Here is a 104,980-nt window from a genome sequence, read left to right as displayed (position 1 = left end):
CCAGGGTAAAATTCAGCTCTTCTCCATACGGGTGTCCTCACGCAGCTGAAGCCACCTTGAGCCGCCAAGACCAAGGGCTCTGTCTCTGCAGGTGGCTCAGCTCAGCTCCCTGGCTGCCTGGGAGAACAGTCACCACCTCCCGGTGTCGAAGTAGGTGACGCACATGGCAAAGCCCAGTGACTCCGCACTGTCCTCCTGACTTGGATACTCTGGGAGAGAAAATAGCCCATTCACTAAGGATCTAAATTTATCCAGCAGCTGCAGCTGCTGGAGCTGCCAGAAGGAGCTAATCTTAGACATCAGCTGAGCTAGTGATTTGTCAGAGAGAAGAGAGTTCATGGGAGAACTTGGGCTTTAGCCCCCTTTGCCTGAAGTTACCCCTCAGCTATCACTGCTGTTACAAGCCCAGGAGGTCTGGTGGGCTAGGAGCACCCAAGTGGTGCTATCTCAATCAGCCTTGCACAGGAAACCCCCAGCCTCAGCATATGCCTCTGTAGAGCAGGACTTACCAACTGCTCAGCTCTCTCCTGGAGAAGAGTATCTCATCTGATCTTGTTATTGCCTGCCTGTTAGTAAAACTCACCCAAGAAGCCAAGAAAAGCTATTATCTCTATTGCAACGCAAATCCCAATTAACAGCCCTGTGCTGGACGCCTTGTTCAGCCTGCCATGGCTGTAATTGCTGCATTCACCATTCCTGTTCTGAAATTTTGTATGGGAGGGAGTGATCCTGCTACACTGCATCCCCTCAGGATGCTTTCCATGTAGCCTCACCCACTCCCATGTCATGGGGGGACTATTGCACCTTTGGAGACACACTTAACTGACTTAGTCCACTGGTCATTGGACATCACTGGCTGTAGCCCTGTTAGGTCTGGGCCCAGTTAGCTGAGGGCTGTCTCAGGACAACACGCCTCCAGCTCAGGCTGTGCTGTCTGTTGTACAGCAGTCAGCACTCTTGGGGGCAGTACCTTGCCGAGAGTAGATTCATTCGTTCACATGTGCATAGAGATAAGCAAATGGTAACTGTGATTACTGCTCACCCTTATCACATCCACACGTGCCATCTCACCTGCTTTTAGATGCTAAATCCTGCTGGCCTTGGCTGGTACTTGCTTGAAGACCAGCTCAGCTGAGTGGTAACACATTGGACCCAGCAAAAGAGGGATGGGACCAGTCTACTGTAACCAAAGCCTCTACAAGACACAGTGGTTGCAGTGGGATCAGAATTGACAGCTGCCTCAAATTCCACTGATATCATCAGAGGAAAAATCTCATGTAGCATTCAATCAGTTGCAGCCTTGGCTATCCGGGACAGCAAGGCTCAGACCAAGTCCCTAAAAAATCCTGTTGACTTCCCTGTGCATAAATCGATTATAAAATGACAATGACGAGCCAGTGTGAACAAATGAAAACCAGAAACACAGAAAGAGTAAACACACAAGTGAGAAAGAAATACCATGCTTGAGATCCACACTGGAAACTTGTGACCTAAAACGTAAGAAGGGAAAAAATCTGAACACCATATACACAGTGGGTGAGGGGTTCTGAAGCCTGCGGATCAGAGCTGCATGAAGCAGCACTGGCTTTTCATGCCCAGCCCCAAGAGGGTTCAGGAGAGTGCACAGTGCCTCTGAGAGCACCCTTGGGTCTCCCCATTAGCATCATGTAAGCCTCCCCATGGCGCAAAGCTGCTCAGAGGGCTTGGGTCCACCTGATCAACCCTCTGTCCCACCAGGCTGGGACAGAAACTTGTTTAGGGATGAACCGCCTTTATCTGAGCTGAATACACCTGTGCTCAGGAGCCAGGGAGGTTTACAGACCATTTGAGGTCAACTAAACACACAGAGCACAGCCTGCATGTCCAGCCTGGGCCATATGCACCATCTACACCCATTTTGATGGCAGGGCTTGGGATGGACACTGCTGTATGGAACTTGTCACATCACTATCAAAACTAGCTGGCTGCACCAAGGCTTTTACCATCCCATCCCAGGTTCACTTCAGTAAGCAGTTCCCACACCTTGCCCCAGCACAGCCACCAACCCCCCACAAGGTTTCAAAGATTCATCTACTGTCTGTGCTATTTCTTCAGTCCAGTCCACCTGCTTCTTGCCTTTGCTGTGTCCAGACTTCTCCCAGCTGTTCTTCCAGCCAACCTTTCCTCATCCAGAACCCCTTCTTCTCCCAGGGCCTCTCCCACATCCAGAGCACTCTCTTTCCTCCCTCTGCTTCTTCCAGGTCTCCCTTCACCCAGTGCTCCCCTTCCATTCCCCTTAGAGCTATTTAACTACTTAGCAGGAACCAGCCACAGCTGCACCTTATCCACATCAGCCAGCCCACTGCCCCTGAAGCCAGCCCACAGCTGTGTATTGTCAATGTTAATTAACCTGCTTTCATTCCTCTACAATTCCTCTATAGGAACTGATAGCAAAAAATGGTGGAAACATAAGGCAGGGATCACACGTGTGATTGTTGCTACAAGGCGTTATGAGGGCGGTGTCCCAGCACTGCTGGTGTTAGGAGGCACTGGGACCAGTTAAGGGTGCCTGGACTGAATTAATGATTTAAGCTGTCTGTAGAACATGGGGATAAATGGGCATCACCAAAGTCCTCTCAACTCAGGCAAGTGCCTGACTCGAGTGAAGTGACCCAGCTCCCAGAGACACCCATCTCTCCCCATGCTTGCAGGGAGCCTAGATGGCACAGCGGACCGAGGAGACAGTGCTCTTGAAACACCAGGGCTGCTTCCCCAAGCCTTGGAGCTTGTCCAGCCCCTGTGCAAAGCCACTGAAACCAATGGACATGCCAGAGCTGGTCAGGGACCAGCACGATGCTCTTCCCCGAAGTGGTCCATAAACCTGGGAGTAGCCACAGACCCACCGGTCGGTTGGGAGCTCCTCAGGGAAGGGATGGGCTGTAGCTGGAATTTAGCAGTGGCACCTGGCGATGCAAGGAATATGAAGCAAAGCTCAGGCGGCAGCACACGCCGAGCAGCGCAGTGAAAAGGAGAACAAGCCAGGGGTCAGGGGAGATTAAAGGCAGAAGGGCAAAAATCCCAGCTTGCAGCACACCAGTGCAGGATTAAACTCAGGGAAGTGTAGAGCTAATGCCAAGGGAGGGGAGAGGGGAGGATGGAGCTGCCCAGCCCCAGATGTGTGGGAGCAGAGAAACGTCGCTGAAGGTCAGCCGCATTCAAAGAGCAGTGCTCGTCTTCTGATCCCAACACGGATGAGCAGCCCAGAAGAAAAGCTTATGATGTGAACTCCGAAAACAGCTTGTGATTGTTTCCCTGCTATATTGGTACCTCCCAGATGCTGCTGGAAACTCACCAGTACAAAAGGGCTTCATACCAGTATAGCTCCCTCCCTACTTATGTAGATAAACATCATGGCACAAAGCACTTTTATAAATACATCCATGCTGGGGTGAGGGGTTATGTGGCTTTAAATACACCATAAAGAGTGTATTTATCTTTGCATAGACTTAATTAAATCATTAATTAAATCTGTGCCATCATTGAGTGTCAGCCAGCCCGGAGGGTCCATAGTAAAAGAGATACAGGTTCATGTAAATTTTACTACAGGTATAAATAATAGTAGCTATTCTGCCTACCCATGAATATCAAAACTAATTTGCTTTGTTGTGAGCTCCAAGGGAAGAGCTGGACCTGGACTGGCCGTTTGAGGACCCATGGGGTTTCCCAGACATCCATGGGCATGCAGGCAGGACACAGGACCTGCTGGGGACCTCAGCCTTTTTGGAGCATTGGCTCAAGGCCAGGCAGGTTGTCCTGCTGTGGCTCCAAACTTCAACATGGGGGTGTTGAATCTCAGTAGACCTTAGCAGGGGACCCTCAGCTTACAAGAAGGTACCCGTTTAGAAGTCTGAAGCTGTGAGTTGAAGCCCACCCTTGTGCTCTCTTTACTTCTGTTCTGCCTCAGACCCTCTTTCTGCCACCAAGATGTGGAAAGGATGGATTTATTAATGATGAGGTGTCCAGAGGCTGTGCCACTGTGGTCCCTGTATGTATGGCAGGCAAAGCAGAGCCACCCCTCCCCCAGGCTCCTTGAGCCTCCTCCTTTAGCGAGGCTTGTCAAGTAACTTCCAGCACAGGTCTCGTGTCCCATGCAGGGGTGTAAATAAATAGCTCTATCTTCATTTTCCAGTCCCTTCCAGACCCCTGAAAAGTGACTCCAGAGGAGAAAAAAGGACAAACCTGTGCCGAAAAGCAGCCCTGGGAGTGAGCTGGTTGGAGTGGGGATGCCACAAAGCCCACATAAGACGCTCCCTTATTGCATCTTTCCAGCTTTGACTTCACGCTCTATTTTTAGCACAGCAAAAGGTTTAAGCAGTTTCATAGCAGTCAGTTTAGCAGTGTCGGGAGAAGGTCTCAGCCTTGCCATTCATGACCCAGCAGCCAGATTCGGACATTGGATTCATCTGGATGCCGCTTCCCAAGCACGGCGGCTGAGCCGGTGGGTCACACACATCTCCCATCATCACATGGCAGCAAAAGCTCCCGCTCCCCCGCGGTGACTCATGGGCTGACAGACCCTTCCTGAAGCATTGAGGCTGGAATTACAGCTGTTCCACTCGCCCCCCGCCCCCCTGCCTCCTTGTCCAATGTGTCATATTAAAGGGTGATCGGCTTACACATGCTCCAGTACAGATTCCTTAAGCTTTGTAACGCTGTGGCTATATATAAAGCCTCGCGCTGGAAACTGAAGTAGACAGACAGCTGCGATAGTAGCAAGCATTTCACATTCCCAGTGCGCTGACGGTCTGGAAGCAAGGGAGACGTGTGAGCCCTGCTTTGAGTAAGTTTCTTTACCAGGGGCTCAGGTACAGATATATTCATAAATACATATACATATAAAAATAGATTGGGAAGAAAAAGAGCAGTTACTCTTCATCATGGGTTTGCCTTTTGATCAAGTGGAAGAATTGCGTCTCTACCAGCAAACTCTTCTCCAGGATGGACTCAAAGACATGTTAGACCACAGTAAGTTTCTGGACTGTGTCTTAAAAGTCAAGGGGAAGGAGTTTCCCTGCCACCGGCTGGTGCTGGCAGCTTGCAGCCCCTATTTTCGAGCAATGTTCCTCTCGGACATGGAAGAGAGCAAGAAGAGGGAGGTCAGTTTGGAGGACGTTGATCCAGATGTCATGGGCAAGATCCTCCATTATATCTACACCTCTGAGTTGGAGATCACAGAACAGAATGTGCAGGACATCTTCTCCGTGGCCAACATGTTCCAGATCCCCTCCATCTTCACCGTCTGTGTGTCCTTCTTACAGAAGCGGCTCTGCCTCAGCAACTGCTTGGCTATCTTCAGGCTGGGCTTGATGCTAGATTGTGCTCGGCTGGCTGTGGCTGCTCGGGATTTCATTTGTGATCGCTTTGCCCTGGTCTCTCGGGACGAGGAGTTCTACCAGCTCTCCGCTGATGAGCTTATTGCAATCATCTCCAGTGACTCCCTCAACATTGAGAAAGAGGAGACTGTCTTTGAAGTAGTGATGAAGTGGGTGGGGACCAAGGACCATGACAGCCGGCAGAAGGCCTTGCCTGTCATCTTTGAAAGCATCCGCTTCCGCCTCATGCCCAACGACTACATCAAGGACCATGTGGAGAAGCACGCCATGGTGAAGTCCAGCCCAGAGCTGCTCAAGAAACTGCAGATGGTGAAGGACGCCCAGAAAGGCAAATTCACTGTGGTGAAAAAGAAAAAAGTGAAGAAAACCAGTGAAAAGCAAGCAAAAGACAATGTTGTCAATGGAGCAGTAGATGAGGAGGAAGATACAGAGGAGGATGCTCTCCCAGGGATCTTAAATGACACGATGCGTTTTGGGATGTTCCTCCAGGACCTTATTTTCATGGTGAGCGACAGTGGAGCAGTGGCCTATGATCCCACTGCCAACGAGTGCTATTTTGCCTCCCTGTCCACTCAAATCCCAAAGAACCACATCAGTCTGGTGACCAAAGAGAATCAGATCTTCATTGTTGGAGGATTATACTACGATGAGGACAGCAAAGAGGATCCCATGAGTTCCTACTTCCTACAGGTACTAGCTTTATCTTTGTGTTTTGTTTCTTTGACCACTTTGGAACATCACCTGTCTTTAGCTTCCATGTAATCCCAGTAATATTCATTGTCATGTGGTGTTAAAATGCAAGTTGTAAATGAAGGTAAACATCTGAGTTGCTTTAGTAGAGATTCTTCTCCCTATATTTTAAAGGCTGATCCCACTGAGGGAGGGGGGGTGTCTGGTAATTGAGGAAAGAGGCTTGAAGCAGTAGGTAATAGGAATAAACCATCCTGATCCAAATCCTGAACAGTTTGGACCACTCTGAAGGGTGCATTTGGTCCAGCCCTGGCTGCACACTAACTGGAAGGTCAGTGGTATCAGGTGTGGGTTCTGCTTTGCATCCTTTATGTTCCCTTGTTATGAACCCTCAGCACAACCCAAGGGTGACTCTGCCGGGTGCCAACAATGGAACAGCAGCAGCTACAGCCACACAGCAAACACTCCAAGGACACAGGGTACATCCCTACGGGTACTGCCCTGTTTCTAGTGCTGTTCTTGCCCCTGGAGGTGTGCTAGCTCCAGCTTGGAGTCTCTGCCTTGGCCATTTCCATCAAGTGCAAGGAAACCCATGGTGTAATGTCTTTTGGGACACTCCACAAGCAGAGTTGCAGTTCTACCTCAGCAGCAGCCAAAGCTGTGATCAGACTGAGCTATGGGCAGGCGATCTGAGCTGCAGCCTGGGCAGTAACCCAAGAGCACCATCCCTGCAGACAGCTAACACAAAGCGCTTACCCTTCCTAATGATCCTGTAGGGATCCAGTAAATCTGCTGTTCTTCCCTCATACCCAGAAATCTTTTTGTTCTTCTCCCATGGCTCACATGTCTTCTGGGAAGAAACAATACGGTGTCGAGGCAGAAAGGATAAAGTAGGGATAGTTCCCAAGCTGAGCTATACAGCCTTGATCCCTCACCTGCCTCGTTGCATGGGAAGGGCTGTACACCTGCATCGTATGTGCAGGGACCATGCTTGTTCTCACCTGGAAAGGGTCAGGCTTTAGAGGCTATGCATCCCACATGAAGCCCATGAAATGAGAAGTTAGCAGGAAGAAGCTGAAGCCCTAGAAAGCAGGATGGAGGGGGAAGGCAGTGGGAGTGCCAGGGGACATGCTGTTGGAGATACAGCCCTTTGCACGGGACAACGGATGACAACAGGGGATGTGGCCAGCTCCATCACTCACCTGTGCAGAGTAGATGGGCTGCTTTGTATTCAGAGCTGAAGGTCCACCAAGTCCTGGGCTGTTTCAGTATAACTGCAGCAAACAGTTCAAGGGAAGTGATATTTTTCCCACGCCCCCGTTTTGATCATATACTTGTGAGACCACATCTGAATGCTGTGTCCAGTCTGGGGCTCTCCAGTACAAAGCAAACATTGAGGCACTGGAATGAGTTCAGCAGAGGCTACCAAGATGGTCAGGGCTGCAGAACAGGAGGTACAAGAAAAGGCTGAGCTGGGTCTGATCAGTCTGGAGAAGGGGAAGGGAAGAATCTCACTGGTGTCTGCAGCTCTCTTAATGGGAGAGGGCACAGGAGAGGGATCCAGACTGCTAGATTTGCACAAAGATGGGACAAGAAGCAATGGCCACCAGTTGCAGTAAGGGAAATTTCAGTTAGCTGTGAGGAAAAACCTCCCCAACAGAGGTGGTGGAGTACTAGAGCAGGGGTCCAGAGAGGTCACAAACCCTCCATCCTTGGAGACGTGTAATATTTCACTGTACAAAGTCCTGGCAACCTGCTCTAACTCCCAAGCTGCACCTGCTTGAGCATGGAGGCTGGCAGGGACCTTTGGAGGTCCCTTAACCTAAAGTACTCTGATTCTAAGCTGTACAGGAAGGTTCTATATTCAGCTCCCAGTTTGCACTGATTCAGTAACAAATGCCTTGGGCATCATGTGGCTGCTTTTAGCTCCTTCCCTACAAGAAGAGGACAGTGCTTCATAGCTCACTGCGGCACTCACGCATGGGAGGTGCAAACATGTCCCAGGCTGGAAAGTGCCGTCAGTTTGCAAAGGTGTAATTTATTGCTATCAGTGTCATTGCACAGCTCTTGGCTCCTGTTTAAGAGTCTTCTGAGCCTTTTTGCAGCTGAGCTCTGTGCAGATGTAGACAGGCAGCTGTATGACCAACCGCTGAACCACCGTGCCAGTGCAGCAGCACTGCACCTTCTGACTCTGTTTCTATCTACCCCACTTGCACATTCCACCTGCTGAAGCCAAGAGAGTTAGGTCAGGGGTAGTTTAGTCTAAAGGACAGGCACCAAAATATAACAATGCTGATAAATCCCCCAGGCCCTGCAAATTTTGGCAGGAACAAAACGATTCAATTGATATTTCATATGGAAAAGGGCATCCTTTATTTGTCACTTCTAAGGTTTATGGCTTGAAAACAATGCTGAATCCATCAAGAAGCAGGAACTATCCTAGTTACTGAGCTGCTCAGGCTTGCACTATAAATAACACATATGTGGACCACAGCTCACAAAGCGACAATAACCACAGGCGCCCAGCTGAGGCCAAGTCTTTGGAGGCAACCCAGCAAGCTGAGGCTCTTTGGCCTGAGCCCATAGCAAACAGCACTTCAGGCAATGCATCGCAGCTTCATCTTTCAGAGTCCCACCAAACTGGCTGCAAAGCATCCCTCCCTCCTCTGCTACCAAGCTACGTTAAACATTTTTGCCCTGATTTACGGTTCCCATCAAGCCATGGTTCCCAGAGAGTCCCCAGCCTCATAATCTTTCACATCTTTTTTTCTGGTGGGACATGAGGCAATGCCTTGATCTACGATGTCCAAGGACCTGCATCTATCTCATCTGGAAGCGCTGTGTGGACCAGTTTCCCCATCTATCAGATGGGTCTCTCACCCTTTGATCAGGAATAAGAGCTCTGGTGTTTGCAGCGTTGTCTCAGTTGTGTGGCACCATGCTGGGTAGAGAGGTATTGTGTGAACGGCCTCTGTGCAGACAGACAGACATTTTGTCTCACAAACCCACACACACCGAGGCGATACAGTACATCAGGATCTTCAGAAGCAGAGGGAAACAGTAACTGATCATTTGCCATAAAGAAAAAGAATAAGATGGAAAAGAAGGGGCTCCAGGGAGCGAGCTGTGTAGCCACCGTTGCCAACATCACACTGCTACCTGGCAGAAATGGAAAATATCAGAATGAAATACTGTGGCATGTGTTACATCTGAAGGGATTCAGGCAAAATTTCTAAGGCTGAAGTGCTTCAGCTCCTCCAGTCCCAGGAACTATCCATCATAGGTCCAACACGGGACTCTCATCCGAATATGACCAAACTTATTCCAAGCCAAGGCTTTGGTGCAGAGAGCAGAACATGTTTGATCTGGTGCACCTCTACTCTTATGCCTTGTCGTAAAACATATGTCATGTGCTATATGACTTGCATTTGCACTAAGATCCCCCACCCTGCACCAGATGGTGAGACACAGGCAGAAACCAACACTACAGAAAGTGCCTGCTGGGGTGACCAAGCTGCACATGGGAAAGGACTTTCCTCAGCTTCTGAACGCTGCTTTTTGCTGAGCAAATGGGTTGGATGAGCACGCACTAACAAGCATGTGTTTCCTTTCAGTATGACCATCTGGACGCAGACTGGCTGGGGATGCCGCCCCTGCCCTCCCCTCGCTGCCTCTTTGGCCTGGGAGAGGCGGAAAACTCGATTTTTGTGGTCGGAGGGAAAGAACTGAAAGAGGGGGAGAAGACCTTGGATTCTGTCTTGTGCTACGACCGGCTGTAAGTGTTCACATGCAAGTGTGGGGCGGGAGGTGGTTCACAGGAGAAGGTGAAAACAACTCCAGCACTCCAGGGGCTGAAAGGTTGTGGAGACAGGGCTCAAAGATGCTGGGACTGCTGGGACTGTCTCAGGCTGTACCCTGGGGCTCTGAGCTGGCTGTCACCAGCTGCTTCATTTATTGTAATCGAACCTCCCAGAGCTGGAAGCCATAATGGGGATATGATGTTATCAGGGACCGATCTGAGGAGATGCTCATGTGAGACCTGTACAGAGGAGCAAAAGGAGTTTTTCCTTCTGCCCACTGGTTGGAGGTTCAGCGACATTCACCGCGGTCTCACCAGGAGTGGCTTTGAACAGGACAGTTTGCTTTGAAAACATTCAGATGTGGCACTGAATGGCCCATCCTGATTGGTAGCAGGCTGAATATCCAATTATTTTTTGACCAAATGAAAACAAAAGATTTAAAACCAGCTTCATTCCCACAGAACAGGGAATTTATCTGCCCCTGCAGACTGTGGGAAAAGATATGCCAGCCCCTGCTAAGTGCTCAGGGGTGATTTGAATACTGATTTGAAGCTGCTAGAGATGAGATCAGCATCACTTGTATTTCTAGCATTATTTAGGTCAAGATTTCAACTGTAACAAACCTGGAGGAGATAAACTGCCAGTCTATGGGATCAAATATTTGCCCAGAGTGGTTAGGCAATTAGAAAACACCCAGAGCCCAGACAACTCAGTTCTTCAGTAAAATGAAGTGCAGGTCTTGGGGCTACATCCTACATGTATGAAAACTGGGGATGAGTCTAAGCTACGTGGACATGAGCAGATACCTCTTGAGACGCTGGTCAGCCCTATCTGGGTACCAGTTGGAGGTCTCCAAAACCTTATAGCTACACCCTTTGTTCAGCTGTCCCAGAGGTAGCACAGAGGCTTCAACACAGCCCTGCACTGCAAAATGTGGACATATCCACCCCTGTGGGTCCTTGCTGAGTGTTGGCCAACCAAAGCACCTCAAAGCAGAAGGCGATGGCCAAAAAATAAGTTTGCCCTCAGGATCCTGCACCCCTAAGACTCATTGGTTTTAATTTTTTTCCCTCATGCAGAAATCTCTGTCTTGTGTTCAGCTGATAATATTTATAAATGAGGTGAGGTCCAGGAAGAAGTGAGGATGTGTATTCACAAAGCCCAAGAGTAGGGGATGCTGCAGAAAATAATGAATATTAGCATAAACATTCTGCATATTTTATTTTCCCTTCATTTTTTTTTTTAGGATCACAGAATTTACTGGATGAGCTCTATCTCATTGAAAACCTCATATTGTTGAGGTTGAGTCAGGGTCTTGCTCACCTCTAGGTCTGGAAAGTGCCATGTACTCCAGACCTCACCCAGCAAGCTACAAATCCTTTTGCTTCTCAACTTTCTCTGATCCAGGTCCTTCAAGTGGGGTGAAGCTGATTCCCTTCCCTATGCAGTCTATGGCCATGCTGTGGTATCGCACAAGGATCTCATCTACGTCATCGGTGGCAAAGGAAGTGACAAGTAAGCTGAAAAGCAAGAGGAATTCAGGGAGTCATCCCCCAAACCAGTGGGAGTGCAAGGAGTTGGTACCTCCCCAGTGTGGACGCTATGGGTTAAGGAGGGTTGGATAGGGTGTGAAATGTGGATCCTTCCCTCTCAGCTCACCTTTGTGACTGCAGCCCTCCCCAAGCCCTCAAGAGTCCTACAGAGGTGTCAAGGAGATGGCACTGTCCTTGCAGGAGAGGGAACGTATCATCCCCTTTGATTACAATAAATAAATGCCACACAGATTGGGAGAGACCCTGAAGAGCAAGAAGCCCCTTCACATTAAGGGTCTCCTGTCTTGGACTTGTGGTGGGGCAGCGTGGTCCTAGTAGTCAAATCCAGACGGGTATTTGCAATAGGAGTGAAAAACCTCATCAAACCTGACCCACACCCTGCCCTCCTGCAGGGACTGGGCTCAGCAGAAAGAGCCTCTCTCAGGGAGCGTTGCCGTCGTTGCTTTGCAAGGCACAAGTGTGACTGTTTGCTGAGCAAACAAGCTGTAATCCAGCAAAGATGTCCTGCTCTGAAAGGATCACGGTTCGAGAAGTGAGCGTGCATACATTCACACACCTTGCGCTGTGCTTGGGAGCGGGGGACACTGCAGGTGGTATTTTGCAGTGTCAAGTTGGATCAGGAGCACTGAAACGCTGTTTTGACGGCTGTGTGTGAGGTCCTAAGAGGCAGTTGGCTACGAGGACCCGTATCCAGCTGTGTGAGCACAATGCCCAGTTTTTAGGACTCCTATCCAAAGCAGGCACCGCAGGAGGGGAGACATTACACACACAAATGATGTCTCCAGGCATGGGCATCCTTGGGGGTGCACACGCAAGCGAAGGCACTCATGCCAGTGTGGAGGAGCAGAATTCTTTCTAGAGACCCCACATTCCTGCCAGCAGCCATCCCCAGCCTCCTGCAGTGCAGAGCTGCCCCTCGGCAGGCAGTCAGGGCTCCTTTGCTCCTTTTCTCTCTCATCTTTCTCTAGGAAGTGCCTGAAGAAGATGTGTGTCTACAACCCAGCCAAGTTTGAGTGGAAGGAGCTGGCTCCTATGAAAACTGCCCGCTCCTTGTTCGGAGCCACTGTGCACAAGGACAAAATCTACGTGGCAGCTGGTGTGACTGACTCTGGCTTGACCAACACAGTGGAAGTCTATGACATTGCCACCAACAAGTACGTACCTTGAGCACACCTTTGGGGCGTAGTTACACTAGGAGTAGCTGCAGGTGTACGTTAAGTAACTTCCAACCATTCTAGAGTCTGCTTGCAATTCCCGACACCAGTTCCTTCCAGTCTGTATTCCTTGGACAGCTGGGCATCAACAATGCTACTGAAGTTGGCCTGTGGATCATCTCAGGCTCACCTTCAAAGCATTTGCACCAGCTGATGCAGTCCTCGGGTTCCCTGCCGGGCTGTAGCTTCATCTAGGCAGCTTCACCCAACACAATAGACTCTCTGACTCCGGGTGGGCCTTGTAGCTGCAGTCCCACTGCTGGGACCAGCTGGTCCATGCCAGGTGCACTTCTCAACCCATCTACTCAGTGCAAAATGAAGCTGAACCACGATGATGGAAACAGGTATCTCTAACAACAGTCACCATACGATGCCATCCCATGTAGACCTACACAAGTTAAACAGTCACTAGTTAATTCAGTGGTTGATTTCTGATTCAAGGCCAGCCTTGGCGTGGGGGTGGGCAGGGTGCTCTAACATGTCGCCTCTCTCGATGTGGCAGGTGGGAGACCTTCACCGAGTTCCCACAGGAGCGCAGCTCGGCCAGCCTGGTGAGCTTGGCTGGGGTGCTCTACTTGCTTGGAGGGTTCGCCACAGTGGAGACAGAGTCAGGAGAGCTGGTGCCAACAGAGCTGAACGACGTTTGGAGGTGACAACCTTCGCTGGTGATGCCCAAGGGAGTCTGGGAGGGATGTTATTGTGACCCACTGAGGGAACAGATAGTTTCTGTCTGGCTTGATGTCTTCAGTGTGAGTTGGATGTTGTTACCCCACCACAAGGCTGCAGGGTCTTGGGGTGAGAAGAGTGCCCTGTGCTGTGCTGGAAGGCACATCAGGTGACACAGTGATCTCTCCCAGCTTCATATAGCAATGTACCACGGAAAATCTGCTCCTTTAGCTTGGCTGCTGCATTGATGTTTTGCCTGGAGCTGGTTCCAGACGTCCCCGTTGGTGTGGAGCAGCATTGGCACAACCATCCTCTCCCTGGGAAAAGCCAGTGTTGGGACTGGAAATCAGATAGCCCTGTGTGCGAGCAGAGAAGCAGGCAGCAAGCACTTTCTGACAGCTGCTCATACAGCGTTAGCTGCTCCTGTCCTTCACATCCATGGCTCTGGAGCACCCTCAGCAGGCACCTGCTGGCTTCACCATGGATCTTCTGCCTTGGTGCCATCAACCCATTTCCCAATGGAAAAATACACCCTCCCGTGCAAGACCACGTGTTGATAGCCGTGTCCCCTAGCCAGGCGCTGCAAACCAGAGCACACCAGGGCTGAAAGTCCCCATGCAGCTCCCACAGATATCTTGTGGCCAAATAATGTCTGTGGGACACCACGCCATGCACCAGGGCTCCCACCGTAGTGCGAGAAGTGCACTATGGAGCACTTCTTGCAGCTAAGCGAGAAGAAGGAGATGCTTTCCTTACCATAACTGTCTGTCTGTCTCTCCCTAGGTATGATGAAGAGCAGAAGAAGTGGGAAGGGGTCCTCCGGGAGATCCAGTATGCCTCCGGTGCAACTTTCCTTCCTGTGCGCCTCAATGTTTTGCGCCTAACGAAGATGTAGCGAGGCACAATTTTTTTTTTTTTTCAGTGGGGATCTGGGGCAAGGAGGGACAGAGGGATGTGAGGCCATGCTTATCAGTGCAGAAATGTGGCATCTGGATAGTGTGTATGACATTGCATCTGTGATTGGTATCTTTTTACTCAAATGGGAAAGAGAGGAAATTATCTTGAAGCCTACAGGAACTTGAAGATGCTCACATGGTAACTAGAGAAGGGACCTGGAGCCTGCAAGGAGCTGGGGGTAGGCTGAGAAGCATGGAGCAATGAGTCGTTCCAGTCTCAGTAGACAGGACAGAAAGATCATATGCTTGTTCTTTGTTCTGCTTCTTGCTCCATGTCTTTCCGCTGTCTTCTCCACTGCTGTTGAACCTCCCCAGCCAACAGTGGAGGCAGAAAGTGGGTCCCAAGGGACTAAGCCGATGTTCCCCAGGGAAGAGGCGGGTCTGTTAAGTGTTTCCCCATCTAAGGCAGCTGTGAGCATGGTGCTAGAGCCCACCTTGGTGAGGAAGAGGAAGGGTCAAAGTCAAGTGGTACACGTGAGACCTGGGAAACTTCAGTGAACTCCCAAGCAGTGAGGGTTGTTGGGATGAGGCAGTTAAAAGAAAAGAACATGGGAGTGTGGACACCAGAAACGTTTTGAAAGTTGCAATGAAAATAGTCTTGGTTCTTTGGCTCCGCCTTGACTTTGGACTGAGGAGAGGCCAGGACCTGAGGTCTGCAAGTGGGGAAGAGTCGTGCAAGAAGCAGGTAGGAGAGGGGGGTGAGATGGGCAGGGGAAGCCATGTCACGCATCTCCAGCCTTTTGGGCTCCTCATCTTCAATCACAGATCACAATGTCCTCACCTATGGATGGACAAGTGCTTTTTTTCAGGGAAAGGTTTTATATTTATGCTGTTTCTCTTATTTTTAATGTTCTGAACTTTTTTTCCTTTTCTTTTCTTTTCTTTTCTTTTCTTTTTTAAAAGAGTATTCTAGTTTGCTAAGTACATGGAGATCTCAGATATGTTTGGCTCAAACAGAGCTTCCTACTGAGGAAAAATGCTTTTTTTTTTTTAAAAAAAAAGTTATTCATAATGATGTTTTGATAGAAACATGACTGTACTGGCAGCAGGACAAAGATCTGCTAGAGCAAAAATCTCCTGATGCCCAAACCAGCTGACCAGAGGTTTCTTTAAAAATAAATGATTAGGTTATTTCAAAAGAAATCTGCTGTGTTTGCATGTTGATAGAGCTGTAACTGAATGTCCAGAGCAACCAAACAACAGGACCAAGCAAAAGCTGTGATGAACACACATGGGGCAGAACAGCCCCATGGAGCACCCTAGCAGAGCCCCAGCTTTTATGCCTATTTTCCCCCATTTGGGAGCTGAAACTTTAGCATTCGTATCCCTACAGTTATTCTCCATGGATATGAGGACTCAAAGCTTACCTAGGACTAGAAGAAAGCTGGATGCCGACATGCTCTTCACGATACCACAAACAGGAGTGATAATCAATAATAAAAAAGAACAAATACAAACTTCAGAAAATAATATGCTTAAAGTGGTGTGAAAATTACGGTATCACAAATCATACCTGGCTGATCCATCTAGCTCAAAATGTAGTCGTGGAGAAACTAAAACATGTTTGGAAGGAAAGACAATTTGGCATAACTAAAGGAACCAGAGTCTTGTCCTGGTTTCATTTCAAGGATTTAAAAAGTTACAGGATAATCTCCTTAGAGGGTAATCATATCAGAACAGTAATAAAATATTTTCACAAGAAAAATAAATCCAAGATGACTGGCTGTCACAAAATAGCTTAAAAAAATAAAAAGGCATCAAAAACCTTTGAAACAATCAAAAGTGTGAAAAATGCACTGAAAAAACCCCAGCAAACCCAAACCAAAAACCACCTACCCAGTTCTGTAGAAATTCCCATGGACAACTCCCAAGCTAATTGAAGATGAGTCTACCAAATGTAGAATAGCTTGTGGAAAAAAGAAAAATGAAGAAGAAAACAAAAAAATATCCATGCATAGAATAACAAATTTTTAGTCATTTATTGTGGTGGCAGAATACCATCTCCTGCCTAGGACTGGACACCAACACCTTTGCTTCAGCTCTTCTTGCTGGAGGTGGAGTGGAAAGCTGTCAACACTTGGTCCTGAGAGAGGGTTAATCCTCATCCACCTGCCACCACGTTGCTTGGCTCTCCTGGGGGCAATCTGGGCCCTTTGAAGTCAACAGGGAATGTTGCTGAGCCTCCATGAGTTGTTATGGTGTGGCCCCTCAATAATGGCTTCTTGAGAAGCTGTGAATAAAACTGGTCCCCATGTGTGGTCACTCACCTCGCAGCTGTCCATTGGGAATACAGGTAATAGGAGCTCAGTGCTCCCCCATGGTTCACATCCATGATAAAGCTGTGGGAGATGCCACCACCAGCACAGGGCAAGAAACCATAAAAGGAAAAATAGGTGTTGTATACGAGGCCCCAGGAGAGCCTGAAATATCCCACTGCTTGAGCAACGAGGGCCAAGCCTCAGTGCGTGCCAGCCAGCGTGGGCCCAAGGAAGGCAGCAAAGTTGCACATCACCAGGTGAAAGTCTGACCCAGAGGTGTTCACCACCACCTCACCAAAAGGCTGCTTCAGTCCAAAGGCAATCACAGATAAGAAATGTCAGCACGAATACTCAGAGCAGCATCACTCCTCACCACTGCCCGGCGTTTTCCCAGCTCAGATACACGCAGCTCCAGTGGCACAGGTCCCCCCATGGGTATCTTCTCTCAGCAATGCCAGCAGCAAAGGAGCAGGTATATCTCAAGGGTGTGGGGAAATAATTTCTTCTTCCATTACCTTCCCAGTATCAATGCTGATGTTAGCTGGCAAGGTTCCTACCACTCCATTTTAAACCAATAAAGGCACTGGGTGCTTTTGGATGGGCTCCTTGGTTTCCCCACTGCTGAAAGAGCAGCTCAGTGAGCCCAGCTCATAGCTCACACAAACCTCATGGAGCCGTAGGACCCAGGACCTCAGCCCTCACCCCGCCAACACCCCCAGGACTGTAAGAACTGAGCCCCTTCCTCTATCCACTCATCCCCCTTCCCCAAAAAGCTATTTTTCTGTTGGCCCCACAACAGTCTAGTTGTCTCACACACATGCACGCACCTCCCACCAAACCCAATGCAAAGTCTGTAACATGTGAAGCAACGGCAGCAGCCAACATGCCCATCTGACTCCTCATGCAATTGCCTGAAAAGAGTCTTAAAAAAAAAAAAAAAAAAAGCAAAGCAAATAAAAGTAACAAAAAAAGTGGTGGAGCTTTAGGTTTTCTTTTATAAAAGACAATTCGTTTATTGATTCAGTCCTTCCACTTGCAACCTCTTTGGTAACAGTCGTAACACTTCCAGACTGGGAGAACACAGTGGAAAGGCCCAGTTCTGACCTCTTACCACTTTCAGAGCTCAGCAACCCCTGATGTGCCTTGGTGAGAGGTCAAAAGCAGGTTTCAAAGCACGGCCAAAGACCTGGCCTCTAGGGACAACCCAAACCAACCTACCCTACCCTACCGTGACTCATCTTGCTCGTGGGTAGCCCAGAGAGCAGCCCCAGCACTCCCTGGCAGAAGATGGCTCAGGATGGGGGTGCACGTTGGACCCTTGGTGCCAAGGCTGACTGTGAGCTGTGCCCTGGAAGGCAGCTTTGATGCACCTCTTGGAACCTCCCAGACATTGGCCAACGGGGCCATCAACAGAGCAAGACTCACCCATTCCTGCAGGAGGCAATGACTTGCCCCAGTTGGCCCCATGCTGATGGACTAACCCAACCATCTCGGCCTCCCCCTCATCACACCGTCCCAAAGAGAGTAACTGCTGTACTTGGAGTTAAAGATAAACATATATTGATTACACATGGTCATAAAAAAAAAAAAAAGGAATAATAATAATACATTTCCTAGAACATTACTTAAGATGCTTCCGAAAAGCATCCAAGCTTCCCCTCCCCTCCCCGCCTTCCCTTATCTATACAGAATAAAGTGCTTTGTTTAGTTTGTTCACACTAGTAGAGCCACCAATACACTCTTTAACTTGGCATGTTTGGGCAACCGATACTGAATGCCGTAGAATAAACAGAGCCAAACACCAGGCATGAGAAACTAGTTTTGAGGCAAGTGCTTGGGGTTTCATTAGTTTCCTTCAAGTTCCATGCTACTGAGGTTGTTCTTACTCCAATTTTTCCCTCGTTCTAATTATTATTTTCTTCCTTTAGCAAGTTCGACCCAACTCCCGTCATGGTTACGTGTCACTAGGCAGGGCTGCGCGTGGGGAAGCTCTCTCCATCCGTGTGAACAAAGGGTGTCTGTCCGTCCATCCTTCCCTCTCGACTTCGGCCAAACCAAGAGTTTGATCAGTGGAGTTGTCTAGCAGCGGATGCTCGTCTCTATTGCACTGTCACAGCCGTTCCCACCTGCCGGCCGTCCATCCATCATCTCCTTCCCACCGCGCTGGGGTTATGGCTGTGGTCCGAAGGGCCAGCTGTGCCTCACGCATGTGATGAGGCTAACTGGTCTGTGCTACCAGGCTCCTGGGATCTATAAACCAAAAATGACCCTCCCCACGTGACTCCCTCCCTCCCCAGAGTGCAAATGAAGGGGGGGGGGGGGCAAAATTACAACCCGGACAGGTCTGGGGTTAGGCGCATGGGCAGAGCTGTCAGCTGAATGTTGCGGCATATTCATGAACTGCGTAATGGAAATCAAGCTCCTCTCCACCCTCGCGGTCTGCCAAAGAAGGGATGTGAGAGATTAAGGTGCAAGAGTTAAAAAAAAAAAAAAAATAAAAATTTTAAAATAAAACATTAAAAGCTTGAAAACAACAGACCCAACTCCCCCGCCTTCCACCCCGTCTAACCCAACAGGTGCCAACAGGGCCGACCGGGATGGATGCAGGATGAGACGCTGCAGGAGCGTCTTGTTTGAGCTCTTAGTACATTAACGAAAACCAGACATGAAGAGACACATTGTGGCCAAGTAAGGGTGTAGACAAAAGGGCTCGGAGACCATGTAGGACTCCTGGGAACTGCCCAGGCCTTGGAGAGGGGAGGGAGCAGCAGGGATCTGGTTCTCCAAAGTGCTGTGTGCATGGTCACATCTCGACGTCTCCAAGTGGCTCTATGAGCAGGCTCTCGAAGGGGATCGGACGCGGCTGGGATCAGTCACTGGGCTTTCCACTGGCTTCTAGCCTCAACGAGGTGCTCTCATCTCACAGTGCCATCCAAGCGGGACAGGTCCTCACTGGGAGAAGATCAACTGGGACAGGGAAAGCCACCTCCAGGTGAGCAGTACAAGGGAGCACATGTTGGCGTGGGTGTTTACTTGGGGGGAGAAGTCTACCAGCCACACAGGCTGGTGGGCTCCATCACAGGAGACCACACAGGCAAGGTAAGCCCTTCTTGGGGTGCAGTGCCCCCATCTCATCTCAAGGCTGAGTGTGAGGGGATAGAAGCACAAGACAGCCCAAGTGGATAGGATCTGGGAGACAGGGGAAGAGGAGACAGCACAGACCACTCTACTGAGGCTCTCCAACACCTCCAAGGGTATCATTGAACACTTCTCTAAAGCAAACATCTTCCAGTCTGGGTCACGGTCCCTTCAGAAACCCAATGGCCCCAAGAGCTGAGTGCCCGCATCCCTCATGGGTGTGTGCTTGAGAAGAGTTTGCACCATCCCAATAAGCCCCAGGGTCATGGAGGAAGGAGAGCAGAGAAGCCTTTGGTACCCATCTGAAAAGGTCAACACAGCAAGGCAGCTCTGCCATAGCATCCTCCTTTTGCTCAAAGCAGATGGAGATGAGGGTAAGCTTACTGGTACTGACAGCAGTGCTGGAGGTCCACAGGATCCCAGCCAACATGAGGATGAAAAGCAGTTTGTTGCTCCAAAATGCTAACATTCACAACAACAACCAGCTTTCCACAGACGTCAGGCACAGGGCAGGCACCGCTCAGCAGGAGGGGACACCAGCCACCTAACCCGTCACCTCAAAGAGCACCCAGGCAAAGAGCAAGTGCTCCCCTGTCCTGCCCCTACCAGGCTAATGCTCCTGCACGCCCCTGGTCAGCAAAGCCCCTGCGCACGTGGCTGAATCCCCCCATCTCTGCAGGGACAGCCTCACTGCTGCCCAACTGCTTTGCTGACTTGGTCCAGGAGATGAAGCACCAAGACTCCTTGCAGAGCCAGATGTGGCTCGATGCCCCCAGCACCCTGCCATCACCCAGAACAAGGTGCAAATGAGAAAGGCCTCCTACAGCCTGCTCACTGCCCTCTCTTCCTTCCTGCCTACCAACTGCCCTGCTCATCACCTCCTTCACAACCTGACCCACCATCCGCACGCATCCACAGCACTGGCCTTGGGAGCAAAGCACCAGCTGCAAGGCACCCCACCTCTCGGCCAGCATCTCTCTGCCCGTGCTGGATGCTGTGCAGCCAGCCCCTGCAGCGCTCCCAGTTCCCCTGACCCCAAAGGGGGCACTTTCCGAGGCAGGGAGACCATGAAACTGTGGTCAAGCCAACACCTGGCACCCCAGGGCAGAAACTCAGCTTGGATGCCAGCCTCCAACACAAAGGTAACAACAGCGAAGCCTTCCTCTTCTCCTCTGCCAGCATGAAGCCAGCCTGCATAACTGAAACCGAAGACCAGCTCAACTTCAACAAACACAACGTGGTCAGAGAAGCACTAGCCAACACCGTGGGGCATCACCAAAGCAACCACAACCTTCACCAGTCCCCTGTGGTCCCCTCAAGCCAGGGCAGAGCAACAGATGCCAGCCCCACAGGGGGAGGCAAAGCTTGGGAGAGCGACACAGGCAACATGCTGGAGGATGGGACATCGCCATCAGGCTGAACGCGGTCTTGCTTTAGCTCTGTACCTTGCAATGGGACCCAACCCAGGGCTCACCCATCAGTCAGGGGTTTATTCAAATTGTTAAGGCACTATTCTGGGCCGATTCTGCCGAGTAACAGCGGTGTCCTGCTTCTCTGTCCTAGGCCACCCTCCCACTGGTCCTGAAGCCATCGGAGCTCTCCCAGGGACACCTTGCCAACTCCTGAGCATCCCCAGAAGTCCAGCTCCTGCTGGGATAAGCAGAAAGGGCACGCCAGAGCCCAGCTCCCCTAGGACACCCCAAAAATGATCGGACAGCAAGCTGCTGCTGCCCCAAGATGCAACACTGGTGTTTGTGCTTTTGCCCATTGAGGAGGAAAAGCTGTCGCGGGGAAGGAAGACATGTTGAGGGCTGCTAACAAGAGCGGGCTGATGGCTTTCCAACAGGGACATCTGCTCGCTTGCCGCGGGCCACCAGGGAGAGCAGATGGGGCCAGCGGGGGCTCCTCTGTGGTGCCCACCTCTCAACCTCTTGGGAAAAGAGCCTGAATTGAAAGACCAGATTTACAGTACGGGGATTCAAGCACCACTAGCTAGATTTCAGCTTGTCATAAATACTGAAGTGCTGGTAGGCAGTCATTCGGCTAGCGAGCAGGCGCACGACGCCGGTGAGCTCAACCCTGGACTGTGCAGCATCTTGCTCCTCCGAGCCTCGCCAGCATCCCGGCATGAGGATGAAGCTGATGCGCAGGAAGGTGAAACAAGAAAGTGATGCCTATCACCTACACCCTTACGGACGGACAATGGCTCCCCCCGCAACACCCACAGTCCTCGGGGGGAAGGCTTCCTCCTGCTACCCCTCTCCGTGGAGAATGACGGGTGAGAAAAAGGGAAAAAAAACCCCAAAACAACCCCAAAACGAGGAGGAAGGGGGGTAGAGAGCAAGCGAAGCCTTGGCTCCCCGGAGGGAGGCGTTCCCGAAGGGCAGAGCAGTCCGTGCGGGCACAGGGCTGGAGTGGGGGCACCTAGTTGTTGTTCGAATTTATCCTCCCTGCGGGAAACAGGGGAGGGGGTGGTGGTAGGTGAGGAGGAGGAGGGAGGGTCTGTGGAAGAGGATGGAGCAGCGGCAGGGGCAGGGGGGAGACGCCAGGGCCAGGGGGCAGCGGAGCCAGGCTGGCGGTGGGTTGGGGGGCGGCTGTGTCCGAAGCCAAGGGGTTGCTGACGCGGAAACATTTCTCCTTGTGGGCTTTGAGCATGTTAGAGAAGCGGAAGCGTTGGCCGCAGACGTCGCACGGGTACGGCTTCTCGCCTGTGTGGGTCCGGCGGTGCCGCTTCATGTTGGGGCGGCTGGTGAAGCTTTTCCCGCAGATCTCGCAGATGTAGGGCTTCTCACCTAAGGGATGGGGGGGAAAATGGATGAGAAGCTGGTGACTGGGCTGGTCCCACCCCCCCAAACTCCATCCTGTCACCCACCCGAGGATGCTACTACCCCCATCCCATGGCTCTTTCCCGCAGGGGGAAGGGCAGGGAGCTCTCACCCGTGTGTGTCTTCATGTGCTCATCGAAGTACTGCTTCATGTTGAAGTCCTTGCCGCACCACTGGCACATGAACTGCTTGTGGCCAATGTGGATGCTCATGTGGGAGCGCAGCTGGTACTTGTACTGGAAGCGCTCGTTGCAGTTCTGTGGGGGCAAGAGGGGGACGAGCTGCTGACGAGCACCCAAAACACCCCTCTCATTCCCCCTGATCACCAGCATGTCGGAGCAGTGCAGAAATCACTTCCCCCCAAAAAAACCCAAATCAAATAAATGGCTTTTTTGGGGCATACTCAGCCACATTTGCAAGCTGGGTGGCCTGGCGGTAGGATGCAAGGTCCAGGCACTGGAGGGACAGATCCTGGCACTGGACAAGTTCCATCAAACCAGGAGGGGATGCAAGGTTTGGAAGAGCGTGGGAGCATCCCTACAGCTGCACTGGCTCAAAGCATGGGGGAAGCCCCAAGAAGTGGAAGATCCTTCCCCAGATCAGGGGTTATGTCCTTGTTTAAGGGGATGCAGGGTGGGGCGACACACAGCACCTTACCTCACATTTAAAAGGCTTCTCCCCAGAGTGCTGGAGCGAATGGACCTTGAGGGACATGCTGCGCTTGAAGGACTTCCCGCAAGTCTCGCAGGTGAATGGCATGTCCTTGGTGTGAGCTGAAGTGGAGAGCAGCAGGGTCAGGTGCCCTCTCAGCACCTCCAGCATCCACCGCCCCCAGTCCCACTGCCGCTCTCAACGCCAGTGCCCAACCCCAGCAAACACAAAGCCATCTCGGGAAGATGTGCGGCAGCAACATTTCAGGTACTTCCCTAACTGCCTGCCAAAACCCCCTTTTATTTTCATCTCCTTGGTGCCTGCAAGCCTCAGGGACCCAACCACCGCTGACACGTGCAATTTGCTTTTCAAAGCCCAGCACTGGTGTGGTCTGGTCCTCTTTTACAAGGGAAGGGTAGTTACACTTCAAACCCTCCTTTGATCACTTCTGAGGTCTTTTCTTCTGGTTAAATTAAATAAATGAGACTCTCCGGCATCACACCTGATTGCTCCAAACTCAGATCTCAGCAGATACACGTTCAGCATTAATTACCAGGCCAAATTTCAAGGCCCCTGTGTTGAGGTGAGAAAGCTCACCCAAGAATAAGCTCAGTCCAAAACTCCCAACACAACTGCAACAAACCCTCACCCTTCATTGCCAAAATGATGGATGAACACCCCTAACGAGTTCTCCCCATGGCACCAATGCCTCCCGCACTCACCAACCATGTGTTTGCGCACGTGTGCCATGGTGTAGAACTTCTTCTCGCAGATCTCGCAGGAGAACTTCTTCTCAGCATAGCCATGGACAATCTTGTTGTGCTCGTGGAGGGACCAGAGCTTCTTGAACCCCTTCCCGCATGTCACACACTGCAAGGAGAGAGTGGATGGGTAGGGAAGCAGGGGAATGTGCCCAGGTACCACCAACATTTTCATTTTAGCTGGCTATCAGCTTCATCCTTTGAAAAGGAACACGACTATGAAACCTACAGCTAAAGTACCACAAAAAAAACCCCAACGACCACCCAGTCTGCTATAGACCTTGCCACTTCAAAATCTCCAAAACTCAATTTTCTATCCATCCGATAAGGAAGGGATAATGACTTTCCAGGGAAGGACGTGGCATCTTCATTGACAGCTGCTTAGGACTGGCATAAACAGCAGCTAATGCACCAAGACCCTGTTCCCAGCTGGGGATTTTATTCTTGCACACAAAGCTTTCACATAAAAAAGAAACCAAACAACCCTCTGTGCATTAGAAGGTTGCAAAGACTATAGGAACAAGGAGAAACTCAACCCAGGGCAGTGCAGCTTCAGTCTTCAGCAGATATTACGGATAGTTCATCACTAAGTGAGTTTCCCAAACGTATCCAAATAGACCAAAATGGACCCAAAACCCAGTCCATCAGCACAAGCAGAACAACATGATGTGCCAAGCCTCCCCCAGGGAGTTATGGTAGAGATTTGCTTCAGCTCCAACAAGTCCGATGCTTCTCTGCAAGTTCTCAGGGAAAGCTCCAACTTCAGCATGAGATCTGTTTGAAGCACGTGCGATCAGTTCGGTGCTTGGGGCAACACAGGAGAGCGAAGCCCACACAGGGAACCTTTGCTGGAGTGCAGGGATGGCAGGCAGCACCCAGCCGAGGACGCTGCCAGGAGCCAAGGGTCTTTCTTCCCTCCAAACGTCAACTTCCCCTTCATCTCTCCATGACTCATCTTCCTCTCGGCCAACAGAGATAAAACCATCCCTTCTCCTTGCAGATGTGTTGGGAAAATAATTTCATGCCTGGGAGGCATCTCACAACAGCGCACTGAGCGGTACCAGCCTGGGGAGGGATTCCGCCAGCTTTTCCTCCTGCCCACAGGAACAGATGCTCGTTGATGAGATTCAACCAAATTTTGCACTGAATGAGGCTGTGACACCATGGAAAATGTGCCATTATGCCATGTAGTTACAGTATCTCTCTCTATATAGTCATATTTAGGTGCCTGAGAGGCAAAATTAGGGTCACAGAGGCATTCCCAACACTCATCTTCTTCATCTTGCCACGCCTGAATATCACCATGAGTAGTCCTCTGAGCTTTACTGTTCCTTGCTGTACATTTCCACGCATCAGAACAGTTATATCTCTGCTTTAAAAGATACTTCAGGACGAATTCAGGACCAGAACCTGACAGCAAAAACACACCAATATCCATTTTCTCCACTTAAAATGAAAAAGGCTACAGGGAAATTTTAAAATTAAAGGTAGAAGGAAAGCAGGAGGTGTAGGAAAGCCCCCAGGCTGGAAACAAGTACCCTGGAGGGCTGAGCTCTGTTATCCTCAGGTACTGCAAAAATGCATCACTCAAAAAGGTGGAAGTCATATCCAAACGAGGGGAAAAATAAGAAGATAAATTCTCGCAGGTTAAGAGGAAAACCATACTAAAGCTGGCCAAAAAAAAAAAAAAAAAAGACTTTGAAAAACAACCCAATGAAGCAAAGGATGAATAATTCTTCATGCAGTGGGGCAGGATGCTCATTACGGTGTCTGTGGGCTGTGGATGGCAATGGGAATGATCACAGGGAGTGAGAGGAAGCCTAACACCTGAAGAATTATAGGTGAAGTTTGGGAACAAAAACAGGGAAAAAAAGGAGCAGATCTGAGTGGGATAAGAGGGATGGTCCCTCCATGGATCTGGTTAAAAGACAAGAAATAAAGACTGTCCATTATAGGTATAGAGTAAAAAACCCACTATCCCTCTTCCATCCAGCTATAATTCCATGGTATATTGATTAAGTTATTCAATATTATCAGAGCAAATGGAGTGAATTTGGCTATTTGTAAAATTAAAAATGCTCAACTAAGTAAGAGGTAATGATCCACATTTTCTGCAGGAGGAGGTCACCACATGGGCAGTCGTGGTTCATCCTATTCAGAAATGACCTGAAAAAGGGATAGAAGCAGGGGAAAAAAAACAGTGAAGTGACAGCCCCATGTTATTCATCAAGAAAGCAGATGAGGCTGAAGAAATGTTTCAGGAATACACATTTCTAATTGCATAGGCTTTATGATAGGCTCCGAAACAGCTACCACCACACAGGTATCGGAGCTGCACTCATCCATTCTGGAAAAAGCATCCAAAAAAAGCAATCCCAGGACCATGAATTTTTCAGGAAGATGCACCAAAGGGTCATGCAGGCAGCAGCTCCTTCACCTGCTTGAGCCAGGACCGCCTCTGCCTCTGTATTCCCCGCATGCCCCAATGCCAAGATCTGCTTCGTTCCCCATTTTATTTGGGGTGCCATTGGCAAAGGGCTGCAGTAGCACTTGGGTTGTGTTACTTCCATCTAGGAGAGCCACAAGATCATTTAAAATCCGCTTGCTGGCAGGAAGGACGATGGTCAAAGCTCTCCAGAAGTTGATATTTTTTTAATTAGTAGCAGCAGTGTCATGCAAAATAGCTCATCAGGGATTAGGAGATGGGTTGCGGGGATCTGCAAGAACACAGATGTTTGCTGCTCTGATGGGATGCCTACCTATCCCCCCAAAACTGCACTAATTTAACACAGTTAATTTGCAAACACAGGATCTCATTAGCATTAGGCAAAGGACACACTGAGCCCGAGCCGCGCATGGATGTCAAAAGCATTCGGAAATTTGCTAATACGCAAGCTAAAGAGCACAAAAGGCAGATTAAAACCATTTTAGCTCATGTCAGCAAATCTTTGAATTAAGCTAAATTGGTTTCAGCCTGGGTGGGAACGGCTGGAGTGTGTCTCCATCGGGGCTCACAATGTTTTATCCAGATTAACTGAATAAACTCAAAGAAAAATTACTGCATGTTTCTACCCGGCCAGCCAAGGGGAAGCCACAGTCCCCCAGCACAAATCCTCCGGTCCCACACCACCGTGGGACCCTCCTGAGCCGGAATACCAGTCACGGGTGAAGTAAGGTTCCCTCCTGTCTGCCATGGGCCAACCACATCAAAAAGCTTATTTGAGCATGAGCCTGTCCCATGGTGTAGCTGGGTGGCATGTCCTCCACGGTAGGTAGGATGTCCCACCATGGTGGGATGCTCCTTCTTGGGTGGGATGTCCCCCCCCCCTTGGTGGGACATCCCCGGGGCTGGCTCACCTGGATGTTCTTCTCGCAGTCGGTCTGGTGGTGCAGCAGCAGCTCACTCTCCAGCAGGAACCGTTTGCCACACTTGTCGCAGATCTGCATGCGGCTGTGTGTGACGTTCATGTGCTTCTCCAGGTACCAGCGGTTGTTGAAGACCCGGGGGCACTTCTTGCACGGGTAGTGCTGCTTCTCCTCCAGCTTCACCTTCTGGCCCAAACTGTCCTGTTCCTTTTTCCTCTTCCTCCCTCGCTGGCCTTCCTCTTCCTCCTCCTCCTCCTCTTCCACCTTGGCAATCTCCTGGGACCTGGTTGCCATGGCAGGTTTGGTGGCTTTGGAAGCTCGGCTGCCTCTGCGGGGCTGCCCACCCTTTTCCCTTTTCACCTCCAACGCGTCTTCATCGTCATCGTCATCGTCCTCTTCTTCTGTCGTCTCCTCCAGGTCTTCCTCCTCGCTGTGCTCCTCCTCCTCCTCCTCACCCACATCTGCATCCTCCTCCTCTTCCTCCTCCTCCTCCCCTTCCTCATTTTCCTCCTCCCCATCCTCCTCTGTGTCACGCCCATCACCGTCAGGTCGCCCCATCACGGCTGCCTCGCTGGTGGCTGCCTTCCCCTCCATGCCCTTGGAGACATTGAGGGTCTGGTTGTTGAGGTTCACCTCCACGATGATTTGCTCCCGGTTGTACGAGCTCTGGTTGTCCAGGTCCTCCTCGGACTCCTCGCCCTCCATCTTACAGACAGCACCTGGACCACCGTCCTTCTCCTCCTTGTAGTACTGCTTGGCTGGAACAGGGGGGAGCGCCCCACCACCTGCTCCGTCCTCCACCCGCACCGAGTAGGGGTCGTTGCCCTCCCGGGCGTAGATCTTGGGGTGGGGGGCATCCACCTCCTGCTTGATCTCGCAGTAGTACGGGGGGGGTCCAGCACAGCCCTCAGCGGGCAGGGCCATGTCGGCGGCCAGGCTGAGCGAGCGGGTGTCGAGGAGGTCCTGGCAGGAGGAGGCAATGTTGTTCATCTGCAGCACGGCAGCCGCGTTCAGCACATCCTGCACATTGCAGGAGTTGACGAGGAGCTTGGAGGTGTAGATGAAGTTGAGGATCTGCTGGAGGCCCTGCGAGGTGAGGGCCTCCAGAGAGAGCTCCACGCGCTGCAGCTGCTTGTTTTGGGTGAAGAGGGAGTGGAAGAACTGGCTGTAGGCTGCCAGGACCCCCTTGTGCGCTGGGAAGATGCTCTTGTGCTGCACCAGCACGATGTCCACGTCGCACAGGTCCGGCTGAAAGAGGCGCTGCTCGTTCAGTCTGTCCATCAAACACGTGAAGTGGAGGGCTACATCCTCCACCAGGGAGTACTCAGCCGAAGGGTAGTCAGTCGTTTTTTCGACTATCAGCTGTGGGGAGGAAGGAAATAAAATCATTCAAGAGGGTTCTTTCCCCAGGAAAACACCCCACCCAGGCATGCCACCCATCCCTGTCCATGCATCCAAAGTCAGGGATGCCAACCAAGAAGCTCCACCACCAGCCCCAGCTTCAAAACACCGAGAAGCTCTACTACTAAGCCCACCTTGGAGACACCAACCAAAAAGTTCCACCACTAGCTTGAGTCCAGGAGACTCAACCATGGAGAAGAAAGCCCAACGAAAGGACAGGCCGAGGCCATACGAGCACTCACTGACATCTCTCCAGCCTGGGTAGGAGGCACCATGGCCACCCCACCACCAAGGCAGTCCAAAGCCTGGCTGAGCTGTCCACACTCATGCAGAGGAGACGTCATGCAGCAGAGGGGATGCCTCAACCTCCCGAACCAGATGGAGACCCCAGGGGGACATTTGCCCAGCACAGAAAGCCGATTTTAGGCACCAGCTGAGATTTAACCCCCCAGATAGAAGGAAATTAGCATTTTAAACCTCCCTGCTCTACAAGATAATTACATAAAACACAATATTCTTTAATATTTGCCAAAGTACGCCGCATGCTCAGAGTCACGTTAGCAGTCACCTCGCTAGCTGGATTCACCGGGTTGATTTATGCACTTTTTTTTTAATGCCTATTTTAAATCGCCTGGGGAAAGGCACTACCTGGAAAAATTCATATCAGGGAGCAGCATCCCCAGGCTGGGAAATGCCGTGACTGCCAATGTTCCCCAGGCTGCGTTTGATGGATATTTAATTTAGCTCACATGTATTTTGCATGGTGCAGGCCCCGTCTGGACGTTCATCACCTCTCCTGGCAGTACCTGAGCCCCAGGGTGGGTTTGCCAGCTGCATCCCAACTGCAAGCGCTATCCCATGCCCTAGATCCTGATCCTGTATTGAAAAGTAGGTGGGATAACCCCTTTCCCTCTGCTTCCCATTGGCTTTCCGTGCCGAATTCATGGATGGGGATGGATCTGGCCACTTGAACATCCTCTTTCCCCACCATTGTGGGATGTGACCAAGGCCGCAGTGCAGAACAGTGGCAGAGATGGAAGCTTCAACCTGCCAGGTTTTTCCTGCACCTCCTGCTCCAGAAAGAGTTTCTCAACTCCCATTTTTTTCTGGGACAAAAGACAACTCTTGATCAACACACGAATTCCAGCAAGACACATTCTATTTGTCTTTTTTTTTTTTTTTGTGAGCCAAAGGCAAAAGCACACACAGACAAAAATGCTTAAATAATAAAAAAGGGTGTTTTCTTCTCTGTTTTCTCAACAAGCAAAAAAACCCTTTCCCCCTCCCTGCCAAAATTTTTCATTTTCACTGAATTTCTGCTCTGAAACCAACCCGCCCAACCAACAGGGTCCTCAGTTTCATGTGGCCCCAGAAAGCCCCAGCAAACATTCGCACCTGGGGAAAACAGGGACAAACCAGCTCCTCTCCAAGCCCTTGGCTCTTCAGCCTGCAGCGGGGTAAAGAGGTCGTAAAGGAGAGGGGTTTATATCTATTCCCATATATATTTTTATGCAAGTTTCTCTATATAGATTTCTATAACTTTTGTATTTCATCTATTCATTTATATATAGTTAATCTCTTCATATATATACGCAAATGCATAAATATATAAATAATTAAACACTCTTTATATACACATTTATTACAAAATGCTGCATCCCAGCTGGAATATCCACCTACCCCCCCACTCTCTAAGCCTCGTGACTGCCAAGGACATTTCGACAAGAGGAACTTGGATGGCTCAGCCCCCCCCCAAGATGCACAGAAAATAAATAACAATATAATAAATATCGAACGCTTAAGAGACAGCAAGCTTTCAGCAGAGTGGTTTGCTGTTTGCCACGGACTCTCCTGCTTTGCTTTCACTATGAAAAAAAAAGGGGAAAAAAATGAAATTCAGGTTTTTGCTCCTGGGATCCATCCCACCTCGCTCCCCATAGAGGATGCCCCAAGCTCGGCACGGCCACAGCCACGGAGAAGCGGGTGCAAAACATGAGGAATTGGGTCCAGCGGGCGGCATCACCTCTGCACAGCCCAGCCTGGAAAAAAAAAAAACCAACTGATTTTTTTTTTTTTTTCTCCGGATCAAGGTTTTTTGGCAAAAAGGGGCTGATCCCTCACCCAGTGCCGGGGCTTGCCAGGCAGTTCTAATCAGTCCCAGCAGCGGCAAGGACAATGCGTGTCTTGGCTGCGTCCCGTCAGTGACTTCAGCCCGGGCTTGTCAGTGGGAGGTTTTTGCTCTTTATTGCTATCAGATGCTTTTCGTGAGCTCGCCTGGAGCTGGAGCCCCAGCCAAGGCAAGAGGCGCCTGCCGGGGTGAGATCCCAGGAAAGACCCCAGCTCGCCCCAAAACATCCCTCTGGCAGCTCCCATCCCTGCCACTCCACTGCAGTGGAGAAGGCCAATTAATCGGGATTAATGGGACGGTTAAATACATCACCCTTCCCCTGGGAAAACACAAATGTTTTAAATATATAAATAAAAAAAATACAGACTCTAAAAATAATATATTAAAAATTACTTAATTTTTTTTAAAAAAAAACCCATCAGTTTTGCCCTTTTCCACCATCACCACCTTGGCCCTCCGGGTTGGTTTTGTCCCACCAGCAGCCCACCATGGCATGGCAGGAGCAGGTCACCCAGCCCATCTCCATCCTGAGTCTGGACTTGGGGTGCTCACTGGGTGCACCAAACCGGAGCGAACCCTACACCACCAGCCCCCACCATGTACCGCCAACCTCCACGCAGGGCCCTCGCATCGTCAGTGTTGGAAAAAAAATAACAACCTGCAAAAATTATTCGAAAGCAGCGTGGCTGCAAAGTTCCCACCCCGACGGGACGGCGGTGCCTCCAGACAGCCCTCCCTGCCTGACACTGCCCTCCAGCTCTATTTTAAGAGTGTTTTCAAGCACCCTTGCCAAAGCCCCATCCCAAAACGGCCAACAGGGTGGGAGGGAGGCCAGAGGATGGGGAGGATGCTGGGGGTGACTGGGGGACAGAGGGATGCGGGTCGGCGGAGCCCTGACAGCAGGGGATGCAAGGAAGAGGTAAGAGCAATATGGGAATGATGGCTGAAGAAGATGTTGATGCTTGCTGGCCCAGGGCAGCCTCTCCCCGACAAAGCCACCAAAAATCCTGCTATAGGAGATGGAGCCCAAGCACAGCCTTGCTCCCCTTCCACCCGTATCCCCCTGCATGCCTCAGTTTCCCTGAAGAGCCCCACCAAGACCCGGTCACATCCCTGGAATGGGGGCTGCTGCTGGATTTAACTCAATGTACTAAGACAAAATGCTGTTTATCTTAGCAGGTATTAAAGAGCTGGATCCCTGAACGCTCCTGCAGCAATAAAACAATCTGAGGACCAGCAGGTCGGCTCACCCTCAATATATTTAAAATCAAATCTGCAAACCCCCAGAAGACCATCTCCGACATTCACCGGCCTCTCCATTTATTTATTTATTTATAGCCATGTCTATCACCCTCATCACTGGAGCAGAGGACCACGAGTATCTCTCCTGTGTGAGCACAAGGATGGGGTTTGTGGGGCACAAAAAGCACATTCAGGCGGCCCCAGCGCCCGCTCCACACCGGGCGGAGCAGTGGGACCAGCTGCCCGCAAACCAGTTTCCATTCGGCACAAAACGTGGGGATTCCCTTCACATTTGTCACCCCCAAAACTCCCATGAAAAACAGCAATCTGCTTTTCCGTATCACCTGCAACCACCAAAACATTTTCTTACATTCAGTAAGAAGCTGCATTCAGGAAAACTGCTTTAATTAGTCACTGAGTACGACGTTAGCACTTGCTCCTCGAAAAAATACCCCAAACCCCCATGTCCTATCCTTGCTTTGAACACTGCTGCATTTCAGTGTGAAAGAGCTTGGCTGAAACTATCTGATGCCAAAACTTGACTTCTGTTAAAGAATGAAATAATGTTAAACCCCCATATTTTTACAGATTAATTCAAATGATACAAAGGCATATCTTAGAAATCCCAAAGATACCCGCGCTTCCAGTTTTAATCCCCAGCCCCCTACAACCTGCCCTCTGCTTTCAAGACCCTTGGATGAAACCTTCAGCCTTTTCTCCGTAGTTTTGAGGCTATAGAGATGTTTTTTTAAGAATAACATGATGCTCGCGCCTTCCCACAACTTCTGAAACCAGGATGCACCAAGATGAAGCCGCGCCAGAACCCGCAGCGCTGCCTGGACAGTACACATCCCATACATCACCAAAACCACCCATTTTTGGACCATGGCCATGCATGGAAACCTGGCAGTGGGGTAAACCACATCCCAACGTGCCCTTCCCTCGCCTATTGCCTACCTTAGCTGCTCCGCTCGCCCATCGCCTCCCTCCCCAGGGACCTCTCCCGCTGGTGCTTTGCCCTCCCGTGGCACCGACCTTGCCGGGGGTGGGGTTTGTTCACTTCTCCGACGGGTGTTTTTATTTAATTAGGGGAGGGTTGTCCGGAAAAACAAGCAGGAAAGGAAAACAATAGCTCAGCCGCAGCCCCGCCTGGCGAGGCGCCGGCCGACATGGCCCCAAGCACCCACCGCCAGCATCCTGCCCGCTGGGATGCTGCCGGGGCTGGACTGGGCACTCGCCACCATGGTCCCATCCCAGCTCCGGAGGCCACAGATGGCCACGTCCCTTAGGCTGGTGGTGACACCGTCTAATGCGGCGATTTTTTCCGTATGTGCTGTCTAAAAGACTTGAGGCTGCCCAAAATAGAGCCATATCCAGGCATCTGGAAGAGGAAGCAAGGGGAAGGGGCTCAGCGATGCTCCCAGAGCCTGTCCCACCCACCCCGGGGTGCCGGGAACCCCAAAAAACACCTCCAGCCTCTGTGCAAGTGAAGAAGAGCATTCAGCCTGGCTGGGGGACAGGCAGATGCTTCCCAGGGTTGGTTTTTTGTTTGGGTTTTTTTCCCTTTTGGTTGTTTTTGTTTTTAATAGCATCCAGCGTTTACAAGCTTCGGCTCAAAGATGCTTTTCCAGGGAGCAGCCTGGGAAGCCGGCAGCAGCGCCAGGCCCAGCGGGACCATCCTCAGTGTGAGGGAACAGGGACAAATCCTTCCCCCATCCTCATCCCTCTGCAGCTGAGGAGTCACCTCTACAAACAGGGAAAAGGTTCATTCGGGCTTTTCTTGTAAGCGCCGCCACGGCTGCCTGTGGCTTAGGGAGAGCAGGGGGATGGGGTGGGATGAGCAACATGAGGCTTCATCCCATTGGGAGCAGGCGCTGGCTTACAGCAGCACAGCCCGCAGAGGGTTAATGGCTGGTTGCTTGCTTATTTACTTTATATTTTTTTAATTTTTTTAACCCCACCAGCCGCTCTGGGCATCCTTCTCCTTTTCTTCCACGCACAGAGCTGCAAAGCCACAATGACACTTTGCAAGGACGGATGGAGAGGCCAACCTTGCCGTCACCCCCCCCCATCCCCAAACTGGTCCAGTGAGGCGACACTGCAAAGCTGCTCCTGGGGGATGCCACCACCACCACCACCACGCGATGGCATCGGGGACACCCACCAAGGGTGACAGTGCCCTCCACTGCCATGCCCTGAGAGCGGCTCAGTACCCTCAGTGTCCACCCTGACACATGCGAAGGTGAGCACTGTCCCCTGTGCAAACACAGCCTCCCTGCTGCAAAAATACTGAGGCTCCAGCCCAGCGCCGCATTATTTTCAGCCCAGGACAAGTTCCAGTCCCTCTGCTCCGGCAAGAGACTGGAGGCACCGAAACTGGGGTGGACGCACCCATCCATCTGCCCCTGTCCCCTCTGTCACGGCCAAAAGCCGTTCCTTTGGGTGCAGCTCAGCCAGACCCAACACGCGGTGCAAAGCTCTGCTGAGCTCTGCGCCAAGCCCGTAGTAGCAAGATCAGGCATTAAACCCCAAATGGATGCTACAGGATTTCGGCAGAGCTGGCATCCTCCTGGCAAATGCCAAATACAGCCGGGGCAGCCAGGCCATGGGTTCCCTGCCAGCACCTGGCACAGCCAGTGACACCCAGCTGATGGAGATGTCCCCAAGCCACCACCCTGGCACGGGAGCAGGCAGCTGGGCAGGATGCTGCCCTCCTGTCCGGGTGATGCAGGACCTCCCACAGAGTCACTGCTGGGGTGGAAGAGCCTGAGGGGGGACACACACACGTGCAAAGCCACTGTCCCCCCTCCCTCCCCTGCCTGAGAAAAACAAGCGGAGGAAAGATCGAGGGAGGAAACGAGGACAAAACCCAACGCTGACCTCCCCAGCCGGGCTGTCGGCCAAGCGGCTGCGCCAGGGGCCAGCCCCGGACCGCTGCCCAGCCCGGCGTGAGCCACGAGAGGCCAGGGAGGAGGCGAGCATCATCCCGTCAGGACCCTATGGGTGTCCCCAGGGCCACCACGGAAGGGGATGGATGCAGCGGGGCAGGCAGTGCGCTGAGCTCCCCGTAACTCATAGGACCTCCAGGAACCCCAAATTCAGTGCAGGGAGCGTGGACAGGTGCAGTGAGGCAGCCACCGTGCCGCTTGTGCGCAGCCTGAAGCCATCATGTCCCCAAGCCAGCCCCGATGCCACACAATGGCTGAGGAGAAGCCGAGATGCCCGGAAAGCAAGGTGCATGGATGCACAAAGCCTCCTGCCACGTGCTGCTGAATTATGCTGGCACCAGCCAGCAGCATCTCCCTGCCCAGCACCACGGTGCCCATCCCTAGGGAAGTCACCGTGACCTTCCAAGGTGGGAACCTCCAAGGTTTAGCTCCACACCCGGCTCTCATCAGACCCTAAAACCATGGCATTTTCTAACCCAACTCAAGACCACAACCTGCCAGAAAGGCCCAGGGCTGAGCCTCTCCCAGCATCCCGGGCAAAGCTTTCCATCCTGGAGCATCCTCTCCAAACCCTGGCACTGACCCCAGCTCCAGCTCCACGCTAAACCCAACCTTGACCGCACCTCTTTGGGAAGCACCAGCCATGTTTCTCTGGTCCATCCATCCTTCCTGCCCAAGAATTCAACATTTTTATGAACGTGCATTAAAATGGCTTTTTTTTAATCACGGCTGTCCAGCAAATTCAGCAGCTCGGGGAGCAGGGCTTTTAACTCACACAGCCCTGGCTCCGGGGAAAAGATGTAATCCTAAAAATAATAATAATAAAAGATAATTTACTGTTGTTAAATGCTCTACCCATCACATCTGTACCGCCACAGTCAGCCTCTCCCCATATACAAAGTCATCCCAGGGTTCACCATCAGGAGAGGCAGCCGAAGCACCGAGGTTGGCACCGAGGGGACAGAGGCCCTGAAGGACACAGGGACAAGCCCTCAGGTGTCCCCACGTGGGAAACCCGACAGGGCCAGCCCTGCACTGCAAATACTGCTCCAGCAACACAACATAATGTGTTTCCTTTAAAAACAAGAGGAAAAATCAGGGGCAGGTGGCACAGAGCCTGATCCCAAGCTCATCCTCCCCACTGGCATCTGCTCCTCCAGCCTTCCAGGGACCACAGAACCCATGGGACGTCCAGGCTGCAAACCACACAGGGGACCTAGAGAACCCCTTTTTTGGGGCCACGCAAACGTGGCAGCAAATTAAAAACTTCAGCTCCTGCTTTTCCTGGAGAGCACTTTGTCAGGGCCACCGCCACGTCCCCATCTAAAAAGGCTTAAACGCGGCAGCACACGAGAGCCCACGGTTTTCTCCTCCAGCCCGAGCGAGGAGGGAGCATGGGGAAATCAGCAATTCCCCCGAAACCTTCAAAGACCCTCTGATGTTTTGACACATTCAGTTCATCCGCAAAAGGTTTTCCCCTATTTTTCCTTCAACAGAAAAATCTGCATCTTAAAAATAACCAATATTTAATTGACTTGCCGGCAACCTCCTGTTTCTCCCTCCCTTTTACAAAGACGACACCTCCAAAGGCAGCAGCGGGTTATTTTTATGGAGGGGGTGACATGCCTCTCCTCCAGACACCAGACAGAAATACAAGGCCATTTATCTCACCCGACTCCGGCATTTGCTTGGTAATAACCTAACGCACCGTTAATTCCTCGCGGGGAGAACAAAGCTCCGCCGCGAAGCCAAGCGGGCGGCAAAGGGGACCCTCCGGCTACCCCGGCAAAGCCCCCAGCGCGGTGTCAGCCCAGCTGGCATCCCCAGGGAAAAGCTGAAACATCTGCACCAGCAAGGCTGCACCCCAGATCCAGAAAAATAAATAAATAAATAAAAATAATAATTAAAAAAATATATCCCTTAATATCTTTCCGAGGAGGATTTTTGCTCCGGAAAGCAAATTTTCCTCTGGTTCTTGCTGAGACCGCGTGTGGAGGAAAGGTTTAATTCCCAACTTTTCCCCTTCTTCCTCATCGGGCTGCTTGCTCGGGTGGGCTCCGGGCATCTCCATCCCCACCTCAGGGCACGAAACGCTCCCCAAAGCCACCCCGGAGCCCCAGCATCTCCCTCCGGAGAGGATGCCGGGGTGGCTCCAGCAGCGAGCCAACACCAGCAGGAATTTCGCAGGCCGAGGGCGGCCGGCCAGCATCAGCCCACCCCGAGCCCCGCTACCCCTGGTACCGCTACTGAGGGGTGCCCAGCCCCATCCCGGCACCCCAGCCATCATCTCAGGCGCCGGATCAGCGTCGTTCCTTTATTTTTCCAAGCTTGCACTTTCTTCCCCTTTCCGAAAAGCCGCTCCAATGCCTCCCGGGGTGTCATTCCGGGCATGGAGCCATCGGCGGGGCAATCGCAGCCCCGCACTTTGGGGCATGAAGGACACCGGGGTAGCGGGAACCAGGGTCTTTTGGCACGGAGCATCCCATGAGATGGCCCGTGCATCTTCCCAGCTCAGGCCTGCTCTCTGCAAGTCAAACTCAGGCCCCCAAAAGTCCGCCGGCCCCTAAAATAGGTCACTGCTGCGGGCCAGAGCCCCGCCGCGAGGCAGCCAGCCCCCTCCGTCATCAGTAGTGCGATTAATACTAATACTAATAATTTATTTTTTTTAAGGCCATGCACGGAACTCCCCCCCCCCCCGGCGGCGGGCGGGATGCTGCGCCCTGGGCACGGGCATCGCTCCGGCCGCCGGCCGAGCCCGGCATCCCCGCATCCCCCGGGAAAGGGGGTACGGCAGAGCCGGCGGGGCCGGAACTGGCAGGATGCAGGAGCCATCCGGGGAACGCGGCGCGGGCCGAGGGAGCGCGGAGCTGCCGCTGCGCTCCTGCAAGGCCGGCAAAGCCTCCGGCCTGGGCGACCAGGCGGCTCCAAAAGTTTCCACCCCCCCCAATAATCGCCGCGACCCCCAGACGGGAGCGCAGCGGTGGGCTGCACCCCCACCCCCCTTCAGCAGCACCATCGCCCCTTCAAGGCAGCCCAGGAGGCGGGCGAGCCCAGCCCCCCCCCCGCAAAACCAACCCGGGGGGGGGGGGGGGGGGAGCATTTTTAATGCCATTTTACCAAAGGCAGAACCTCTCCCCTTTGCACAAGGGGGGGCCCACGCACGCCCCCCACCAAGCCAAAGCGGCTGCCCGGGCGGGCTGCGCTGCCCCCCCCGCCTCCCCGGTGCACGGAGCACGCCTGGGTCGGCCATGCGACCCCCCCGCCGCCACCCCCCGCCCCCGCCAGGATTCGGGCAAGTTTCGGAGGCCCCTGCAAAGTCAGCAAAGCCCCGGGGGGGGGGGGGGGGGGGGGGGGGGGGGAAGGGGGAGAGAAGGGGGAAGGGGAAAATAAAAAAGAAGAGAAAAGGAAAAGGGGGGGTTGCAAGCTCTACCATTTTGATGCAAAGGTCTCCGCGCAAAGGAGTCCCGGTCCTCCTCCGCTTGCCTGGGGTTTTTGCTCTCCATGAAAAAAAAAGAAATGTTGGGTTGGGTGGTTTGCTGGGTTGGTTGCTTTTTTTTTTTTTTCTTTTTTTTTTTTTTTTTGGCTGGCTTTTTTTGCTGGTTTTTTTTTTTTTTTTTTGGAGGAGGTGGGGGGGGAAATTATCGCGCCGCTGCTGCCAGCCCTGCTTGCATCCCCCGTCCCTCTTTTCCTTCTTTTTTTCCTCCTCCTTTTTTCCTTTTTTTCCTCTCCCCCTTTTTTTCTTTTTTTTTTTTCTCCTTTTTTTCCTTTTTTTTTTTTTCTTTTTTTTTTCCCTCCTCTCCTCCTTCTCTTCTTCACCTCATCCTGCCCATCGCCATGTTAGCCCCTTTTAGGAAGACGGAGGAATGCGGAGCGGCGGCGGCTCCGGCTGCCAAGAGCCCCGGGGCCGCTGATTGGAGCCGCCGCATCAGATGGGGCCGCGGCTGCCCCGTTAAAGGGACAGGCACCCCCCGCCACACCGCCCACGCGCGGCCCGCCCCGCGCGCGACCCCCCCCGCCCCCCTTCCCCCGCCCCCACCCCGCACCCCCTCCCCGCCTCACACCTGCCTCTGCGGTGCAGCATCCCCCGGGAGCATCCTCTGCACCCCGCTGGGGGAAACTGAGGCACGGGGAGGGCTTCACCCCCACCCCCCCCCACCCCCCATATAAATCAAGAAAAAAGCAGGGAGGCTTTTGGGGGCGTAAACCCCCCAGTCTGGGGTGTCGTGGGGCAGCGCCACTTTTATTATTTATTTCTGGAGCGCTGTCCTGTGTGGGGAGGAAATGGGGATCCCTGGGGTGAGGGGGGTGTTAAGGCACATTTGATTTTACAAGGGGGGTGCTGATGGGTGGCACCCCAAAACCCCCTCAGGCCCCAGGGTGTGATATGTGGTTTACAGCCACCCCCCGATCCCACCCCCCCACCCACCCCACCCCACCCCAAAAAATAAAGTAGGGTTCATTATTTGCCCCCAACTCTGCTGGGATCTCCCCAATGCCAGCAGGGAAGAAGGGGTTTAGCATCCCAGTGCCCCCCTGTCCGGCCAGGAGCTGCGTCCCCCTAGACCCTGCATGCTGGGGACCGAGGGGGCAAAGCTGGAGCAGCTGGCCAGAGGGGCACCTTGCAGGGTCCCACACCTCCGACACTGGGACAAGCTCTGCCCATGGGCACTGGGCTTCACCAGCACAGGAGAAGACCCACGAGGTGCCCAACCAAGGCGTGTCAGGATGGTGACCACCTCCGAAACCCGCTCCTGCCCCCACCATTCCTGTAGATACCATCCAAAATGTTCAAGGTCGAATAAATTCCCTTCTGCCGCCCCAAAAGCAGAGAAACACAACAGCTCGCCAGGGCCCAGCGGGGCTGGGGGCATCCCCGGAGCCCCTGGGCTGCTCCATCCTTAGCCCACCTTCCTGGCTCTGTTCCTAACCACTCCCTGGTGCAGACATCAATGTGGTAACGTCTTGCACTTGTTTAGACTCTGCTTTGGTTGCTGCGTGCGGTAACTTCTTCCAGATGTGTAGGGCTCTACATAATGTTGCCTCGCCACGTCCTGCCTGTGCTGGGTTTGTTTAATATTTATTTTTCTTTTAATGCCCTTTCTTGCTCTCAACCCTGCTTCGCTCTATAGGAAAAAATCCTGGCCAACGCCACCAGCACCTCTCTCCTATCAGAAAGCTTTTCGTGAGATGAGTGTTTGGCTCGTCTAGCATGTCTTCTACCCTGGAAACTTTTCCAAAAGCTACATAAGCTCCTGGAAAACACCCGGCTGACGCGCAGCCAGCTCTGGGGTGAGGGTGAGATGAGGCCGGAGGTGGGAGCCGGGGATTTAAGCTCTGCTCCAGAGCCCGAATCCCTGCGGCACCTTCATGGATGTGGCAGAGGGAGCCAGGGCACTCCTGAGCTTGGAGCCATGGTAGCCCTGAAGCACGCAGGTCTGCAGGGACAGGCAGGGGTGGTCACTGGTGCCACTCTGGTGGGCGCACCATGAGGTCCTTGCCTTTTGGGGGATGCTTAGCCCACCTCTCACGTGGAGACATGTATTTGCCAGTCGCAGTTTTTCCTTCCTGATGTGGGAGAAGCTGTTCCTGCAGTGCCACTGCCACCAAGGCAGGGGGAAAAGTCCTGGAAGGGGCACAATCAATGACACATCTGGGTGAAACATTTTATTTGACAATAGTGACTACATCAACGTTCTGAAGAGATGAAACACACGTGGGTTGGTGGCCACAACCACCCATGGGCTCATGTGGAATTTGCTGTCATGAAGTTCTCAGCAAATCCCACCCAATCCAGTCTGGAGGGATCCCACCCAGCCTGGTTTGATGGCTTTGCTGGGCAGGACAGGCAAGCTGGCCTTGTGAGTGACTGATGCAGCACGGGGGCTGTCCTAACCCACTTAGGCCACCTCTTCTTCTGCTCCTCATCCCACCGTGCAAGGACTGTGCAGGATGGGACGTAAGATGGTTAACGAGGCACACAGACAACTGATCTCTCGTGGGAGCTTTTTTCCTTCAACTGCTGGGATTTCTGAAAGGGGGTATCTCCAAGCTCTTGGTGCCTTCACGCAAAGATCTGGAAGGTCTGGAGTCTTTCTTGGGAGGGTGCGGGCTGGGAGATGGCTCTGCCATATCTTGCACAGTGTCATTGGCCAAGGAAAAGGGAATGACCAAGGAAAGGGCTGAGGGTCTGGAGTTCAGTTTGGTTGCTGGTAGGGAACACGTTCTCCAGCAAGAGGGAAGCTCTGGAGAAACTGGTAAACAAGGAGCGCATGGCAGGAGGCCCTGGTGGCATGGGAGAAGTATTGGGTCTCCTCCCTGCCTCTTTGCAGCAGTGGGTGCCCACAAAAGGGACATCTCCTGTAATTTTCCCTTTTTCTTTCTGTCACTGGGCCACAAGACAGCAACCCAGTGGCTCCACAAGGTCACAGTGGGGCTTCAGTGAAGGCTCAGCCACAACACAGAGACTGGAAAACATTTAGGGAAACCAGGAGAGGTTCATACTGCCGTGGTATAACTGATCCCTGATACTTCAGTTTGTGTTTCCATAGCTTTGGTCTTCTCCAAGAGAAGCGTCAGCCAGTAAAAGGGACAAGAAGAAAGCTGACAGCCCATCACAGCTCAGACAGCTTTGAGTTGGTGAGGACTCATGCAAGAACCTGGAGGTATTTAAGATGTGTAGGTGTGATGCTCAGGGACATGGTTTAGGGGTGGACTTGGCAGTGTGGGGTTAATGGTTGGACTTGATGATCTTAAGGGTCTTTTCCAGCCCAAATTATTCTATGATTGTATGAAGAGCCAAGTGGACCTGGAAGGATATCTCCAAGGTGGTGCCATGTCCTCTTGCTGGCTCTGCCTGCCCGGGCTGGATTCAGCGCTTTAGGTGTAACGACCCTGCTCTGCTGAGCATCTTCTGTAGGCTGGAAGGCAAACGCTCCAGGACATGGTGAGATGAGCTTCCTTGGCGTCCACCCTTCCTGAGCCAGTGCTGAACCCCCCGCACGTCAGGGCGTGCAAATGCTTGGGTAGAGCAGCAGGTGAAAGGGTCCTCCAGACTGCATTGGCCTCACCCATGGGACACAGGATGGAGGCTGGGGACGTGGTCAACCCTTTAGGGATGTCTCATGGGCTTGGCAACTGGTTTTCACTCAGCAGCTGGTTTTCTGAGCAGGCGTATGGATCATGGAAAGGAAGGGATCAAATCAGGCCAAAACAGAGAGAAAAAAAAGAAGAAAAAAAAAAAATAGGGAAAGCAAGAACATTCCTGGGGGCTTTCTGGCCTCTCTCCCTCTAACCTCCCGAGTGGAGGAGGAGGAGGAGAGAGACAAAACAAAAGGCACAAGAAAAGAAAGAGCCAAAGCCACATTAGCAGGAGGGTTGCAAGGTCCAAAGCAAGCTGCGCCGTGATGCGAGAAGGCAGGCCCCTTTGCAGGAGCCGCCAGCTCGCCAGGGCCCGGGGGTCCTGCAGGAGATGCAGCCCATTTATGGCCGGGCGCGGAGGGCCGTGGCGCGGGAGCCTGCCCTACTAAGGGAAAACGGCTCCCGCTCGGTGTGCGCAACAAGAACACCCACGGCGAGAGGATAGACAAGCTCTCAGAGGACGGCTGACACACTGCTGCTTCGTGTTGACCCCAATTCTTTTTTGTTTTTTTAACTTTCCTCCCCCCTCCCCCTGTTTTCTGCCTCCAAACTGGGGGTGGGGGTGGGGTGGGGTGGGGAAGATAATAAATTGCAAAAAAGCAAAGCAGTTATTCAGGCAGGGCTGGGTGGTTGCAGGTGACACCCTCGTGTTGCGGTGTGGGGGTGAGGTTCAGAAAGGTCATCTGAGGACAGGGGTGAAGCCCCCTGGGCAGGCAGCCCCTTGCCTGGGGGGTGGCCCCCTGCATGCAGGCAGCTGTCGGCAGAGCTGGGGTTTATCCCGCCCTGTGTGGTGGAAGGGCTGGGATCCAAGCCGGGGAAGACGTCGTTGCTCTACTCCGAACCGCATGCCAAGACCATCCCTGCACCACGGCAGAGCTCAGCCCGGGCTGACGCGGCATCTCACTGCCTGAGAGGCAGCCACCACCTCCTGAAGCGGCAAAATACACCTTATCCCTAATCAGATGGCGTTTTCCCTTTGCGGATCACGACTCCACTGGAAATGGCTTTTTCTCCTTGGCTGGCGGAGGCAGGGAGCGTAATCCCCATTGCAAGTAAGACCCTGACCCATCAGAAAGGCCAGTGAAGCTCCTGAATGGGTATTTTCTGTATTTTTCATGCCTTAATAATTTGCCCACCCACAGGTATCTGCTGGATCCAGCAACAGCCAGGTTTTAATTCTCAGAGGAGCTTGTATTGGATTCCAGGTCCTGCTTTCTACCAGTTTGGTAATAATTGGGTTTAGTTTTATATGTGGTAATGACAATATTAGGAAGGTTACTTACAAGCCTTAAATTCTAGCACAATGATGAGAAGATCCAAGTGCTAAAGAAAAATCGCTTGGAGGAGAAAGGTGGGGACCCCACACATGTATTTCCAGATTCCCTGTGAAATATTTAACATATTTTACCCCTAGAAAAGAAACTGTAGGATCATGGATTTATGTTGGAAGGGGTCTCCTGAGCTCACACAGTTCAAAGTTTTCCTCAAAGCAGGGGTGTGTGTGTCTCTTTTTCTGTTTGCTCGCTGCTCTCTCAGCACTCAAATCCAAGGATGTGGACCAAAGAGGAGCCTTAACCTGTACCCATCACAGCCCAAACATCTGCCCTGCTGCTCACACCACGACATACTCCTCGGGTACCCAAACCCAGAGCAGGGTGAGGCTGCGATGCGTCTCTTCACACTGGCTGGCTGAGCATGACTTTAGCGTCTTTGCATCCTTTGCGCGGTGCTGGTGCTGACAGACATCAGCTTGTTAGCGGCAGGACTCGTTAGAATCGGTGCTGCAAAAACACAGCACCAGGACTGGTGCCTTGGGGTATTTTTTCCAGGTGGGTCCCCTAAAAGCACTGTAAGGGAGTGGGTCCCCTAAAAGCACTGTAAGGGAGGAAAGTGTGGTGCAGTTGACATTACCTTGCTTTTTGAGCTGGTCCTGCTTGTCGCTGGGATGAGTTACAGCAGAAGAACAGAGCATTGCCAGCTCTTGGGTTTGGGGGAAAAGGGGCTTGTTTTGGGTGTTACTAATGGTAGGTTGGAAGATCAAGGCCTCTGCACTGGATGCATCAAGCAAGCCAAGCCACGCAAGCCAAGTCAAGTTGTCCTCACTGCCGTTGTGTTGGAGAAGCAATCTCTATTAACAACTTGACTTGGCAGTTTCAACATTTTGGGGAAAGAAATATTTTTATTCCCCCACCAGGCCTTCCTCCAGCCATTATTGGCTACTGCTTTCCTGCATAAGCAGTTTAACTCCTGTTACATTCAGGGCACTGGACAAAAGGGAACGTTTTTTCCTGAAAAAGCACATGGGTTCTATGCTCTAGGTGGGAAACCCACAGGATTTTATAATATTTTTTTAAAAAAGATCTCCACAAGACCATTAAAGAAACTAAGTTGCCAGAGAACTGCAGAAAAAGTCCTTTTATTGCTTGAAAGTTGGCTAAAAGACAAGAAACAAAAGGTAGGGCTTTAATGGCCATTTCTCAGGGTGGAAAATAGTCCATGGTGTGGTTCACCAGAGACCAGGTCTGGGGCCTTTTGACATCCTCATCAGCAATCTGGAGGAGTCAGAGCAGCCCTACGTCTCCACGTTTGCAGGTGAGCTCTTCCAAGGTCATCAAGTACCACACCGATGGGAAAAAACTCCAAAAGGCTCTCAAAGAAAGAAAAAGCAGAGAAGAAAATTTCAAATGAGCTTTGGTATAGAAATACATAAAGTAAAGAATCTGGAGGAAAAAGGTCTAAACCCTGCTTGTGCTGTGCTGAGGTGGGAACTGGCAACAAGAGCCAAGATCTTGGATTGCCACTGGCAGCCCTCTGGAATCACTGGCTCAACGTGTGGCCAAGGTGCATTCAAGGTGGCAGCCAAAAAAAGCCAAGAAATTGTTATTTCTCCACCTTCCCTGAGGGCAGCACTCTGCTGCTGCAGAAAACACTGGTGCATACACGTTTTGACTACTGTGTGTAGTCCCGAGTTCCAACAGGAACACGATGGTGTTGGAGAAGCAGAAAGAAGACCGACTAAAACGACTAGTAGGATGGGGCAGCTGCTTTGCAAGGTGAGATGACATGCTCAGGACCCTTCAGCCTGGAGAAGGAAAGGCTGCTGGGGGCTTACGAGCGAGGTGCAGCAAATCGTGAAGGCAATTAATACAGTAAATGCGAAACTGTTACTCCAGCGAGTAGCAGATCAGGCTAAAACAAATGACAAAGTCCTCATTCAGCAGCAGGTTGCCACAAGAACCAGATAACGTTAACAGATTCTAAGAAGGACCGAAGAAATTCATGGGCAATAAGTCTGCCAGCAGGTGTCAGAGGGAACAGCTTGGTGGCACCCACCAACGCCTGTGGCACAACGATTGCTGCTGCTGGGAGAGGAGAGGGGAATAACTGAAGGTATTTTGCCTTGCATTATCTCCTGAAATATTATTTCCCATCTCTGCTGGAAAAGACTATTAAGCTAGATAAACTTAGAGAAAAACGGGGCAGTTTACTGGACCTGCCTCTCCTAAATCCAGCGAGATGCACTTGGATTACTGCTCGTCACCTCTAGACTGCATCAAGAAGAAGCAGTAAGCTCCCGTCCTTATCCAATCCAGAGTTCATAGATACATTGGCTGATGCAAACCAAAGGACCGGGTTTCTGCAGCAGCTCAGGAAGGCTTTGGTGTCACCCACAAGTCACGTTCGCAGCGCAGCGATGAGTTTGCTTGTTGACGAGCCAGGTGTGGAAGCTGCATGGGTCTTCCCAGCACGGGGCTTGCAGTTCAAAGGCATCTTTACATATCAAAGGATAACACAGTAAGAAGCAGCATTTCATTATTCAGGAAGTTATAAATTGATATCTTGATTGAAATAATTATCAAGAATTACAGGAAATACCTGGAGTTGCATTTATATTCAAGAGAGGCTTCAGGGAGCAGGGGAAACTTTGCCCCATACAGGAGTTTCTGTGCAGGGATGCAGCACATCAAAAAAAAGTCCCACTTTTCAGAGCCAGCACAGCAGTCCTGCCTCTTATCTATTTTCTTAGAACAAGCCAGATTCTGACTTTTTCCCTTAGATAATCTTGGGCAGGGAGTGATTTTTCAGGCTGCTGGGGAAATGCCGGTGCTTGGTTGAGGTGCAAAGCAGATACATGTGAACTGCAGTAACTTCAAAGCCCCTTCACTTCCCTCTGGCTTTTAGGTCCCTGGAATCCATGGGGAGTATTTCCATCATGATAGGGGTGTAAACTGGTAATGTGAAAGACAAGAAACAATTTTATTCAGTAAATAGTCATATACAGAAAAACCAGTGACTTTTCCTCCCCTGCCTAAGCCGTGGAAAATAATCCCCCAAACCAAAATAATTCCAGGATGAAGATTACACAGAAACAGCCTGATTCATAGTAGTGCTGGAGAAAAATATTAAATGCTGGTATCCTCGATTCCAGGAGAATGCAGAAAAATATTAATTAGAGAAGGTCACAGGGGTGGAGTGGAGGCCTGGGGTAGGTGTCTGAGGGTGAAAAGCTCAGCGAGCGTGCACCGCCACTCGGTTTTTCAAAGATAAAGTTACAGGGGGTCTCCAAGGGTGACTATGGAGAACAAGCAACAGGCACCTTCAGCCAAGGTTTTGTAAGACTCAGAACCCAGGAGCTCAAGTCAGACAAGCCGAATTTCGAGTGCAACGAAGTCCCAGCCCCTGCTCGCAGCCCAGCATCCCCGGCGCAGCTGTGCTGGCGTGGCTGGAAGAGGGAAGATGGCAGGGACAGATGACATGAGGCTGGAGGGAAGCAGTGCTGGAAGGAGGGAACATTGCTCGGAGGAGTTATTTATGATCCGCCAGGAAACCAAAGAGATACACAGCCTGAGAGTCCCTGGGGATCTGTCCCGGGCCTGGTACTGCTCAAAATATTTTTTTAATAATTACTTGCATGAATAGAAAATTTGCTTCTTACAGCTGCAAATGATACCAAGCCGGGAGGGACTTCAAGTACTTTGGAGGATGGGCTGGAACTTCAAAACAATCTTGACGCATTAGAGAAATAGCCTGGGAAAAAAAACAAAAAACAAACAAAAAAAAACCCCGGCTGCAATTTAGTAGAAACAAAGGGAAAACTTGCTGCTTGTGTAAGAAAGTTTTGCTGCAGAGCACAGCTCGAGCAGGGAGCGGGTGAGATGGGATGCAGCAGGGGAAGGCAGAGGCGGCAGCGCATCCCTGCCTGGATCGAGCAGCCCTCCTCACCCTGTTGCAAAAGCAGCAACCCATGAGCAGGGACACAGCAACCTTGCCTGCAGGACACACGGAATGATGCTTTAGATCCACATGGCACCAGAAAGCCTTGGCTGGAGTATGTTGTCTGCTTGGGTACGGCGCTTTGGGGAGGTCGGGGGCTGGTGGTAGAGTCCAAGAGATGGTCAGAGCTAAGAAGTTGCAAAAAAACCCCACAAAAAACCCCAACCAACCCAAATACCACCCCAAAAAACACCCCGAAGGACTTGGAGTTATTTAGTCCAGAGACTTGGGCAAGAACTAGCCCAACCCTTCCTCAAATATTTAAGGTAGCCTTTTTCCTTCTACTTAAATATTTAAGTAGGAAGAAGTCATTCTCTTCCTGACTGCAACAAGTAGTGATGGGCTTAAGTGGCAGCAAAGGAGCTTTAGTTTAGACATCAGGAAATATATACGTATTATTTTTTTTTATAGTGTGGATAGTTCAGGCAATTTTGGTTTTGGCACTTCGACTACAGAATCTCAGCGCTGGCAATTTTTACAAATAATTTGGATAAGAACTACTGTGACTTATACAGCTAGAGTTGATCCTGCCTCTGAGAGAGGAAACTCTGCACAGCTGAAAAGGTCCCTTTCTGCTCCATTCTCTGGCACAACCTTTTTCTGAAAGGCGTTGGTTCAAAGCTGTTGATAGAAATGAAAGATGATCGTGAAATCTGGGCAGCTTCCTGCAGGACGTCCATAGGAAATCCAACACTAAAGCTGGATTTTTCCATCAGTAAGTGGGTTTTGGCCCATAGAGCTATTTTGATAAAAAAATTTGGGGTTTGGCTGTTTCCCCCCCTAGTTTAATGGGAAAAAATTAAGAGAGGTGTATTGCTAAGCTCAGAAGATCTAAAAACCTCACCAGGTAGCAGAGGCACGAGGCAGGCTGTGTTTTACACATCGTTAGCTCATAGTGCCAGGTTCACTGCTGTTGACCAAATTATCCTTAGACAGTTCTGGTTTCTGGGATAGCCGATCCTACCCAGCTCAGCAGGGAATCACATCTTCACAGGATGCTTGAGAGCTCTCCAGAGTGGAGAATTGCCCCAGATGACACGAGGGGGCTTTGGTGGTATGGAGAAACCAGCGTCCATCTCAAAGTCTTAGGTAATGCTCCACTCACCAGACCGTCTTCCCACAGCTGAGAACATCAGGTACTCGGTATCCTCCGCCCCTTGTTTTTTTTTGACTCCTTAAAATGAACAACTGTTTGTCACAGGGGAGAGGTTTAATCCTTGCAGAAGGGAAAGGTAAGGTCCAAGGTCAAGAGCTCATGGGCTCAAGGCTGATGCTCTTCAGCCGGAGCTCAATCACCACATAGGTCCCAGGCAAGCGGAATATAAGATTATCTAGCTTGTTCCCCCCAAATCATGCTGAAACTCTGGTGCCAAATAGCGATGCTGCTTGCTGAGCAGCTGCTGCTCCGTGCCAGTGATGAGGGGTGACAGCAGCAAGCTGTCACATGGAGGGCCCTGAGCAGCCCCATGAACTGGACACAACAGGGACTGACTGGTGCCTGCTGGGAAGACACTGAAAGCATGTGAAATGAAGTGACCAAGGAACCGCTGCTTGCTATGTCTCTTAAAATAGGAGCTGAGAACACTCAATGAAATTAGCAAACTACATATTACAGTAGAAAAAAATGAATTCCTCATCCCCAGTGTTCTTTCTTTAAAAGGTGGAAGCCATCACTAGAGGATTCTGCAGACCTCAGCAGCATAAAGGGATTAAAAAAACCCCACCCAACATTCCCAACTGCTTTATACAGCCATTATTAAACACAGTGGTTCACACACAGCCGTTGCAAAAAGCCTGCTAAATTTATTGAGGAAGGATCACGTATTTGTCCTCTTGGTTTTTCTTTTCTTTGTACACCTGCAGCTTGGTTACAGCCACTGCTACACTGCTTTTACTCCAGGACCTCAGCTCGTTCATGCTAGGGAAGCTTTGCAGCTGGCTGCCCCCCGCTTCGGGGGCTGCCCCCTGCCTGGGATGTATGTTCTGCACAAAGTGGCAGTGGGTTTGGCCACATCAAGGGGGCTGGGGGCTCCGCGGGCAGAGGTTTGCCAGGGAAGTGCTCACCTCACTGCCCCTTGAAGTTCTGTGACAGAATTTAATAATAATATATATTTACATATTTCATATAAATATAAAATTGACATAGTTACCAATTTAAAAAAGCCCAACGCTTGCTTTATGGCAAATATCTGGCCCTCTCACTGGAATGGGTTTTCTTTTTCATTTCTCCTTAATCATCCCCCTCCAGCCAGCGCTCGGAGCCCCACAAGCCTCCGCTGGCTGATCTCGCTGGTCGCTCCCTAGAGCCAGGTGCTTCTCCTGGACGTGCAGCAAACAGCCCCTTCCCCTCTCCATCCCCGAGCACCTTCCCATCCCTCCCCTGGCTTTTCCTGGCTCGTTTTCCAAAAGGCCCCAGGATAAGCTAGGCAGGTGCTGCCCGAGCGTCGGGCTGGGCAGCTGAGGCGCTGGGAGAAGGACTCCTCCTCAGCCGCTGTCGTGCACCATGAGCTGGAAGAAAAAGAAAACCCAAGAGGAAGGGCAGCCTCTTCTTCCTGGCTGAATTAGGGAATTAATTAAGGAATTAACGGAGGAATTTTGCAGCCTAAGGCCAGGACGGGAGCTACAGGTGTTCACAAGCCGTGTTGGGCTCGGCCCTCTCCATGTCAGCCCATCCTTTGGGTAAGGACACTGGTTTTCTTGGGCTGCACCGCGCTCTTTCAAGGACGGATCCACTTCACAGCAGAAATATCAATTAGTATCAAATTAATGCTCACCCCCTCTTTGTGCATCTGCTGTGACTCTGAAATATTACCTTCATTAAAAAAACAAACTCCCAAACTGCCACAGCTGTCTGATTTCACGCGTGCACTCCTATCTGCTTCAGAGGGATTACATGGGCATTAATTAATTCAAGACTGGGTCCCTTTACCAGTTTATATACTTTTTAAACAGTTTTACCTTACCACAGTCAAGCAGCTAAAGCATTTTACAGCCAGGTGGAAAATCATCATTGTTTCACCACCGTATTAAAAAAAAAAAAAAGTAAATTATTTATATGGCTGTTAAGTAGGGGTGGAGTATGCAAAGCTTTATCTTGTCATGATTTAAATCCCAGGCAGTGTTCAGTTTGGAAATTACACCAGATGGATTCCAGAGTGCAGCTCAAGGTCATCTAAATACTGTGCTCTGCTCCAAACCGTAAGCATGATCATCACAAACCACACAAAGCCATCAACAGAAATTTAATACACTGTCAGATACTCGGTGATCTTCTGAAAGCACTTACATGCTCCTTACCCTCGAGTGCAAGGACACAAATAGCCCTTGTTTAAAAGCAATACGGGAGGAAGGAAATCTCTCCGCGTGTCGGTATCATAGGAAAAGTGCATTTATGCTGTTGCTTTGTAAATAAATGCTTTATAAGAGCTGGTTGTTCGATAGCCAGATGGTTCAGTTAGTGTTGGCTTATTCTAGGCGAGTTAAGTCACTCACCTGCAACTGGAGACAGAGCGCTCGCTCTCAGGAGTTACACACAGTATCCTGGGCAGTACGTACGGGGTAATCCATCACCCAAACAAGCCAAAACACACAGACCTAACCCTATGGGGAACTTCCCCCTCCCTCTTTTTTTTTTTTTTTTTTGTTTTTTAATGAAACCATTTACACTCGACTAATACTTTTACCAAACTGCGGGTTTTAAGACTTAATAGAGAAATGTCACTAATGAGTAATAGACGAGTGGGTGTCAGCTGCTCTATTTTTGCCATGGCGCGCCCCAGCACGGCGCCCTGCCTGCAGCCGCCTCCCCGCACGTGCTGCTGAGGCTGCCTCAAGGTGACGGTGCCACCGCTACGGCAGCAGGTCCGCAGCACCCGAGAGCAGCCCCGTGAGCCTCACGTTTAACTTCTGCACAGAATAGGGCTTTTTTTTTTTTAAGCACAAAAAGCACCATTATGCATTTCAGAGAAAGGTGGTCAATGGCTTCTCTCTAACAAGGCGCTGTTTTACAGAGGCTGGCTAATGCTTCTGAACACTGTTCCACCTGCTGCCTTTGACACAGCCATTCACCCTTCCCCTGCCTTAAATTATCATTTTTACACCTTTCATCATTATAGCTTACATACACCTGGAGTTCCTACTTTTCCTGCCACCTCCTCAAAGGCAGTGCTCCAAAGTTTGGGAAATGCCAGGTTACCCAGATCACGCTAAAGACTAATATCAAACAAGGAAGCACTTCCACTCAGCCTTTTTACCTCCAACCAAGGCAATTCGCCTTTCTATTAGGACAAAGCCGGTATTTCCAACAAAACCCAGTTTTTCTGGAACACAAAGTCTAAAAACCTAATGTATTAGTTCACTGAGCCACTGCATCTGCTGACTCAAACTAATACCGCGTTTACACATTCCCACATCATTTCCGTAGCATATTGGTACTTGGGGAAGAATATTTAGCAAAGCACTTAAACTCAGCACATTTAGAGATTTCCGTGTAGATCTGTTAAGTGTATCTTTTCACAAAGGATTGGAACCTTTTAAATATCTTGAGGAAATGGCAAGACCTCCAATCACTTTGAAATTTCAAAATATTTGTTCCTCCAATGACTATTATATAAACCCAGTACAAAGTCTTGCTGAGGAATCATTCTCTATGTAGGTCAGGAAAAGGAAAGGCAACTCGTATGTAGTCTTGTAAGGGACAGAAGCGGATACAGAAATCTAAGTGTATTTTTAATTTTCCTGCCCGTTTCCCTCAAGCAGCAACGGATTTTTCCAGATGTAGAGAAAACAGCGTTTGCAGATATGTACAAAAGTTTATTTTACAAACAGCAACTACTTTTGAATAACAAAATTGCAAAAACATAGACCAATATTAGAAAACCGGCTCAGGGGTACATTTTCTATCTGAAGCACAATTTAACAGACTTCACTAAGTAAAAATACTACCCCCCTACTTCTCTCACACCCCTCCCCAGCCATCTACCAGATGGAATTTCTTTATAAAGCTTTGAGTCAAGATATGATAACAACATTAGTGACACTGCAGTAATTTTGGACAACTACAATTAATTGATTTACTGTACTTTATTTCCTTTTCCTAGCCTTAGAAATAGAAAGTCAGCTCAGATCTGGAATAAGACTTAAGTCTGATTCTGGAGAAATTTTTTCTCCAGTAAGTGTTGAGCCACAACATTTGTGTTTGATTTTGTTACACCACTAGCCCACTAGTCCTATTTCTCAGTCAGGGAAAAAGCAAGTACTTAAAACTATGAAACTGCAACAAGCATTACCTTGAGTTAGCAATGAAGTATTTGTTCAGGACTCTGAAATGGCTGCTACTGTTAGAAACCTGTTTGTAAATGTATACTGACTTCAGTAATAAAAGTACTTAATGTTAAAAAGCGTAAGAAGCTTACAAAATATTGATTCAAAAGGATTATGTGCACACATTTTTTCATTGAACTACAAGAGTAGCAGAGTGTGCAAGTCCAGAATTTTGGGTTCTTCTAGAAAGTGAAAAACCTGTATGACAAATTCAGTTTTAGGAACCTGTGTACAAATGTCTTACTCAGCTGTTCATGGACAGAAATGGAGGGCATCATTACAGTCTTCGAACTTCACTTTGAACTCACTTTTCATGTTTCAGAAAAGTACCAAGAGCGAATTTGGGATAGCTTAATTCAATCAAAGACAGTATGAATTGACGTCTAAGCAAGAAATTACCACTTTTAATTTTCAAAGCTGTTGGGTCTTGATGAGATTTTTTAAAAAAATCATTTTTAATATTTGAAAACATTAGAGAAAACGAAAGCATCTCAAGATATTACAGAAAGTCAGTAATGAAAGCTATTATAATACAACAGTACTCATTAGCTGTAATAAAGCTGGGTTAGTCCATTTTTCACTATAGACCCCACTTTTCAGGTTACATTACGCCATTAAAAAACTGTTTCTTAGTACACAACTTTCTAAACACTGAAAAACTTTACAAATTGTTTTAAATTAACTCAATCAGAATATTGCAAAAATTTCTCAATGCTCTTCAGCTTAAATTGATGGGATTTTTGCAAACCATTTACCTGTAACATGGAGTAATTTTTGGTATTGAAGTTTACTTTGAAAGTATTGTCCATGCTTTTTATCAGGCATACCAGTATTTTTGTAGTCATATCACTTCAACAATATATAGTTCAATACCTGCAATATCAGTATCTGATATTCCCTATGGCAAATGGGATACATCTACAGACATTTTATAAAGGAACCATTATTGTTTGTTTTCTCAAAAAATCATCATCACATAAGTTTTCTAAAAAGTGTTTTGAACAAACTCATTATATACTCAGTTTACAACATTCAACTTCAACATGTGTGTTGAAGTGTGCCAAGCACTGTAATACGAGCTGAACTGAAATTCAAAAAGCATTTAGAAACACTTTCAGACTCTTAAGAACATTGCTGTTTATCAGAAAATTCGCTTTTCAGACAAGTCTGATATTACGATCAGAACTCATTCATCACACTTTTGCTCACTGCTTGTCAGTTTGACAATTCCCACCGTGTACAATCTCACCCTTCTCAGCAGACTTCCGTAACGTCACAGTACAGGAAGGATTAAGACAGAGTGGCACTCTTTGTTTTCATCACCTAGCTGTTGTGTATATACTGTATATAATGCAACAGTCAACAAACAAGACAGCATGGAACCCATCTTCCAGCATTAAAAAAGCATTTTAATAAACTAGAAATGGCAGCCTTTTTAAGAAGTTTTCTTCACAGTTTTATAATTGCTAGCACATATTTAATAGTGACAGGCAGGAAGCCCCAAGGTGTTGATAAACATACTTGAAGACAGTACTGATTGCTGCATCCAGAAAAGTGGTGGCAGCAAATTCAGCTAAGTGTCATTCATGGCTTGGAAGATCCAATTCAAAGAAATAAAACCTTCCCCCCCACCCATTTGTAAAAGTAGCATTTGACAGAAAAAAGCCAACCCAAAATAATAATACTAATAAAAAAAATATCAGTTGAGTTCAGTACTTCTCTCCATAAGCAGTCAGTTGAATTGGTAAAGTTTCAGCAAACTCAGTAAACATCCTTCAACTTCAGCTGTGACGCTGTCAAAAGAGTTTTTTCCTAACAGAATACTGAAAAAAAATTATTAAATACAGTTTCCATTGTCAAAGAAACCTTTTCAGCTATATCTGCTGCTTTCACTAGGACTTCGATTGTTGGAGTAACTGCGATCGCTTTCACTGTCAGAGCCATAAGATCTACAAAGAAAAGATTAAAATGCCTCAAAGTTGTATTTCGAGCTTCAAATTAAAAATCACATCACATAAAAAAAATTGTCAAGACACATGAGACTAGAAGAAAACATACAGGTAGTCTTTTACAGGATCGTATTTCATATAACCGAAGTATTCATTAATGGACACTTTAATATAATCATTAACTCTATGCGATGAGAACCCTGTGTAATTCAAGTCAAACTGTTTGTAACGACAGGATTTCTTGCCTTCTCTGATACAGCTAAGAAATCTTCCAAAATAACCATTTTTCTAAATTCCGATAGCTGACTGAAAGTATATTCTAACAAATACAATTTTATATTGCAAGCATTTCTCAACTAAGGTAACTTCACAAATCCTTGCTTTATATTACTGCTGTTTTTTGTTTGAAGAAGGGTCTTAATAATTAGGCCCTGTAACAAACAACAGGACTGTGTGAGCATCTGCAGAGTGGAAGCTATAGATTAAAATGTTTTGGCTTATCCAGAAGAATTCCAAGCTCAGCACCTGGCCAAACAGCAAGACAGAGTCCAGATGGTTTCAGACAAGCCACAGGACATATTCAAATTACACAGAATAAAATTACACAGAATAAACTTTCATTAGATTTTTCTAGCCTCCTGCCTGTGAGGAAAGCTTTCTAAATGGAAGGTGAGTGTATCCTAATCGAACATCGTTTCTCTGAAGCTTCCCAACATCCTAAACCAATAATTTTACAAGTCTATTTCCACACTCCGGTTAATCTCATTAATTTCTCCTTAAACACAAGATGAAAGTTGTCTACTACTGTCAGAATTAAACAGGGAAATGGGTGAGAGCAAAGTCCATTAAGATGTGGTACAAAGTTGTGGAAAAAATGAGTACGAGGACAGCAGAGGATGAAAATTTACAGTAGACTTAAGAGATCTGCCAGATTTACCACTGACTAATGTGGGATATAATAAAAGGTACAAAAGAAATCACTGATGTTCACTATATGTAAGTGTGTGTATATATATATGTACACACACACATCCTGTTCCACTTTTGATATTTGTGAAATGTGCTCACTTATACCTATAATTATAATTCCCCCTAGACAGAACAGAATGAAATTTGTTCTAAATTCATCAGAAGCACAGTGGATTTGCAGGTCAAAATGTTCTTTCAAAATATGTTCCAGAAAGTTAAAAATTAATTCTGCATAGCACTGCAATTTTTAATTTCCCTTCCAGATTTTTTTTTTAAATCCACTTTTGCAGTCTAAGCAAAAAACACTTTATCGGCCAATGGAATTCTTTACATACCAGGTAGCTTTTAATCCATAACAGGGCACTTGAGTCAAATCTTGAGAGCTAGTTCATTATAGTTTTTAAGAAACATTTAAAATTATAAAAAAACCCTCAAACATGCTTATTTTGAATGCATATATACAATGAACTGGACCCTTCTCAGATCTGTCTTACACCAATTTCTTCCCCATCCTCAAATTTAGTATGTCAGAAATTCCAATTTCCTCACTCACACACTTGCTCTAATTATTATTGGTTTTAATTATTACTTTTGGTAACAATGTATTTTATATGCTATGGAGAACCCCCCCACACACATTAGCCTTCATGAACATCATAAACATGTATTTAGCAAATCCTTTTGCATCAATACAGTGTCAAAGCCATGGTAGCAAAAACATACCTGGACCTTCTATCATAACTTCTAGATCTTCGATAGCTGTCACTCCTTTTACTTCTACTTCTACTTCTGCTATAGTAACTATCATACGTGTATGACCTACTTTAAAGGGAAAAGGAAACTATTGTAAATCTACAATTTCTTGTCTAAAATGCTATTTACTATAAATGTAGGTTCTAAAGACATTTATATGCAGAGATGAGTGGCTACACAGAAATTACTTTGGAAGGATGTGGCAAACAATAATCCTACATTTTACAGAAGTTTAAACACAAGAATCTTCAAACCAACAGTAAAAATCTGAAATTTATCAACCTAGAAAAGACCTACTAAGCATTTCAAGTTAAGTTTAAACGCGCTAAGCTTTGTGTTCCCTCTACAAACTGTAGATGCAGTAAAAAAATCTTGTTTGCTAATACTTCTGAAAACAAGGAGCAAAGTGCTTCTGATACCTCAATTTTATTTTAACAATAAAAAGTAATAGTGAATACATTTCCCATCTCAGATAATCACCTTTAATGCCAGGATGATTTGGTTATTTTCAGCTTTTAAAAGCACCTTATGTTAATTTTGCTTTGATTCAAGTTGCTATCATGATATTATGTTTTTAAGTACCAGTGATAAGGAGTATTCTTATACTAAGTATTTTTACAGTAAGTGTATCTATTGTCAAGTTTGTATAAAACTATAATCCATACCTGGATCGACTGTGATGACCATAAGAACTACTTCTGGATCTACTTCTACTATAGGTTCGACTGACAAAAACAAAAACACAGAGACATTTTAAGTTAATCAGAAACAAGTGCTGAGAAGAACTCAGGGTAGAAGGGCAGTGAGAGGAGAGGAACATATTTTGCTCAGAATTCCTTATCTATACTACAAAATATTAAATGAAATAATTTTTCAGTTACAGAAAACATTGACGTCTGACTATTCTAGTTTGCACATTTCGAGCAGATACTTCAGACTGCAGTATGCATAGCTAAGCACATTTCCAACTTGCCCAGAGCCTGAAGCACTGGAATGCTGTGCCTAATTTACTGGTTTTGTAATACACCCCAAAACTATCTCCACTTATGTAAACCTACCTACGACTCTTGTAACTGTGGTAAGAACTGCTTCGACTTCTTGACCGATCTCTACTATACCATCCTCTGCTTCGGCTTCTTGTATAGCTCCTTGACCTAAAATCAATGAACAACTTTAAAAAGCACAAAATGGAATATAACGGAAGAGAAGAGCAGCAGAAAACAGGAAGCGAAAGTATTCTAAAGCCTTATCTTAAGCTAAACATTTATTGCATACTTGCTAAATGATACAGTGCTGTTTAAAAGAAAAATGTGAGTTGAAAAAGAAACACATGTCTTAAAAATATCAGAAACTCCAAGTTAGCACGGTAGGCTATAGGAGTAGCACAAACTTCTTACCTATATGAATATGTAGAACTTCGGGATCGACTCCTTGAGTGACTGTAAGATACGGACCTTGTTCTGTGTCTGGATTTAGACTCTGATTTACTTCGTGACCTACTGAGACTCCTGGAGGGGCTATTGTCATCTCTACTGGGAGATTCTTCCTCACTGGAACTTTCTTGGTTCCTTGGCCTTCGATTTAGCCGTGCTGTTTTTCTAACTTCATCAAACAGAGATCCAGGTCTTACTTTATTTTTAGCTTTTATTTCAATTCTTAAACCTGCTGGTTTAGGCTCTGATGCTGAAGCTACATTTTTAACTTCTGCAGCAGGACTAATTGTTGCTGGCTGTAAATTACCAACACCTTGCAACGGCTTCCATTTATTATCTGTCATATTGCTTTGCGTATTTTCAGTAACTTCACTTTTTATACTACAGTCCTTAGCACTAGACACAGGAGCAGAGTTATTTTCTTGCCTTCCTGCTTCTTTTTCTTCTTTAATATTAATAAAGTCTATAATATTGTTTCCTAGCTTGACAGTATCTTGTTCAGGGGTCTCAACCTGTAAATCTTTGTTTCTACTAGCACTTAAAGCCTGAGGTTTAGCAGAGAGAATGACAGGAGACAAAACGTCCACATCAACCTTCCCTGGTGAATTACGATCAGGAGTACAAATCTCCATGTTGTCATCTGTCTGAATAACATCTTCCAATCCGTTCTGGTTACTTTCCTCAGCCTGTTTAATCTCATTCTTGCAAGTGATCACATTTATTCCTGAGTTTAAAATACTGGTTGAAGCATTTATTTCAATGCTATCCTTATTGAGGTTACTGCGATCTGGTGAGGCACCACATGTAGTGTTTTTACCTAAAAGGTTTTCATCCGCACAAGCCTTTTCACCATTCCCCATTTTATCTTTGACTATTTCATCCTTTTCATAAACTTGCTTTTTATCCTTTATGTCCCTGGTAGGCTGCCTCTCTTTTTTATCATCACTGGTAAGTGGCTTTTCATTTATCTCATCATCATCTTCTTCACCAAACTCCAGAGGGGGTTGCCAATGAAACATTTCTTTTCTTTTCTGAACTTTGTGTTTCTTCTCCTTTTTCCCTTTTGATTTTTCTTTTGCTTTTTTGGAGTGTGATTTTTTAAGAGATTTTTTCAAGCCCTGTTTGTGTTTTTTTGACTTTCCTCTAATGTTTGTTGAGCTAGAACGAGAACTCTCAGATTCAGAAGATGACAACTGTTTGCTTGTCTTCCATGTACAATCAGAATCCAGAAAGCCTTCTGAAGAATTTGATTGCTTTTTTATCCTTTTGGTGACGCTAAGCTCTGTATCAGATCCTGATGTGGCCTCTCCTTCCTCTTTACTAGAGGAGGGTCTGGAATCTCCCCTATTATGTCTTGCCTCTCCTCTTTCAGAATTTGATTCAGAGTCCCATTTACTACCCGAATAGGATTTTCGTTTAGTTTTTGCACCGCCTCTAGGCTGCTCAGAAGATTTCTCCTTAGCTGCTTTCTTTTTAGCATGATCAGAATCCTGCTCACACTTAAATTTCTCCTCCCCTCTCTCAGAACTTAAGCTATTTTTATCCTGCTTCTGAGTATCTCCTTCTAATCGAAAACGGCCTTCTTTTTCTTGGACTACTTTCATTTTGGCAGAACGCTCACTGTCAGTAGAGAAGTCTGAAGATGATAAACTGTCACTCTCTTTCAGTCCTTGAGAAGATTCATCGTAGTCTTTTGTACACTTATAAGGGAGAGTACTTTCAGAGCTCGTTTCTTGCCTCAGTTTAAGAGACCGAGCTTTTTGATCACTTGATATGGATTTTCTTTTGTTTCTGTGTCTATCATCATCACTAAGGGAATAGTAAGATGTTGATTCACTACAACCTGACCTATCACTGTGGTATTTACTCAGTGACGGTGATCTGCCAGAAGAATGAGATTTTGTCCTAGAGCTAGATGGACTTCTGGATCTCGTGTAAGATCTTGAGTATGACCTGCTTCGAGAGGACCTGCTTCTTGATCTCTGCCAACTATCTGAGCTTCTGTCACTACGATATTTGGAATAACCGCTTCGATCGCTATCAGAACTCCTTTGTTGCTTACGATATGAGGAAGAAGTGTTAGCCTCTTTAACAACTACTAAATTGTAATTAGTTTGTGTGGGTATTAAATGGGTTGTTTTAGCTTTCATCTCCTGAATTCTCTCATAAGATGGCTTCCATGGTTTCTGCCCAGGTTTCCACCTTGAAGGCGGTGGACTATCACTTAAGGGTATAACAGGGAGGTTTTCTGGGACAACTGGTGGTACGACAACTTTATCACTTGGGAGTATAACTGCTCTTACAGGCTCAGCAGTCTTGCTCAACTTATTTTCATTTAATCGTACTGAAATGTTTCGTGGAGAATTGGAAACTGTCTTTTGATGCCTAGGGTTAGAACTTGACCTTGACCTACTTCGAGAACGTGACGATTTAGAGGCTGATCTTGATCTAGAACTTCTTCGGGAATAAGATCTTGATTTAGACCTAGATCTGGACCTGTAGTATGACCGAGTCCCTCTGCTTGATAAAGTTGATGAGCTCTGATCTTCCTTATCAGATTTAGACCAGTCTCTTCTGGATGAACGTCTAGAAGACAATGAAGAAGAACGAGATTTCCTCTCATGATCACAAGATGATTTTGTCCTCCTGAGGAAGGAATGAGAAGATTCTACATCTGATGAGGCTGATGTTTTCTTTTTTTTCATTTGCTTGTGCTTCTTGAAATGCTTTTGCTTTTTAGATTTCTTTTTATGTTTCACCTTCTTTTTCTCTTTCCTGTGCTTTTTGTGATGGCTAGAATATCTCACAGTACTTAGATCAGAATAACCGTTATGTGACCAGGATCTTGATCTCCGGGATGCACTTCTTTCATCCCATCTGCTTGTACATGGGTCACTCAACCTAGAAAACAAATAAGCCCCACAACTAAGTGAAGAGTCTAAAATTTTCAGATAAGCTAAGTATTTTCCCCACATTCAATGCAGCTCAGTTTTAAAAAAATTAACATACACGCTCCCCTCCTTTACTACCAGACAACTGTGTTTTGACTGAGCTTGTCAGAGCTACTTACAGAGAGCTACTTCTCTGTAAGAAATGAATCAGCCAACATCAGCAAATTTTGCATATTGTAGAACCTGTGTAAAAAGATTTAGTGTTTTAACTACCTTAGTCCACAGGACTTTGACCTCCGCAACTACAGGATTCTTAAACCACATTTAAATACAAATTTTAAAACATCTTATTTGGTATTCTTTAAGGTGGTACACTGCAATACAGTGATAAACTGAATGCACTCAGGATATAAAAAGAACTATCAGAAACACATGCAATCATTCAATAATGATTTTTCAGTTTTCCTTTTGAGGTTTATCTATCATCATTTGATAGAAGCTCATATTTAGTATCAAGTAACCAGAAATTCCAGAGACCTGGCTTCCATCACAGAATTTGCAATTGTAGGGAGAACATATATATCTAGAACAATACAGGACTGATGGATTTGATTGTCTTGGTATCCAAAGAAGCCATATAACCAAGTTTGAGACTAAAGGAAATCTGACTTGACTAGCTCTATGGAAAGCAACAGGACACTGGACAGATCAGTTAACTACTTATTTAAGAAGTATCCAAGATGGCACCGTCAGAAACAACTCTTCTGATATTTTTCAGTGTGTGTTCATCTGGTGTCACATTAACAAAGTAGAAAGGTTTTAAGAAAGTTTTCCACTTCTAATTTTCGGAATTTAAATGGAATGTGTTAACCACAAAGATATTTACATTTTTTATTCAAACATGGAAGACATGGTATATCTACAAAATCTATTAAGGCTTCTGTAAAAAACCCAAGGTGTTTGTAGTAAGGATCTTACTTATCGCCTTTGCTCCATTTTTCTCCACTAGGTGGTCTGTACGTTCGTAATCTCTGCATTTCCTCTTTCCAGTGAGGAGGGGTCTCACTGCTCTCGTCATCATCTGATTCGGAACACGATCGTGATCGAGGGGGTGTGTGATATCGCTATGCAAGCAAAGACAGACAGTTGCATAATGCATTTTTCTTTAAAAAGAGACCAGTTAATTTAGATAAATATATGGTGCCTCTTAGACAGATTTTGCATGCATCTTGTAACACAGGCCAGTCAACATTATGCACACAGGGTCCACAAAGAAAACACAAGTTCTAGCTTTCCTGACAAAAACACCCTGTTTTGGTATGCATACATCCTTCGTGTGAGAGTGGATTATACAGCTAGCTGCCTTTTCATACTCTGCAAACATTTATCATAACTTGAGAGGGGCCAGCAGTTAACCCATTTTTTCAAAACACAAGAGGAAGAATCAAGGAACAGGTCATGGATTCCCTTCATGTAACCCACTTGGAAAAACACAATTATCGCAGATAACCAAGTGTTTTTTTTTTTAGGATACTAAAGCACAGATGTTTCACTTCAGTTAGCAGACACTTAAGTGCTTGTACGAGTAAAGACAAGCCCTATTTCAAAAGTTACTGCTGTTCAGATCTTCAGAAACGAGAACCCAGTTTAAGACACTTCCCAAGGGGAAAAAAAAAAAACCCCAAAAATTCACAAAAATGAAGTTACATACTTAAATTATGCTTAGGCACAGCATTTAAGTAGGCAATAAGAGCTACTTGTGCAGCAGAGAAAAAAACTCTAATATTGCTAACTCATTATTTTCCATTACCCAGTTGGATATACACTTAGGCAAATTCTGTGAGGAAATTAGATGCTCCTTGACTCAATAAAGGAAAACATCTGGATTTTACCAATTATTCTGAGCCATTTTAAAAGCAACTAATATTTGAAAAAGAATAACATATTGCCCCCCAGAATAAAAAAACCTGAAAGATGCATGTATTGGTTTGTTCAGTTAATTACAGGCAGAAGTCTTTAAGACATTCTGTTTATATTTAAAAAAACCCAACACCACCACCTGCCATGAAATTTGGAGCTTCCCTATCCTTTGAGCTGAAGCAATGACTACTTAAAAACCCCTGAAGCTTGTATAGATGAATGGTATACAATAGGTTGTGAAGGTTTTATGGACCTCCCTAATTCTCTCATATTATACTCAGGAGTCTCTCAGAACTTAAGAGGATTCAAAACTACAAATAAGGATTCTAAAAGGCATCAAACTATTTCACCCTGGATAGAAACTGTTGCTAATCAGACTATTAGAAATGGCAGAAAAATGTTTCTTCAACTAGTTGCTATCCCTAAATTATTTATAGTATTACTGGGTTTTCATTCTTAATTCCGCCAAAAGGGCACCAGAATTACAAAAGCCAAGACAGACACCCAAATGCCTGGCAAAATCCAATTCCACCCAGCTTTAAGCTATTTTTTCCAAAAGTCTTTATTTACATAAATATTTCAAAGCATTCAATTTAAAAGGCTTCCTTTAGTGTATTCACAAGTATTAAATAAATAAAAGCTGTCAGATGCAGCGAACACAGCTATCAGATTTAACGTCAAGGCTGGCAAATAAAGAGTTGGTTCTCGGGTGAGGCTGTAATACTCCAACACCCAGGTCCACACTACAGCCACCTAAGCTGTTTATTTTGTGGCTGAAAATAATTGCATCACAGGGCTCAGCAGAAAAGTACTTCTTAAATCCAGTGGCTACCACATAAGAAAATCATGCTCAGAGGAGTCTCAGTTATGACCATGCTAACGAAGAGTGTCCTCAGCTATACAGATATTGATCTCTCTAGATAAGATTTTTTTTTTTTTGTAGGACTTCCACTTGCAAAAAAACTTGGCAGGACCAAGCCTTGTTTTGGTTTATGGTTGCCCAAATGCTGCCTGCTAAACTGCTTGAGGAAAACATTCTAAAGGGGAAGAATACTCTCAGTCACGGTACACCATAATCTGAAATACACCAGAACCAAATGCACAATTACAAAAGCTTTTACTTTCTTCACTCTTTCCTTAACTGAAAAACAATAGCGTAGCTGTGCAGTGTTTTGAGCCTTGTATTGTGGGTTACTAGAGAAGAGGCAAGTGGAACTAAGGCAAAAGCAAAAGTCTTCAGGACACGAAAGATCTGAAGTACAAATGAAATCTGCACATAAACAGTGGCAGTCCTTCAGAGAGAAAGGTAGAGGGGGAAAAGAAAAAAAGACAGAGTCTGCACATCCACAAAAATGCTTCACTACCAGCACTGCAAAGAAGCAACTTCTAGCCCATGCAGTGTCATCTGTGAAATTACACGGACTCGATCTCAGCCCGGACAGCTGACTAAATTTGACAAACTACATTAAGCAGCTAAAAAAAGGAAACAGAAAGGTGACATAAAATGTCAAAAAGTAAGTGATTCTGCCAAAGCTTACAACAAAACCGTTGCTTCTCTGCAATGTATGTGCAATCATGAGAAGATGCAAATACCAGAACTCAGGAAGACAGGCAATATAGGTCAGAAAGGGCTGTATACACTTTGGATGCTGCAGAACAGCTTTGTCTACTATTATGTGTTACAATCCTAAAGCTTAACAGAAACAGCAAGGAAATGCAATGAATGGAGATGCGTAAAAGCTCTTGTCACTTCATTACTTTAGAACTTGTGGCTCATGGAGGACAAATTTGGTTGAATTAGTTTTGATCTATAAAAATAAATAATTTTATTCTTATCTTTGAAGCATTCTCATAGCTGAGGATCAAGCATTTATTTTCCCAAACAATCTTTAAGTAACAAGACAGTAACAAGAATGGGAAAAAAAAAAAAAAAACAACCCGCATTATAAGATGGACTACCTGACAACAGTATTTCAGCTTCTAAGCTAGAATCTGCAACATGTCAACAATCGTTAAATTGTCACACAAAGCCTCCAAGGAAATTCAAAGATCAAGGTCAGAGAAGATACTCTAGGTGAGAAGAAAGAAAAATAAAAATTGTTACATACTATTGTGCCTCTTCCTTTTATTTTTCGTCCAGATTTAGAGACTGATGGTTTCTGGTCAGTCAGAACTGGCGTAGTATCAAGAACTTTCCTACATTAAATTAATAAAATATGAGCTTACATGGGAAAAAAAACCAAAATTAAGTTAAGCTAATCATAAGTCAATCATGCAAAACATTCATCTTATTAATTTATTTTCAGATAGCAGACCTAAGAATTCAGTGAATTCTCCAAGAAATAAAGCAAGACATGCACAGTTCTGCAACAAAAGGCAAATCAACATATACTTGCTTGCAACCAAATGTGTAGCCTATCTGACTCTCTACCTGTAAATAAATGATAATAAGAAACTCGAAGTACTCTTAAGTGGTACGTGACTTTTCTAAAGAAATTAACTGGTGTTTGGTGCACAAATCATGAAGACAACACTGACAGAAGAGTTTCTTGACAGTTAAACGACGTCTTAGCACAGGGAATGGCAATTTACAATAGTCCACAGGTTATAAAACCTTGCGTCCTTCCTAAGCAACAAGAGGTAATTTGGCATCCTTTCTGCAGTTTGTGTAATATCCTCAAAAGTAGCAGTTACTAAGGCTTTGGAAACATGAGTAAAGTGTTTGAAGAAAACAGGAGACTATATCATTAACTGAAATGAAAAACCAAAAAGACACCAAACTGTTTTTAGAGATATCTGGCAATGTATTAGTTCATTTGAGTGCAAAAGGAAAGAAATTTCATAGAAGAAGCACCTAACCAAAACTTAGCAGAGGTACGAAAAAAAATAAAATTGAAAGCAACTTGTGAATTCATGACTTCCTTTGTATCAAAAGAGTATTTTCTCATATTCTCAAATATCACAGACTGGTTATAAAATTCTGGTTGACCGATTTTGAACTGAAGTTTCTTCTTCAGTTTAAGAAAAGTGAAAAATGACCTCTCTCAATCCCAAGTTTCCCTTGCAAGCAAATATTTGCTGTGGTTTACATTGCAAAATATCTTCTGGAATTAGTCATTCTTTTTTTGCATCATCTGTAATTGAGTTGAAGGTCATAACATGCATGATTCTTATGGACCAGTGAAATTAACTCATTAGATCTCACTGAAAAACCCTGACAGGTTTGTCAGGAGTATTACAAGGAAAACTATAATAAAGACAATTAAATCACCTCATTTAGAAATTCTGACATTACAGTTATCATTTGCCATAACTAGTAATAGAGCATTAGTGGGAAAATTTTTATGCATCGTTTCCATCCAGTCAATAGTAAGAAAGCTCAATGTTCCTTACGGTTCGGGTTCTACATTGACAACAGGCACATCTCTTCTTAGCAAAAATCTATTTTCAGGCACTGGGGGAATTTCTTCAGGACGTACCACAGGTTTGTCCCTCTTTGTGCTAACATCGACTGCTTTTTCTGTTATATCACTCTTGTCAGAAAGGCTGCTATGGGGAAAAATAAGTTAATAAATCAAAATTAACTACCAACTGATGAACACCACTTTTCAAAGTGAATTCCAAAATAAGCCCACATGATGCATCAAACTAAGATGGCTTAACAACCAAAACTTGTTTCATTAACAACCCATTTCAAGTTAAAGGAAGGATGGTGCACTATTATTGGAAAGAAGGGTCAGTTCTCGCTTTACAGCAAATAATTTGGCTTTTAATCTGCCATTTGTCATGAAATATTTTAAAACTATATTCAAATGTATATCGAAGATATTGTTTGCCTAATGTCTCACTTTAACACAGGTATACCAACTCCCAGATACTTCAACATGCTGAGACTTACTTCAAAGTCGCTCTGGCTTCTATAAACAAAGATCTTAAACTCACACAAAAATCTACTCGCCAAACTCAGCTTTAGGTGGTTTTTTTTGTTTAGTTTGTTGGTTTTGTTTGTTTATAAAAATAAAGCATCAAAATCCAAACTTAATAAAAGCATTTTCATATTCATTGCTTAAATACTTCATGAAAGCAAACCAGAATTTCTGAGATTTCTCTGAAATTCTTAAATTTAAGGCTAGTCACCATCTTTGGTTTGAGGTTCGCTTGCACCTTGGATCCTCTTTCCTCCTCTCTTCTTTTCTTCTTTTTCTTGATTGTTTGGTTTTAGCTCTTCTTTTACGCTTTCTCCTTCTGCTTCTTTCATTTTCAGCTTCACTTCCAGATGAAGTTTCTGAAGAGCTTGATGCACTGGAGGAGGAGTCTGAAGCTTCTGAGTCAGAACATACTTTCTTCTTCTTCTCCAAAGCTTAAAAGAGATATTTTAAATTTACATTGTGTACATTTGTGTGTGTAATGTGTATATATATAGCATAAAATATACAATTTTGTATATGTGTATATATATACACACACGTACTGCTTCAGAGCAGCTCTGTGAACTTTTTTTTCACAATGTGTTGCATTAAAATACAATAATAAAAATTTAAATAATTCTGTCTGGTCTAAACCCATACCATTAAAATTATACAAGTATTTTCCAGCAAAGATAGTTGCAAAAAAATTCCTTCAGTTCCTATGAAGTAACTGTAAGAACTTCCATTCGCAGCTTCCACCATGTAAGAACACATATCACTGCAAAACCAAAACCTTTTTAAGTTAATATACAGTAAGTTTATAATTGAAGCTGAATATTAACTTGTGCCAAGCTAATATAAATGCTGAGGAATAAGAATTTTAAGGCAGTTTCCCCCCCTTTTCTATTTTGAAAATGTTATTTTAGGTTATAACAATGAATTCACACCTTTGGGTTACAACAGAATACGCAAAGATCATTTATATTAAAAACAAACTAATTTCTTTAGAAAGCAACACGCAGGTTACAAAACAAAGTTTAAGACGGTTAATCGCAGCCTCGGTTGTATATTTCTTATTCTAAAACTTCTGTCATTCTCTCCTTTCTGCATCCTCATATTTTTTACACTAGCTATACTCTTGACTTTCTCTAAAGGATGTAAATAACTACATTATCCTTAAGAAAAGTCAAAAGTGAAGTAGCAAATGCAAACTTATAATACTCCACTACTTTACAGTAAGTGTCCAAACATATATTCAAGATAATTTATTTGCTATGAATTCTCATGAAAACTATGTTGACTACACATACAGCATATAGTAACGTTACATGACCTTTAAACAAACCTTTGGAAATTGCACAAAATTCACCTTCAAGAAAAGCATATGTTTATGTCTCCATCATTCAAATTCAGAAAAATAAGTTCTAATTACTTTTTGAGTACATCACATTAACGTCAAACGTTAATTAACAAGAACAGGAAGCAGGCGTATGTTTTCCAAGGCACAAAGGTTTAGGTCAGAAAACCTTTGCCCTTGCTGTGCCTTCCTCACCTATACCAAGACTTCATTCTTACAAGCTTTTCAAACTTAAGATTCTACAGATTTACCATATGATTTTTAGACATTAGCAGAATTTTTATACTCTCCAAAAACAATGCCAACATTCAATTAACTTCAGGTATATGTATGCTTACCATCTTTTGCCGATTTTGTAACAAGCACTCCACAGTCAATAACTCGCACATCTGCATAGGGCCTACTTGCAGTATCAGTTTTCAGATTTTCTATTTGCTCTATTACTTCAAAACCAGAAATAACCAGTCCAAAGACAACATGTACACTGCAGAAATAAAATATTTTGAAAGTACAAACATTTATATATTGCTGTAATTATTTTCCAATGAATGTCAGATTTAAAAAGTCATTCTGAAATAGAAACATACAGCTCTTAAAAATGTATTAAAGTAATAAAAATCATATTTTTGAAGTTTTACATTTCCAACAATGCCAAAATTTCATGCAACATGAAACAGAGGCCCACTCTGCCTCAATTTGAAATACTTGATGTTATTGTATTCTCTTTGACATAGGCAGTGTAAACGTCATAATTTCTAATCTATCCTTCTATTTCTGAAATTTTATGTAATAGAGAGATTAAGAGTCTATATATAAACATGACAAAGTAGTGCAGTTTTCCTCAGAGAAGAAGCATTTATAGGTCTTTATAAACTCAGCGTACAAACTTGCACTGGCATTGCAGGGACAGTAATAATTAAGGAATCCCCAGTTTTGTTCTACAGTACCATACTGCTCTTCCCTCCTTCCATTTGCCCCATAACTTATACTTCCAGGAATAATAGATTTGGGGGATAAAAACATGCCACAAGTACTATCCAAATACATTAAACCTGACATTTTAACTCACTGATTTATGGACTGAGGGCAGCAACCAGCTTTAAAGAAATAACCATAGGATCTAAGACCTTCCAAGTTTTTGGCCAGATTTAGGAAGTAAGTTGTGACTTGAAAATTTTATAGAACCAGAACTTGTTTTCTATCTTGTTTTGTTGTATAATCTTTCACAGAAATAAGAATTTTCCTCCATTGTTGCCTACTTTTAATATAACGCATGAAGACTTGCAACCTTCAAATTTTAGCCATCATTGGAGAAACTATAAAGGATTCTTACCCATCGAGATGAGGAGCAGGTTTTGTTGTTCTGTTTGACAAACAGCAAGATGGTAAGATGGTAAAAAAAAATAATCAGGGATTCAGATGAAGTAAAAGAAGAGAATGGCACAGAAAAAAAAAAAAAAAGAAGAGGTGAAGGTAAGACAAAAAAATAGTGAAAAAATCCAGTTACATACATGGAATTAAAAAAACTTTACAGATCATAAACACAGGCTTTTTTAAACTTTTACATGGAATTTGTTTTTAGTTTAGCTAACTGCATAACTGAAAATTGTACCAAGTATCATTTTAAGCATGCAATAAACAATTTTCAAATAAGTGTCTTTATATACATATTCAAATATAACTCATGTTTTTAATCACAAAGAAGATACAATTTGGCAATACATATTGGGTAACTAATGGAATTTAAATGTTTCTGAAATTGTTAGGTTATTCCATTACAAGGACACTTTAAAGTCAGTTTATTTAAAAAAAAAAAAAGAAGAGAGTTATGTGACAGATTCTCTGCTTCACACCCCCCTCTCCACCCGACTTCTTTCTTACTCTCCATTTACTTGACTGGCCTCATGACTCTGAATACAAAGCAATACTTCTACGTGTAACCATCAAGACCTACAGCACTTCAGCTCGTAAGCTCCCAGGCTTCCCAAGCCCACAGCAGCACAATGCAAGCAGACATTACGTGTGCTACCCTGCAGTTTACTCAGTTGATAAATGCAGATTTCCTCCCTGTTTTTTGGCTTCCCACATTTAGCCATTTCTAGCCTGAAGGGGAAATGCAACTGCGTTACATTTTGTACGCTATCCTAATAGGCAGTTGGAGTTATGCCAAATTTCTGAGTTGACTTCCAATTAGAATATTCAAGGCTGTGTATATATAATTATACGTTAACATTCACCTTTTTGATGATAATGCTATGACCTAGCATCTCTCTATATCCTCTTTCAAAAAGGACAGAAAATTACTTCTACAAGTAAGCCTGCACTAAAGTTGCACAGGGAACCTTGCTATGCAGACAAATTCAGTAAAGAACATCAGAACATGCTTATATATTGGGGGAGAAAAAGACACCATAGAAGACAACATAATTTGCATTTGAAGTTATTTTGATATTTGAAAACATTCTTCATCTCTTCTCCCCAAGCAATATTTTGCCATTCTAGCCTTCTTCCAATAAACTCCCTTCTCTCAAAATGAGTAATCAATCACAGATGCTTTTTCTAAATTTATAGTAACACAGATGTGGTACAATGAAGTCAGTTTTTCACTGCTCTAATAAAATACTACTTGTTAAGCACATATCTTCACTCAAGCTCTGAACTATGAGGTCACAAAACACTGCAGTGCTGGAACACATGCCAAAAGATGGAACTGTGAACCAGGAGTGTTTACACTCTTCATTTTTTTTAAGCTCCAAATGTCAACCAGACATTCCACTTCTGTAATACTAAATAATACAGAAAACTTCTTTGGTTTAACACAGGGAAAGAAATGCTATCAAGACGATATTTAATTTCTCAGAGGTAAGGGGTGTTCTTTGCTCTTCCCTTGCTAATACAACATATTGCTACAAACAGAAAAATTCTTATAGCTTTCAAAGTTCTTTAAGCAAGAGTTAACTGCATTTAACAACCAGTGGCCTTAATTATAAAGCTGATTTAAAGCAGTGAAAAAATAGAAGTGGGTTTCCTCAGTGAAACCAATAATAAACAAGACTTGGTGTTCAGCATTAGCTAGAAACAGCACTAGGTTCAAACACCAGCATACGGATGCTGTAGTCATGTGCTCCTGCCATACAGCAGCAGCGCTCGAGGACCAATTGAGCAAATTACCTAAGCATGTCTTTTCTTTAGACTAGTCCTCAATAAGCAAAGAAAGGGAGAGTTGGAACATTAAAACCCATGTAGAGGTTTCTTCCATTATACTGGCAATTTGATAAAACGGATAGGATTTTCCTCATTTGCTTGTTCATAAAGTGAAAACAGAAGGGAAATCATTATCCAAAAAGAAAACTTTTCAGATGCATGACAGAGTTAGGAGACTTAACAGACTTCCTATGGGAAGCAGAAACCCAACTCCTCATGGTGCTTTTGAAATTTTTTTCATCTCAATGTTACAGTTGGAACATGACATTTATTCTGCAAATGTGCACTTTAAAAGACCACTTCAAAAGTCTTATGCTGTGTTCTGCCTTTTTTTGCTTTGGCTTCAAAACTTAATCAGGAGAAAACCTACTTACTGCCTTTGCACTACAGATCTAGAGTCATGATGAGTGCTTTCCCCCAAATAATATTTTAACAAAAGTTTTCTAATACAACACTTCTATAACTTAAAACATTCAAAATCTGCCTTACAATATATACTGTTATCCAAGTTATTTACTGAAGGACAAATACCTTTCCTCGCTCAAGTTTAAAGTAAATTGGTAGTTAAACTGCTGAAGAAAAAAGCATCTTTTTGATAAAAGTGTGTTATCACCCCACCCACCCCAAGAACCTCAGTCCTAACAAAGGATTCAATGCACATAACAATATGATCAGAAAAAACAAGATAAATAAAAACAGAAAGAAAAGGAAAGGACACAGCCTTAGAGGAATGAGACATTACCTTTGGAGCGCACGATGTAACACTGTTTCTGTAAATTTTACACAAAAATGGCAGAAATAAATTGTAATACATTTTCAGACAAAACTGAGTCTATGTTTATTAAATACAAGTTTAAAATTAATATTAATCAAGTTGTATGCAGAACAAGGATGCCTAAAAGAGGGCTCTAAATTTTCTTTAGAACACAAGGTACTTTGAAAACTACAGTAAGCTCTCCTTAAAAACAAAAAGAAACCTATGGACATAACCTGCTGGCATACACTCTTACAAAGATAAACAGTTAGAAAAGAGAATCCTCCCGCTCCCCTCTAAGTCTCAGTCTGGCAAAAGCCTTAGAACACATACACAACTTTAAGCAGACGAATAACTGATTTCAGTGGGTTTATTCACATGCCTGCAGTTACATAGGTGTTCAAATGCGCTACTGAATCCAATCCTACATATATGCTTTGTAGGATGGCATACAGTTTAAATGTTTTGATTTACAAATGAAATGTGTTAATAAGTCTATAACTTCAGATTTCATACTTAGCTGACACATTCCTTGTATTATGAAGTGTTTCTAGAACTAAGAAAAATAGGTGTTCTCTCCGATATGTGCATTGCTATTGTTCAGAATCATAGAACAATGAACACACTGTAGATGCAAAAAAGACAAAAAAAAATTATGCACCAGCTAATATCATACTTTTGGTCTGGTATAATTCTGCACAGCAGCAATGTTTTAGAAATGCATTATCAGTTTGAGCTTATCCATATTTTCCCCTTCCAAATAAACTACTATTTCTTAATTATGCCTCTGCATATTCGAGCTTTGAAATGATCTGTTTGTTACTCATTACACATAAGAGCAGCATCCTGTGAATGCTTTCACACGGGCTGTGCTTTTACATAAACTTTTGATCAAGCCACTGGGACCTGCCTGTGTGATAACTTCATACAGACCACTTCTGCTCAAACACAACACAACATCAGCTCCTTTCATTTGAATTTTTTAGAGTTCTGTATTACTGTCAACTGTTCAATTAGCTCAAAGGTATTTCATTCACAGTACACCCCCCCCCCCCCCCCAACTGTTTATTAGAAAAATACCTGTTTGGGACACCAAAAAGACTTAGAAATTAACCACTTTTAATAAGCTGGTAACATTCAGAAATTGTAAAATCAAAACAAGAGAGTCCTCACTATTGTATCCTTCATTTAGCAGATCAAAGTTGTTTGTTTGAATTTAGTAACTAGGCATGGCACCACATTAAAAACATTTTTAAAACAAAAAAGCTATTCAGTTTTGAGCAAGAAAGCAGAGGCTTGAGACACATTAAACCAACAATATCCTCAATATGGAAAAAAAATAAATCTAGCAGTAATAACAAAACAGCCTCAAGTTTTAAATAGCTTTTGAACACAGAGACAAGAACTCCAAGCATTTGAACCGATAAGGACCACAGCCTAGGACTCCTCTAAGTTGTAATAAGGACATATTCCTCAGTAAACTACATGGCTAAAAACCAAGGCAATAAATCAATTATTACACAAAACTTCCCAATGACAAAGAGGGTGGTTACTTTTTTTTTGCCTCCTATTGTTTTCTTTATGCTTCATTCTGCAAAGCCGCTTCTATTTCTCTAATAAGTGTAGCTTGACAGATTTTGGGTGACAATGGAAGCAAAGTTAAGCCCACACAAGCATTTGTAGGATTAGGAGTCTCATTAATTTTTTAGTACTTTATATACTTATTTTCACATGATTTGCACTTATTTTGTATTGCGACTTTCCTTACTAGCAGGTTGGGTATGGCCACATGCATGATGGGAGGTGCACTAAAGAGACAAGATACCATTATCAGATCCGCTCAACTGAGAAGCAGAATACATTACTCAAGAAGAACATCACCCAACAATACAGCCAGTGAGCTGGAACATCCAAGAACAGGCTGACTATTCCCCTCCCAACTCTAAATCAGGGACCTAAAGACATTAGCTGCATTTGTGCAATGCTCTGGATGCACTCCCCCAGTAACCAATAACAATGAACCTTTTCGGCAGCAGTTCAAAACAGATATTGGAGTATATAGGAAAAGGAAGAAGATCCTAGAGTGGTTTCTGTCAACCTCTACCCCATCCTAGGGATTCCATATATGAGTATCAACATGGAAACAGGACAATTAAAAAGATTAACACCCTCAGGTGGTGGTTAGAACACTACCGAAATAACTGATAGTTCTAAAAGAAATTAGTCCTAGAAAACAACCAAATTAAGTAGCAGTGCTACCTGAAAACACAAATAGCCAATTTATAACCTGTGCCTTACAACCATCTTCAACACAAGTCCGCAATAAAATGCTACAACAGATCCCTTTAGTAAAGAAAAGTGTAATTCCAGTATTTTTCACAAATCCAAACATTATACAAGGATGGTCTCTGTGTCTTTTCTGCTGGATTTCAACAAGATGCATTTCTTCAGACTAGAAAATGTTTCTTAGACATAAGTGTAAATAGACTTGGCCTATTTAAAGTACATGTGCACAAAACCCATAATTCTTCCTCAGCTAAACATTCTCCTTTCAATCCAACTGTTACTCCTATTGGAGTAAGAAAAAAAAAGGTGGGGAAAATCAGTCAACTAGCATTAAACAGCACTTCTGAAAAGATACATACACACATCTCTGACTCTTTATTCTACTTTTGCATCTTGTCAGTTTCTACCAGTGCTTTAATTTATGTTCAATCTTTTACTGGTCTCACTGGAGCTTCCTAACAATACTTACACTGTCTCTTCCATGCTCGGCTCTCTATTGTTGCTTATAAATGCTGCAAGCTCACTCATGCCAGAGAAATTCCTGATGAACCAAGGCAAGCTGATGATACTTTAGGATTGGTCAGATGCTTGTTTACATTAAATTTAGTCTGGAGCTTCTATTTCAAGTAAACCTGATCATTTTAGCTCAACTTTTAACAATTTTTAGGCATTGCATAGAGTCTAGTTGTGACCAGTTAGTGCAGTCTGCCAAAAAAATATTCACTGCTTGATTGCGCTCTGTAAAGACTGGTTGTTCCAAATGACACTTTTCTGTGGGGTAATTAGGGAAAGCACTTCTGATTGAATAAGCAAAACTGTTATAGTCAGGGTTTTTGCTGTTATCTTAGTCCTGCTTGGACAAATACTTATATAAAAGAAAGTAACTTATTTACATCTCTTATCTGTTACATTAGACATGTACAACAGAAATAGATTTCTCATCTCTGAGGTTACCTATGAAAAAAATGCAAACCGTTCTAAAGAAGGTCAGCTGGAGATGAACTACTTCCCTTTCTAAAATTCTAATCAATAAAATTCAACACGTTCAAATCAATAAAAAAAAATATTTAAAGGCTGCCACTGAAGACCGCCTTTCACACATTTTCAGGTTATATTTGAAGAACATTTTTTCCCCAATGATAAATGACTGAATAACTGAGCATTCTTTCGAGTATAAGAAACATATTTGAACTTCAGCTTAAAGTGTATCACTCAAGGATGCAAACATATTATTAAAGAAAAGCTGTATAGATGCACAGTACATTCCCTAAAGTAATCAAACAAATGTCATGCAAGACTAACTGCTTTAATATACTGCATTTTAAAGTTCAGTCAGAAACTGCCTAAATAAAATCCTTAGTAGTTGTTTCCTACTTTGAATCTTGAAATCCAAACTCTCCATGTTATGAAGCAGAAATGAAGTACCACCATTAAAAAAAATCGGTACAAAAAGATTGTTGAACTATGGGTTTCACCACCCATCCTTGCCTATTTGTAAACCAAGTTACTAAACATGAACCTGACTTTGTAACTCACTGCATACCTACACACATGCTGTAACAAGCAGCCTCAGTGGCTTCTGTACAGATTCTGGAATTATATGGTATTCATTCCGAGGATCAGCTGCAGTACCAGAAGCCAAAAGTGGGATTCAGCTTAAATGCTTAAACTTTAACAGAGTAAAAGCATCCTCAGGTGAGGTAGGCATCTCAGCTGCTGGTCAGATCCAAGGAGAACACTCAGCTGCCAACACATAGGCATCTTGAACTGTACCCTGTCTGGCTTCCAGCCGCTGTTTCAGGAGTGCAGGGTGTCTTACAGGGGCTACATCATATTTGCACTCCCTGTCTTGGAGTTCCCAATGGTGTCTCAAACACTAGATTTCTGCATGCGGTAAAATGAAAAAAGCCCTTGTCAAGAGGGTCACAGAAGTCAAGAGCATTACATGCTTGAAAGACCTGACAGCAGCCTACCTGAACCTCACTGGTTATACCAGGAGTTTACCTCTGGTCTTGGTTCACTTGCCTGACTCTAGGGCAAGCTGGTGCTGTTTAAGACATTACAGGATATCCATGAAATCTGCATGGGGCAGGCAGGTAAGACACAAGACCTTCAGAACATCTATATATACTTCTCCCCTGGCAGCTGAATTCCAGGTTGGACACCCCAGAACCCCGAGGTCAGCTTTAGACTCCTACAGGCAGCTAAAGTGAATCTAGCTTACATGGAGACAATTATGTTTAGCTATCTTACTCTGCCTGAGTTCCCACCAAACTAACACTTTCTCTTTAATGGTGATTTTACTAAAAAAAACCTCAGAATGTTTGAAGAAATCTGAATCTTTCAAAATACTTCTGCATTTGATGAAAGTGCTCATGAATACTGTTCATTTTATGTCCCATGTAAATTACAATTTAGCATCCAACACAACCTTAGGTTGTTTTAGTATGTGGGGAGAGAAAGTGTTTATGTCTGATCAATCTAATTGAACAAGTAAGCAGAGTCTACTAGGCATAAGGGAAAGAAGATGACTTCTGAATCAAATCCAAGAAAGAAAAGAAACTTTAGAGCCCTCAAATGATAGCTTCTTGACAGATGTGACATCCATTAATTTTTCATGTATGCTGTTCAGATAAGCTTAAAAATGGAAAATTATGACAAGCAAACCAAAAGATAGGTAACCAAGTAGTAAATAGTGAACCAATGTCTTGCAGAGATCTTATTAAGCCAGAGGTTGGTTGGTGTGGGTTTTTTTAAAATATAGATTGTTTTCCATATGAATGTATATAAATACCCATTCAGATTTACTGTAAGGAATCACATAATTTAAAATTTAGTTTGAAGGTAACAGAAAAGAAGCTTTTGAGATTATTTCCTCTCTACGGAAAGTCAAGACAGTGGTAACTGTGAAAGCCTTCCTCTTAGGTTCCTATTAATTTTCCATTTTTAGGGCATTCTTTAGGAAAAGACCTAAAAATGTCTCATATCTGAACTTCATATCATACTGAAGATCTTTTTCAGGCAAAGAAAAAAATATTCTTGAGGACAATTTACTCCTTTACTGAAGACAGTGAAGCGCCATTCATTCTTATCCCCCAAGAAAGATGGCAAAGAAAAAATAGTTTTTCCAGTTAAGTAACTACACTATAATTTACTTTGGAAAACACCAGTGTTATTTCACAAAGTTCTTCTCAGCACAAGCCCAAAGTTATAATCCCAATCTTTCCAAATACAAACTGATAAACATTAACAGAAGACAATTTTTGAAAGGGAGTTACCAGGAAGAATAAATCACATAAAATTAGCAAGTTTAACAATACTAATACTGAACCTAGAATGTACCTACTTTAACCAGACGACCCTGGCATACCAGACCTGAATATTTATTGATGGTAGAGTCATGCAATTTCTACAGTTATAACAGAATATGGCTACACACTAGATGACTAGGTTTATTTTTACGTTTTTTAAGGTAATGAATGAAAAATCTGATTGTCAGCACATCATTTTACACAGTGTTGGTACCAAAGTAGTTGGTATATATGCACAAGTAAACAGAACTATGCAGCAGTATAGAAGAAAAGCATGTCAGGAACAAGCACTCCAAAATAAAAATGAAAACCCAAAACAATAAACAAAACCCCACTCATCCTCCCCATACTTCCCCCGAAACACCCAACTCCCTGCAAAACTAAATCATGGTATTTTAAAGATTTATATGAATCATTATATTTTAAAGAGCAAATGCAAAACCATACAACCAACCTCTAGATCTCATTCCCTTTTGCATACAATGCTCAACACTAATCTGCAGATAATCTGTTAAGATTTGGTTGTTGCACACACAAAGCCAAAGAATCTATTTTCTGGACACTAAAAACTTACTACATAAGTCATATTTTTAGGGTAAAAAGCAACTACCAAGGAACATCCATGTAGTACCAGCTTCTAATCCAAATGAATGTCACAAGCAATTTGTGATAACTAATGTTTCCTATTATAGCTTACATTGCAGGTGCTCACTTAAACCTATTTAAAATAAAGCGGGTAACATTGTTATAGATAATTTAGCAATACCATCTTTCTCATGAACAGCGCTTCTCTGTTTAAGAAAAGCTCAACTGTCATATTACATTTACTCACATGAAAAATTGGGAACCATTGGTATGTTTCCCTCGGTTTGCCATTGACAAAAGGAACGCTCTGTCATGTTTGAGAATAAAGTTTTCATCTGTTTGAAGAAAAAATATGTTTGTCAGATTTTCCCTGACAAGGAATGCAAATCTAATTTTCTTAGTAACTTATGGATGCTATAAGGAGAAATTCTGCTGCTGCTGAAGAAACACAAACAGGTTGGAAAACACCAAAATGAAGTTTAAAAAAGCCTCTCAAAAGCTACAGTAGAAGCAGTTATGAGACAGAAAGCATTCTTTCTTAAAAAGTTTCAGATACAGTGCAAACGTTGCTAATAAAACCCTTAAAATCATTATTAGTGTCTTAAAATTTAGATTCTCATAGACCTGGATTTAAATCCAGTATTTTTTGAATAAGAACAAGGTTGGTGGACTTACTGACACTCTAAAACAAGACTTTACATTCATGATACTGTTATTTACACAGCCTGCACCTCAGGTACACAGATCAAGAGAAAGAGGCATTTCCCTGGTATAGCACATTAAAAAGACAAGACACCTATCCATTCAAAACTGGAAGTCTCAAAATGTACAAGGGAAAAAAAAAAACACCTAGACACCTGAATGAGAAACAAAAAACCATACTCTTCGTGCAACCTAAGTATAAAATCAATTAAGACTAAGCTAAAAGTGCATTTGCTATTCCAGTGAATTAAAGAGGACTTCTGGTTATACAGCATAATATAAAACCAGATCTTCTGAAGTTCATTTTCAAAGCTAGAAATAGTAATTTGAATGTAGAAATCCTTTTTGGTTTATGTAATCAAACCACAATGCTATCTGTTCAGCACTCACCACCTTTAGAAACAAACCCTAGTAACTTCTTAGGAAATGGAACTATTCAAGAGTTTTGTTTGACTGAAGGCTGTAATACTCCAACAGCAAACTATGTCTCTGTTTAAAACAAACTTAATGATATGCACTTAACCTTGCAAAGCTACTTGCAAAACATACAGAACCTGGGGCTGTTACATAAATACATATACTGCCTTTATTAATGATGAATACCACAGTAAGTACCTGGATTCTTTGCAGTAAAGAATTGTATGTCTTTAAACAAATACTTTATAAACTCACCATTTTCCTTCCAACAACAGATTTTTAAAAAGAGGTAAGTGTACATTTATTTACAAATTCTTTGCAAATAAAATAACTTCTGTAGCATACAAACAGAGCCAAACATTTTTAGAAGCGAACACTAAGCATACAAACCTTCAATAGGGAAGGGGAGGAAAGGAACATTAACAAAAGAAGAAATAACTGTTTAGAGCTAGAAATTATGCCAGTATTCTTTCTCAGAATAAGTCATCAACCCTCAGAGAGGTTAGACACAGAACTCTTCATTTCTCCAAGCAACACAGATATCCATCTACAAACGGACGTATCAGTTGTCTATATATTTACTAGGGAGGGTACAAGGGAACAGAGTTTGAATGAATGTGTGTTACTGAGCTTTTGTCTCTTACCTTTTCATTTTGCAAAAGACCACATTCTCTATAAACAAAAGAATATGTTGACAGTTTTAGGCAGGAAGATAGGAGTTTATTCATGAATAAAGTTGCCTAACCTCCATGCTGAAAGTCATGTTTAATCAATAATGTTAGCCTTAATTGTCAGCTAAAGTTAAATATTACAAAAAAAATTATCTGAAAGTCATGCATATATAAAGAATTCTCATGCAACATTAGTTTCATGCAAAAGGTGATCTATAAGTAGACCTGTTTTCATTAAGTAGCTCGGGAATCAAGACTTATCTCAGAACTGCATAAAGAATTTGCAAAGACGTATTTCCTCTTACCTTTAAAATAGCCACCATAAATAGATTCACCTCCTTTTCCGTTACCTATGCATTAAAAAGCATTAATTAAACCTTTTACTTTGTTTATGAAAAAAGCTGTATGTAACATTCCGCTAGTTTATAACAATAAACCAGGATACTCTGAGCAGTTACTAGTATCTGAGCATAAGCTCCTTAGTTAAGAAGTCACAACTGTGCATTATCCCATTGACACTGAAAATACTGAGAATAAAGATTGCCTTAGTGCTTCGGAACACTGTAAAGTCTGAAACAGGGCTCCAAAGACTAATTCTCACTGGTACTTGCTAAAGCAACAGCAGACAGCAAAAAAACTGCAAGCAAGAAAACCACCCCAACCCAACAACAAAACAAGGAAAACCCAGACAACAAGTAGATAAGACCAACAACCTCTCCTGGCTCAAAGCAGCTGAGCTATCACTAGCGTGGATGAGGTAAGAGAGTAGCTAGCAGTTTTAAAGACAGTTCTGCTTGACTCTCGAAACAAGGTATCCCCTCACCATGTTTTTTATCAGGTACAAGGTTTTAGGACACAGAAGATGCACATTTTGGTAAGGGAGGGTATTTCAGAGGGGGGCAACGGACTACAGCATTATGTTGTATATATACTGCAGGGAAGGAAGCAAAGAAACTCTTAGAAGATCTCCTTTTAGAGACTGATCCATTAAACAGTTCTAGCTCATTTACTACTTTATTATTTTTAAACTTATTCAAACAGTTATGTCCCTGTATCAATACAGCACTACTAGTATCGCCTCTACTGCAGACACAACAGTGAAAAGCAGCTAAGACTACAGGTTGGATTTGAATTGTTTTAATAAGATAGGTATTACCAACTCCAGCAAGGGGTTGGTTTTCTTCTTCTTAACACATTTTTCTAAACAAATATCACTTCAGTTGCAACATTTTAGAATTTCAAAAACTAACACAAAATGGGTGATCTATGCTGTACCTCACAGCAAATGAAGAATTCTTCTGACATTGTAATACTTCCACAGCATTTTCTAAAATTACATTACAACCACCTAGGTTATAACATTTCTGTTCAATTTCAAACATTTCAATTTTAAAAGCATACTTTACCTTCGCTGAAGTCCCCACCCTGAATCATGAAGTTTTTAACGACACGATGGAATGTAGTGCCTTTGTAACACAGCTTCTTTCCAGTAGTTTTGCCAATTCCTTTTTCACCTGCAAGGTTAAACAAAAAAGCATCTACAGACTGTCACTGAACAAATTCCAAGGGTTTTACCTCCCTAGTGCTAATGGATATGAGAGCCATCAGAAGAGCACAACTATAAAAGATAACACAGTCCTACCTGTTGCCTTTCCACCATCCATTAATAGCAGAAGGGACCCCTTTACAAGGGGATTCTCAAGTGAAAATTAGGTTTCTTCTTAAAAAAAAATTCCTCCTCTCCCAAGGAGGAGTGTATTTATTAGCAATCCACTCAGGAGAATTTATAAGAAAACAAGAGTTCATAACAACTATGGGTTAACCATTTTCTGTGGTTGTATCTATGCTGCTATGTTAGCTGAAGCTTATAGCAGAGTCCTTTTCAAACCACTTACACATCTGGATATGCCAACTGAATCCCAGGACAGAAATCTGGGCTCAAAACAGGCTTCAACTCAGTTTCAATGCAATCCACTTGGAAAAGTGGGATTGGGATACTCCAAGCATGTGCCACATCTTCAACAATCCATGTGGTGTCAAGCTACCCCTTAATGCCAATCTGCCTGGCACCAACGCTCACCGTCTCAGTAGGAAACCTGCACAAAACAGACTCCCATTTCTGAAGAGACTGACAGAACAGGGGGACAAAATCGTTTATACAAGAACCATTCCAGGATGAACTGAAAGAGAATTGTAATGGGGGGGTTGGGGGGGAGGAGAAATCGCCCAAACCCTGAATTGGTACCAGGGCCATTCTTACCCAGCAGCAGAGGCTAAGCCAGGCCACGATACTTGTTAATCCTTTCTGAGCCTGAGATTTCCTAAGAGGCACTCAGTGGGGTCCCAGTGCAACTGCAGTTCAAGCCTACTGGTGATTTTTCAGAAAGACATCCCAGAACCTCAAGCTTCACTAACACTTCTTCCAACTTTTAGGAGAAAAACTGCACTGGGCATGTGGATGAGGGTACTATAACTGGCAGGGCAGAGGTCCTACACAGTAGCTTCATGAGGGGTTTATACTGGTCCAGCCAAGGGACGTACAAGAGACACTGACTTCAGCTTCCAAGATGAGGGGAGCTGGCAGAACATGACAATTAAAGAGTAATAGGTATATTTCAGCTGTTGCACAGGGTATAATCTGATGTAAACCACATGTGCATAAGGTATTCTGCAGTGATACAGGTCAAACAACCCAACATTCAGTTTCATCCCACCACTGATTATGGAACAGGCATTTGACACTCAATGAGAGGACATTTAACCAGTGTGTATTGTATCATGTAGTGCCCTTAGAAACGTATGTGTAATACGTACGTGTACTTGCTATCCACAGCCAACACTCCCCTTTTGCCATCTATTGTTCCTCCACCCAAAATTAACTGATGGCCAGCTCACCCCAAATTTGTCATTCCAAACAGCCCATCCCCACAAGGATGAGGGCAAAGAGCAGTCTGCAGCACAAAAACCAGTCATGACATTGCTGTTTATCATACTGTGGAAGCCTTCACTCTTGAAAATACAACTTGTTTTCCATTACCTAGACTCTCCATACCCATAACCCATGCCTCCTCCTACCCCATTTTTATTTTCCACAGAAGTTACCTGCTATGGTTTAACCCCAGCTGGTACCTAAAGTACTAGCAGCTGCTCACTCAATCCCCACCACCAGCTGGATGAGAAGAATCAGAGAAAAGGTAAAACTAATGGGTTGAAATAAGAACAATTTAATAATTGAGATAAAATATAACAATAACTGTAATGAAGAGAGAAATAGAAAGGAATAAAACCCAAGGGGAAAAACCACCAAGTGATGCACAATACACTTGCTCACCACCCATTGACCAATGGCCAGCCAGTCCCCCAGCAGCAACTGGTGGCTCCCAGCCAATTCCCCCCAGTTTATACATTGAACATAACATTCTATGGTATGGAATAACCCTTTGGCTAGTTCGGGTCAGCTGTCCTAGCTTTGCTCCTTCCCAGTTTCTTGTGTGCCCTGCTCACTGGCAGAGCACTGGAAACGTGAAAAGTCTTTAAGCACTACTTAGCAACAAGTAAAAATATCAGTGTGTTATCAATATTATTCTCATACTAAACCCAAAACACAGCACTGTACCAGCTACTGAGAAGAAAATTAACTCTACCCCAGCCAAACCCAGGACATTATGCAAAGCTATTCATTACACTTCATTTCCCCCCCAAACATGTACCCCTCTGCTACAGCAATGGAAACCCCATACCAATCAATACCAAGAAGTACCTGCCTACATTTTTGGTCATGTTTCAGCACATCCCTCAGGTTATGGATAATCCCCTTACAGAATGGGATTCTGCATTGTACTTGACCACATAATTGAGCTGATACGTTGAAGTGAGTGGTGAGCTTTAGACTATGGTCAGAAGTTGCAGTCCCTTTTTTTACTCTCCTTTATGGTATCGCCAAGACAGCATAGTACCTATCATAATAAATAGCCCCACCTGTAACGTTCCCTTCCTTTCATGCATAATATAACTGTGGGCAAAATCACATAGCTCCACTACTCATTCCACCATAAGCCACAGAACTTCAGACAATGCACTGAAGCTGCTAGCCCAATGGCAGATGGCTAAGTGGCTGCACAAGCTGTACTATGTCATTCTGATTTGCAAAACCAGTCCTTGAACTCCCAGTCAGGCAAAAGACAGAGACCAGTTGTTTCACTGGTTAGAGCTGCAGGCCTTCCCTAAGCTCTGACATTTTTCTGCAACAGCCAGTACAAAGCCCATATGCTGGGCTTCTTTTTTGTTTATGGCCAAATACTAGCCTTATTCTTTTTGTCCTAAGTGTGCTTGAATTTTGTCTGAAAAAAAAAGGAAAAAAAAGTCTTTGAGCCTCACGTATTTGCACTCTTCCTGCCTAAGCTGTCCTTTCCATATGCTGCAAATTACTTGGGAATGGGATGGTGGAGAACTGACATAATGCTTGCCAGGGATAACCCATTTAGCTGAGGAAGGCACAAACACAAGGGCCGTTATCAGAGTGCCCTTTCCCTTTGGCTGGTAAGCTTTGCTCTCATGTTCGATTAAGACCCTGCGCTGCCAACCCCATCTGAGGTATTTTCACTTAGGTGCCCAATAGTGGTCTCAGAGATTATGAGAAAGGAATCTCCTGACAAAACAGCAAGGAGCAGATGGGCTTGTGCTTATTCAATAGGTGGACTGACTGAAGGACCTGCAAATGCCAGTTTGCAAGACCAGATGTTTTAGTTTAACTGCAAAGAGCCTCTTGCTGTCAAGGCAGACAGAGTACTTTCACAGTAGCCAGGTCTATTTCTGACAACAATGTCAGGCTGCAGGAAGGCAGCCAGAATCACCCTGTCCTCCTCCATCTGTTTCTGACAAAAACATCCTGGCTTGCCTCACAGAGCTTGCAGAGGGAGCAGCAGACATGACAGTGGTCACAGTGTTTCAAACACTGGACTCCGGTCTTTCTCTCAGGGTGTACCACCTTGCCTTGAGACAGGTGAAACCACTCTTCACAATGACACAACAGAAATGCACAGTCCAAAACTCCCAGCATCAGTCAGGACACATGGTACTCTGCAGCTGGGATGCCTTTATCAGCTACAATGCTGATGGTTACCCATACATATCTAAGGAAAAAGAACATGCCAGATTGGTCTAGCACACCAAATCCTGAATTTATGTAGTACAGAAGTATACAATACCTACAGTCTGCTGCTAAGATATTCCATTACCCAGACTATATGGTCCAGAATGGCATAGCATGCCCTGTCTACTACACAGCTATACATCTCCTTAGATGAGCGCAAACCTCGCATACAGCTACGAGAAGGTGTCAGCAACAGAAAGTGATGCTGCATTGAGTAAATCTCCAGTGATTCAAAGATTCCTTGCAAAGACCAAAAGATGAAGACAAAAGATATACCTGATAGGAACTCACACTTCTATAATGACTCAGGTTCTACCAATGGATCTTGCTGTGAAAGGTGGCAGGAGTCAGAGGAGCCCAACCTCTGGAAGCAAATGAGTTATTCAGTCTCTGAAGATGGTATAGTAGCTCAGAACTCTAAATATTTAAAGCAACCCTTCACATCTCAGTTCTGGTTGCCAGAGATCAATGCCAGTATAGCTTCATCTCTCATCACAGAACTGCTGCTCTTCTGAAGACAGGCTTTGTAGGTCCTCTAACAATCTAGGCAAACACAGAAGCAGTAGCCCAACCAGAATCCTACATCGGTCCATGGGGACAGGGGGAAAGCACCTACCAGAGAACTGCTGGATCCTACTGTGAAGAGTGTGGATGACCCTAAGCCTGGCCTGCCACTCCTGGCCACAGTTGTCATCTGTGGTACCATGCAGGAGACTGCATCCTTGTGTAGATTATTCATTTAGATGCTGACGCAAGTTGAGGTTCTAACAGCACAAGGCAGGAGGGCAGAGAAAATTGCATGCATAATGCAGGTAAACTAGCAATAACAAGTGCACTGGAAGAACTTGTCAAGCAGAAACAGAAAGGCAGAACAGTTGATAAGGAAAAAACCCCAACACCTCAGGTGTACTGAAAAGTAACACAGATGTGATTAGTGCAAATAAGAAAAGAATTAATGTTAGCCACGCAACTCTAGCCTCCAAGCGCAGCCACCTGGAGTCCAAGTTTGAGAACTACCAAGGCAGAAAAGAGACGGCTTCTGGCAGCAAAAGAAAGGAGCATAACTTAATTCTCTTAAACATTATATTCACCAAGAGAAACTACATCAGGTTCTTCTGTATGTTTTCTCTCCCCCCACAGAATTCAATTATCATGGGTTTATTAGCAAATTTTTAAAGATATCTGTCAAATCACTGTTCTATCCAATGAGTACACAGTAACAAACACAATTTGCAAGAAAAATGTTTCAGGTAGCTTTTAAGTTTGTGGGTCTGGCCTCAAAAACAGACCCCCTAACTTTGTGCTTACTTTCAAATATCCTTCCAATTACAGACAGGTTCCAGCTGAGGACATCAATGAAACCTGTATAGCCAACTATAGAAGAGAATTCAAACAGGGATGAAATACAAAGAAGTCAGACTTTTTTTTTTTTTAAGCTGTTCTTTTTTTCTGCTTGTTTGTTTCATTCCTCATCTCCAGCACCTTTTCCCTCCTTTGTCTCCACCTCACATTTTTCTAGCAAGGCTCCTGTAAGGTTTTCAGCAATCCTTCAGAGCTACAGAACATGAGGCTCAGACATGATGCTATTCAGTCTGCTACTGCATGTTATTTCTTATCTTTTATAATCTATTCCGATTAAGGTAAGCTTCAAACGAGTTCCCATTTTCCTGATAGTTGTATCATTCTTTCCCATTCTCAGTCTGCCCTTAGGAATCTCTTTAGTAAGCATAAGTGATAAATGAAATCAGAAAGTAGAATCAAAAGAGGGGGCATCAGAACACAGACCTCAAAAAAAACCCAACAAAAACCCCATACTGTACCTTTCACAAGTTTATAGTATTATAAAGCTCTATAAATTTTCACAGAGATTATTCCAGAACACATCACATTCTGGGATTTGAGCTCTAACAAGATGCATTTTAAGAAGTTAATACATAAGGATATCAAATTTGTTTAACATAACCAGTTAGCTAAAAGCTGTTCACTAAAGCCAGATTTTAAAATGCTGTCTGGAAAGTCTTGCTGGAACGTTTTCATTACTTGGAAAAGAGTTACTTCATATACAAGGTAGAGGACTCACTGGTGCAGTTAATTCAAGGTATATTGCAAGCTGCTGAGCATTCAGGTATAAAATACCAGGAGATCACCAAGAGACACAGAATGCATTCTTTGCATAAATAACACCAATTTCTCTAATAACCTAATCAAGATTAATCTTCAACTTTTTCAGCTGAAAAATCCCTGAGGGACACTGCAGACCAAAAAACCCCACCAAACCCTTACTACACTTACTCTTCCAATCATGAGAAAACTTTTGTAAAAAGTTGTCCTGCTTAAAAACCAAGGGGTTAGAGGGTGCTACATTATAACCAGACATTCTTTTGATAATGCTGTCCCTTTCACTCCACAGATCTCCCCTCTCTCCCACTAAACAATCGCAGGATCTCTAAGGGACCATCTTATTCCCTTTTAGTCCCTCATTTAACTTAAATCTGAGAACTCTCATTTTTAAAGATGCTCCTGTCCTCTGATCCCTGTGTAGCACTTCTATGAACCTGAAATGCACTCAAAATTGCATTATATATAATTATCATTTTATATAAGATACAATTTATATATATTCAAAGTTGTATGTAGTGTCCCAAATTATACCTCACCCATACACTGTGCAGTGACATTAACACTTAATGTCTCTCCTGAAAAATCCTAAAGAATTGCTTGCCTTTATCACATTGGTGTAACTTAAGTGATCAATAATCCCAGCACAGTCTCAGCTTTGTCAAGTACTTCTACCTAAAGGAGCCCTATATTAGGGACAAAAAAAATTAAAAAAAATTGTTCCATACTTTCAGTTTTGCATTCTGTAATCATGTACTATCTCCACTACTCTAGCTCAGTCACAGTTATAGAATACTACACTATTTCCTGCTATGCATTATTCAAATGTTCTTGGGGCTTACAAGTCACAGCTCTGTTTTTACCAGGAAAAAAAAAATAAATGATCAGCACTATTATTATGCTGTGGTTTATACTTGCATCAACAAATAATAATTGTAAGAAACATTAAAAATCTTAAATATAATCATGCAACTTACCTGAGCACAAGCAAAGGAAGTTTTTGCAAGTCTTCGGACATATGTCTGAGAAGAGCTGAAACATAATTCGGCCAACTACAACATAAAAAAAAAAACCCAAACATTTTATAACTCTTTATAATGATATAAGAAAAACTGCATATAAGTAAATCAGCATGTTTTGAAAATATTATTTTCTGAGAAAAAAAAAATTACTGTATCAAGCAGAATAAGAAAACATTTCACATATGCATATATTAAAACAAGTGTCAGGAAAGAACAATACCATATTTGTAAAGAAATGCACATCAAGTAGTACAATTACATCTAATTCATGAAAAAGCCTAATGATTCCATTTTGATTTGAACCTGGAAGGCCAAACTGATTTACTAAAACAGTTTACAATGTCAATTCATTTCTGTCTTGGGAAAAAAAAAAAAAAAAAGAAGAAAAAAGATTTGCCACAAATACAGGCCCTCAAAGAACTGGAGTAATTCACTGCCCCCTACAAGTACTATTGATGCAAGAACTATTTCCTTTAAAGAAATATGTAAATATCTATAATGAAAAACAAGAGGTCAAGAGAATTTAAAACTCTTTCTTTAAAAGAAAATAAAAAAATTAAGAAGGATGTTAATCAACCCCTAGGAACAGTTAACAAGACATGGCCTTGGCAGAAGGAATAGTATGACACCATAAATATGTCGAGCTAGGAAAAAACAAGATAAGCTCAAGGAGAACCAAATGGTTAATAAGGCCAAACAGAAATCTACTTGAACTGTGTGTGAACTATCCTAATTAGCATGTTAAAAGATCCACCCTCGGGTAGAGAAAGCCCCTTCCAAACAAAGCCCCCTCCCCACAGAACATGCGCAGTGAAAAGAGAGAGCACTGTACCTTTAAATGGAGCCGAGGCTCACAAGAACCAAAGCGCATAGGAATCACTAAACGTGATTGTAAAAGAATTGATGATAACGGTTGCTCAAAATATATAAAATGTTTTACCACGTGTTTGTTAACTGGTGCGCTAGCTGTGTGCAACTACCGCCTAGCATCCATCTCGGCTCTGTGTGCGGGTGGGCTCCTGACACCGGGCCAGGAACCCAGGTTTGGGACAACACTGCTTATACAAATACGTTAGCAATTATATTTCCACAGTTTTCCTTGTGATCATTACCTAAAAAGTCCAGCTGACTTAGCTCCATACTGTATTAAGGATTAGAGATGCACTGGCACTCTTGGCCTAAAATCCTTTAATTTTAAAAAAATAATAATTAAAAAATAGATGAACCAAATAGGGGAGATGAAAGGCAGGCAGGACAATACCAGCAATTTCAGGATAATGTTCCACTTGCCAGATACTATGAACCAAATACTACTTGAACTGAGTCAATTCTTCAATTCTCACTCTCAGTGCAGCAACCCCCACGCTGTTGGTGGCAGTCACGCTATGTACCTTCCAAAACTATTAAAATACTGCTGAAGAGTCCTTTAATATAAAGACAAAATAGTTTACAACTGATCCCCATTTTCTTTTATATTTTCCAAGATACTGGGATGCATAACATTAAAGAAAAAAACCCACCAACAACCCCCCCCCCCAAAAAAAACCCCCAAAAAACAACACACAAGAAATCTTTAAGAAATATATAATTAGCAAAGAAAAACTTGTTATCTCTATAGGTTGTGAAATAATCCATAAAAGCCATACTGTTGGCCAGCATTACAAGGAGACCAACAATCTGTCAACGAGCACTACCCTCTAGTGGTGTACACTGGGAAGACTTCAAAATTAATTTAAACAAGTCTACTCCAGGAATTACTTCTCTTTTCCTTTCCTTAAAGAAGGAAAAAAATAGAAACTGAAGTTCAAATGTATTTTATTCGATACTTTGTCACTAAGAAAAGTTCTGAGTGGCTCTTGAGAAACTGCATTCAATTTTAAGGCTTGGTCCAAACATATACAATTGCCAACAAGGTGAATTATTTGTTCAAAAAGGGGAGAAATAAAACAGAGAGACCATCTGTATTTTGTACTCTTAGATAAAAACGCAGGATGCCTTCGGCTGTTGATATGTCTGCTTTTCATTAACTGCAGGAAGAATGTTCTCAGCATTCATCATTACAGCAGAAAAATCTAAAGAAAATGGGGAGGGACAGTCTCTAAAGAATGAAGGAATAGTGAATATTCAAAGACCCTGCATTAAACAGTGGCAGGTGTAACTACCACTATGAAAACATAGCTACTTGCAAGCAAAGAAACCATTACAAGCTATGTGGGTTGAAGACTATTACAGAGAACCCAAGAGAGAGACAGATTAGTAAAAGAGTCAGCAATTTTCATTATAAGCACAGTAATTCTGGAAAGAAGTCCCATTCTTCCACTTGCAAAAGCGCTGAACTGAACTACGGGCTTTAGAAAGCCACCTGCAGATAGCCTCTTGCATTTGCTATGTGCACTAACACACGGCATCTTTCAGAGAAAAAGTTGTCACTAAACCCATTCTACTAAGAGTAGAGAAATACAGACCAGCTGGTGATTTACCAAGGTGACAGCTGCCAAATAACTAGTAGTTACTGCCTATGGGCTCCAGGAGGGACTTTTGCTGTCACGCATAAATTGGAGAAGCCTCCTGGTTGGAAGTCCCTGTCCTACATCTAAACCCCACAGTTTTTAGCACCACTTCTGTTTTCTGGTGGAAGAAAGTCATCTGAAGTTCTTGAAGATGTCAAGGCAGAACATGGAAAAAGACCTTAATAACTGAGGTATGATGATTTCAACAGTATCTTTCACTAGTGCTTTGTCAATAATCTCTGCTAGCTTCTCATGCCTTTCAACTCCTACAAACTGTTTGCAATGCATGTCTCCAACATCAAAAGACTACAGATCCAGTTTAAAAGATAAAGATGTCTCTCCTCCATATAACCTAAAGTACTGCTTACCCAGTTACAGCCAGCTATATAAAATGTTGCAGTGTGCTTATAAGACACAAACTACATACTGTGCATCCATCTGGTGGGTTACTATTTGTATTTTACCTAAACTGCATGAATGCCATTATCACTGAAAGGTGGTATTTTCCACTGACACAGTCAATTAAATGTGCCACTGAAAGATCAAACACATTTTCAAACCTTGATCAGATAAATACATATGAAATAACAGCTGTTAATAAAAAAATATAAAATTCTATATAAAAAGTATGCTTAGAACCTTTGATTTTTTCTCTTACCTCTTCCCTAAAAAAAAAAAAAAATAAAATCTCATTTTAAACTTGGAGCTGAGGTATATGCTGACATAACAGATAAAAACGCCTTTGAGATGCTACTAATTTCCTTAGATTTAGACACCTCATCTGAAATGACCCACTTTCACTGCATAAAGAAAATTTCCAACACTTTCTTCAGCTTCCTTTTCCTGATATAAAGGTTATCTGATGACTAACTATAAGGCTCGAATAGTAAATTCAAACAAAAAATTGCTAAGAAGAGTTATTCAAGTGGGTGAAGTCTGCTCAGAAACCTACCCAGGCTCCTCCGTCGGCTTTAGCCAAGACACCACCCTGCAGAGATGCCTCACTTCTCACCTGCAGCAAAACATGCTGTGATTGTATTTTTAACAATGAAACTCTCACCTAACTAGAGATGCAAATCTTCCAGTACCACAAGTTATATGAACAAATAAATTCTTCATTTTAATGCATCGGCAGGCAGGACATCTCTGTAATTTTAATTTAGTGCTGTTCTCAATAGAAAACTAATTCTCACCAGCTCACAGCGATGAAGACACGTTTGTCTGTAACAGCGTAGATTTTACAGCCCATTACTGTTATGTTTTGTGCTAGCTAAAACCACAGTAAATTATCCAACCATAACTTAAATCTGCCTATTATTTGTAAAACAATACTTAAAGTATTCTTATTTGTTAGCAGGCTTTATACTTGTTTTTTAAAGATATTTTTTGATAGAAATTGAAGCAAGTGATGAAAGAAGTATTTACATTACTGGTAATTCCATACAGGAAGTGATGCATAAAGTCTAAGATGTTTTGAAGTTTGATTTCATAAAGTGCTATCTGTAGCTAATGAGCTACACCAATTAGAGAAACTAGAAGGCATAATGACCAGAAATAATGCAATTTCAGAACTCCATTTTCAAACTGAAAGTTGAAAACTTTTCTTCTTTTGTTTTGTTTTTGAACCTCTGATCAATTTTTCAGCTGAGTAAGAACTAGTACTTGATTCAAATTCACTGGTAAAAATTCAGGGTAGGAATATCCATGCTGTATTGTAATATGGGCTCCCGCTAGCAAAGTTTGTTAAAATGATCATTGATTTCAAATGTTTATCCAGTGAATTTTTCCAAGTAAACAAACCTGAGATTTTAGAAACAACCTTGGGAGTCAAACACATATGCTTGAATGTATTTTCCATGTAAGATAACAATGCAGCAAAACAGTTTGGTTATAGATCATAAAGGTGTCAATTTCAAATCCCAAAATAAATGTCATTATTCAAAATTAAATTTATATACATTGGTTTTGATTGTCCCAATTTCTTAGAGCAAACCAAATAAGAAGCCACTGCAACACTCTTCCCAGTATAGCAACAGGAATACGTTGCCGGAGAAAGCAGGGATTACAGCCATAAAGACAGTGATGCATACCCCTTACAGACCTAGACCAGGATGCCTGCCAAAGGCCCAAAGGCTTAGAAAGATCTGCGTACAAGTTTAAATAACAGCTTGCTAAAATGACCGTATTTTAATTTTATAAATTTATTTATCCCTATAGTTGTGAACACTAAAACATATAAATTTAAAGAGAGTGCTTTAAAGTAGAAATGTGGCTACAGTTTTCAGAAAAATAGCAGCTTACCGTGGAAAAAGAACAGGTTTTATTTAAAACATCAGTTAAAAGCAATGGGTATCTCCGCTCCCCTGGGTAGGGATCTACAGTCTTGACATATTAACACTTTGTTAATACTTTCTTACCCCACCCTACACACTTTGCAAGCAAAGCCTCCATAAACTTCTTCCCCCAGGTCTCTACTAAGCCCAGTCTTCCACAAATACTACCTGAAGCTCCCCCCACTCCGATCTTCCGTGGTCTCCACAAAAGAAAACATATTTCAGTACTGCACACAATAAAAATTGACTGTCTTCAGTTTCACAGAGATATGCAAGTGAGAAACTACACTTCATCTTCTCCTAGCAGAAGAGACTGATGTGTTCAGTCTTCCATTTACTAATCCATTTTGTTCTAGACCTCAAGGTAAGTCTTTGGGGTATTTCATTCTGCACTGACAATTCTATATGATTGATTAGATCACAATTTTTATTAAACCAGTTCCCTCTGAATCGGTATCTTACCCCCCTTACACACCCCCTGATAGGGGTGCCCTGTATCACATGCCGCCTTGGCTCCTGGTTGTATCGTGCTCGCCTGGATTGCCAGTTGGTACCTAGACAGAGTCGAAGTGCTGATCTGTTTTCTGCCAATCTACAACTTTTTGGCTTCAAAGGGCTAAACGTTAATATGAAGCCAGTTGAGAACAGTTTCTGTTTTCAGGAAGGGTAACAAATCCCCCGTTAAGACATCCCTGGTTCTACTAATGCAGGCACAGCACGACAGTGACTTTTGTAGTGCAGTTTATTTCACATAAATTCACAGCAGCTGCAATCCTAAAACACACCAAATTTTAGGCAAAAGTGACTAGAAGGATAAAGGTAACGAAAGAACAGACTGACTTATAAGGGAAGGGACGTACCCCAGGAAGGAAGGAAACTGAAATGGAATGAAAAGGTGAGCAAGGGGTGAAACAATAACAGAAGACAGAAGGAAAGAAAGTTTAAAAAAAGATGAGAAGAAGGAAAATCCTTCTGTGATTTAAGAATAAAACAAAGCAAAAATTAATAAATATAACACACTTTATGATGGATAAACCAGCCTGAGGGGTGGGAAGATGTGTGAAAAAAAGTCTTGGATGGCCACATGAGCTTGCTACAGCAGCAGATTACGTATGTGACATCCTAGTCAGACATCTGTTCTAATTATCACGGTACCTGAAAGACTGAAGCTCCACACAGATTTTGCATCACAGAGTAAAGACAGAATTATTTAAATAGGCATCTGCTGCCATCTCAGATTCTTGGAATACTGTAAGTAGTTTACTTGTACGTGCATGCTGTATGCATCCAAATCCATTGGTGAGGGGACCCAAAAGAAGGGAGAGGTACTGTCTGTGCTAATATCAAAATAAATGCTTATTGCTGATTAATTCTCCATTCACTCTTGCAAAATGATGAACCACAATGTGCATTCATAAAAATAATGCTTAACAGGCAACTTATTAAAAGCAGCCTATATTTAGACTCAAAAACCACTGACAATGCCTACGAAGTTTGACCCACTTCAAGAGGCAAACACAAGCAGACATCAAGTTTTTTCCCAAGATTCTGTAACTAAAATATGGACACAAAAGCTATAACAAAGCTTCTGAAAGCACAACCTAAGCTACAATATCCATTCCTGTATTTTCTCAGGGATCTAGCTGGAGAGAAACTAATTCAGACTCTGCAGTCCCCTCCACTTTCGCATACATGCGCACCACCTATTGCTGCTCCTTCTCTTCTAGTCTGTGCGCTGCTCTCCATGTTTTTAACTGCTACAGGTATCTTGACAAACATTGGGTAAGCAAAGTCTGTAAGGGGAGATCTAAGAGTTGGCAGCTGCATGAGGGAAGATTTTTGGACTCCCAAGCATTCTACAATGTTAAAAATCACACAGTTTTGTATTCTGCAGGCAGAGATGTCCCCAGTACCATGACAGGCATGCCCTCTTACTCCCTGCATTTTGTGCAGAGACATTAGTTCAGCTTTTCAAGTGCAGACAGGGTGGGGGCAATGTCTTTATTTCTTGGCTTGCAACAGCACGCAGGGTTGTTCTTTTCCCCAGTTCTTTCTCCCTGCAGCTAATAAGAATGATCACACAGGTAGCCTTATTTATCAAAGTAAAATAAGCAAAGCGTTAATTTAAAAATCTGCTGGCAGTGTAAAAGTTAAAATTAGTATCTCACTAGTATCAGCAGGAGAGTAAGTATATCTCCCCGAGTCAGTGCTCCATGTCATCTGGAAACACTGCTTTATCATTCACACTTGATTCAGCTTTTGAAGGTCATCTCACAGCTTAAAGAGCAACATTTAAGGTTTTCTAATACAACCTTAAATCCCGAGACATAGTTGCATAGTGAATTAATAAACAAGATTATTCTAGAATAAAGTAGTATAACCAGATTACCCACAAGTCCCAGTATCAAACTGGCCCATTTTACGAACTGGCCAGTTTTCCTGCAAAAATACAAAGCATTAGTCAGGTGCAATAAAAACAGTAGGGCTCTGAATCTGATATACAGCTGTGAAATTCCTGTTAAAGAGAAAATAAACACAGCCAGCCACGAACAGAGCCGAAGCCCTGTGTCTACCCCAAATAACCAAAGCTCTGCACCATCAAGAACACCAACGCTGCAGTTCCTCTCTGACACCACTATCAGTCATCAAACCCAAGTAGATGGAAGGGAAAACAAGGTAATCCACTTTCACTCGTAATGCACAGCACAAGGCCAAGGAGGGGACAAGGCAGGCAACAAGACGTATTATGAAATGGGATCAAGAACGTGCATGTAAAGAAAAAGCAGAAGAAAACACCGCAGGGAGAGATTCTTCAGACGGAGAGTCAAAACAAAAAAACCCTAACAAAGATTAAAAGGAAATGAGATGAAGAACAAATTATCTTTGCTGTAAATCAATCTCATCAAGCCATCGCTCCTAAATGGGAAACCTACCCCAACCCAAAACAGTTTTAGTAGTCTCATTCCACAGTAAATCTGAATTTAAAGCAACTGAAAGTGTTAAAACTGCATTTTCATAAACATTTTTCTCTTCAATAAAAGTACTCAGAAAAAGCACTGCTAATTAAAATAAGCAGGAGTTACACTAGCAAGAAATTTATAGATATGCCCTATCAGGTCACTGAAGTTAAAATTGAATCGTTCTTTTGAGATTTTGGTGAAAATAAAAAGGAAGCCAAATGGGTTACAGTTACATCTGAATGCAACTGAAACTTGAAAACACAGAAATATAAACCCTGATTTCAAAGGCTTTCAGAGAAACATTGAAGCAGAAAATGAAAGTGAAAGCATAATGAAGCCATCACATTTATTCATTTTTCTGAGACAAATAGTACCAATATAAAGCACTGAGTATGTGAGACAACTAATATGCCTCGATAAATTCATGTTCAAAAAGATGGGGAAGTAAATCTGTAAAACGATTTTTACAGAGTGGGTAAAAGAGAAGAGGGAATCAAGTAGCTGTTCCAGGATTAAAACTCACAGTCTACCACTTATGGCTGATTACATTTGCCATAGGGAAAAATGTGAGTTAAGCGATTGATTTATTTTAATTATTATTTTTCTCAAACAGACCACCTGGTGAGATATTCTGTGATTCTATGGCCAGTTCTCCATGACATTCACAAGACTCCTTTTGAGCAGAAGGAAAGATGCAGACGAGATGACCTCCTGAGGTCCCTTGCCAGTTTTAATTACTGCAGGATTAAAAATACTTCTAGGAGCAACTCTCCAGTTTCCTCGCGGCTTGCCCCAGTTTTCCATAGTGTGTGGGGCTGTAATGGTATAACAGGTAACCTGACAGTACTTCTAACACAGAATGCTTTTTACCTTCAGGAGGGTGTTAAGTTAGGCTCATCGAACCTCTCTCCTCATGTACGGAAACAAAAATCAATCGCAAGAGAGAAAAAAAAGGCATCCAGCACCTCAGTAAACATCAAAAGTTACTACAAACTCACTCAAACTGCCCATCAACGGCCCAGCTCATTGCTAACGGCTCGAGTCAGTTATTATGGTAAAAACATGGTAAAAAAACCCCAAACAACCAAGCAAAAAAACCCGGCCACAACTCCCAAGCCCAGCACTGTAGCCGAACGCCGGGGCAGGAGCCGCAAGCCTTACCTGGCTCCCGGTTGATTTCGATCTCGAAGAAGCACTGGGGCCGGTCCTGCACCCCCATGGCGGCGGGCAGCCCCTCGCCACCTGGACACAAAGAAGAAGCGCCCTGAGGAGCGGCCGCGGCCCGCCCGCCCCGCCGGCTGCAATGACACCGCCGCGGCGCTGCCCGGGGAACTCCGCGGGCACCGGGCCCCTCAGTCCCGGCGGGGCGGCCGCGGCGGCGGGGGAGGCCGGCGCTGCCGGAGGAGGCCGGCGGGGGGATAGCACCCTGAGGAGACTGTTCCTCTCGCAAACAGCCGGTATGGGGGGGTGGGGTAGGGAAAGGGGGGGAGCCCCGTCAGCGCTGCCCGCCCTCTCCCCCGGGCAGGGGGCAGCAGCGGCCGCGGCCTTACCTGGCAGCTCCGGCGCTTTGTTCCCTCGTCGCGCCGCGCCCGCCTCAGCCCCCCGCACCCCCACCCCCCCCGCCAGGAGGCGCCGCCGGCCCCCAACGCCATTAACAGCCGGACTCAACGGCCCGGCCGACCGCCCCGCCCCGGCACGGCGCGGCACGGCGCGGCCCCGCCTCCCCCGCCGCGGCCCCGCCTCCCCGCCGCGGCCCCCGCCTCCCCCGCCGCGGCCCCGCCTCGCCCGCCGCGGCCCCGCCTCGCCCGCCGCGGCCCCGCCTCGCCCGCCGCGGCCCCGCCTCGCCCGCCGCGGCCCCGCCTCGCCCGCCGCGGCCCCGCCTCGCCCGCCGCGGCCCCGCCTCGCCCGCCGCGGCCCCGCCTCGCCCGCCGCGGCCCCCGCCCCTCCACCGCGGCTTTGCCCCTTCCCGCCTCCGTCACGGTTTCTCACCGCCCACGCAGCGCTGTGACGGGACGAGGCGGGAAGCGGCGAGGTCGGCTCTTTCCCCTCAGGGCTGGCCGCTCTCCCCCCCTCAGGGCCGGCTCCGCTCCCTCCTGGGCGCCCCGGGATGAAACTCACCCAGCCCCTTGCTGTGGCAGAGGGAACCGGCGCGGAGAGGAGGAAGATGCTTTACAGAATAAATAACATCGTGAGCCTCCTGTAGAGTGGGCATTCTTCCTCACCGCCCTGACCCCCAGCCATCGTGCCCCTGCAGGGCTGTGGAGCTGAGCAATCCACTCTGTGCTTCGCCCCTTTAATTCAAGAAGCCTGAGTGGTTTTGCAGAGATGTCTCCCCTCTGAGGGGAAAATATTTTTATGAGCACAAAAAAACCTCAGAAGATTTTGATGGGAAAATGTTCACCACAATGCTTTTGTCAGAGCTGTGGCAGGACTGCTCTGGTTCTTAGCACAGAAACAAGGCTGTTCCGGGGGCCAGCCTGCAATGGTCCTCGGCCCTGCTAAATGTATCCAGCCTTACTTTAGGAGCCCAAGAAAATTTAAACCAAAGAAATGTAAATTGTTGCAGCAGACTATAGGTTATTTTTTTCAGAGTTTGGGATGTTGGACCATCCCAGAGTGTGGAAGTGGTAACTTCAGCAAATGAAGTGTCAGACTCTTTAGGAAGGAGTATTAAATCTATGAATCCTCAGTCTACGACATCCTTCGAGCCAAATGACTTCATGCTGGGGATGTACAGCAAGCTTAAACCAGCTTTTCGTGTAGCCCCTCATATTAATGTAATTTATGTAATTACTCCTGTAATAGTAACTTCATTCTTATCCTTACAGAGATGGGTTTTTCTGGGAAGGCAGAGGAAGGCAGCACTTCCAGCATGGTATACACCCTGCACACACTGCACCATCCCTACAGCCCTTACATAGTTTCCAGATAAACCAAAGCCTCACTGCTTCTTGCAAAAATACGTCTTTTATTACTTCCAGAAAGAAGTTGTTGCTTTCTAAGCAGTGAGAATGCTCTCAGTCCTCACCACCTGAGAAGCAAAACGTTTCTGAATGCTTTCCAAAAGTTGTACAAACCAGAACTCATTGAGGTAATTTTACCTGGCAGCAGTATCTGCAGTTACTCCTTGTCCAAGGAGAAATTCAGAAGCCTTAGATTAAAGAATAAAGAGTATAAAAATAAGAATAAAAAGTAGCAGTATTTAAATCAAAGGATACTTTAGAAGTTTGGAATGCAGCAAAGTGGGATTGTTGTGATTTACCTATAGCTTTAATGGCTGCTGTCACGACAGGATTTGAGCATGTCATGAAGTTTAACAGCCAGGTTCTGTCATTCTTTATTACCTCTAATAACACGTGATTGTGCAAGTGGTCCTTAAGGAAGCCTGTCTTCAGAGTTGTCAGATAGGTTTACTGGTCCTTTGGGGATACTTGCCTGGTAAGCTATCACACAACGTGAAAAAAATGTAGCACAGTCTGGCCCTAAATTATTTAGCTGTGAAATGCTCTTGTAAAGTAGAAGGGTATTATTTGCTTCACCTTGAAATAGTAAACCAAGAAAGAAAGCTACTGAGAAGCTGGGTTACAGTAGGTCCACAGAAATTCCTTTCCAAAATTAAAATCTGAAAACACATCTTGAGTTCCTTAATCTTCCCAAATAATAAATATATGTTTGAGGGTTTATGGTTATGCTATTTTTTTTCCTCCTGAGCTGAAATAAACTATTAATTCCCTTTTACCTGCGGTCTCTTTTATGTTTTCAGAACACGAACTTGCTAAAGGCAGATGAGCAAATAAATAAGCAAAGGTCTCAAAAAAGACATGGAAATGTGCTACTTGCTCTTCATGCAAGTACCAAAGATTGTGAGAAATAATAAAAAAAAAGTTAATTTCAAGCCCTGATTATTTTAATAAAGAAGCAAATTAGAAAGAAGTTCTGATCCCCTGGGAGATAAGCTCTTAAGATCATCTCTAGAACTAGAGCTGATAAATATGCAGCTCGGTGGAAGAAAGACATGCCCCAAAAAAGTTTCCAAAGCACATCTGAGGCCAGTCTTTTGAAACATGGAACAGTTAGTTACAAATGAACATTTTTCCTAGGGTTCTTATCTGGGAACAGCTGCATATGCTGCTCTGGTGACATCCTGTGCCCATTGAAACCAGTGACAAAGTCCCCATTGATTTCACTAGCGGTGGATGGAGGCTGTTTGAGGGGGGTTATGGTCTGCCTGGCAAAGCAGTATAGTTATGAATGATTGCTTCTGTGTAACGCTAGTCTTTGATAAGCCATAAATTTGCAAAATGACCCTTTTTTAGGCTTAAGTTTTCCCCGACTATGTTGCAACCTTATAGACAACTTTTGCATGCACCAAGACCAGCAGGCCCACTTTATTCTACCTCAGATCAACTTTAGAGATTTCTTAGTGGTGCATTTTATGCCTAAGAATTCATGTTGATAGATCTTGGCTACAAGTTGCATTCTTTTCTGAGATACAGTGTGCTTGGCTGCAGAGGTTTAAAAAGTAGGAGGGTGCAAAAGCTACTGCTGAGCAGTTATGCAACCTACATGCACATCAGGGTAAAACTGCTTAAATTAGGACGCAGTATTTTCCAGTGTGTCTTTGATTGCCTTAATAATTATTAGTCTACATGTGGCCATGAAAGCTTAAGCTAAGCAGCTTTTGTTTAGGTATTTATAGAGGCTCTTCTTTATCATTTTTGCAAATTCCATACATAGAAGCTGCGTCTGAAGTGGGAAACAAGATTTTGTGTTTAATGAGCAACAAGTTGTTGGTCAGTTCATTCTCACGCTATTTTAGATGTTGCCATTGCAGTTACACATTGTCAACTGTGATATTCTAGAGGTCCCAGTGTCTGAAAAACCTCTGGTCTGCTCCTTGGATGCTGAATATTTTCTTCCCTAATTTGTGATTCTCACGCACATTAGTTATATAAGTTGGAGAAGGAATTTTCAGCATAGCTTTTCTTTATCTGGGGCGTTTGGGTTGGGAGGTGGTGCTCAAAATACTTCTGTGAGACAAATTCAGGGCTGCTTATTTGGGATCTCGCTCTGAAACTGCTCCGTGCAGATTCTGATCTAGCAGGAACGGATGTGAAATGTTGACACCAGGAGAAGAAGTGACTCAGAGCTGTTCATGAGGGTCACTGAAGTTTCGAACACTGAGACACAGTGGATAAAAGAGCCAGAACGTTCTACAGTTAAACTTAAAAACTTGTGTCACTGAAGAACAGATGAGCACCTTCAATCATTCAGTCATGTGTAAGCGTTTCTCTGGTATTTTTCCTGAAGAACAAATATTGCAGACCAGAATAACTGAGAAAGGGGTTTAATTATAAAAAGCCTCACTGCTGAGCAAACAAGAAGTTAAAAGCTGACAGGCAGTTCAAACTTAAACAGTGAAAAGGTGCTTAGCTAAAAAACACCCATGCCAGCATTTGAGTGCAAAGTTTAGAGTGTTACAGGGAAGTAAATGGCTCAGGGATAAGCAATGAGCAGTAAAATCTGTCAGCTCTAGGCTGCTGATCAAAATCCACACCACGGCAGTAATATCTGACATTTTTCCACACATTGAGTGCCAAGATGTTGAAGATCTGTGCATGGCTAACGAGAAGCTCCTGTTCCAATGTCATGGTTTAACCCCAGCCAACAATTAAGTACCATGCTGCTGCTCGCTCACTCCCCTGCCACTGGTGGCATGGGGATGGCAATCAAAGGTAAAAACCATGGGCTGAGATAAGGACAGACTAATAATTGAAAGTAAGTGCATGATACTATTACTAGTACTAGTATTAGTACTAATATTATAGGATAATAATAATAAAATAGTAATGTAAAGGGAGATAACAAAAAGAGAGAGGAATAAAACCCAAGGAAAACAAGTGATGCACAATACATTTGCTCACTACCTGCTAACCGATGCCCAGCCAGTCCCTGAGCAGTGATCAGCAGCTCCCAGCCATCTTCCCTCAGCATGACACTCTATGGTATGGAATATCCCTCTGGCCAGTCGGGCTCAGCTGTCCTGGCTCTGCTCCCTCCTGGCTCCTCACTGGCAGAGCACGGGACACTGAAAAGTCCTCGGTTTAGAGTAAGCACAACTCAGCAGCAACTAAAACATCAGTGTGTTATCAACATTGTTCTCATACTAAATACAAAACTTAGCTACTGAGAAGAAAACTATCCCAGCCAAAACCAGGACACCACATTACCAAAACCACTAAAACTCTCAGCTTTTATTGAGCCTTGGAAGCAGTTAATTGTTCCTATTTTAACAGGACTGCATAAACTAGGAACTAAAGGACATAGAGAAGTGAATGGACCAAGTGCAGCAGCAAGTCTGGGGGCTTGGACAGGTAGAATTTCACTAGCACCTACCTTCAACAGCAGCTTTCCCACTTGGCACCATGCGCTAACAGCTACTTAGTGAGTCTGTGAAGAAGGTTCCTCAAGAAACTATCTGTTACCCTTATGCTGCCCCTGAGCCCACGTGTGAGCAGTCCAGCAAGCCTGCCTGTAGAAATGGAAAGCCAGATCCTTGAAATCACCCTTTCACCAAACATGAACTTTAGGTAAAAGTAAAGGAAGATTTTATTTACTGTAATTAACATACTAACAAGGTCATTAATAACTCCATAGAGAAAGGGGCACAGAAGTAAAATAAAACCAGATTATAGTCACCCATACACTGGGCCAGCTCCAATAAAATCCCATCTCTTTTGCTCCCTGACAAACTCTGAGGATGCTTACCCAGCTGTCCCATAGCTGAAATTCATGTCTCAAGCAAAACCTTTGTTCTAGGATTTGCTTTTGCTGAAAAGGAGCATTGACGTGGGGGACACACATATCCTCGGACAGGTTATGCAGATATTTGTAACCTCATACATCCAAACACTCCCTGCAGTTCTCTTCATTCACACTTCCCTTTGCCTAGGGATTTCCTGTGAACTGTAACCCAATTAATACCTGAACCATTAACACAGTTCCTAAAGGATTACTGAGCTTTCCCCCATCCTGCCCTAAAGCTTTAGGAGTGTTTCCATCCCTGGTATGAATAGGTGGAGCCATCTGCTATCCAGGCAGCAAACAGAATTTCTTAATGACTGCCCCAGCATGACAGAAATATAGGCAAACCATCAATCCATTATGTTGTAAATTGTTTAATGGGACAGAGTATATTCCTGTACGTACAGCTTCTTTAGCCCCTGAAACCCATATTTCATTTAAACCAGTATATTGGACTTTAAATGGCCAGAGTGCATGCAGGTTATTATTAGCAGCTTGCTGAGACTAGAAATAAAGTCAGCCCGTTGCTGAGAGGCAGGTCAGGTTTGGGAGACTTGCAGTCTCGTCCTCCAGCTGCCTGTGCTCTCCCTGGATATATAAACAGCTTCAGTCTCTCTGGCTGATACAGCATAAATCTTAACAGTGCCAAAATCTCATCCAGAAAATATTCAAAAGCAAATGCTGTCAAGAAACCTGAATATGAGTGAGTTCAGAAGCTAGAACATAATTTAATGTAGTTTTCTGTATAATTCTCCCAGCTGCTTCAGACTGATTCCTACTGCTACAATCTTCCCATATATCTAGCTGCTTATTTGCTCCCCTTCATCAGTATCTGAGCTCTCCCCAATTTTACAAAAATATCTCCATTTCGCTCTTCTTTCACTGCTTGTAGAGAAAGAAATTGATGATGTTATATTTCTTTAACCAATAAATGCCAGATGTCTTGACGTGGGTTGTGTACTGTGTACGTCTCAAGACCACATTTGGTCTGATCCAAACCCCAATGCAATTAATTTTTTTCTTTCATTTACTTCAAGGATGAAGTAATACTCCAGGCTATTGAAAGAAAATGATGTCTTGCTAGTAATCAAAACCATTCTTTATCCAAAGTGTGAAGCCTACTATTTGATATCAGACTTAATTTACCCATTCAATAATACTTAAACTAGGTCAAAAAAAAAAGAGATTAATGTATACGGCACATGATTAACTGGTGAAACTTGGTGCCGCAGGGAAATGCAGAAGTTAATGATACGTTGTCTGGTTTGGCATGTGGAGTCTTGTGTTGAAACCAGTGAGTGGGCCACGCTACATAACAGCAACACAAGTGAGTTTTTTCCCCTCACAATAAAATTAGACTGTTTGTGTTACCGTGTTCTTGCAATCTCCCATCTGTTTCTCTGTGTCTGCTGTCTCTTGTCTTGTATTAAATTATGAGCTCTTGGAATGGATGACAACAAAGGTCTTTTGGTAGGTACTTTGACAACCTATATCGGTCTTAAAAAATAAAAACCAGCACTGAAAAAGTAAAAACAAAAGAAAAATCATACATATTGCTGAAGGCAGCTAACTGACCCTGTAAGAGGCTTGATATGAAATGTAATATCCCCAGGTTCACTCTGATTCAAAATAATGTTTAATTAATGGCTTTTTGAGGGAAAAATGGCATGATGATTCCTTTCCTCTAGTTTTTTTTTTCTTTTTCTTCCTTTTTTTTCTCTAAAGTTTAGTTTCCCTTTTTACCTTTGCATTAAAGATGTATAAACCCCAGCTCAGCATTCCCACCAAGCACCATCTGAGAACACTCTGTTATGCAGCACAATAAGCTTGGAATGCTTGAAACTGAGTCAGCTCAGGTACTTCAGAGCTTGTTAGTTTTAGCTCAGTTTGGATGTTTCTGCACTGTTGTTGCCAGCACTGTGGATTGCAGGAGGGTTTTTTAATTCAGCTGCGATGCAAATGTATGCAGCCAGAAGAGGTTCAGGGCCCTGCCCATGTTGGGGACCGTGGAGCAGAGACATCAAAGTAGCTCTGCAGACCAGTCTACCACCAGCAGAGATTCATCGGAGACAATCTGCTGTGCTGAGCCAGAAATGACTCCGTATACTGCTGGTGGGACACCTTGTCACTGTCCTCCCAAAGTTACTGTTTCCAGAAGTGTGACATGTGGCACAAAGGTGCTTGAGCTGGTTCCAGGCAGAACCAGCTGAGCTCTGGCAGGGGTTTACTAGCCTAGGTTCAGCACCATTTCAAGGCAACTGCATCACTC

The 104,980-nt window shown here is 44.7% G+C and overlaps 3 protein-coding genes across 17 annotated transcripts; 1 reads left to right on the top strand and 2 right to left on the bottom strand.

Annotated features, from left to right (window-relative positions):
• The first annotated feature begins 4,739 nt into the window (after nt 1-4,739).
• On the top strand, nt 4,740-15,346 carry KLHL40 (kelch like family member 40). The gene is made up of 6 exons (XM_005229538.3): nt 4,740-6,062; nt 9,677-9,837; nt 11,270-11,377; nt 12,384-12,569; nt 13,132-13,278; nt 14,079-15,346. The coding sequence occupies exons 1-6, from the start codon at nt 4,917-4,919 to the stop codon at nt 14,188-14,190; spliced, it is 1,860 nt and encodes a 619-aa protein (XP_005229595.1). The 5' UTR covers nt 4,740-4,916; the 3' UTR covers nt 14,191-15,346.
• A 2,700-nt stretch (nt 15,347-18,046) lies between these two features.
• ZBTB47 (zinc finger and BTB domain containing 47) lies at nt 18,047-38,853 on the bottom strand. Of its 2 annotated transcripts, none has more exons than XM_005229537.3 (6): nt 38,400-38,853; nt 27,242-28,612; nt 23,846-23,993; nt 23,130-23,245; nt 22,585-22,729; nt 18,047-22,439 (listed from the first exon to the last, which is right to left on the bottom strand). In XM_005229537.3, the coding sequence occupies exons 1-6, from the start codon at nt 38,400-38,402 to the stop codon at nt 22,072-22,074; spliced, it is 2,151 nt and encodes a 716-aa protein (XP_005229594.1). In that variant the 5' UTR covers nt 38,403-38,853; the 3' UTR covers nt 18,047-22,071. The 2 variants fall into 2 exon arrangements, with proteins under 2 accessions (XP_005229594.1, XP_027642548.1); XM_027786747.2 differs by lacking the exon at nt 38,400-38,853 and adding an exon at nt 30,047-30,103.
• Nucleotides 38,854-52,171: 13,318 nt separating this feature from the next.
• On the bottom strand, nt 52,172-97,544 carry NKTR (natural killer cell triggering receptor). 14 transcript variants are annotated; one of them, XM_055804293.1, is made up of 17 exons: nt 97,458-97,544; nt 97,069-97,149; nt 88,060-88,134; nt 81,219-81,326; nt 80,118-80,162; nt 78,270-78,357; nt 69,216-69,245; nt 68,221-68,366; nt 66,755-66,977; nt 66,011-66,166; nt 64,726-64,813; nt 61,676-61,821; nt 57,771-60,707; nt 57,432-57,527; nt 57,039-57,098; nt 56,344-56,439; nt 52,172-54,651 (listed from the first exon to the last, which is right to left on the bottom strand). In XM_055804293.1, exons 2-17 carry the CDS (start codon nt 97,124-97,126, stop codon nt 54,573-54,575), a joined length of 4,431 nt encoding a protein of 1,476 aa, XP_055660268.1. In that variant the 5' UTR covers nt 97,127-97,149; nt 97,458-97,544; the 3' UTR covers nt 52,172-54,572. The 14 variants fall into 14 exon arrangements, with proteins under 14 accessions (XP_055660268.1, XP_055660269.1, XP_055660265.1 ...); XM_055804294.1 differs by having other exon boundaries at nt 66,011-66,163; XM_055804290.1 differs by having other exon boundaries at nt 56,344-56,442; nt 97,458-97,543.
• Nucleotides 97,545-104,980: the final 7,436 nt, after the last annotated feature.

Source organism: Falco peregrinus, chromosome 5 (assembly GCF_023634155.1).
Source record: "Falco peregrinus isolate bFalPer1 chromosome 5, bFalPer1.pri, whole genome shotgun sequence".
Classification (NCBI taxonomy): Eukaryota; Metazoa; Chordata; class Aves; order Falconiformes; family Falconidae; genus Falco; species Falco peregrinus.
The sequence above is the reverse complement of the archived record's forward strand: the minus strand, read 5'-3'. Positions and strand labels throughout refer to the sequence as shown.

What these genes read in the sequence shown, in the direction of transcription:
- ZBTB47 (XM_005229537.3), bottom strand. An exon ending in ACTGCGAGAAGAACATCCAG is followed by an intron (nt 23,994 to 27,241) that starts GTGAGCCAGCCC and finishes CTCTCCTTGCAG; the next exon opens with TGTGTGACATGCGGGAAGGG. An exon ending in CGTGCGCAAACACATGGTTG is followed by an intron (nt 23,246 to 23,845) that starts GTGAGTGCGGGA and finishes TCTCCACTTCAG; the next exon opens with CTCACACCAAGGACATGCCA.
- KLHL40 (XM_005229538.3), top strand. Translation starts at nt 4,917, where the DNA reads ATGGGTTTGCCTTTTGATCAAGTGGAAGAATTGCGTCTCTACCAGCAA. An exon ending in TGAGTTCCTACTTCCTACAG is followed by an intron (nt 6,063 to 9,676) that starts GTACTAGCTTTA and finishes GTTTCCTTTCAG; the next exon opens with TATGACCATCTGGACGCAGA. An exon ending in GAGCTGAACGACGTTTGGAG is followed by an intron (nt 13,279 to 14,078) that starts GTGACAACCTTC and finishes GTCTCTCCCTAG; the next exon opens with GTATGATGAAGAGCAGAAGA.
- NKTR (XM_055804290.1), bottom strand. Translation starts at nt 97,126, where the DNA reads ATGGGGGTGCAGGACCGGCCCCAGTGCTTCTTCGAGATCGAAATCAAC. An exon ending in TTATGGTGGCTATTTTAAAG is followed by an intron (nt 78,358 to 80,117) that starts GTAAGAGGAAAT and finishes TTCTTCAAACAG; the next exon opens with ATGAAAACTTTATTCTCAAA. An exon ending in GTCAATGTAGAACCCGAACC is followed by an intron (nt 64,814 to 66,010) that starts GTAAGGAACATT and finishes AATTTAATGTAG; the next exon opens with GAAAGTTCTTGATACTACGC.